Consider the following 142,499-nt stretch of genomic DNA (forward strand, 5'->3'; position numbering starts at 1 on the left):
TCAGTTGCGGCCAGAAACCGATTTACCGCGTTCCACCAATGGCCAGTGGTTCTCGAACGCGGTTTCGTAGAAAAGGTCACCCGTTTCTTGTGTCGTTGCGTTGATCGAGAAAATGGAACGACCGCTATTTGCGGGCGATTCCAAGAGACGAAGAATCGATTGAAAAAAAACCGCGGTCGTTCACAATGTCCGCGAGCGATCGCGGTGACAAAGGAGTATCTCGTACCAGTGTGGTGAGTTGGACGATGGCGACGCGAGAGGAGCATCTAGAAACCTCGAAGGATGAGATCCGTTCGTCCTTGCTCGTGGAATCCGGAAAGTTGTTTCGAGGCTGACCGTTTCTCGAGGAAAATTAGAAGCGTTCTCGCGAGCACGCGAAACCGGTCCTTTTTTCGTCTGGCATCTGTACGGCCCCCGTTCGTCCCATGGACCTCTTATATAATTGCGAAGAATCTTTCCATAGTAGAAAGAGCGAAAACGGGAACGAGTAATTTCATATCGTGCAATCGAATGGCCGGGAACGAACGCGAATGACAGTTCGATGAACTACGAAAGAGCACGCGATTTTACCTGTGTGGAACAATCGTTTCTGTCGACTCGACGGTATCGGTCCACGTGCAAAACCGCGAACTTGCAAAACCCAAATAGGACGTCACGATGCGCCTGTCTATAGTTCACGTTCTACACGATTTATCGTGGCGCTTTGTTCCGACCTGCGTCGATTCGTAGAATGAGTAACGTCGGTGGTCAGACATGTCCTCGTATATTCGACCTTTTCTACTGTTAAACGCGCGCGCGACGTGTCATAAATTGCATGAGTAAACGGGCTTGGTAGGGCGACACGACGACGATTGTACGGTGTTCCTACGTGATGCGTGTAGAAGAAAGATTCACGGACGCAAATATGTTGTTAATAACGATAACTTTATAGTTCAACTGCTGCCAAAGCTGTCGTTGTCAAGCCTGGCGTATAATGCTCCGCAGCCCTACAAGATCCTAGAATATCTCAGACATTCTTGGAAACCATCGTTTTGGAGTATTTTGGAAACAGCCTGACCTGTTTTTCTTTTTTCAAAAGCTCTCTTTTCGTTTCGATTGGGTTATTCTCCTATGGTCGAAATATGCGCGAATCACCGCAGATACCGCGATACGTGATTTTCTTAATATTCGATAAAGGCGAGCTTTATCAGATACGCGTGCACCAACAATAAGTACGGAAATATGATTAAAAGTTGAAGTGGAAGGGTGTAATGGGTTAGCTTTTCTAATTAATTAACGCGTTCACGCACCGCGGCGGAGGAACACGAACTTTGTTATTGCGCGTTTCAACTAGCCTAGTTGCATTTATGCAGGCCAGCCGATGCGTTCCCGTTTCGTAAATCGAAATAAACCGGCTGTAAGTTGGTCTCTGAAGAAATGTTCTCTTCGTCCTAACTGCTTTTTTAACGGGTGAGTTCCGTTCCTGTTTTAATTACACACGAAGGATTGCCGCGACTATAGATACGAGGTCGTCGGCGATATCTTGCGATCAATTAAATCCCGTTCTTTGGTCAGTGCAAGTGTTTATAATAATCTCGCGGTACACGCTTCACTAGGCAATTCCTTCCTTTTCTTTCTTCTTTTCTGCTTCTCTTTCTAGCGAACCGTGTTACGCACGATCTGATCGCTGCGGATTACACGTTTACGAAACTCTTACACACGCACACACACACAGCGACATTGAACTACGACCCGGCTAGATGATCTGACTTCCACCATGACTTTTTCAGGAATATTTCCAACCACGTTGGTTCTACGCGACTCACAAAAAGTACGATATCCAACGAATTTCACGATTAAAAAGCTTTCAAACTTGGTCACAAGAATAACCCACGTCATGATCGAAAGAACGAATTATCCACGGATGATGTTTAAAATTGGTCGTTGGTAAACGAGAAAGATTCTTCTGAAAGAAGGAAAAATCGATGGATGTATTCGTGTGGAACGATCGCGTGGATCGGCCGAAAGCGAAAACGCTTTCGTTTTTCCGCGGCGGAAAGCCAGCCGAGAAAACAAACAAAAGCGTTCCCGTGAAACATATGCCGAGGTTCGGGGCGGTGCTCGCTCGCGCGCCATGCCAATGCTCGGCCGTATGTGTACGCGAAAGTTCTGTCGAAACGACGCCTTAGTCATCGTCCTTTTCCGGAGGATATAGGTATATATTCGATAATACTAATCCGTGGCTCGTACCGTCGCTTTTGCTTTCTTGCAGCGCAGTGACCTGATTCCTTGCATGCAACGGTAAGAGTGTTTCCAGAGACTGGCGTAGGGAGATGGAAAGAGAGAGTTGCCGGGGCGAGGGACCGAGACGGGGAATCCGCGGCCACGAGAGAGAGAAGAGGAAGGAGACAAGAGGGAGCGAGCGCGCCTCGTGACACGTAATACCCGTCACGGTAATAGTGGTACGATATTATAGCACCGCTAATGTCATTCATTTGTGATTTAATGGGAGAAGTCCCGACCGCAGTCCATAGGAGGACAACGACTGTGCAGAGTCGGCTTGTCGAATCGGAGAGAACGCCAGTCAAGTCCTCTGGCTCTCCTCGTGTTTCGCCAAACGAATATTAATATCGAAACATCAGCATGTCTTATGCCTTCGTTAGCTGGACGTAGTTTCTTACTTGACAGAAAGGAAGTAGGTAATTTTATTAAGATCGTGATATCATATGGTAGACATCTCGCTTGTTCTTCGTTCGATCATTAAGAAGAGTAAACAGAGACGAGCGACGCTACGTTCTCGATAGCATGGTCAGAACGACGATTGATAGACGTTCTAATAAGCAAGTTCCAGAGCGGGTCGCGGGATCTCGGGCATCGCTATGCCGGACGTTTCATTCACTTTTTTCCGCGGTCGAAGAACGTGGAAGGAATTCTCGACATTCGCCGTACATATGTTGTTACAGTAGCCGGCGCTGTGTGGATTCGTTGGTTCGTTGCTTGGTTCGTCGAGTCGTATGCTCCAGTCGGCGGAGCCCTAGTATCTCTAGTTCTCTTTATGTAGGTTATCCCGGTTATGCTAGTTACGACGGACTCTTAGAATTTAGGTTGACCATATGGCGAACGGAATCGTTGCGTTTCTTTCTCGCTCGGTTATTAATATCGTACCGCGCGCCAACTCCGAATCGTCTGTAGCGAGCTGCTTGCCAATAGGATCGATCGATGCTGATCGACGATATTGCCGCTGAGAACGATCGATCGAGCTCTGTGGATCGCGGATTCTCTTCGCTTCGCACGCCGCCAGTACCAACGACTCGATCGTGAAAAAACTCGAGATCTCGTGCGGTAAGAAATAAACACACGGAATTTCACGGAAACGCGATTATTTTCGATTTTCGTACCATCACGCTGGCGCCTGTCGAGAACGTCGAGAATGACAATCAGTGTTTGATCATCTGTATTTGTACCGAGAATACGTCGGCAAACGCGCGCCACTATTTGGACACAGATAGAGCAAGGTGCTAGAGGCATTTGTCTGCTCGTCAAATTGTAATTTACACTCCGAGGAGACGGTGTCGTCTCTGCGGTGCGGGTCCATCGATCGAGAGACCGTAACGTTCGGTCGTACGGAAGAACCACGATAAAAATAAATTCTTGACTTCCTCGTGGCCGCGTGGGTGCGTAAACGTATACATACACATTTTTATGTATGCGTTTCACCGACAGACGAATCATTAGACGAGTCTGGCTGCTATTCAGAGTCGCGCTGGTGCATCGGTATCTCGAGATTACTGCTTTTTATTACACGTTTTTCGACGGTTCTTATTACTGAATATGAAATGCCCATTACAGCTTCCTTCAGCGATACACGTCAATAAATACGAGGAAGCGTAAAAAATTTAATGTCATTGTACTTTCTTACCTTCTGCTGCTCTTTTATTTCTCTTGATTAAAAAATCTAAGTCATGTCATCGCGTAAGAGGCGCTGCGACCGAAACACCTATCCCGTTGTCTCCAACGAAGGATGAGCGAGAGACGTACCACGAGCTGACAGTGGAAACCGCCGAATTATTCAGTGAACTGGTGTTTGATTGGCATCAGGTCAGGAGAGGAAGACGCTTTCAGGCGTGTCCCTGATGCGTCGTACGCGTCTAATATAGCAATGCAGGCGTGGAATATAGGTCGCACGCTAGAACGCTCTTTTATATATGCCGCCACACGCTCGTGGATCGTGGCGAAGATAGGCGCAGGCGCGTACATGAACGTCGACACGCGAGCGCGTGCATTACGCATCGCACGCGTTATGAATTCGTTAATGTTGCCATTGTACGCCGTGGAATCCGCGTAAATCGATCAACTCTATGCTCCGTTCCAAAGCAACTGAGCGTTTCGTGTTTCGTATTCGAACGGAGATTCGAATTGAGAACGTTATGGAAAACTTGATTCGCGCGGACTTAGCAGTTTTTTGCGTGAACGAGGAGTCATAGAGAAATACCAAGGGCTCGTCGAAGGATCAAACGGTTGGAACGCTCTAACGTTCGTATCCGGCTTTCCGTTTTTGTGACTCAGCAATCAAGCACGGTGAACGCTTCTGACGAATCGCGCAGCTCGCGACGTTCCCTCTAGAATCAAGCCATAGTTTTCATCCACTCGGGCAAAATAGTCAGCCGCTTATTTTAATTCCCGCGGAGTTCCGCACGTACGTCTACGACCCGTTACGGCCGGCATAACAATGCATGACGTAACTCTGGGGTCGAATCCTCCTTACCTCCTCCGTGCAACGATGTTACAGGAAAGTGAAACTCTCGGAAACCAGGTCACACCCACATCGTGCTCGCAGCAGTGAACCGCGATGCCGATCTACGAGACTCCCCTTTTAACTCTGGGCCAGATACTTTTTCGATCCATCCGAGGGAGCAACGGACGGAGGGGAAGATAAGAGGAACCTTCTCTCCCTGTTCAAAGGGTCCTCCCCTACTGGCGGAATCAGATTTTCACGCGTTTCCATCGACTCCTTTCTCTCGACTCGTGTCGCCTCCAATTTACCTAGCTTCGTTCAGAGGAGGATCGTTCGAGGATCCGTATGTTCCATTTAAGTAGTGGATTTATGCTTTACTAGAAACGATAGTAAAAACGACGAGGATCGTAAAATGCCTGAAGAAAGTTAATTTTCTTTTCAAGAGGCAAAGAGAATAGTTAATAAATCACCTTTTAACTTACATCGAAGACCTTGGCTTCGCTATTTGCAACACGAGCAGAATACCTTTCTGTTTTACCGAAAGAACAGGTAATAGTGGCGTTGCCGAGTGTTTCTATAATTCGTCAAGTAACAAGTACGATGGAAATCTCTGTATACCTTTCACGATTCGCTTAAACAAATCATAAACGTTGTCCCATGCTGTCAATCCGACGCTCCAAAGGATAATTGCATTCGCGATCGTTTCACGAGCTCTTAAAAACACACGAGTACTCGCGTTGCTCTAGACGCAGCGTGAATACGTTCGCTTCTACGCGAGAGTACGCGTTCCTCTTTGAGCAAGGGAAAAGAAGCGGGCGCGGGCGCGGGTGCGTGGGTGAGAAACGATATTGCTAGAACTGGCCCTAACCCATATACCGTTGGAGCCAGAATAGAGAGCGAACGAATAATAGGAGGGTGGATAATAATACCGTTGCCAGTGCGTCGCTAATGACGGCGACTTTGTCAAAATTCAACTCGTAGCGAAAGAAGAACCCCCCTCGACGAGATCGTGGCAGCGTAAGTTCTACAAAAGTACTGCATATAGTATCTCTGACTTGGTCTCAGATCTCTGACTTGGTCATTCGTACATTTTTTCCGACAACAGTTCGATCTCGAGGATGTCGCTTTTGAATGTGACACTGGTACTTTGGGAGGAAATACTCGGCATATTTCCGTCGTACACAATCGTCAAAATGACAAAATAGCGTTATTTGTTTCCACGCCCCTGCCGAAATCCACGCTACGGCCACGTAGCTGGCGTTGGTTGGCAGTGCTTGTGTCTAAAACTAGCGGCGACCGCGACATGTGCACGTAGACATCGCGGCGTCAAAACTCGTTGCATTATGTCATACTTTTAACGCGGTACACAGCATCGAGCACATCGGTGACCTTTCTACCTTTCGACAACGGCAACACTATTATTTCGTTTCCTGCCCGTGAGTTGTTGAGGATGACGGAGTCTTGGAAAACGTCTTGTCCGGGAAAATGGAGCGATGAATGATTAGATCGCAGGTGGTAACGTCAATCCTTGGTACATCAGCTTCTCGGTTATGTAACGTTTAGAAAAATTATAGTATCGATTAGTTCGCAGCAGGTGTGTCAACGTTAGTTTACCGTCATGAAAGCGAGAAGTCGCGTTCTGTTACATCGACGATTAGTGGAACGAGTCAATGGCATCTGTTGCTCAAACATTTCCTTCCGTATCCGTATGCACATTTAAGCCGAGTATTTCTCGTAGAAAGTGGTAATTCTGGAAAATGTCGTTTCTTTGCACGAGTTTCTCACACAGTATCTCTACACGACAGTCGTATTTGGGTATATTTAGACCGCAGTGTTCAGCCCTGGGACAGATTGACGTAAGCTAACGACTAATTATGTTACCTTCTTAACGCTGCGCTGGATCGAAACACCGTGCCAAGTGAATCATAACTTTTGCTCGTTTTATCTTAAATTCTAAGGTTTTTCAGAAATCATCGATGTTCTCATTTTGTAAGATGTGCTTGTAAGAGGCTTTATTTTTTCTTTTTTTGCAAAAAGATTAATCGATAAGATAATGCGACGATGCTCGATCAATGAGAATGACTATATTTGCATTTGTATGCCGATGAATACGAAAACCGGCTACTTCGGTATCGAATTGCTAATAATCCTGATTTAGAGCGTGAATAAGAAGCAATAAAATACTACCGATCATTAGCCATATAAGAACTAAATCTTTGTATATCTTTGAAAAATATCGAAGAAACATCGTGTTGTAACATAAAAGAAATTGAAAACATGTGCATCAAAGCGACGCTAGCAAGTTACGAGTTGGAAAACCTGTTGATAGAAGTCACGTGCTTCGATTATTTCAGTCGTGTACCATTCATCTTAATACTCTCTTCGTAGTGTCATTTACTGACAAAAAGGGGTTTACTGAAATATTTACAACGAGTAAAATGCATTAAGATTGACGATTTTAAAACCGAAAGAAGCAAACACGTGAACATTACGTCTCACGATTCTTTTTACATATTGTACCGCGAGTACTTTCGACCGAATTATACGCACGTGTCTACTTCTTGGTGCAATTGCGTTCGATGCAGTGATTCGCACGTGTAGATCTCGAGCGATCGTATCCTGTCCCATCAAAGCGCAAAAAGAACGCCACGACCGTTACAATAGCGTTAATCTATTTATCTGACTAACAACAAACTTATCTTGTGACTCATTCGCCGACGGATTCGCGCCGCTGAGAGGGCCGATCGCTTTCCGCTTGTGCGCCTGTTGTCTACGTACGCGACACACTCAATTTTTATTGCCGGATTAATGACCGTCAGCTATATTGTCATTTTCTGTCCGTAAAAGATTTGTTTACATCAAGAAGTGGTTTTATCGTGTTTTGCTACATTTGTTAAAGTTCTATCTCGCAATTTCCTATGCTGGCTATGTAAAAAACCTTGTTCGAGAAAGTGTCTCATCATGGTTTACGTTCTTTGTGATAACGGTAGATTTTGATTGGTTTGTTTGATTTTATATCGCAATAAACGGTGTATACATTTTTAAATGATTTGTGACTACAGAGACAATGATTGAAAGCTTTTTCCTGGCCTTTCGCTTTTTCTGATATTCTTTGTACGTGGTTGAATTTTGCACAGTTATGAGTAATATGGAAGCGACTACGAATGACTCAATTGGTTTCGTATTAATTGGTATTCCATGTTATCTACAGTTTGTCTAGAGATAAAGGGATTCTCAAAACGGTGCTCCCTGGTGACTGTTGTTCGTCTCATTTTTATTGGAGTTGGAGTATTGAGAGATTAAGAAGAACGTTAAAGGGGGGATACGATGCGGGATATTTTAGAAAAATTGGAGGAGTTTAGAGCGATGAAAAAATACCGTGATTTTTATATCAAAATATATTTGTGCATAGACAAGAAGACAACCGTGACAGGTAATCTCGTACCTAACATACATCAGTCATACGCCAAGGAACGCGTGCACATGCACGTACACGCTCGTGTGCGGACATGCGTGATGTACGCGGGCATACACACGCAAGTGATGAACGCGTACACACTTTTGTTTGAGTCGTGCATCATTGAGAGACCCGATAAACGTCTTAGAAAAAGAGACATTAAAATAAAATAAAATAAAATAAAATAAAATAAAATAAAATAAAATAAAATAAAATAAAGAAGAGAAAAAGTATTAAACTTGCCGCACAAGTACGTATATAAGGTAATAACAAATATCGTTCTCTCGCACGCGATCGAATCTACGAACGAGGAAGACAAAAAGAAAAAAGAATGAAGCCCGCTTCACGCGATTTTTACGGTAACTCAAGATAAAGGGGATTTGGTTAGACCAAATCCCAGGTAACGTCGGTGAATTATCTATCTCTCCTCTCTTCCCCTCTCGCCGCAATCGCCTAACTCGTCGTTCACATTAACACGTATAATTATAACGATTGGTTTTCTTAGACACATGCTCGCACACATTCGACATTTTTTATAATTTTTTATTTTCTCTTCCCTTTCGTCCTTTCACGCTCTCTCGTTCTCTCACAAAAAACACGAGTCCGCTTCGCTTCGTTTCTCTAACAAAATATATTAGCTTTTTTTATGTACATACATCTCGAATATAATAAAATTAAAATAGAGCTATAATACAAGGGCATGTGATATGAGTGCTTTTCTTTTTTCCCGTGTATATGTGTGTGTGTGTGTGTGTGTGTGTGTGTGTGTGTGTGTGTGTGTGTGTGTGTGTGTGTGTGTGTGTGTGTGTGTGTGTGTGTGTGTGTGTGTGTGTGTGTGTGTGTGTGTGTGTGTGTGTGTGTGTGTGTGTGTGTGTGTGTGTGTGTGTGTGTGTGTGTGTGTGTGTGTGTGTGTGTGTGTGTGTGTGTGTGTGTGTGTGTGTGTGTGTGTGTGTGTGTGTGTGTGTGTGTGTGTGTGTGTGTGTGTGTGTGTGTGTGTGTGTGTGTGTGTGTGTGTGTGTGTGTGTGTGTGTGTGTGTGTGTGTGTGTGTGTGTGTGTGTGTGTGTGTGTGTGTGTGTGTGTGTGTGTGTGTGTGTGTGTGTGTGTGTGTGTGTGTGTGTGTGTGTGTGTGTGTGTGTGTGTGTGTGTGTGTGTGTGTGTGTGTGTGTGTGTGTGTGTGTGTGTGTGTGTGTGTGTGTGTATGTATGTGTTTTTAGGGTATGGTTGCGCCGTTTCACCCTGTCGAAGAAAATACAACACATGAATCGAGAAGGTAACATGGACATTGTTATCGCATCGATGCTGATCGAAAATTATGGTATCTCGGCATATCTTTTTAGATACTTGGTAATAAGAACGATAATCTAATTTGATCGATCGATATCTAAGAGTCTGAACGTAAAGCAGTGCACGTACATATCGCGCCATCGCATCGTCACTTTGTATGTAGATTTGTATGTATAATTTGTGTATGTGCACGTATGTGTAAATATGCGTGTTTTGCTTTGTACTCGTATGTATGATCAGTGGAAGGTGCATCAAAAATGTATAATGTAAAGAGAATCAAAGATTTATGCAAATGAATTTACATATGCGCGCATCGATACGCGTATGCACGTGTTGGTGCATATATATGCGAGCACGCGCCTCTACGTATGTAAGTATTTGAGTTACGTGTGAGCGTTATGTATGTGAGAGTGTGATTGATGCGCTTGTACACATCGATGCATGATTTGTTCAGAGTCGCAACGTGTCTTCGTGTTGCGAATTACGCGATCGAATGAGGTGGCGAACTCGCGAGACACGCGGTAACCACCACCCAGTCTTACGTACATTGAGAAAAAAAGAAAAAGAAAAAAAAGATAGAAGATAGATACGAAAGAAGGAAAAAAAGAAAGAAACAAAGAAGATCGAATGAATCGATCGTCCATCTCGATTAATTTTCATCTATCTCTCGTGTAACACCGAAGGTCCGAAGAAGAGGATCGCAACATGGTGGCCACGTGAGAAGCCTCGAAAATCATTCCTCGTGTCTTCTGTTCGCTCTCTTTTTTTTTTTTCGTTTTTCTAAATCTTTTTCTTCGTTTCATTGCGTGTCGTGTACAGACGAACGGGGGGAAAGTGTCCGATGCACTTGGTGTAAACAAAAGTTCGTCGTGAGCAGAGGCACTTTTCTTCCACACGTGAGGTTATCGAGGTAAGCTTCAGCTGCCGAAAAGCTCTCCCCGGGGAGAAACCGACGAGCGTCTCTTCTTCAAACGAGTCACGCCTCTCCCTTCTTCTCCTATCCTCTTTCGTTTGTTCATTCCCGTCGCTCCACGAGATATTCTCTCTCTCTCTCTCTCTCTCTCTCTCTTTCTCTCTTCGTCTTACTCTCTATTTTCCATTCCCATTGCGTCTTTTCTTCTGTCCGCGAGTTGCGTGTGTCGTTTCTGTCGAACAAACGCACGTGTACATCTCGCGTTCTCCATACCGTGGAACGAAACGAGAAAAGACGCAGTAACGTCCGCGACGAATGTCGATCCAGGACATTCTTTTTTACTTAGATCCGGATGACGCGGGTGCGAAAGGATGGAGCTGAACCATCAGGCAACCCGGAAAACGGAAGTCGCTTCGAAATGACTCTCTTTCGCAATGGAATCGACCCGAAAGGCAAGGGACGAAGGCCGATACCGGTGGACGAGAGAAGGGCGTAATAAAGGCGGCACGATGCCACCGTGGTACTCAACGACGACGTTGTCGTGCGCTACATGGGCCCCACCGCGTGCTGTTGGAATTGATCGAGATGCCTCGAGATCTCACGATGAAGCTGTTCCGGTACCACGCCGACGCTGCTAAACAGAGACCTAAGAACGTTCAGTTCCTCCGTCAGCAATTCGATCCTTTTTTTGAGCAGGTCGTTGTCTTTCACCAGTAGCTTCACCTTCTCCTCGGTTTCCCTCGATCGTACCTTCGCCTTCTCGCGACTTTTCCTCACCGCGATGTTGTTCCTTTCGCGTCGTCTTCTGTACTCGTCGCTGGCTTTGTCGATGGCCTTGGTCTGTTTTCTGGCAACAGCGGCGGCAGTGTTTGCGTGATGTTGATGCGCCATCACAGGCTTCATCGGTCCTCCCCGAGGCGGTGGTTGGTGCACCGGTGCACCGGGATGCCCTCCAGGTACCGTGGACGGCGTTAAAGTTGTGAAGGTTGGTGCTCCGTTGGCGAACGGTCCGTTTGTAACTGGGCTGTATCCGCCTGGTGGATATTGCGGGCAGTGACGACGATAGTCCGCCGGGTCGAGCGGTTCCTCTTTAATGCTGGGCGATTCGGAGCTCGAGCTGTTGCTGTCGCTACAGCTGTTGCTGCCCTGGTGATAGCTCGCTCCGCTGTGGACAGGTTGCGGCATGTACGCGAGCGTGGTACGTGGATAACCCGGCGTTCTGACATGTTTCACGGCTCCGTTGTTAGCACCTAACATATCTAGCAGGCCGTCGTTGAAGTGGCTATCATCGATCAGATGTTGCAGATCTAACGATATCTCTGGCGTATTCAGGTCTGTCAGCTCACCGGCTGCGGCGCAATGTTCCGCGTACTGTTGGTGAAGGCTAGCCTTGCTCGCCGAGACCTTGCTCACCACCGAGCTGCTCTGCTGCTGACTGTGATTATGATTCACCTGCAGAGCAGAGTTATTGTTGTTCGCTGCGTTGTTGTTGTTGTTGTTCTGATGGTTGTTATTATTGTTGTTGAGTACTTGAGATTTCTTGAGATCGGCCGCACCGTGGGCCTGAGCCTGATGGGCCGCTGAATCGTACATGACTGGTGACTCCATTGCTCACTCGCACATCACAGATACGATATATCTTTCCGCGATTCTACTATCACCTTCTTTCGCCTTATCGTTGTATTTATATCCGAGTGTCCGTTTGTTTTTATTCTCGGTTTCTTTGAATAATTTACCCGTATTTCGGATTGTAATTCGATTACACGTTGTGCACGGAAAAACAGAGAGCCAATCGTATCGCTGTGAAACTTTACCACGAGAGAACGACCTCGAGCGGCAAGCCGGGGATTTTCCCGTGCGGACGGGCCGAGATCTGACACTGGTCCAAGTACCAAAACGTGACCCTCGACTATTCCAATTTTCGAGGACGAAGAAGCGCGCCGCGCTAACTTTCGGCAGCCTTAGGAGGACACAAGATGATCGTTACTCGGTTAAAACCGCGTGGTTCGTATGCGCCAACGCGTTCACCACGCCTACGCGGGCTTTTTCGTGCTCACGGTTACGGTACACCACAGAGAATGCCCAGAAAACGAGAAAACGATATCACCCGCACAAGAGCTGGCGCACGACTGAGCGGCTTTGCGGCATGTCGCAAGCTTTCAATGTGGCGTGCGACGAGAGCAACTCCATGCCTCATTGCGCTTGCGCTCGCGCGCTTCCCTCTCAGCCGCTCTCCTCGCCTCTTTCCTCTTCTAGCGATCCGCGCTAAGAGCATGGATACCGCGCGTCCACCGTGCTCCTTCTTTCTCTCCCTCTTTCTTCGTTTTATTCCGATCGCTCCTTCCTTCTCTTTTCCTCTCCTTTCTATTTTCCCTTCCTCCCTCTCTGTCGCTCTTTCCCTCTCTCCTAGGTTAAATCTTTCTTTGTTCGTTTTACAGGTTGACATGCTGTCGTCCCGTCGCGGCATCGCGCGACAGGAAAACTTTTCCGGTGCTCGCCTTTCTCGGTTCTATTTATAAGAACTTATACACGAATCCGCCGTTCTTTCGATCCACGGATTTTCCACGGAAATCGGAAGACTTTCCATGCGATTTTCTTCTTCGTTTCGCTCTTTCTGCCTTTCGACGTGTATATACGCGCCGTCTCGATGACGCGCGGCCTCCGTTCGCTATAACTATATACACACGAATGGAGAACGCGCGATTTGTTTCGTAGGACAACCGATTTGACGATTATCGTTACCGTCATCGTTGGGCACTCGATCGGAACCGATTTCTAATACCGGGCACATTTGATTTGTCAGTTAGCCGAGTAGCGATATCTGTCCAATTGCTTGCGTGAGATTGCGCAATTAGCAGTAACAAAGTAAGAGAGGATATTATCGGCGGTAGATGGGAGATCCTTATGCGAATTGTACGGGAATGGAACGAATAATGGAATGATGTTTCTGATATCGAAATGTTTCTTTATCCTCGTCCTAAAATATTATGAGCGGTTCTGTTCAAATTTAGAGTAACGATTCGTCGAGAGGGGAATTTGAACCTTATAATGTGTGATTTTAACCGTTCTATCTTTGTTTCAGGAGATCGCGTTCTTTGATGTTATATCTAGGAATGCATTTTATGCGCTGCAATGACGTCGATATACAATTTTGGATTGACATTTATGTAGAGAGAATTTCGAATATTCCTCCAAGCGCGTGAATCAACGCCGCCAGCGACATCTTCAGACGGAAAACGAAATCATAGCCAGTCGGTATAATATTTGCGAGCCGATCTACGGCGAAAGGATCCGAATCTAACCGAATTTCTTCGCCGTGATATTAGCCACAACAAAAAATTAGTAACATTCGCGTAAAAACTTTTCGGAAATATATATTTTTCACGTTCTTTTTGTGATTCACCATTGCTGCCGAGAATATAGTGCTTCGCGACATTAAGGTAAGTACTAGATTTCGTTAGGTTATTTTTCTCGCGCGTTTCGCATTATTGGGCCGTTTTGGGCCCACGACTGCCTTTGACGGAACGGTCCGAAGGATGTACGCGTATTGTTATGACAAAATACAAGTAACACGTCATGCACAGTATTTTCAAATACTAAAGTAGGAATTTGCATCGTGGCGTGATATTTGCTTTTTTATTTCTACTTTTGCTTTGCCAAACATTCTCAAACGCATCGTACACGAGTTGCCTGATTGGTTTTGGGCTTAACCTAAACAAAATCTGCTGCACGAAATTCCACGCAAGGTACCAACGTATTGTCTTGTATACGTTCTAGAAATTTTGTCCTTCGTTTCATGGTTTACGTGTTTCAAGGTGATTAAGTTATTAAACAATGTTTTTAAATGTTTTTTGATTGAACGTGCATATGCGTTTTTGGCCTTATACGCATGGTGATATTTATATAACATTGTCATTATTATAATTATATTACTCTGTTTTATATGCTTTTAGTTCAGTGTGTGTTACTAAAACTTGTTTTTCCAGTTTTGAAATCCAAGCGAGGTTCATTGGTACATTGGTCGTCAACAATGGCAGATGAACAGCAACAGTTTTTTCTTAAATGGAATGATTTCCAATCTAATATGGTATCATCGTTTAAACACTTACGAGATGAAAAAAGTTTTACGGATGTGACGTTAGCTTGTGATGGTCAAACTTGTAAAGCACATAAGATGGTATTATCTGCTTGTAGTCCCTATTTTAAGTCTTTGTTAGAGGTATGTTATCATCCTGTTATGCGAAATGTAATTTTTGGGAGATACGACGCAAGTGTTAATTTTCTAAAATTTTTTGTAGGAAAATCCGTCCAAACATCCCATTATAATTCTAAAAGATGTTGCATACAGCCATCTTCAAGCTATTTTGGAGTTTATGTATGCAGGAGAAGTTAATGTTTCGCAAGATCAGTTGCCTGCATTTCTTAAAACTGCTGATCGGCTTAAAGTCAAAGGGTTAGCAGAAGCACCAGGTGCCATTAAGAGAGAGGGTTAAAGTTATACTTATAGTTATGGTAAGGTCATGTATTAGATTCGGTTGACAAATTTCACTATATTTCATATATTTCCTTCAATTTAGTACTTGTGCTTCCCTTTCCAGGATATTGGAAAGCGTGTGGACTAAAAAAAAAGTGTAATAATGTAAAGTGATTACGTAAAGACATATACCACACACCATAAAAAACACACGCTATGTGTGCACAACTCAGTGTCCTCTGGTTCATGACTTGGATCAACACACAGCGACAATGTAAATTGCCTTTTCTTCATCTCAGTTAATGTTAATGTTGTATTGAATGTATGTATACAAATATGGTAGAGACGAAATGTTGATGTTTGTCTTGAACCCGTTGCGCCATGCAGTGGCGACAACACATTGATTATTTTTTTAAAACAAAGTGCTGCAGAAACTAATAAGTGGGTCACCATAGTTTACAATACACGGGACAGTTTTGTGGATCAAATGGAAATGTTAAAAGACATCTTTACAACTGCTGTTTTTAAAATGGATCTACTGTCTCACTATATTTTCCTATCGGTGGTTCCATGGTAGATCTGTTCACGAGGCATTAAAATTTCTTAAATCTGTACCAAATATTGGATAAGCGCAACCTTTTTACCGTTTTCTTCTTTACGGAGGATAGAGCAATATTTTATTGTAATATAAAAACTAAATATATTCGAGAAATAAGAGTTTATGATACTGTAATTGTAAGCCAATGTGTTAATATAGGAGAGCAAGAAATTTAGATCGTATCGTGAATAGATCTGCAATACCCCGATAATCCCATGAAAGAATGTTAAATCAAGTTTACTGGAAGTTGTAACATGCGTGTCGTTTATTGCTCTCTTTTATTATCGACAGTATGTTTAGTTTGGTGTATATACACGATTATTCCTCAAATTATTGGGATATAAAACAACTCTTGTGTGGATATATCTGTGGTATCTCTTGTAGTTTAAGAAACAATCGTGTATATATATTCAACCAAATATAGTGTTCGTGGATTGATAGATCGTGTCGTTTCTCACCGGTTAACATTCGCAATTGGCACGAGAATAATTGTTCCGTTCATCTTTTATTCAGTCGGTACCAGTTACCTCTTCTAGTGATCATGATTTTTTTACTTAACCAAATACTGCCAGTATTTATACCGGCGTATTCACAATATTACCGATAGACCAAATTTATTTATGATAATAATATATTAAGGGTTGAATGTCTTAAATCGAGGGAAGGTTATTGTAATATAAGCGAAACAAATTTTTGTAAAGTCGGAGCGCACAGTTCCTTTCCCCTCCCGATGAATCAGAATAATCAGAGTTAAAGGCAAAAAAGTCAGGAAACATTATCGAGTCAAGAACATATGTATTGATACGTGTTGTACGCAAAAATATAAAAATACCATTTTATTTGTTATATAATCGCGAGTCCAAGAACTTTTGCTACTTTTACTTCGAAGAACTAATTTCATACTTCTCGTAAGTCGATGAATTATGATTTTGCTTTATTCTTTTCTTATTTCTTAATATATTTGATTCAATTCTTGACTCTTCTTATTTTTTTTCTTTTCCTAAATATTACTTTTGGTATAATATCGTTTGGTATACCTTGCGATAATTATCAAAGAAAAATTAGGTGTATTTACCATTTAGAATGATATATACGTTGAACGATATTACGTATATTTACGATTTTTGAATTCATTTTTAAACATCACGAGTACTTCTACGATACTGAATGCCAATTTAGGATTACACATTCGTTTCCTATACTTGAAGCATATTGGAAACAAAATCGTACAAACAAATTGTCGTAGCACAATTTTTTCTGTCTTTTTTTAATTGCGTCGGATGTTCTTGTGAACATTGTTACGATTGTATGATTATTTAGAAACAACAAATTGACGCTCGAGTGGAATTTCTATCTTGACGATATTAACGAACTAATTCGGAACGAGTTAATTAAGAACGATTGTTGTAATTATGTACAACATAAACGCATGTAATGGGACCAGCCACAATGAACTATAAAGGTACAATTGGAATTGACTTTGTCTAGCCTCCGTTAATAGCTGTATTGAACATTATTTTCGAACTGTGTTCGAACACATATCAATTATTTTGCTCGATTCGCGCTATGAGCGAAAGAAAAGTTTTCACAGTCATCCGATAGCAAGTCGTACTTGAAAAGCAAAGAAAAAAGAATGACGACCGTGTCTGTTCACAGTATTTAAGACAGCCTTTAACATTAAGATGGTTGGGTTCAGTTCCTACAATGACACGTTTCTCGGGCATTTGGTGATTAAAATGTGAATTGTACCGTGTGTATTTACTAAAGTATCAAGAGCTGTATACACTTTAGAGTAGATGTTATATGAGTGATGATTCGAGATAAGTTTGCAACTTGTTGATAAGCTTTCCTCCATATTCTTAACCACTTATGTTACACGAGTAGAGGTGTTCAAGAGCTATTGTAAGTTTTTTACTCTTCTCTTTATCCAAACCTTTTTGAGAACGACCGATTTGCGATCTATTGATTTACCAAGGTTTTCCGACGAATCTCTCATTCCTTTTATACTGCTACTTTTTGTCACGAAATTTTCCTCGTTCACCTTTTTAAAGATAATATTCGACTTTTTCCTTTTTGTCTCCTTTTAATAATTATAATGTGACTCGATGATGATTATGATTACAATATGACAATGTTGAGATATAAAAATAAATTGTGTAAATATATCATTTTCGTAAAACTGTTGCTTTTCCCTAATGCCTTCTAACTTCAGCTGGCAATAACAAAATGTACACTTTTTTTTGACATGAAAAGTATATTTATATGCTTGTGAACAGAGTTCAAATGCGTATATAATCATACATATAAAATAGTTAAAGTCAGTTAATAAATTGTGTCAAAACATATATAGAAACTTCAACGTAGCTTTTCACCTGTTGGTGAATATTGTTATGTTTCGAACGAATTAGGCACCCAGATAATCAACTCTCAGTTCCTATAATCTTTCATTGGGTAACCCTGGAAGACAAGAAATTCAACTGAAAATTCACTCTACGATTAAAACCACTTAGATTGTTTCCTAATGAATTCATGATCTTACTTGGTGCTGGATAGTTGTATACAGGATACTTAGGCGAAAAAGGAATATTCGCACCGAATACGAATTCCGATTCATGTATATCTCTAATGTCTGGAGTTTCAGACGAACCTACTTCGTAGGATGGTGGTGCTAAACAAGAGACGAAAGGTAATGCTCGTTAACTTGCTACTCCATTTTCTTTTGCATATATTAAACACAGATTTATTTATTTCTTACGTATATCCAGGTAAGCCGTAGAAGCGGTAATTCGATCTTGTAACGGACTATTTGATGCACTTGATGGTCCTGGCGTCGATGTTGTCACTACAGCCGGCTGTGCTACAAGTGGAGTGGAAGAGGCTACGCCCCTATGCAGAAGTGTCAAAGCTGGACGATATAACGGTATCGTTCCGATTAGAACAGGGTAATGTCTCTTCATTTTAGAATACCTGATTTTACACATGAACGAAATCATCGATGAATATAATTGAGATTTTAGAAAGTAAACCACGCTTATAATATTGCGTCGTGGTTATTATATCTCATATCTTTGATATCGTAATTGCTTCTAGTATTAATATTACGATAGTAATCTGATACGAAGCAATAAAAATAGCTGAAAGTATTATCCACTTTCAATCAGTGTTACTTACGGTCCCGAAATGTGAACAGTGACGATCACCTCGTACTCTAAATCTATTATGCTACAATATTGAAGATCAGAAGGTGCTATTGGTGGTACTAAAATCTCCGATGTAATGCGGCCATGTGTCGGAAATGGTGGCATATGCCTATTTTTTTTTAATACTTTTTTATGAACCATTGTATTACTTAGCGTGCGAAAATGGGCTGTCTGCAAGAAGAAAAAGAATAGACGAAAGACGAAACGAAATAGTGCCTCGGCATTGTAGAAATTGGTATCTTGACCATTTTCAACCGTCACTTACTCGTAATAATTTTGTGCTCAGTTTCCTAATCGGTATATCCGGGGTACTCGTGTAATGTATCGTTGTAGTTATTATTTGCCCTGGTACGTATCCAGTGCAAGGCACCATGATTTGTAAACTTATCGAGCCTTGCCCGACCCAGCACAAGCAATTGAAATTCTTGTTCGTTTCATCGTGGATTGCAAACTGTGCGAGGAATAGAATAATTCGTAAATTTGAAATACGTTTGTATATCATTCTAGAGGTGAATATTAATTCCTTACGCATTTTTCACGATAAAGGTTCAAGTCGAAACGCGAAACTACGCTGAACGCTGCTTTGCACTCGTGATTGAACTTAAATGCTCTTTCGAGAACGACTTTCATCGTGTATCTTACGTACCCAGTGTCATGTTCAAAGCTGCATGGTATGTCACAGGGCAATCGGAAGCTAAACGAATACTCGGTACGCCCGTGGGAGATTGTATGCCCTGTCTGGCCTGCAAAATTGATAAGCACGTTTCTATTTTGAATTTCGTAGATTTCATTCGATATCTTCTGTTTGTCATCAACACTGATCACCGTCTTGCTCAAATATTTAAATCTCTTGGAAACTGTTACTCACTTGCTGAAATACCAAGTATGTTATGCTTGAAATTGAAGTATTCCTCTTTGCCTGAAAAGCTGTGCGACCTTATATCATCTATTGCATCATTTTCCAACCAATGAACAAATGCTGATCCGTTTACAGTGAAATATAATCCTATAATCGAGAGTCAAGCAGATCTTGGATAAATTCACAATCGATCTTTCTTTATCTCTGGATGCACGTTCGATAAAAAGGCGATAATCTTGTCAGACTGGTTCATCTCACTAGCATGATTAAATAACGATTTACTTACGCGCCTAATTAGAATTGTGCAATTTTTCCAATAGAAGTGAAATAATGATTACATTGTTTCATGCTACAATGTTATTCGTACACCGATGTCTTCAACTAGAGACGATTAATCGTGAATCTACGAATGATCCACATTTGGTAAATTTTTTTCAACGAAACACGTTTTTTGCTGTTTGTAGAATTCGTTGGAACATCGCACAGAGATTAGGTACACGACAATTTTATAGGCTTATACGTATATCTCGTTGGCAACGCAATTAAAAAACGTGCGAGTTTCCTTTGTAGCTATGTACGTTTAACGTTGCCGAAAACAGGATTATGCTACTGTAACGGTTGTTTCAGATTAAACGTAGTAAAGCAGTTTACCGCAAAGCAGAACAATACAAGAATGTGATTGTTTGCAGAGATGTCAGTTTCTCATATCGAATTCACATTGACATTTTAATTATCAATTACCATATCACGTTTAGTTTGAAATGACAGTAAATTCGAAAACTATATATGTAATACATAATTAAAAGCCGAAGACGATTCCTCGGGACGCGGCGCGTTTGAAAATCCTGTCGCGTTTCATAACCGCAATAACTCACCTTTAACATGCTTCTCTTTTGTCGCGTCTATGATAATTCTTCCGGTGACAATTTCACCGGGTTCATATGTGGCGCTTGATTTGTTGAATACTATGCAAAATTGCTTCAAAGACGCCATATTGTATAAGGAACGTCCAGTACTGGTGATTCACAGTTCCAAATTTTCTTTCTCGTGTAAGAAACTAAAATCGTCAACTTTCACGCAGCACAGTTTATAAATCACACATCTCCCACTCGATCGTTGACTGATTCGAATTTCTGTTTGACATTGATACTAAAACAACAAACAAGGCGATTGAGGAATATTATTGGGATAGGAATCAATAAATAGAAGCAAGGACTGTACGTTACTATCGATGTGATATCTGGCAGTTTGTTTGAAATAATAGTTACGATATTCTTACTGGCAATCAGTCGGAACTATCCTCAAGAAGAGGCAATCGATCTTTTAAGGGCGCGTGATTCGCTTTTCCCGTCAGCGCGTAACTTGTACGAATTCAGTTCGTTTCTTCGCTGCTCCCTCGCGATCTGATAAATAATGATGACATTTCGTGTCATTCCAATACTTATAATTTTAACGTAGAATATAAAATTGAGAAATGCAACGAAGGTGGATCCACAAGTAATATCTCCGATCATCGACCGCGTTTCGAGGGCAATTTTCCACTTTGAAAATTGCCGCATCGCGTCTGTTTCCGACAATCTGGTTCGACGTTTACCTGTTGGTCGTGTTTGCCGAAGTTTGACCGCAAGCACGGGGGTTGATCCGTGAGCAGTTACCACACGTTGCGGTGCAAATTCGAGAGCAATCTCAGCGAACGTTTATGTAGTATGTCATCGCGAACCATCGATTACCCTAAAGGGATCGTTGCCGCGTTAGTAACTATCTGCGGTTTTACACGAGAATCCAATTTTCCTTGGGAAAGCTGCGCGCCTTTGCATCCGCTTAGCGAATAAAATCTTCATCGTTCCAATAAAACTTCACCGTGCATGGGATTAGGAAAAAGCCAGCATCGAGATGTAACGTTTATCGTTGCAAAATTTTCATATATTAGTAATTAATTCCGGTTGTTTTCCTTTGCGCCTTAAACATGTATGTTTAACGGACGCTGGCAAACATTCTTCGAGAATGGTAATAACGGGTTAATGGTAATAATCTTCAACGTGAATAGAGAAATCGATTCAATGGAATATTTGCTCTGTCGATTTCAAATTGAACATCATTCCCCTGATATCCATCTATTCCCTTACATAAACAGCTTCTGTTAAATACCATTATCTTTCATTGAACTCCGCTGTTCGTACAGTCGATTCACCGTTACGCTTATAAATTCGTACGACTTGGAAAACCGTCGAACTCAGAAGAGTCCTCTAACACGTGACATTTATTTCCCTACTTGTAACCGTATTTTATTTCTTCAACGATAAGATGAAATCCATCATCAGGTGGTGACCTACGGAGATCCCGAGGAGTCACGGAAGCGAAATGGATCGAATTAATAAAGAGACACGTGCGAAGAGAAAGGAAGCCCCGGGGACGTTGGAGGTGGGTGATCGAGTAGGGTGAAGTAGCTGGCAGGGTGGAGATGGCGACCCGTGCGATTCAACCCCTCAGTAAAGCGGTAACCTCTGTCGAAAATGTAGCTCGGTGGTTTCGAGCTTTATTTTTCGGCATAACGACCGTTGCTTTCCTCCTGCTGTCAATTTTCGGCAGTTTACGGAACGTTGGAGTCTCACGAGATCGTTCGGATTGAAGAGAAAAACTTGGAATTTACCGAAGAAGTTGGAACAATCTGGCGTGACAATCGAGCGGTTTTGATCAACAGGTTTATTCTTCGGTGACAAACAGAAGCGACTGGTGAGATTGAAGTCTCTCAAATGTTTGTTTGTCGAATCGAGGACGATAATTGAAGCACGAGCACTTAGGATGTTCGACTATTTTAGGTGGAGATACGCCAGCACGAGCTCCTGTCGATAACTCGTATTAAATTCGTAACTTATTGCAATATTCTCACATATTAATTAAAATCTAGTTAAATAAGAAGTAATTATAAACACAGAGCAAGTACGAGCTTACATTTGGTAATATTGATTTCAGATGGGTTGGAAATTAACCAGCAAAAACGAAAGGGATGCGCTGTATGCGAGGTTTTTAGCAAATTAATGCAGAGGTTCGCGTTACCGCGCGCAAGAGTATTCATATAAATTTTGCGTTTGAGCGAAACATCGCGGTGGATGAGTTGGTTCTCTCTTAGTCGAGGCTTCCCTTTTATCGTTGGTTTGAAGCGAGAAAGAAATTTACGACAGCCGAAGGGAAATAAAATATCGCCGCGAGATTCTTTTTATTTACACTTGTTTCCCCGCAAGCCGATCGTTTACCAGGGGAATCGTCGCGTTGCCGCACTTCGATCCCCTTCGATGGCGAAAGCAAGCGTCCACGGTGTTTGAAGAGGTCTGTTTGACCTTAGGAAATCGTAGCTGTGACAGCAACAAAAGTTTGTTGGCATCTCTGCTGTCCTTTATATACCAATCGCAAAAAAATATTCTTCGACGCTCGTTGACGTTGTTATTTACCACTGAAAAGTAAATTTTGTACTATGTTTATAACAGGATATTTTCGTAATTCTTATAGCACGATAATGTCAACGTTCTCGATTTCTATTTGAGTGGCTGCTTCGAATTGCAAATGTGATACGAAGCGTTCATCGGACTGCCCTTTTTTTAAGAGTTCGAAGGGTCCAGCGTATCCTTTAATCTCTTTGTCTGTAGATGAATTTTCGAAGATCCTTTCTCACCCTTTGGGCTATTCTCCGAATCACCGCGTCATGCCGTAATAGCAGTGCGTAGAAGCAAAAGAGTCGAGAGCCATCGTAGAAGGGAGGGCAACTCGACAATTGGGCGCGGGGATGAAAATTCAATCCACTCTGGAAGGTTGACGCGCTGTTCGTAGAAGACTCGTGGCGAACCGGCACAACAAAGAGTTTCGTGTTTCATCAACATTGTGGAAACGCAATGAGCTCGCCAGAGAAGCTTTCTGCTTTCGCTTGGTAAATTAAAAAAAGAAGAAAAAACACGAAGGCGAGAAAAAATTCTAAGGAAAGGACAAGCAGGGATGAAAAGGGATAGCAAGGGCATTCATCGAGTTATCGAACTGAGATGACGATGAACAGTCTCGGACAATCGATACATTTAAAGTCTCCGCGAAGTCTCTGTCAGCTACCACATTACCTCAAATCCCCATCGAAGGACGCAGAAGTTCCACGCAGTTGTCTGTGAGCAAATCACCGGGCAAGACATTGGTTTTTGAGTTCCCTCCACAATTGTATCCGGAGACACTCAATACAAATTTCGTTCGTCAGTAGGAAGTTAAAACGTTTCAATAGTTAGCAAGCTGTTCGAACAGGAAATTGGGAAGCCTTCGAAGCTTCGTTGATATATTTACTGTGCATTCTGCCGCAATTGGAATACTTGCAAATGTAAGAGAAAAAAGATTATGGTAGTTTGTTGAACGTAAATCGAGGGTTTGTCTTCGCGATCGATAACGGTCGGTATTGGTGAAACGGTGGTTGAACTCCTAATTAGAAATTCCATATGTAAACTTATCTATCTCTTTGCCTTTCACCTTTCTATCGGTTTATTTACTTCTTTCCGTGTACCCTTTGCTTTTAAGATTGGGCCTACAGAGGCATTTTTTACGCCGCCTGTCGCGTGTCGCACGCGGGAAACACAGCACGCTGGCAATGTTTAGTGTCGGCGTGTAACACGCAGCGTATGAAACGTTCGTGTAATTCTGGCTTAAAATTGATCTCACGCTACTTTCCAATATGTATGTAAGTGTGTGGAAATGTTAACCGCGGTAAGACAAAGTATTTTGAAGTGCGAACCGACGCGATTGTTGAATCGTGTGTATGCGCGGACAGCGGAAAGAGAGTCAGTCTTCGATTGGTATGCGATGAGGACAATCATATTGTGTTCGGAATTTTAGTTGGCCGTCCGTTTATGGCACGTGCAGGCCCATTACCCTCATTAGGAAATTCGGAATTATCGGTCCTTTCAGGGCAGCAAACGTATTGACTCGAGGCCAGGAAAAACCCAGGAAAGGACCAACCGGAAGGGCACGGTGGAAAGGAGAAATCCAACGGCGAGGAGTTCAGCTTCAACCATCGGGCAGTACACACAGGACGACAGAGTCCTAACTTAGTTCGGTTAAGTGCTACAACGAATATAAATAAAGTGCCGTCAAGATCTAACATTCGAGTTATTCCATCTCCTCCACCTTGAACGTTAAGTCATTCGAGGTACGCGATATCGACCGATCGGTTCGACCTGACCGGTTGATCTTTAGTCGATAATACGCAACATATTGTAGTACCTTTTTACAGCATTTTTCGATCAAATTATTCTTAAAATTTCCCTATTGGTTTTCTTCTTCGTGCGTGAAAACGGCTCCTCCTACGTGCATGTATATATTTGTCTTATAAATTTTTAAGAGATTTATTTCACGTTCATTACGTTCGTAGAAATTCGGAAGGGCGAATAACCGAGAGAGCAAACAAAGAACGAAGATAACTATCTAATTAATCGAATGTCCAAGTGATATCTGTTTGTCTTGTTTGTTGGTCTTTTTGAACTAATAGCCGGGCTTTAATTAACTGTCTATCAATATGTTTCAGTGCCGGATCACATCAGGCCGCGAGTACATAGTTTACCAGAGAAAGCGTACAATCCGAGAGCCGGAGAGGATCTGTATAGACTTCGGGCATTCAGCATCTCCCATAAAGGCGTCGTAAACCGTGGTGATTCGATTATCTCGAGACGTCGCAGCAGCAACACTTCTGTCGATAGTAGCAGGTAATTAGTCCTTGTTAAGAATTATGTTTTTCCTGTGTATGCGATTGTGAAAACTCGTTATAAGTATGTTTCAGTAGGAAGTAATTGAAGCGAAACGTACGAAAATTGAAAAATCAAGGATTTGTGTGGTGCCTCGATTGCGCAGAGCACTGGGCGAAAAATTTGAAGCATATCGCGGTCTAACATTTTTTGAATAGAATGCGCGTTGCACCAGCGAACGGTCTACAATTTCGGGAATTTCAAAGCCGATAATCGAACGCGTTCCTGGAACACCGGCTCGATTGCTCTCCCCCGTATTACGATCAGTATCCTTGCTTCCTTTCGTTTCCATCGAATTGCGTTGAATCCGATCTAGAACGAGAACAATGACGGGCAAAATGCGCGACATGCTCTTTCCATCGATCACTCTCTACCACTGGGATTTAACTTAACAGACCGATTTCAATTTTCATGTCATTGGCCTGCTAATAATTAATTGCATCGCAACGTGATTCATTCTCGGTTTTTCAGCCATTTAATATGTAAATTTAAGACATCGATATTTCGTTCAACATTATAATATTACCGGAAAATTCTTTTGTTCTTCAACTTTTACAGAAATCAATTAGAACATGGATTCAGCGGTCTTTGTATCATACACATTTTTTAGGGACATTCGGTATTTAATCCGACTGCCGCAATTTCAATTACAGTATGTTAATCATACGTTTGCTTGTCCCCCAATTTGCATCGCTCTCGCCTCATTATTTTTCGCACTCGTTCGCCCGCTAGATAATCTCGTTGTACTGACGGGGGTATTAGAGGATTCAGCGGAAGCGGAATTAATGGAGCACGTTTGTCGACCTCCCTACTATGATTCTAATACCTCCGAGCCAACCTTGGCCATCGTCTTCAACGATATATTTCAGTCCAACGATATCGATCCTTATATCCTTAATTTCTACGCATTAGAATCGCGATAATAGTCGTTTAAATTAATCGTTTTGTAAATTAAACTCTTCGATCTAGTCGCTTTTAATAAAACAAGCGTGGTTCAGTCATAAAAGAAAATCGATGGCACGAAAAGTATATTCATATGCTTGTAAGCATAGTGCAAATGTGTATACAATCGTAGATATAAAATAGTAAAAATCGGTTAATAACTTGTATCAAAATATATAGAGAATCTTCAACGTAGCTTTTCACCTGTTGGTGAATTTCGTTTTGTCTCGAACGACTTAGTAATCAACTCCCACTCGCTATAATCTTCCATTCATTTGGATAGACCTGGAAGAAAGAAATTCGAATGATAATTTATTCTACGATTAACAACACTTAGATTGTTTCCTAATGAATTCATGATCTCACTTAGTGCTGGATAGTTAAACACAGGATATCTAGGCGCAAAAAAGGTATTCGCACCTAATACGAAATCCGACTCATTGTGATCTCTAATGTTTTGAGTTCCAGACATACATGCTTCGTAGGATGGTGGTGCTAAACAAGAGACGACAGGTAACGCCTACTAACTTGCTACTCCATTTTCCTTTGCATATGTTAAACACAGATTATTCGTTTCTTACGTATATCCAGGTTAAACGACGAACTGTTAGCTAGATCTTGTGTTGGAGCTGTCGGAATATTTGCTGCACTTGCTTGTTCTGGCATCGTCATTGGAACTGGCATTATCGCGGGTTTTGTCACATTTGAGTTTGAGGAGTAGGGTACGACGTTGTACGGAGATGGCAAAGACGGATAATATAATGGTATCGTTCCGATCAGAAGAGGATAAGTTCTCTTAATTTTAGAAAACCTGATTTTGTGCATAAATGAAATCATCGATGAACATAATTGAGTCTTTAGAAAGTAAATCGCGATTATTATATCGCGTCATAGTTATTAACTTATACCTTTGATATCATACTTGTTTCTAGTATTGATATTACGATAGTAATCCATTTTCAATGTATATTACTTACACTGCCGAAATGTGAACAGAGACGATCAACTCGTAATTTAAGTTTATTATTTTACAATGTTGAAGATAAGAGGGTGCTATGGGTGGTACCAAAATTTCCGGCGTTATCTGCCCATTTTTCTGAAATGGTCCAAAATCGCTCGTTTTTTTTATTACTTTGATGTTACTCAATGTCTTCGATGTCGCGTAAAATTGGAGCTTCTGCAAGAATAAAAAGAATAAATGAAGGACGAAACAAAAAAATGCTTCGGCATTGGAGAAATTGCTATCTCGACCATTTTCAACCACCACTCACTCGTAATAATGTCACGCTGACTTTCGTAATCTGTTCATTCGAGTAATTCATGTAATTCAGCGTTGTATTTATCGTCTGGCCTGGTACGTATCCAGAGGAAGGCACTGTGATCTGCAAATCCATCGAGCCTTGCCCGCACCAGCACAAGCGTTTGAAACTTTTCCTTATTCCATCGTTGATTCCAAACTGTGCGAGGAATAGAATAATTCGTTAATTTGAAATACGTTTGCACATTATTCTAGAAATGAGTATCAATTCCTTACGCATTTTTCACGATGAAGGTTCAAGTTTAAATCCGAAACTACGGTGAACGCTGCTTTACACTCGTGATCGAACTTCCATGGTCTATCGATCACGGCTTTTACCGTGTATCTTATGTAGCCATTCGTATGCTCGAAGCTGCATGGTATATCATTGGGCAATCGGAAGCTAAATGTATACTCGTTATGTCCGTAGGGGATTTTATGTCCTGCCTGGCCTGGAAAATTGATAAGCTCGTTACTATTTTGAATTTCGTAAATTTCATTCGTTATCTTCTGTTCATCGTTAACACTGATCGTCGTCTTGCTCAAATATTTAAATCTGCCGAACTTGAAAACTTTCACTCACAATCCTGTGTACCAAATATGTTGTACTTGAAATGGTAGTATTCCTCCGAATTGCTATAGGTTCGCGACTTTGAATCATCTAATAAATCACTTTCGGACCAATGGACATACGATATCCCCTTCGTACTAACATATAATCCTGTAATCAAGAATCAATCAGATTTTAGATAAATTTATAATCGACTTCTATTTATCTCTGGATACATGTTCGATACAAGACAATAATCTTATCAGACTGATTCGTCTCATTAGCACGATTCAATGACGATTTACTTACGCGCCTAATTAGAATTGTGCAATTTTTCCAATAGAAGTGCAATAATGATTACATCAACTACAGACGATTGATACATTCAACTACAGACGATTAACCGTGAATCTACGAATGATCCACATTTCCTAATTTTTTTTTAAAGACACGCGTTTTTTGCTGTTTGCAGAATTCGTCGGGAAATCGCACAGAAATCAGGTACACGAAAATTTTGGCAACGTAATTAAAGAACGTGCGAGTTTCCTTTGTAGCTGCGTACGTTTAACGTTGCCAAAAACAAGATTACGCTATTGTAACGGTTGTTTCAGATTAAACGTAGTAAAGCAGTTTACCGCAAAGCAGAACAATACAAGAATGTGATTGTTTGCAGAGATGTCAGTTTCTCATATCGAATTCACATTGACATTTTAATTATCAATTACCATATCACGTTTAGTTTGAAATGACTGTAAATTCGAAAACTATATATGTACTACATAGTTAAAAGCCGAAGACGATTCCTCTGAACGCGGCGCGTTTGAAAGTTCTATCGCGTTTCACAACCGCAATAACTCACCTCTAACTTGCTTCTCTTTTATTGTGTCTAGGATAATTTTTCCATTGACGATTTCACCGGGCATATATGTGGCGTTTGATCGATCGAATGTCACGCCAAATAGCTTCAACGACGGCATGGCGTATAGGGAACGCTCAGTACTGGTGATTCACAGCGCCAAATTTTTTTTACCGTGTGAGAAATTCTTCCTGAGAATTTTCTCACCGTGTGAAAAGAACTTTCACAGAGCACAGTTTGTGAATCGTCCGGGTCTCACTTGACCATCGACTGGATTGAATTTCTTGTTTCACATTGATACTAAAACAATAGTATTATCGGGATTGGAATCGGTAGATAAAAGCGAGGATATGGCGTTACTATCGACATGATATCTAGCTGTTAGTGATACCGGCGATTTTTTAAATATCAGGGACATGATAATTTGCCATTAGATCCGTTTGGTTAGGGAATACTTTATATAATTTTTTGTGCACACAGTAAGAATCGCGTTTGAGTTTATGAAAGTTATGGTTTAAAAGTATTTTCTTACTGGCAATCAGTCGAAACTATTCTTAAGAAGAGGCAATCGATATTTTAAGGGCGCGTGATTCGCTTTTCTCGTCAGCGCGTAACTTGTACGAATTCAGTTCGTTTCTTCGCTGCTCCCTCGCGATCTGATAAATAATGATGACATTTCGTGTCATTCCAATACTTTCGAGTCGTTCTTAAGCCACACATGTAATGGACGCTATCGAGTCTTTCAATGAGATTGACTTTAGTTGGAAATGTGCTTGATCACGCGTCGTAAACACAAGTCTATATCGAACGTACTCTTATAATTTTAACGTAGAATATAAAATTGATAAATGCAACGAAGGTGGATCCACAAGTAATATCTCCGATCATCGACCGCGTTTCGAGGGCAATTTTCCACTTTGAAAATTATCGCATCGCGTCTGTTTCCGACAATCTGGTTCGACGTTTACCTGTTGGTCGTGTTTGCCGAAGTTTGACCGCAAGCACGGGGGTTGATCCGTGAGCAGTTACCACACGTTGCGGTGCAAATTCGAGCGCAATCTCAGCGAACGTTTATATAGTGTGTCGTCGTGAACCATCGATTACCCTAAAGGGACCGTTGCCACGTTAGTAAGTATCTGCGGTTTTACACGAGAATCCAATTTCCCTTGGGAAAGCTGCGCGCCTTTGCATCCGCTTAGCGAATAAAATTTCCATCGTACCAATAAAACTTCACCGTGCATGGGATTAGGAAAAAGCCAGCATCGAGATGTAACGTTTATCGTTGCAAAATTTTCTGATTTGCAAGGACAACTTGCTGTTTGTACTCTTAATTCAAATATCAAAATCGTATCGCAAGTTCGTATTCTCTTGGCAACAGGTTTATTATGAATACGAACTGTCTGTTGATATTAAGGTGAAACATGTATCAATTCATATATTAGTAATTAGTTCCCGTTGTTTTCCTTTCTGCCTTAAACATGTATGTTCAACGGTCCCTGGCAAACATTCTTCGAAAATGGTAATAACGTATTATCAAACACCAAGCAAAATTCATACGCGGAAATCTTCAACGTGGATAGGGAAATCGATTCAATGGAATATTTACGCTATCGATTTCAAATCGGACGTCATTCCCCTGATATCCATTTATTCTCTTACATAAACAGCTTCTGTTAAATAGCATTATCTTTCATTGAACTCAGCTGTTCTTGGAAAATAATGGACCTCGAAAGAGTGCTCTAATACGTGACATTTGCTTCTCTACTTGTACCGTTATTTTATTCCTTCAACGATAAGATGAAATACATCATCAGTTGGTGACGTACGGAGATCCCGAGGAGTCACGGAAGCGAAATGGATCGAATTGATAAAGAGACACGTGCGAAGAGAAAGGAAGCCCCGGGGACGCTGGAGGTGGGAGGTCGAGCAGGGTGAAGTCGCTGGCGGGGTGGAGATGGCGGTCCGTACGCTCCAACCCCTCAGTAACGCGGTAGCCTCTGTGGAAGAGGTAGCTCGGTGGTTTCGTGCTCCGTTATTCGACATAACGTCCTCCGCTTTCCTCGTGCTGTCAATTTTCGGCAGTCTGCGAGTCGTTGGTCTCTAACGAGATCGTTCGGATTGAAGAGAAAAATTTGGAATTTACCGAAGAAGTTGGAACAATGTAGCGTGAAGATATCTCTCGAGCGGTTACGATCAACAGGTTAATTCTTCGGTGACAAACCGAAGCGACTGGTGAGATTGAAGTCTCTCAAATGTTTGTTTGTCGAATCGAGGACGATAATTGAAGCACGAGCACTTAGGATGTTCGACTATTTTAGGTGGAGATACGCCAGCACGAGCTCCTGTCGATAACTCGTATTAAATTCGTAACTTATTGCAATATTTTCACATATTAATTAAAATCCCGTTAAATAAAAAGTAATTGAAAGCACAGTGAAACTACGAGCTCACAGTTCGTAATATTGATTTCAGATGGGTTGGAAATTAACCAGCAAAGATGAAAGGGAAACGCGATATGCTCGGTTTTTAGGAAATTATTGCAGAGGTTCGCGTTACCGCGCGCAGGAGTATTCATATAAATTTTGCATTTGTGCAAAACGTCGCGGTGGATGAGTTGATTCTCTCTTAGTCGAGGCTTCCCTTTTATCGTTGGTTTGAAACGAGAAAGAAATTTACGACGGCTGAAGGGAAATAAAATATCTTTGTGAGATTCTTTTTATTTACTCTGTTTCCCCGCAAGCCGATCGTTTTCCAGGCGAATCGTCGCGCTGCCGTACTTCGGTTTCCTTCGATGGCGAAGGCAAACGTCCACGGTGTTTGAAGAGATCTGTTTAACCTTAGGGAACCGTAGCTGTGTCAGTAACAAGAGCTTGTTCGCATCTCTGCTGTCCTTTATATACCAATCGCAAAAAAATACTCTTCGACGCTCGTTGACGTTGTTATTTACCATTGAAAAGTAAATTTTGTACTATGTTTATAACAGGATATTTTCGTAATTCTTATAGCACGATAATGTCAACGTTCTCGATTTCTATTTGAGTGGCTGCTTCGAATTGCAAATGTGATACGAAGCGTTCATCGGACTATCCTTTTTTTAAGAGTTCGAGGTGTCCAGCGTGTCCTTTAATCTCTTTGTCTGCAGATGAATTCTCGGAGATCCTTTCTCACCCTTTGGGCTATTCTCCGAATCACCGCGTCATTCCGTAATAGCAGTGCGTAAAAGCAGAGGACTCGAGAACCATCGTAGGAGGGAGAGCAACTCGACAATTGGGCGCGGAGATGAAAATTCAATCCACTCCGGAAGGTTGGCGCGCTGTTCGGAGAAGACCCGTGGCGAGCCGGCACAATAAAGAGTATCGCGTTTCATCATCATTGTGGAAACGCAATGGCAGAGGAGCTTTCTGCCTTCTGTTGGTAAATTAGAGAGAGAAGAAAATCACGAAGGCAAGAAAAAATACTAGGCGAAGGACAAGCAGGGTTCAAAAGAGATAGCAGGGACACTCATCGAGTTATCGAGCTGAGATGGCGACAAACAGTCCCGGACAATCGATACATCTAAAATCCCCGCGAAGTCCCTGTCAGCTACCGCAACTACCTGAAATCCCGATCGGTGGACGCAGAAGTCCCACGCAGTTGTCTGTGAGCAAATCGCCGGGCACGCCATTGGTTTTTGAGTTCCCTCCGGAATACTATCCGGAGACACCCAATACAAATTTCGATTTCGAGGAGTTTGGACGATTGAACGAGCCCGATCGAGGACCCAGAAGTCCGAGTTATTACGTTCGTCGGGGATGTAGGAGTCCAAAGAGCCCGACCCCGGACCTGTTGCACTCACCGAATAGAAAATCTCCTATTTTTCAATTCTCCGAGTGTAGAAAAAATTTAGGGAAGACTATGAGTTATCCGCCAAGGAGTCCGGTCTCTGTCTCGCCCATAGTGCCAGTCAGGTCTCCTAGTTCCTCGAATTTCGGTTCCAAAAACCTGAAATCTTTCGATCATCGTAAAAGTTGTTGTTTCGGATTGAGTGGTTCTAAAAATCCCATGTCTCCGACTATCGTCACCTCTTTGACTCACGGATCGTCTAGTCCAAAGCACTCTGAAATGAATATGGATCATCAGAGCAACGTGAATTACAAGACTAATGGATCCGGAACGTCTTGCGTAGAAGGATCTTTCCGAGATAAAAATGACAGTCCGAATAGTAAGAAGGGTAGCAAGAAGAGCAGTCATTTTAATCGCAGTCAAGGATGCTTAAATGAATCTAGCAAGAGCCAGAGCGAGAACACGGAGGATGTTTATGGGAGAAATGGAAAAAATATGTCGAGGAGATCGACCAGCGACTTGACTGATATGGGGGACGCGGATACGGAGGTGACTTTGCTCTCTAGCCCTCGAAGAAGAGGCTCCATGAAGGGTGGTCTCGGTGAGTAAAATAAATCATGACACAAGGCGACACATCGGTACGCTTATTGTTAGTCTCGAACGATATAAAATTCATTTCCAGCAAAGTTTTTCGAAGGATATTAATAAGGTTGTTCTCTGTTGTATTTGTCAAAAGTTCGCTTAAAAACAGCATGGAAGTCTTAATTGAAAATTTATTGGATCAAAATGGGTCAATCTTCGGGAGCGTATCGTCGACTCGTAATTCTCTCGTCGAAAGAATCTCCGGAATCGTATTTTAAAAGACTTTGCAAAGTGCAACGAGCGCGGAAAAGATTCAATTAACGGGGCTATCGTTGCACGAGGGAAAGAGAGTTAATTATCGATTCGTTATCGCGTGGGCGGGTCTCGTGTCCAGTGAAATCGCAAATTATATTATCTCGTAATGAGATACATCGTTTTCCGGACACCTCTAATTATTCAATCGTTGAAGCATCTGCGGAACAATGTTCTCTCGCGTGGCGATCAACGAGGGGGATCGTCGATAGGATTAAAATCATTAGCCATTACTCCATCGGTTTTACCGATTCCTCCTTCTCCTCTCCCCTCCTTTTCTTTTCAATGTCACGTGCGATGGCAGGATTATCGGTTTTAATTAATGCTGGTAGCATCTCGCGCTGATTCCCCCGAGTCGTTCGAAGCGTGCAACACGGTAACGAGCCACGCGACTTCCGAAGTTAAATTTTTTAATCAATTTGTAATCGACGACAATTGTTTCGTAATCGAGCTAAACGTGAACAACGACTCGGCCACGTGACACAGTTGGTCGAAGAAATCAGATTCGTCAAAGATAACAGGAGTGGAATTTTCCATATATTTCGGAAACGCCAGGCGCGCTTCTCGATTCGTTGGTACCAGCGAGAACGCAATTTGCTTACCGCTTAAAACATCCCATTGTTCTTAAAGTCAGAGTATTCTGTTTTGTATAAACTTCGTCCCCGTTTTCTCGCGGCTGCACGGCATAGAGATCATAATTACACCGCTTTAAACCATCTTACCGTGCATGATGTTCTTCGTATCTCCGCTTCGCTGGAATTAATAACAACGTCGTTATTAGCCCGTGCGTTTCAGAGTTAGTCGCTTTGTTCTTCGAGTCTCGTGTCACGTATTTTCCATAATATGTTACTCGGCCTTTCGCGTTGTGCTTTATCTCGTCACGCGGCAGACAAAGGAAAGGGCTACCGAGAAACTAAAAGTTAGCTCGACGTAATCATTTTCCCCAGACCGTCTTACCAATCCCAATTGGATCTTCGTTTAAAGGCTGCGAATAAAACCAGCTTTCGTCCTATTCGTTCCAGCCGGTATCCTTTCCCACTCGCGTTCCTTTTTTCCCTTGCCATCGGCAACTTTCTTTTTGCCGGCGGGAACGAAAGGCTGATCCCCGTATTTCGAGCGATTAATTCTGTAATACCGTTCGATCTTTAATCCCTTGAGCTAGGCGCGCAACTTTTGCTCACGCGTTGGAACAGGCTCAAAGTCAGGGGTTAACGGTCATCGCCATGGTCGCGAGGAATCGTCGTTCACGAGCGCGTTTCACGAGCATCAAGAACGGCGTCGAGCAATTACCAGGGATTCTAGATCGCCTTTATTCGCGACAGATCCCTTTGAACGTTGTACGCGACGCGAATTCCCCACCGGCATTTGATGAAATTGCCCGAGACGTTTCTGTGTTGCAGCCTACCTCGCGTCCAGACGGGGTTCCCGCGACAGCCAGTGCTCCAATTTGTCGAACGTCAGCAATGAGAACGTGGGTCCGTTGAACTTCAGCGCTCACCCCCGCGCCAGGCAACGAAGGACCTCCAATTTCTTGGAGCTACCCGGTAAGCACGTATTTCCATCGTTAAGGCTGTCGAACGCGATATTTCTTCGGTCTTCTGGTCGTTGATCGCGGTTAAGGACGGTGGATGGTGGCAGGTGGTAGACGTCGTAAAGATGGAGTGGAAAGACGCAGCTGGATTACCTTGTATACAGGGCTGACATTTTCCAGTCAATTTTCAATTTACCTTATTAAATTCTGGTTTTTAAGATCGTGGTTATGAAAGCACGTTTCAAGCATTTTATTAATACTTCGTTTGCGGTTATTTCTTTTGTTTCTATAATGTATGAAATTCTTTTCGTGTTCACTGGTATATACAGCAGCGGTATAATAACTTTTATATTAAATATGTTTTTGATGCTTGATGGATTATTATGTAAAAGCAGACTGTGCGTGTTTCATGGTCGGAAATTGTTATCATTGCTGGATCTTTCTTTCTTCAGAGCAATTTAAATGACAGAGAATTATATCTACTCGTATAACTTTATCAGGCATTCCAGCTTTTAGTTAGACGTAGGAATTTTCACGATATTTTTCTTCCTGTCAATTTTTGTAACCGAGTCGTAACAATTGAGCGGCTGATTCAGTAGAACGGGGTCGAGTTATCAGATCGACCATTGTTACCGGCGTTTTTAATCGTACATTACTGTTTACATTGAATGGTATCGGAAGCAGCGACGGCACCGCGCTGCCTGTCCTGGTTTAAAACTTTCGATACGCAATTCGAATGTGGAACGAGGTTTCCCCCAACGAAATAAATATACACGTCTATGTTTATGTCACCTTATATCTGAATCTAACAGCTGGCCGCGGAATGAACTATCGTGCAATCACGATGTTCAACGTGGTCTTGCCGAATTCGTTCATTCATCGACTAATCATGCAAATCCCTATGAAAATTCGTCTCGATTGAACGAAGCTATTAAATCTTGAATTTTTCCAATATCTAACGTCTATTCGTTCATGAAAACGTAGTTGCGCTTTAACGAGAAACAAGGGAAAGTAAAAAAAATTCAGTCACTTCGATCGCTTTGCATTCGCGTAGATGCCACGGAGCTCAAACTCCATTTACATTGAAAACGCTTTTTCATCTGCGTTTCAACACAACGAGGGTGGAAAAGGAAAGGTTCCTCCGCTTCCTTCGGTTGAAGAACCATCGAGGGGGTTAGGTAATATCGCGAACAGGATCGCGAAGGTAATCCCTGCCCCCGTGCGTCGATGTTTCGCGGTGGGGATAGCTTGTAGATCTGCCCTTGAATGGATTTCCTAGCGGCATTGAAGCTGCGGAACGTATCAAACTGACAGATTACCCAGGAGTATCCGAGACGGCCGTATCTGCACGGCGGAAATTAATTACGCGGCCGACGTCCGTTGGGTAAATACTTTCCGCAAATAACCAAGCCAACGACGACCTCTGTCGATGGAACAAAACCATCGTCGACATGTGATATTAGGATTAGCGATGTTAGGATGCCGTGTTGGTCAACCAGTTACATTCCGGTGGAGAAATAGCAGTAGAGAGAGGGGAACGCGGAAAAATGAGACACGTTCTCGTAGATCGCCATGATAATCTCGTCTGATAATGAGTTTTTTTCCCGACTGCTGGCGGATTCTCATTAATAACCGAGAGTACTAGTCGGAAATAGAAAATTGATGCGACATGTAAATTATTGTTCCCATGTTTATGATGATAAACACGATATGCACGATGATAAACTAGACTGCAGTCGTTTATATAGTTATTTATGAGAGATTTAAATATACAAAATATCTAACGATAAGCGGAGGATAAATATTTGCAGTTAAATGATAATACACATCGTTCTTTCCATTCCTTTTTCTTTCTTCCTCTTGTTTTTTAACCAATACGATGAAAAAAATCTCAGAGCGGAGAAATGGCCTTCTGTATAAAATATAACGCAGCGAATAAGAGGAAAAGTACGAGTAAGCGCTAGAAATGTGGGTGTACAGGAGATAACCGACAACAAAACGTTCGACACAATCGTTTTCAGGAGGGAAAAATGATCGCGGAAATGTACATGCTCAGATACGCTCGCCAGTCGGGAGCGTTGTTCTTTGATAGCGTGGTTTTTGTCGAATGCTTTTATGATCGGCTTCTTTTCCGTGGCACGCGCAATATTGCGAATTTTTGTTGGCAAAAATTCCTCGACGTATTTTTGCCAGTCTGCAAATATTTAGAGAGAAGAACGAGTCCGGTGATATTCCCATTTACCGTTACCGATTCCTCAGATAAAACGTGTATAAAACGAGCCGAACCGATGCGATACGATGATATATACGTCGATAGGATAAACGTAGTGGAATAGGACGGACTAGGTCAGACACGGGTCGCCTTTGTCTCGAACGCCTCGGGATTCTTCCTGCTTTCTCCATTGGCTTCGTCATTTCCTCTGCGTCCGATTTAATTATTCACCGCCTTCTACTTCTTTGTGCTGCTTCTGTTTCGAGAAAGCCTTCGGGCATTGTGTTTTTTATCTAAATTGTGGACAATTAAGCTTCATGCGAACTACCGTTCTTCTTTAATTCAGAGAAAAAGAAAAAACGAGCCGAAAATGTTTGCGAGTCAGATTTAAGTTAACTCGAAGCTTGATTATCTTGACAAAGAATTGACATAAAATTTATGATTTGATTGTTTTCGTCGAATTATTAATTTTTTTTTGTTAATTGCCAAAAAATCTAAATAAGGGTAAAATCTAACAGAGAAATCCGTATGCCTCGAACACGTTACTACACGTACTTCTAAAAGCTTAGTAGAGATATACAAACGTGACAAAGTTCTCTACGTAATTAATATGTTGTTTTCTCTATTTATCTCGCTTTTAATGCAAGATGCACTTGTACTACTTTTTCATCGAATCCCTCCGTTGTATTTGCCTCGTTGTACTCTTATTTCTAGATCGGTCTGAGCGTAGTAACAAGTTCAATCTGTGCTCTCGCTGTTTCTCAATTTGCGGGAGCTTTATCTTTTCTCGACCTACCTCCGAAATACCTTGGGAGATCGGATTTCATTCGTAGTTCCAAATGATAGTCATCGAAGCTCCCATTTGCTCGTCTAAGCTTCCTATTGCTCGAGGACATTGGAATTTCCCTCCGAATCGATGAAAACTTGCCGCTAATTTCGACTAGGCAAAGTTTTAGCCAGTGTCGTTGCCGTAATTAGATACTCGGCTCGGGAGACGAACTTCTTGAGTGCCTCGTCGACCTGTAACCGCATTAAATGCCCGCTTTGTCGGTCGTCGTGTACGCCACGTGTTCCTGGTTCAATTTTCATCCACCTTTGGAACTTGTCCTTGTATGTTAACGAACTGTTGCTCGTGCAAGGTTACCGGTAAAATTATTTCTTCCGCGGCCGTTCGTTTGACGCAACGATTCCTCAGCTGCCATTTTCATCTGCTTCGTCCACTAAGAATTCGATTATTCATTATTGGATACAGATAGTAAGGAGATCGTGCAATTTTTGGCCACTTCGATTCATCCGAACTACCAGAACGATCAAAAATGACCAATCCACAACTTTTCATAAAAACTTTACAAACTTACAACGATACAGTATTAGCTGTAATAGTTTTTGAATCTGGAAAGGTCTATTTTTTCATTTTTGTTTCTGTGGCACGTGTTTCGTGGCTCAGTAGTACGATATCTCTATTGTTAAATCAGAATAGACGAGAGTTTAAAACGTATTGATATTATCGATATAAATTAGAGAATGAACACTATTCGTTGCAACAGATGAAACAGACTTATCGTGGATGAAACCACGAATAGCACGTATTGCGTAGGTGGTAGATGTATTTTTGAATGTATCCGAGGGTACGGACTCTGTTGAAGATTTAATTAACTCGATAATAAAGGGATATATAAATAAAAAGATTATAGAAATAATTGCAAGACTCTGAGCAGAAATTTATTCCACGATTGGCCATTCCCTGGGTGGTTCATAGGATCTGATGTAGTATGCATGAGCAGGTTGCGACCGCGCTGTAAACCGTGGTCTGAACGAAGACCCATGGTCTGTTATGGTATTTCGCAGACCCTTTGAATACTGGATTACGTCCGAACGTTAAGGTCCCCCTTCATTTCGCATTTCTGCTAAGTAATACTTCTATTCAAATATATGTACATGCAACGTGACGTAGATTATAATTCTTCGCGTATTATAGTCGTTCGGTTAAACTACATTATACCTACATAAATATTTATCGATGCGATGGAGCCCACAGAAAAATATTGAAAAAGTTGAATAGGATGGTATACCATGGAAGTTAGTTGGAAACCAGTTGCATTAAACCGCGTTGAAAAAGCGAATGAAATTCTGCGGAGTTTACAGGGCTGGCGAATGGAATTTTCGTTTTGAATTCGAGAGTTTTGGTGATTGAAACGGCTATTGTAAACAGTTTTCAAGTTCATGTATTACAAAACGATGACTCGAACACAGTTTTCCCTTTATATTTTAAGAGCGAAGAAAGAAGAGCGAACCAAAATTGCTAAGTAGGGAGAAAAAGCGTTTCAATAGTTAGCAAGCTGTTCGAACAGGAAATTGGGAAGCCTTCGAAGCTTCGAAAGCTTTGTTCGTATATTTACTATGCGTCACGTCATAATTGGAGAATTTCCAAAAGTAAGAAAGAAAAAAAAAAACGATGGTAGTTTGTTTAACGTAGATCGAGGGTTTCTTTTTACCAGATGTGAACTTATCAAGCTCTTTGCCTTTCACTCTTCCATCGGTTTATTTACTTTTTTTTCGCATACCCTTCGCTTTAAGACTGGAACTACACAGACGTTCTTTACGCCGCTGTCGCATGTCGCACGCGGGAAACACAGCACGCTGGCAATGCGATACAATATTTAGTATCGGCGTGTAACACGCAGCGTATAAGACACTCATCCAGCCGTACAACAGAAAAAGTGCACGTACAATACGCGACGTATGAAACGTCCTTGTAATCCTGGCTCAAAATTGATCTCGTCACTTTCCAATATGTATGTAAGTATGTAGAAATGTTAACCACGGTAAGACAAAGTATCTTGAAGTGCGAACCGACGCGATTGTTGAATCGTATGTACGCGGAAAGAGAGTCAGTCTTCGATTGGTGTGCGATAAGGACAGTCCTATTGTAGTACCTTTTTACAGCATTTTTCGATTAAATTATTCTTAAAATTTCCCTATTTGTCTTCGTGCGTGAAAACTGCTCTTCCTACGTACACATATATATTTGTCTTATAAATTTTTAAGAGATTTATTTGACGTTCATTACGTTCGTAGAAATTCGAAAGGACGAATAACCGAGGCAGCAAATGCAAAACGAAGATAACTATCTAATTAATCGAATATCCAAGCGATATGTGTTTATATTGTTTGTTCGCCTATTTGAACTAATAGCCTGGCTTTAATTAACTGTCTATCAATATGTTTCAGTGCCAGATCACATCAGGCCGCGAGTACATAGTTTACCAGAGAAAGCGTACAATCCGAGAGCCGGAGAGGATCTATATAGACTTCGGGCATTCAGCATCACACATAAAGGCGTCGTTAATCGTGGTGATTCGATTATCTCGAGACGTAGCAGGAGCAACACTTCTGTCAATAGCAGCAGGTAATTAGTCCTTGTTAAGAATTATGTTTTTTCTGTGTATGCGATTGTGAAAACTCGTTATAAGTATGTTTCAGTAGGAAATAATTGAAGCGAAACGTAGGAAAATTGAAAAATTAAGAATTTGTATGGTGCCATGATTGTGCAGAGCATATCATGGATAGAGCAGAAAAATTTGAAGCATATCGCGTTCTAATATTTTTTAAATAGAAGCGAACGATCGAACGATCTACAATTTCGGGAATTTCAAAGCCGATAATCGAGCGGCCCTCCGTATGCAGGATCAGTATTCTTGCTTCCTTTCGTTTCCATTGAATTGCGTTGAATCCGATCTAGAACGAGAACAATGACGGGCAAAATGCGCGACATGCTCGTTCCATCGATCACTCTCTATCACTGGGATTTAACTTATCAGACCGATTTCAATTTTCATATCATTGCCCTGCTAATAATTAATTGCATCGCGACGTGATTCATTCTTGGTTTTTCAGCCACTAAATATGTGAATTTAAAACATCGATATTTCGTTTGACATCATAATATTGCCAGAAAACTTTATTGTTCTCCAACTTTTACAGAAATCGAATACAACGTGGATTCAACGCTCTTTGTATTATATATATTTTCCAGAGGCATTCGGCAGCGAATCCGACTGCCGTAATTTCAATTACAGTATGTTAATCATGCGCTTACTTGTCCCCCAATTTGTATCGCTCTCGCCTCATCATTTTTCACACTTGTTCGGGGGTATTAGAGGATTCAGCGGAAACGGAATTAATGGAGCACGTTTGTCGACTTCCCTATTATGATTCTAATACCTTCGAGCCAACCTCGGCCATCGTCTACAACGATATATTTCAGTCCAACGATATCGATCTCTATATCCTTAATTTCTACGCATTAGCATCGCGATAATAGTCGTTTAAATTATTCGTTTTGTAAATTAATCTCTTCGACCTAGTCGCTCTTAATGAAACAAGCTGTTTCAGTCATGAAAGAAGATCGATTGATTTTTGCTTTCGTCTCTCGAAAATTCATTTTTTTTAGCAACCATGGAGCCCATGACATTTCCGACCGGATAGAGGTAGAGGTAGTATCGTGGCGCTACGTTCGCGCTTTCATTCGTTTGCCTTCGACTTTCGTTACGAGAGGCCATAAGTCTTCCCTTCCCTGACAGAGAAAAATCGTTCATACCCATGGGAATGGCGCTTGTACTTCGTTCCCGTTAAACTGATTGTCACGATAAAAATTTATGACAATCAGAGCTACCATGCCGAAAATTTAATTCGCCGGTGATAAGCGCAGGAAAGGCATGTTTATTTGGGGATCGCGTTCCAGATACTATGTTCGATAAGATAATCGCGTTCGCGTCGTGATAAAATCCTTGACAAATCGATCACGTTAAAACGCGTGGCCCCTTTTCTAACGAAGACATTTAGGTAAGAATTAAAAAGTGAACGTTCACGCAAGGAAGTACGTCGAAGTGGAAAATAATTTCGATTATGATTCTCGGTTAATGGACGTTCATCAGGATATGTTTTAAAACAGTGAGCGAGATTGCAAAAATCTACAAGCTTCATATATGATGCCCACGCATGGGGAGAAACTCCACATACACGCGGCGCAGGTAATATCTTTATCCTGCTGATATATCTTGGCTATGTTACAAAATATGAAAAAAATTGTTTCTTATAAGGAGTCGCTTTATGGCCAAACCGTATACTTTGAAAGTTATTTTTTTCACGAATGAAAACGCTGATGAAATTTCTGGCTCCTATATCAACCTCCTATTAGTATCAAACTAAATTTAAAATCTCCAAATTTCGATCTTCCGATTGCCAGCGATCAATTGCCAACTACGTATTTTTAGCGCATAATTCTGCAATCCTGTCGAGATAAAGGAAAATTCATTTCTGGACATTTTCCATGGTTTCCTGATATTCATTTTCTCACGGACTTTCGAGCGTATTTATCACGCTTGTCGATGAGATGGAAACTTCTTCCACGGCATTCCATGTTTAGACGGCTGTCTTTCCTAAACTAGAAGTCGTAAATGAGAAAATCCTCGTACCTTGGTGATTTAAACTTTCGCTCGCGTCCGCTGAGACACAAGAGAGTGGCACTTAATTTCGGCAACAACAAGTGAATTAATCGAGTTCCTACGGTTAACTTCGCACTTTATATCGTATTGTGTATTTCAACAAATTGTTACCCAGTGATTCGTTTGCAGTCAAATTTGCCATGCAAGTTAAATCGGTACGCAAAATTCAACGTTAGTTTTTGATACCGAATTGTGCATTAATAAAAGCCAACGTACTGTCATATACAGGGTGGTTGGTAACTGGTGGAACAAGCGGAAAGGGGGTGATTCTGCGCGAAAAAAGAAGTCGAAAATATAGAATAAAAATTTTTCGTTTGAGGCTTTGTTTTCGAGAAAATCGACTTTGAATTCAATCTCACTGTAGATCGTGTCTCGATGGAAAAATTAAAAAAAAAAAATTGAAAAAGAAAATCTTTATTCTATATTTTCGACTTTTTTTCGCGCAGAATCACCCCCTTTCCGTTTATACCACTAGTTACCAACCACCCTGTATATTTCGTTGAGCAAATTCATCTCTCTCGTTCCTTTAAACGAGACTTCTCTCTCTCTCTCTCTCTGTTTCTTACGTTTGAGAAATGACGTTTATAAATCTTCGCATGTATCACCGTTGTTTGAACTTCCGGTTTCTACTTGTTGTCACTTAACAAACGATCTTCGTTTTCCTTCTCATTCGGATAATTTACGCACTAGGCGAACAAGTTAATTCGTCGCTGCCGACAATGAATCAACTACAACTTCATTTTTTAAATGCACGAAGAAATCTTCCTCTTTATCTTTTATGACATAATCGTATCCTATATCTAAACGGAGATATTCTCGATTGTTCGACAAATGGAATAAAGCGGTCGATGAGAAGGGCTTGAGTAACTTTTGTCGATCGCGTAGAAATCTCGCTTTCGTCGACGGGTCGATTTCTATTTTAATTCGAATACGTTTCTCGCAAGGGGGAGATATTAGCAATCGTAAACGGGGAAACGTCGGTCGTATCGCCCCTTTTTCACGTTTTTCATTTAACGTCGTTTAATTGGATCTCGAAAACGACGTTGAGCCCAGCTGAATTGTCGGACGTCCATGACTCGCCATGGCCAGGAACGATGACATTTCTTTTGCAATTGCTGCACGCGTTCCACCAAGGTCGAAAGTTTAAGGGTGACGTGAAAATTAACGACAGTCGACGAAACTACTGTTGCGTCGTTTCCAGCAAATTTTTGGCAATCAGTCGTTTAAAAAACTCTGAAAAATTATATGGACAAAACGTAATGGTTCAACGATTCTCCAAGCGTTTTCTCTTCTTTTCTTTTTCCGTGAGGATTTAAGATAGCCGTGGAATCAGCTTACGGTTTTCAACGAAGGGCATGGATGTCGACGAGCTGCCTTTTTACTTTTGAAAGCACGTCGCTTAAGTAACCAGCAATCTCGTTGCTATTCTGAAACGGCAACAATAACGCTCGCTATAGATGGGGAACGTGAGAGATCGGCATTGAACGAACCAAAGTACAATATCTTAGAAACTTTATTATACAAAGATAATCGAATGTTTGCAACGAAATGTGGGATCAAGTCGTGACAATGATGGAGAGGCTTGCGTATTTAAAGGAGGATCGGTGATACGATCAGGGACGATCCTTAGAGGAAGAAAAGGAAAGGGCGAATCGCTATTTGGCGGGGAACCGCGCCGATTGGAGGAGAGCCAGAGCTCATGGTCGAGGCTTCCAAACGTTCCTTCATTTTCTTATTTTTCTTATTTTCATTATCAGGTATGCGGTGCAAAAGAGAGTGGTTATTTTTGAAAGCCACTTCGAAAGGCCGTGAACGCTTTGACTCGTCCATCAGCTATTCGACTCGACTCGTGTACTTTTCCTTCTGTTCCCTACCGCTTCTATAGCACAGTCGCACGTTCTTCCTGGCTCGATCCAAGATCAACATGCAAGACACGAGGAAAGACTCTCTGCCACGCACTAACCGTATTTCCTTTGAATCTCGTTTCGATAGAACCATGCTGGCGTGACGGAGTCGACAAGAACGCGACTAGCTTCTCGAGTGTCTTCCATCGGCTATTTCATTCTCGAATTTTTCACATAGAAATGTTGGAACAGATCGGGAGAACACAATAATATCGTACGTGGATCGAAGCTGGAGCCGAGTGAAAAATACCGCGTGTCAACTCTCCCCTGCGTGGCACGACGTCAAAAGGGTATCCGTTTGTTGTTTTTAAATTGTGATTTGGTGTGACGATAATGGATCTAGTCGCTGTACTCGATCGTCTCCTCGTACTCCATGGACTGCTGCGCCCTCGTCGACGACGAGGTCACGGACTTGATGGATGTCGACGACTCGATCACGGACTTGGTCTGTACGCTCTCCATGGATTTCATGGTGGAGACGGATTTTGATTCCGCCGTGATGTTCATCGACTGTTCGACAAGGCTACCAGCGTTTTCGTTCACTGTCGAAACGAACAAATTCTTATCTTAATACATCGTCCGATGTATTGATTCACGATTATTTTGAACGTATCTTACAAATTTCGAAAAATTCCGAGTCACAGAAAATGACTGATAGCGTTAATTAGAATTAGAAAGTGAAATAAATAAGACAGATTGAACGTAAATAACAGAAGGAAATCGAGTTAGATAAGTAAAAAGGGATTCGATCGTGTACCAAATGAAATTAGCAGCACGCACCTTTAGCGACCTCCATTACTCAATGAAAGTTGCGCGTCGGTTTCTCTTAGCCAGTCGGTTCCCAAAGGAAGTTTCCGTGAAGAAAGGAGACGCGAGCAACTCGAGATCGAACTCACGAATGGTCCGAACCGCGGAGCTTTGGGTTATTCTAAACCCGTAACCGATGATGGAGAGGGAAAGTCCGCGATCACGTGGCGGTAAAGATGCACGAGTGTCAGGGGGTGAGAGGGTAAGGTGAAAAATATTGAGCGTGTTTGGCGGCTTTTACGACGCGGCGAGGAATATTCGTGGAATTTCGAATGGCTCGCAACGTACGTGTCTCGACGCTGAGTCAATGTTCTTCCGACAACCGCGACGTACGTCTAGCTCATTGTTAGTCATCGCCGTCGAAGATTGGTACTCTGATAGTCTCGAGATAACTGGAACCAATTTATAATCGGTTACGTGTATCTTTGTAATAATTTCATTTCGCGTTTCTTTAGGACAAAATTTAACGAAAAGCGAATTTCTGAAACCTGAGAATTTTTTTAGCCATCGCAGTCATCGAAGTTGTAAGGTATTTCGAAATCACATCTGGTGGAGCCTCCAAGAGCTGCTTCTGTGTAATGCCGAGGAAAATAGCGATTCGTAATCCGTCTTCCTGATGAGAAAAAGTCACGGTGGGGAAGTTCGTGGAAAAAGCTCCATGATCGAGGAATTAGATACGGTTAAACGATAGATCAAGTATGAGAGTTTTTATAGCGTTGATGAAACGTTCTTAAACCAACGTCGATTCGACGTTCTCGTTACAACGATACTTCCTTTATTTCTGGCGCAGATGCTTCCATTATAAATTTCTGTTTCTTCTGGTTTATATTAAGAAGAAGTAAATTCCAATAGAGATTCTTCCATTTAAATACGTATATGTAAAGAAATATATCTACTTCAAACCACGATAATTTCGCATAATGTAAGTGAGTCATTCTCGCGAAATCTAAGAAACATATTTTTCACGAACGTTCGCGAGTTTCACCCTCGTTCGAGCACTATTTACAGTGGAAACGCAGTTTTGAAATTTTGCCAGATTTTCTGTAAACGTACCGTCTTCGTATTTTTTTCTGCGACATACTTTCAAGGCAGTCTGTTTCAACGCGCAAGGTGATCGGTCACTAAATTTAAAGACTGATTTTCCGAACTAAAGGATGAGTCACTTTCCGATCGTGGAAGATCAGCGGTTCCTTTACGGTTCTTTACGCTTTAAGATTCTTTACGGTTACATGCGAGTAATAATTGATGACTCATGCATGCTAGTGATTGTAGCAAATCGAATTTTCATCCATGGAAACGGTCCAAACGTCGCACATCAAATGACATATGAACTAGGCCGAGTAATTGTCAGCCAACGTTGAATTAATCGGAAAGTTTGACGGGAATCTTTAATTATTGGCCTGGTATGACGTTCATGCGTCATACTGGCAAACCATTCTGCTGCTAGAATAGTACTTTTATTTATATTTGTTTGAACAAAATGACTAAGGTTGCGCTATTTCTACGCCACGTAACGAGCTCGTTCAAGGTGACTTTCGTTTAATAATTTTCGATGGAAAATTGGATGAAATTAGATAGAAACTATGATAAATGGTTTCCTGCTACAGAGATTGTTCTTTAATTAAAATGTCCATTTTGCATTGACGCACTTCTATCGATACCCTCCAACGAATTTTCCTCTGTACAATCATCGCGGGATGGTTCTCTCGAAACATCGTAGGAATCCCCTCAAAATAGTCACAACTTGTTTGCGGCCAGGCGTTAGTTAGACCACCGAGAGCGATCCCACAGGGAACGAGCCCGGGAAAATAGGTTTCACGCAGGGAGGTCGGTTCTCTGGCTTACGCGAAAGGTTTCCATCGTCCAGCCTCTCGTTCCTCGTCAACCTTTTACGCACAGCCAACTCTGAATTTATGTTCGTCCGTGGTAATGTGCCGCTGGCGAGGATTAACGAATTCTACGAGGAAATTCGATCGTTCGACGATTACCGTTCAAGAAAATAGATTCGATGAAAGATTGGCTTGAAAGAAATCGCGTTTCGTAGATTTAGAACGAAGTTGGATGAAACGCAGTGAGAACGATTCTCTATGTGAGTATAATTTAGAAATCCGAAACCACTCGCTTTTTTACGCTTTTTTACCATATTCGATAAATGCAACTTTGTTTCTAACTTCTTGCTGTTCCATTTGCGTGCAATCTCATCGAAATACTCGGATGCGACAACATCGTTTCTTATTCAACGTGACTAGCAAACATCGATGTTCGAGCTATTCGGATTCTGCTCTCAACCTCGACTCGCTTTTTTCGACGATTCGTCTGAAAATTTTCTTTACAAAATTATCGCCAATTTACCAATGTTGATGTGGACGTTTAATCTCTCTCTCTCTCTCTCTGTGAGTCCTTTCAATCCATGAAAATTTACGTGTTTTCCTGACGATAGAAGGAGAAAAAGAGGAACCTCGACGATCGTGTAATTTCACGGCAGAGATGTCGCAGAAAAAAGTTTGGTCGTTGGAAAGATGATCGTCGAGCAAGAAACGACTACCATTGTGTCTAGACGATAAGAAATTCTTCCGGTGGAGATTGCCTCTCTCTTTCGTCGTGATCGTCTGTTATTACGCCAATTATTACATCGTATCCAAGGAGATGAGCCCAGTCGATGCGTTCCATCGTCTCTTCAAATAGACGGTGTAAATATTTGCACCGGTTTTTCGTTTTCTTACCGGAGAGATCTCTCCCTTTCTCGTCCCTCCGTTTATATATAACTCTGCACGTTACAGCCTCATCTTCGTGTTTCGTGTAAGTGTACTTACACACGTGCCAAACCGGAGGAATGCACGAAGCATTGTTCTTGGCCGGGACACGACGCGTGTCTCGATCGAGAGGAACCACGAGACGGAGTCTTGAAAATCGTGTAAAAGGAACAGTTGAATAATCGTCGGTCGAGATTTTGGACTTGTCACAGCGTTTCTCTGAATAAATGGGTATAAATTCTCGGAATAAATGGACGAAGTTATTAACGTAAATTATTAACGAATAAACACAGTGTTTTCGCTTAAAAATAACAAATAGCACTGCCAGATAAAAACGCAAACTCAACAAGCAAATTAAGAGCCGATGAGAATTATGATTCGTGATAGCGACGTTCGTCGCGTTCTGCTACTTTGCCGGATTCATTAGCATTCTAAATATTATCACGATGATCGTACAAAGTGGTCCGCTTTTCTACTCGTGTAATCCGCCGCGCAGCGCAATTAAAATCAGTCGCGCGAAACGCGCTACATATATCGGCTGCTTTTCAGTTATTCGGGCATTTTTGATCGTGTCCACGCTGTTTCTCCATTGGCACAATTTTTTTTTTTTTATTTATTCTGCTCAATCGCGCATATCGTGATCGATTCGCAATTTTTATTCGCCGATAAATAAAATGTCTGGCAATTTTCTACTAATTTCCTGTAGATCGAACAACTCGTTCAACCTTGAAATTCCGATTTAAAACTCGAATTCCTCGACAGGGTTAGCCGACGCAGTTACAAGACGACGAAGATCGTAAAACTTCAACTCGCTGAATCGAACTGAGGGGCTGAAAGCAGAGATTTCCGTTTTATTAGGTTGAAATTCGTGTTCCATTGCATCGAGACAAGCGCGCTGCTTACGTCGACCCATTGCTGCGTTAATCCCAGATCGGCAACTGCTCCTTTCCACGCGCTCGCTTTGTGTCCAACATTATGCACGTAAATATGATTATGTAGCTCCCCGTCATACGATCGATAAGGGCTCGCAGTGAAACGTGACAGTCGATTGGAGGAAGTCACCTTGCCACAGTAGCGAATCGAAGGAATGGAGAAGCGAATACCTTTGTTCGAGTGTACATCGACGTAAATGGTTTTATTCTCAAAATATCACGAATTTATAGCTATGTCTCTCGACGACAAATAGGTCCTTTCCGATGCGCTCTTTTCAAGCATACCAGATGTACGTGCAATATGAATGCCTCTAAATTGAAAGAAAATTTAATAACAACTCAAAGAGGGTTGATATTTGATCCATATGTGCACCAGCAGCGTGCACTAAGCGATATGTGAATTGCTTGAACAATTTTCTTGTTCGTATTTCGTTCCCATCTGCTGTGTATGTGTACAAAGTAATCCAAACATACGATAAATCGAAAGTTTCGGTATCAAGAAAATTTCAGCTTTGTCCAGCCACATAATTGAAACTAGTCGGTTCTTTTCGTTTCGTTGAATGGCTCACGTGTAATCGACCAGAGGCTTCGAAAACTTATCCGGATTTACGTAATGTTTCGTGTAATGTTCCGCTGATTCTGTAGCATCGGCGGAAATTCAATCGCCGTTGGAATTGATTTCACCACGATCTCTCCCCTACCGTTCAACTCAACTCCATAGAACCCTCGATGGCCGAAACATTCGATTCGAGAGCTTTTTGGTCCATTAACCGACGATTTTTCATCGACGCCGACGATGCAAACGAAGAAACGTTCCGTCGTCGGTCGACGATAATCGATATGATGGATGCAATTTAACCATACGCATTCTCCTGGATGCACGTCGAGACGTATTTTCCCTTTCGTTTGCTCGGAAAACGTGGAGGATGGAGAAGGGATAGAGTACCGATGCGAGTTTATTAAAATTTTTCGTGGAAGGTATTGGTGTCTTGTCGAGTTTATGGTTGGAACAGTGGAGCTGAAAACAACCGAGACAGTCGCGAAATTCCACGATTTTTATTTTTGTGGCTGCATTGCCGTTTCAGATGACCCGATTCCTCGAATAAGTCGAAAGTAATTCTCGCGGAAGAAAAGTCGGAAAATTTATAACATTTCGTGTACATATGGAAGATTCTGAGAAATACGAAACGTGTTATTTACAATAATTCATATTTATCTGGATTTCCGTGGTAGATTGAATCACGCCAACATGCAATCTCGTATTTCACACTTGATCGGTTATAATTTGCATCACCTAAATATCAAAAGGTTTTGTTACGTTCTTCGAAATAGTTTCTATATCTTTGAATTACACCCCAGTTCCAAACAATCCAGATCACCGATTGTTTCAACTCGGATTTCTTTTATGCAGACTTCGTCCCTAATTAAGGACCAGTAACATTCGCGGCATGAGAACGTCGACGATCGTTGTAAGCGAAGCAATCTGGAAAATTGAAACAAAACGCGCCACTGCGACAATGGTTACATTTTCTCGATATTCTCGGCAAATCCCAACAATCCTCACGTGTTTCTCCTGCGTGTCGTGTTTCTCCTTCTCTTGAAACGGGCATGATTTTGCATTTGGAGAGATAATAGGATTATTCTGTAAACAACGATCGTAACTAAAAGTTATTTAGATGCAACATACTAAATGTGCATGTTTGACGAAGAACCGTGTAATCCATTGTTCGAGCGAAGCTCGCTAATAGGATTCGGTCTCCTCTCGCAGCGGGTTCTATATACTTACGATAAATTAATTCGATGGACTTTATTGAGTCGAGATCGATGATTGCTTGAACTATAGATGATAATTATAGATCTGGTCTGGAAGGGCTCGTAGCTGCGAAAACCATAGACGCCAGCCTGACTGTCCTGTGGAAATCATGATTTTTATGACATTTTACAATTCATCCCTACGACATTCTGTGTGTTACGTCGGGCGACTCTCTATCTGGACCAGGTCATACACCGCGGGCCAGACGGACACCAGATGTCCGTTCATCCTTGCTACGTACCCTCAGTAGTCCCAAGGACCCATCATAAATGCCAGTAATTTGCTAGCTAAGGTCCTTCAGACCCAACAAATATCTTTTTTCTAAATCACTTTCTAAAGACTATTTACTACGGCTTGACACGGGGAAGTTAGTTTTTCTCACGTACGATGCTTCCTACTAGCAACTTTCTATCGAGGGCGGCTAAGCCCTTCCTAGTCCACCAACCTCCGTTTATCCAATCAGGAGCAATGTATACTGCTCTGACTTTCCTGACCAAGAATGTCATGAACAAATCCGATGGTCCCGTGCGCTAGACACACCCATCACTAGCTTTCCTACGACACAGCATCGTCAATGTACCTTACTTCTCCTACGACATCAGGAGGGTCAAGTCAACTACTAAGTCTAAATCTAACGCCTGGTCAAGTCAACTACTTCTCCTACACCGCTAGAAAAGTCAACACTTTAAGTTTAAGCACAACGCTAGAGGAGCGTAATTCACGTAAACTATCTAAGTCGATTCTCGGTATTGTCGAACATCCATCTCCTCTACTAAGTATACTATAGTGTTACGTCCACTAATACACTAAATTCAATTATAAGAGTCCTGCTCTAGCGTGCATATCTATCTTATCTTCGTGCGATAAGTTGTTATCTATTTATATCTACTCAACAGTGTAATCTAAGTGCTGGAAATACATAACTTATAATTCTGCGAATCACAGTGTTATACAAACTGAATCACCCCTATTGTCTCAACGGAAATCAGGGTATCGATCAATTCGTGGTGTCGATTGCTATAATCGTAACGGGAATTTACGACTCCCATTGACGTCTCTCCTCGCGATTGCGTCTCCCTGCGATTGGTCGAAACTACACTATCTTTCTTAACAGAGATCGAATTGAGATACTTTCTTACGATTAAGTCGAAGCTTCTGTGCTATTCGATCCTACACGACAACACAATAGTCGCTGTACGGTAAATTTTTGTACATTTTGTTCAGAAATAGCAATGTCTCGGGTGAAAGATCGCCGTTCGAAGGTTCCTGCTGCAGCGGACAAGGCGTGGGAGCGGATAGCACGGAAAGCGAAGAAATGGAGGAGATCTCGAAATATCGAGTGGTCCTGCTCGGTGATTCCGGAGTTGGAAAAACTGCGTTGGTTTCGCAGTTCATGACCAGCGAGTACATAAACACGTACGATGCTAGCCTGGGTAAGTCAAATCCTTTATTCTCTGTCGATCGATATAAAAAATTTAGTAGCTATTGTTTGTTATTTTCTGCCTGTTCTTTTACACCTTTCTCTGTATTTGTAGTCACTGTCGGTAATTAAATTTCACCTATACATCGCGTGTAACGTCGAAGTAAATAATAGAGCGAAGCGAAAAGAGGATTACTTCGCCGTGTTCTCTCCGAGCCCTATTTTCCTTTCGTCCTCTATGTTTTTTGTTCTCTTTTTTCTAATAAAGAAAACCACATTTTGAGCGTTGTTTAAAGCACGATAACGAGATTCTGCTGAAACGAGTCACGAGCTGTGTATTCTTTTCTTCCCGTTGCTACAGCATAACCCAGCGGTTCGATAATTTCGCTATCGCGCTTTTTTTATATTCTTTTGCGATGTCTCTTTGTGTTTGTATGCATCGTATCACCATTGTGCCCGATAACCCCGGAACTGTGACAAGCTGGTTAGAGCTTGGCGTTCCAGTAGAAGAGTTTAATACCGAAACGCAAGGAAACACATCTGAAATAAAAGAACTGAACAAAGTTTGCCGCAATTACTTCTTTTGATTTTCCCGATACAACGAAGGCTTCGAACGATACGTCTCCTTGTGTTTGGTTATTAAATATTCCATAGTTTTTATGGTTCGAGATCTACTTTTCCACCGAGGATAAGGAAAGAAAGGTATTCGAGCAGGCAAAAGGTTGGTTCTTCGAAACATATCTTATTCAAATTCAGGCAAATTTACGCTCTACCGGTGTACCGAAGGGATGTTTTTACGTACGAATAAATATTTTAGCCAATGCTCGAACTTTTCTCTTATTCCTTTCTAACGAATGCAGGTACTGTATTCCACTGGTAGCAAGCTAGTTCAGAAATAGCGAAAGAAATTCTGGCTCGCTGGAACTTGGTTAAACGAGTTGGCGGTTATACGGGGAGGAACGTTAATTATAAATGCACGCATGAGATCATGGCAGTGGTTGTGGATATAACGAGTGTTCCGTTTCTTGCCAACTTTTTCGTATGTCTAATTATCCGACCATTTTTAATGAAGAATTTTGGAATTAAATTTCACCGTGCCTCCTTGTCAATTATTTTACAAATTTTAATCTTCGCGTTTAACACGTTCACTGTTTTCATACCCGCGAGTTGCTTTGAATCTTTTTTTTCTTCTTTATTAAATGTTATAGTAAAGCTGTTTGCGTGGGAAAAACGAGCGAAGGAAGACTTTCTTCGGAGACAGTCTAATGATGATTAATAACGGAGTTCGTTAGGCGCTCTACGTTATCGCCAGACAAATGGTCAACCGTTTATCAAAGAATTTTCACGATTTTTTAATCGACGTATTCGCCGTTAAATCAAGTGATCTTCCTTCGTAGAAAATAGATTGTCGATTCGATTTGTACGTTTCCATGTAACGATATTCGAATGTCGGTCCTCGTCCATTTGGTAATTCAGAGAAAAATCTCGTTGACGATTTTCCAAATGGCCTGACCTCGGTTTCCGTTCCACACGAATACGATCCTCGCCGCGTGCGATAATGGCGGTTTCGTGTAACTCTAGCAATGCGGATCGTTAATGTGGCCTTTCGCCATGGTTGTATAGTATTGTACACCTACCTGTCGAAGCAGCCTTCGGCCTATTACAGGACAATTGCTGTTCACTACGCTGTACACATGGTCATACGATACTCCCACCTAATTTTCCTTCCGTTACATCCTTCGCGTGTTTCTGTTTCGAATAATCAGTCATTTAGCGTCTCCAAGATGATGCTTTCTAATTTATACTCGCGCCAACGGAACGACATTCTTTCTTGATTCGAGGAAAAATATTGTAAGTTCGTTGTTTCCGAGATACTATTCGCTAGTTAAATAAATTAGGTTGGGAGGAATATATTACAACGTGTCTGAAATGTAGAACTTGGATTCTAAACGTGCTTAAACGTGTTAAATCACATAATGTTGGTATATTACGAACACTCAGAGATTAGAGACCTTAAGATTTTTATCATAAACATATGTATAACACGGTTTGGCCATTTTCGCTTCTCCTTTTATTCGTTTCACATTTGGCGAACCGTGCAGAGATCCAGTTGTTTTCGTCGCTGCTAGAAACTGGTCTTTCGATAAAAAAAGACTGTCAAAAGACCGTTGTTTTCCGTTTCACCGACTAGTTTTATTGGTTTCAGGCTTCGCGAACAAAATTTAATTTATCACCAATTCTTTCAATCGTCCTATTTCGTATTGATGTGTTATGAAGAAAGTTATGATGTTCGACAGATGACGAGTTCGGGGAAAAGACAGTGTCAATTTTGCTGGATGGCGAGGAGTCGGAAATGGTATTTATCGATCATCCACACGTGGAGATGAGCGTAAGTACCATTCTCGTTTCAAAGACTTTGCGCCTACGCCCGAGTACGCGAGTTTGCCTAAATTCTATAAACACGAAACCCAATTAACCGTGAAACGTTGTTGAATAAAAGTAAAAACTTGGATGGATAGACATGGCGGATAAACGTCAAGTTAATAGCTAAGTAACGGGACCTGGCTCGAGAAAGGCGAATCAAAGAAGAAAATTAACTCCAAATAAACAACGATATTTTAATTAATTCCGAAGATTAATTACTCGGAAGAGCTGACTTACCGATATTCTCTTTTAATATTTGCGGCAGAACTACGGTTGGCGTTTCTCGAACGCCAGAAAGAAGAACAAATTTAAATCTTTACATCTTGATTTAGGATCGAACAACGAATAAAAGATATTTTAAACGAGTTTATCAAGACGAACGAAGGTTCTTAGTAGTATCTAATGCAATTACTTTTACGAATCTCGTGTAGGTAGAGAATTCTTTGTCCACCTATGAACCGCATGCGTGCATCGTGGTTTACTCCACCGTGTCCCGTACGAGCTTCCAGGTTGCGGAGGAGACCCTAAACTACTTATGGAGGGAGCACTACACGCAGGAACGATCAGTGATTGTAGTCGGTAACAAGTCTGATCTTGCGAGAAGTCGGACGATCACGGCAAACGGTGAGTTTTAGCTTTCAGACAAAATGCATTTTCAATAGGAAAATCGTTGAGAGAGATCTCGAATGTCTAGCTCGAATAACTGAATAAAAGTACTGTAGGTAACTGAAATAATTGAAAAGTACGTATCTATTGATCAAATTAAGGATCACGGGGCTGGCAGATACCATTTTTATATCAAATTCGCAGAAAAAGGCCTGTTAATTATTCGCGTAGATTTATTACCAGAACTTTCATTCCCTGAATCATTGCATGGTATATTTTCATCCTATTATTTTCAAACACGTGAATCGTCCCACACGTGGATAGCCGTACATACATATATGTACTTCAAACAATGCAACGATCAGTCGGACATAGATGCATCGATTCTTTCTCCCTTTGGTCGCGAAACGAAAGATTTCGTAGAAATCTGTCAGAGTTTTAAGGTGCATTCAAGTAACTCAAACGCGGTACTCGATTCAGAAGCATTTGTGCAAAGATCCCGAGCTGCGAATTTGATAAAGCTTCTCGAAAAGGAAGCGAGCGAATGACAGAGAGAATGTGAGAGAAAAGAGAGAGAGAGAGAGAGAGAGAGAGAGAGAGAGAGAGAGCGTTCTGGTGATCGAATAGTTGGTGTTCTTTCAAAGAGGGTAAGCAGCTAGCAACGTCGAGGGAGTGTAAGTTCATCGAGACATCCAGCGGTATCCAGCACAATGTAGACGAGCTTCTGGTAGGCGTGCTCAAGCAGATTCGACTTCGTGAGAGCCGTGACAAGAAGCTGAAACGCCAGAGTAGCAAGAGGAAGATTCTGTCCAAGCTTCACGGTAGCAAGACTGCGCTCAGCCTAAATCTCGCCAGGGAGATATTGAACAAGATGTGCTTGAACGACAACAAGAGTAAGAGCTGCGAGAACCTGCACGTGCTGTAAGAGGATATCGCGATCATTGACCGACGACGTTCGATATTTCGCTCTGTTCCCGATGAATCGCATGAGTGAGAATGTAAAACTTCGTTGTAAACTTCACGAAGCTCAAACGTTTCCGTCGAGTAAAGGTTGCGGTTTGCTGGTATGTAATGTACATTTCGAGAAAAAAAAAGCGGCGAAATATTGTTTCAAAGAGCGCGTACGTTAATGGAAAAGTTGTTCCAGCGTGATTGTGGTTTTTGGTTAAGAGGATTCCGTTAAAATCATATAAGCAAATGGGTTTTAGCGAGTTTACATTAGCAGGACGAATAAAACGGAGGATGGCGGAATGGTGCAGCGAAACGAGACGTTTCTCGCGTGTATCGATTTTTCGTCGTGTTTTTAGTCTCATAACGAATTCAGGCCTACGCATATCGCGTCCTAGAAAGCCAATAGATGGATAGAAAGCGCAAACAAGGAAACTTTCACCCTTCCTCAATCGTGCTCTCGAATAATATTTGCTCTATCCTTCTCTCGCCCGTCGGTGGTGACCGAAGTGTCGTTTACAATTGAAGAAAACTGGTTGTGGACCAAGCAACGAGTTTTGTACTCGAAACGAGTTTCAAACAGTACGCGAGTCAATTTGACGAGCTGTCAATTTCTCTTAATTTGCGATACGAAACGCTCATTCTTTAATTACATGTTCGACGTAAGATCTCGAAATCGAAACCGAAGGATGGAGGATCGCAAAATTTATCACGAGACAAATGACAGCGCGGGTAAATTTGGCGGCTGCATGGTACGCGGCTCGATTATTTATTAGGATCTAATGGATAACACGTGTCCCTCGGCTCTAGTGTTGCAACTGGCTGTGTTCTACACCGGTGCTCGTTTATATATTGGGTGATTCCTTCCAAAACAATCGATACGCTCGCCCCTAAAGTTGGAGGAAAAGTACCGAGCCATAAAAACGACAGTTTTATGGCTGAAGGTGTTAAAAGAACTCCAAGGTTTATTACGCTTCCTCTATGTCATTGAGAAGTATCGATCGCGATTATTCCTATGGTTTCTAGTTATTCCGCCGTACTCTTGTTAATTATTCGATCAAACATTGTCACACGATTTCTATATATAAGTCGAAATTTCCTAGGGAACCATGTCGAACGTTTTACATAAATTACTCTGCATTCGATTGTTTGGTGGTAAAACGCTATCGCACTGTTTCTCTCGCGTGTAACGCATACACACGCGTACAGAAACGAAGAAAGAGAGAGAGAGAGAGAGTTTTCCGATAATTGCGGCTACGCGATATATCAGCTTCAATTAAACAACTTCCATTAATTGAGATAAAAAACGGCTGATCGTCGTTTACTTTCGGAACGAATTGTGTCAATGCGAAAGTTAGTCGTCGAATCGGCTCCAATCGTTCCTCGTCCGATTCGATTTTCAGAGAGGATACGTTTGCCAAGCGAGCAAAGACGTTGTCGACGGCGTGTCATTAATTTATTAAATTAACTGGGCCAACGGAAGGTGTAAACGACGTTGCTTTTCGTCGTTGACGATCATTTCGTTTCTGATAAACGTGGAATTTCATTTTGAGGATCGCGTCAGCCGATCAAAGCTCTCGGTTCGTTTCGTTGGACGCTGGTTTCGTCCAATTCGTGCGACGCTGGACGTCTCAACGCTTCTTATTATACGATATCGTGTAGAAATATAATGTAACGTTAATAGTTTAGCGATTATATATGGAATAAGATATTCCAGGAAAACTCTAGATTACTTTGAAGATCTTAATTCGAGAATTCTATTTCTGAATTCATACCATTAATATAATAGGCAACTCTGACTAAAAAGAAAATTTACTAGAAAAATCTTTCTGAATAATTTTTAATTTGTCTTCCAAAGATAGGAAAGGCGCGCATACGATTTTCGTTTTGTTCGTTTCCCGCGAAACGGAGCTTCGGCCGCGAAAGCTGGTATCGCGTATTTCAGGGAAGTATTTATAGGATTGTCGAAATGAAAAAAAAAAGAAAATAAAAAAAAAAAAAAGATTCAATCTAGTAGGGACGGCCTAAAAACGTACAAGACGGATGGAGAACGGTCTCCCCGTCGATATATTTGCATGTAGATTTATCATATTATTAATGTTGTTTTCGGAAAGGCCAGCTGATCACCGGTAACGATCGATCGTTACAGTGATTTCAGGATATTATGAATATCTGTAAATTGAAATAAGCGCTTCACATATCGAGCAGCGACTTCTATATGGTAGAGAACAATCGATTATACGTATTTTAATCGTAAACATTCACGTGTCCTGATTATCACAGTCTGACCTCTGTCTTAGATCATTGTCAATTCGTAAAGAGTTCGTTATATTTTCTCAAGCATCGTTCGTGAACGACAACAAAATCCGTTACAAATGTTGTTAATCGTCCTATAAAGTCGTGGATAACTCAGAGCTACGGATACCCCGAAAGGCTGGTCTATTTTTATATACACAAGCTCGTCAATACGTTTTATTACGATCTGTCATCCACACGATCGACGTTTTTCTACTCTGTAAGAATGACTCTACATACACGAAAAACTCGTGCAGGGAGCGAACGTATCACTTTTTTCTTCCGTCTTTTTTCAGAAAATAGGCGTTAAATCCTTGGATGGCGCGGACAAAAGATTTAAGATTCCTATAGTTTACAGGATTTATTGTACATCTCGCGAAGAATCCCTGCACGTTTACACGACAATCATATTTTGTTATTTATCGTGTTGTATTCTATATCTGTGGTAGGATTTAGGCCTTAGATGTTTATGTCGAAATAAAAGCAATATACATAACCAGACTATATTTTTTAAATCTATCATTTAGGTTATTTAATTATCTTTTACGAAAAAGAAAGAAAATAATTTCAGAAAATAATAGTCCCTAAGAAAAGCCTTTTTTCCTAACAAGAGTTGCTTTTTTTTTACGATAAAGTTCAAAGAGTTCACATGTATCACGGGAGATCAAATTCCAGCCACATACACGTATTTGCATCCTATATTTTACCGGATGTGTCGATGACGCCATCTAACGTCAAGAGAGATAATCTAGTAGAGCCACCTCCAGTTCTCAATGGAACGGCGGACTGTGTTGTATCTTAGCAATATGGCTACGTGTCGAGTGTTCTTGTAGCGTGTTTGGGGCACGATCGTACTAAGTATTACCCGCGGGTTTAACAATCGTTCAATAAGACGGCATCGATCGACTTACTGATCATGAACGTGTCAACGACTAGCAAATGGGATTTGTCCCGGGAGGACATCAAAAGTGCAGCAAAGGATGAAAAGGTGAGTAGTCTGAGACAAGTTGGTTACTGTGGCTTCGTAGTACCGTAGGATAGAGGTCTATTGGCGGGAAATTTAAATTTGGATAATTTCAGGAGTTGCTATTGGAGCACGACAGCGATCCGGATGAAAATATGCTGTTCAAGTAAGTTTAATGTATCGAATGATTCTTTTCCCGTTTGGAATAATTGTTTTCGTATGTTCTAATGGATAATATTCGTATTTTAGTCAACCAAGTACGTCCGCAGAAACTAAAGTGGATGGGAAGATGGATAAGTAAGAATATCTTTCATTTTTGTAAATAAAATCCGATTTTCTTTTCTACTACACTTCAACTTAATCTCGGGCGATAGATAATCGTTTCAGAAATAAGAAACGATAGTTACAAAATCGTAGTTTAAGAATCGTATCGGTGATACTCGTTTATTTGGCTTCTAGTGTTAGGCTGCAAATTCAGGAAGTCACGGAGGTGATGCGGGAGAACGTTCAGAAGGTAATGGAGCGTGGAGAGAGGCTGGAGGATCTACAAGAAGTTAGCGATCGACTGAGTATGGTAGGAAACGAATTTAGAGCGGCAGCGAAGAAAGCTCAACAGAGGGCGTGGTTGCAGAACTTTAAAACAAGGATCGTTCTCGTCACTATCACGGTGACCGTCGTCGTCTGTATCATTGGTATGATGCACATTATCATTAGAAGATGCATGTTAAGCGCATGTTTTTGTTTATTGCATTTGAAATAGAAATGCTCAATCATATATTTTGTAAGACCATACGAACATTTTAATTCAAAGAGAGAAATAAATCAAAAGTGCAGTAAGATATTTTTGGTCTTGAAAAAATTAAATTTGTAAGTATTTGTAAATATAAATTTGTAAGTGCTAAAAGTTGATATCTTATACTTGGCGTGATGTTAATTATCGTCTAAGAGCAATTTACTTTTTATCAATGTATAATTATGATCTTTCAACTCTGATTGCGCATTTCTAGTTTACTCATCGAACATCTGTGTTTATCTGTCGTGAACATAATGCACCGCAGTATCATAGTTCATGCTGTTAGATTATGTTCTTCATCGCCTATCGCATAAAAAAGTGTCCCTCTAAACACAGTTCACGTAGTCAGATCGACGCGTATCGTTTTCAGTTCTGGACATCATGGTGCTTTACCTGGTTCTCAGATAGCGAACACGGTGTAGCGAGCCCCGATCGTTCGATTCCAGGTATTCATCACTGTTTTCCACTTCTAATCTGTTTACACGCTTTCACTTTGACCTTTTTTTTCACCTTTCTTAACAGTTAGGTAGGTCGTTTATCAAAGTCGTTGAGAAATTTGTCGCATTATAATTAAACATAACAAGTTAAATGAGTTTTCTCTTGCATTCTTGGCACTATTCATCGCTCGTTCGATTGTGCACGCGTTTCATATCGCTTTGATGGTTGTTGAACAGTCGAACGTGTACGCATTATTGGCGTTTTATTTTTCAGTATCCATCGTCGTGAAATATTCGTAACCGAGGCACCTTCCGGATTGAAACACACTTTGCGAGCGTACGTTTATATTTGTACCTGTCTTTCATGGATGATCTACGTGTATTATTATCATAAGTTTATATAAATACATATATTGTTATTTTTAATCGATTCTCACGTCTTCGGAACCTTCGACTGTTCTACGTGTTCGCGTTCACGTTAGCAGAAATCATTTCGAAATTCGAACTATTTTGCTAGAAATTTGATTTCCATATAATATAACGCGTGTGTAGCCACAAAATACCAGTTCAAAACTGTGTATTTTGGCCTTATTAGTCCGTTAGAAAATATAATATCGTCGTTATTATAATCAAATTCACTCTCGTTACTTCTTGCCCTGTTCTTCTCACTCGTAAATTAATTCTGTGAGTCATAATTCTTAATAAGTATGCGTTACCTTTTTCTAACATACTAGAAAGGAATCACGATCAATTAGAATTATAATAAGAAGGAAGCTTGTTCGCGCGTTATCGCAAAACTTTCTTGCACAAGCGAACGCAGCTACGGCGTACGATCTCCCCTCTACGTTATACGTCACTGACTATCAATGACGAATACTCGCACATTTCGCGAGACGAGGCGAGTAAGTACGAGTGTACACATGTTGATGAACACAGTCGCATCGTGTGCACTGTACACCGTCGTCGAGCGGACGTTTAGTCGTGTTTTGGTCGCGGCATCGATCTCCTGTTCGCGTCGAGCGTACTCGTCATCGAACGTAAACCCAATCTACGGCAAATTCCTTCCTTTCTTTCTTCTTTTTCTCCTTTTTCCCTTTCTCCTTCCTCTTTAAAGTTCACGCGATTGAGGACGATCCATTGCGACCGAACGTGCGCCGACAGATCCAGAGACATGGGAGTGCACGAGTTGGTGATCGCGGTTTTGTCCATATTTATCGGCGCTTATTTGTTCACGGGAAAACGACGACGCTTCATTTACTTGCTCTACAAAACCTTGCCTAGAGACGTGCTGTGAGTATTTGAAAAAGCTGAATTCAAGCTTCGTAAGTTTAAATGAGGATGGAAACGCGCAACAGTTACCATCGTGGCAACCTGTATTGTGTTTCTGTCGAAATATTTTTCGATGACATAATTATTTTCTCTTTCCGTCGGTTCAATGTTTACGCGTCGATTCTTTAAACAAACTGGCTAATTGCGTCACGCTAATTTGAACAGCAATATTATTAACAGAAGCACGGTCGATGTTCCATTCGATAAACGGCCTTCGAACGATATGTTTGACGTTTAGTGATATTGCGACAAGACCACGTGCTCGTGTTTATAATCGAGATTCGCGTAATTGCAGGAAAAAGAAGCGCGACACGACTGTTGAAATAAATAACCGTGCACGATCCATTCGTGCGAATTCCTTAACAAAAGTGTGTTCTTAATCGTTTCTACCTACGCTTTTATAAATGCTTCTTCCTACGTAAACATCTTCGATAAAGACACGCGCGTTTCATATACTTAGTATAGTGCGGATTCTTAGATAAATACCTTTAATCCTCGTGATTCATTTCAAACGACATCTGAATAGGTCACCAGGCTCGGAACTATGTATATGCATCAGGCTGTAATATACGCCAGGTTCTTTCTCCTAACTCATCTTTTACAATTAGATCACTTAAGAAATTTTACGATACTATTGAACGCGATCAAAGGTCCTGTATCCGAGCGAGATCACGCGTCCGGGCGTGGATTCTCTTGAATATAGGACCTTTGATCGCGTTCAATAGTATCTCACCCGGACGATAATCGCGTTCGTTGTACGAGCGATATTCTGAGTTTCGAGGAACACGAGGAACTAAAATAAGTATATAGAAGTTTAAAATTTTGACGGAAGAACGAAGCTCTTCTTCCATGGATACGTTTCGTTCGAGACGCACGACAAAGAAATCGTACAAGACCCGGCCATTCGGCATTGATTTCCATCATGAGAATCGTTGATCACGAACCATCCTTGATTCACGAGCACTATCGCGAGAGTATTCTTCGTGCATGCGCGTAGTTGGCCACACGTTCATCTGCGGATGCATCCCGCGTATTGTGCTGCCGTGAACGACCATTGTAGGGCCAATATGGAGCGCATGGAATTTAAACAGCCGGCTGAATAACATTGTTTTGAAGCCGCGATTACGCTCGATGGTCCATCGTGTAAACGCCTCGAGTTTCGAGACTCGAGGGCATCTGGTTTCGACTGGATCGATCTTATTTTCTTTCTTCTTCGTTTCTGTACTTTGGTGTGCACTTATTTTACGAGGATGTAAACAACCAAAGTTTCAAAACAATGTGGTCATTTTTTTTTTATTAAGAAAGGAAAGGAGGAAGGATTCTGTTACGATTGCAGAAAGTAAATCTAAAATTAGAAAACCATTCAAATGCGTGTTCTATTTATATTTTGCTTTAAGATTGTGTAAGTATCCGAAATTTTTATAAGGTGTAATTTAATTTATCGATAGACGGATACATGATTTTCTATAGTGAAGTGTATGCTCGATCGATACACTGATTATACAACGTGCTCAAATGGCACGAGGTCAGCGTTTATTCGTAATTATAGTATTAGTTACATATTAATTGATAGAATTCTACATCAAAAGTACTTTCGATGAATACATATAGTATACACTTCAATAATAAAAGAGGAACTTTGTCTACTTTCGTCAAGGAAGAAAGAAAAATAACAATCCAGCGGCTGACAACTTGTAGTATGTAATCGAGTGTAGTATGTCATCAACTCGATGTTCACAAAAAGTCCCAATGAAAGAGTAACCTTTCGTATCTCTCTACGCATTTATAAATTCTTGAAATAAAAATTACTTCAATTCCTTTTACTATCCTTCTACACTAATATCGCCAAAGTTCATCATAATAACTCGATGGCTGAAATCTACTTGTTGTGATAAAACTGACAGATGACTTGCAAATCTATTCACGCTGTTTCGTTTCTTTTCACCTTTCTTTGTGGCTAATATTAAAATGAAGCATGAGACTTTGAGCTTGCCACGGAATCGGATCGAACCAACGCGACACGTCGTGTACAAACGATCGCAACAGGTTGTTGAAATATCAGTTACAGCGAGAACGATGGCGCATTGGCGTGTCGTTTACACTCGAGGGGCTATTGCACGCAGAAAATGCGTAATCGTGCAAACATCATTTGCAAAATTTTCTCGTCGAAAGATAAACAGGCCGAACGGCACGGCCTTGTCCGCCAACGAGTGCTGGATGCCAGCGTTTACATTCCATTAAGCGCTGGTCTATCGCGACTCGAAGAGTAACCGTCTCATTTGCCCTGTGTCGGAGTGCTCTACCCGATGCAGTTTCCTACGAGACTACATCTATTTTTATATTATGTCCGATTCAATGAAAATTTTTTGTTAAAAGATATAAAAAATATAAATATAAAATATAAAAAAATTCAAAATGTAATTGTTGGCATTTTAGTGTTGAATAAAAATGGAGCGTTACGGAAAATTGTAAATTTGTGTACTTGTGTATGATATGATCCTTTGTATGCGTTACTGTGTTTTTAATAGAGAAGAACGAAATTTGGGACAAAGCAGCTTAGAACGAAATTTAACTTTGACGATTTCGTGTAAATAATTTGAACAACGTTTCAGAAAAACGGAGAATCGTGTACTCGAACGATATTCCGTACAAAAGTTTTAACCCGAATCTCGACGCCTCGACGATTCACAACGACTGTGATAGAACTAACAACATATCACGAACAGATTCTTCTTATTTGTCGACATTTTAACTTTATCGGTTAATTATCAATCTGCGCAACAATTACAAATAAAGATACACGGGAGAACAAATAATTTCGAAGAGACCGGGAAAGTTAGAGATAGTTATCGCCTATCTGCAACTCTAAAATGAATACTTGCTGTGTGATTAACACATAGCAACGAAACCGCGAACGATGCATCGTAGTCGAGGGTTATCCTCATACCTAGCACGCATAGCTCGCTTCGTTATTTTATTTGATTTCATTTAATCACCGTGGAAGCGCTGGAAGGGACTGACCGCTGGTGTCGTATGCTCACCGCGATACGAGAGCTTCGACAAAGGCGTAATCTTCCGGGGACGTAGCCTTTCTTGCGCTTTTCTCGCGTTTGAGACTTGGCGTTGATGCGATTTCGTATTTTTTAAAATATTCGTTCTATGCTATTTACCTATTTATTTTTATTTTATTATTCTGTCATATTTGTCCACCTTAAACGCGACGATGAAATCAAAATAAAACTACTTTCTTCCAAGAACGAGTAGACCAAAGAAGATATACTTGATGAATTTTAGAGAAAAGGAAATTTCAATTCTTCCTTGATTTTTTGATTCGCAGAATGCCACGATTTCTCTTTGATGAAATAATAATTGGTCGGACGCGGTGAAAAGAATCGCGGAATGATCGCATTCGCGTGGACGCATGTAACGCGCGTGTCGAGTCGTGAAATTACTCAATTGATTCGGAAAGAGAAGGACGTATCGTTAGGGAAGAACGTGACGATGCGCGATAGAGACACGTATCACCGAGCCAGAAAACATGTAACCAACCATATTCATTGCCTGTACCCTAATTCCTTTCTAATCATTTCATTTGATCCCTTTGCGACTAACCTCTTTCCCATCGCAGAAATGTGTTGCGTAGGATCCGCAGAGTTGCCGTTAAAAATTGTCACCTATTTTAATCATACGCGACAATAAATTCTTTATCGTCACATTTTCCTTGTTTCTTGCAATTAATCACCGATTTATATCGCTTTCTGATCAATATTCAATCTTTATTTCCGATTACTTTGTTTTCGATTTGGCAAAAGATGCGATAAATTTCGTAACGACGCTAGAAAATTGTTAGAAGCTAGCGAACAAAAATTAAAGTTAGCAATGAAAAAATGATTTTGTTTGGATAATAGGGGCGCATACAGGTTCGTTCGAGTGAACGTGTTGCTATGGTGGTGGGAGTGGCAAAACTTCACCGTGGCGAAATTATTCACGAGGCACGCCACTGCTAACCCCGACAAGATTGCATTCATCTTCGAGGACAAAGAATGGAGTTATCGGGAGGTGAGTTGAAATAATTACAATCTGGAGAGCAACTCGTGATACTTCTGATTTGCGAACGCAGCTGGAAGAATACAGCAATCAATTGGGACGTTACTTCCATGGAAAATCCTTGTCTCGCGAAGATAGCGTTGGCTTGATCTTGGAAAGTCGGCCTGAGTACGTAGGTATCTGGTTGGGTCTGAGCAAAGCCGGCTTAGTGGGTGCCCTTCTTAACACAAACCTTCGGCAGGATGTTTTGGTACATAGTATCAAGGCTGCTAATTGCAAGGCTGTCATCTTTGGATCAAATTTCAAAGATGGTAAATATCAAACTGTTGCTATAATTGAAAACAGCGAATAGTAATTTCTCGGAAAATCTTGAATACGCCACGTAATATAAATATATACTTTTCTGTCTTCTTAATAATTCAGAAGTAAGACACAGGATGAATACCAAGTCAAACAAACATAAGTTAATTTCGCGTTTTTTATTCATTTGTGTAATAGCATCTGAAACTGAGATTAATATGTCTTCTTTTTAGCTATTAACGAAATCAGGGAGAGAATTCCGAACGTGGCACTGTATCAGTGGTCAGAATTGCCCGATACCCCGTGTTTGGAAGGAGCAATCGATCTGAACCCGGAAATCAGCAACGTCGATTCCAGCCCCTTGGATACCGTGGCTCTTGGTACCCCTAGAGACAAATTGATTTATATATACACATCTGGCACCACCGGCATGCCGAAAGCTGCCGTTATTACCAATTTAAGGTATAACGTCTTTATTTTCCTTCTCGATTAATGCTTCAGCGGTTTGAGCATGAGTGGCTATTGTTAGTAAAGAGCCGACTTACGAGAATTTTTTATCTTGAGAGCTACTTCAGAGGAAACTTACATTTACCAATTTGCGAGAAATGATTAGCATTCGAATACAAAAGTTCTTGGTATCTCGACAACATTAAAATTTTCTTGTGATTGTTGTTGGAATACTTGTGCGATGCTATTTTCTTAGAAAAAATGCGAAAGACCAGGCAATGTTCCTTTCGTCAAACACTGTTCGAGGATGTTACACGAGCATAGCTTTTTGTGTTGCAACGGATCGTTACGTGATCATGGACGATCAGTCATCGTTTCAGGTACATGCTAATGTCGTGCGGCGTGAATTCTATGCTGAACCTACGACCGACCGATCGAATTTACAATTCTTTACCACTCTATCACACGGCTGGAGGACTAATTGGAGTAGGTCAAGCATTACTGAGAGGAATCACGGTTGTTCTCCGCAGACGCTTCAGCGCCTCCAAATTCTGGTCGGATTGCGTTCATTATGAATGCACGGTAAAGTTATTCTTGCGTTATTATTATTTTGCGTTTTCTTAAATTTACTATGAACATCAATTTAAATCTTCTGGAAGATAAAGCTTGTTTCATCTTCTTATTCTATGAGTTTCTTGTTGCCTTGAAAAGTTGAAAATTAGCAGAGAATGAGTTCAATATATATATATATTTCCTGTAACCATAAGGGGACGTAATTCGTTGCATGAGAGAATACTTTGGTTATAGATAGCCCAATACATCGGCGAGATCTGTCGGTATCTGCTCACCGCGCCATCAGCTTCGTGCGACACCACGCACAAAGTTCGATTAATGTTTGGAAACGGTCTCAGACCTCAGATTTGGAAGCCTTTCGTGGAGAGATTCGGCGTGAAGCAAATAGGCGAATTTTACGGTGCCACTGAAGGGAATTCGAATCTTGGTAATTCACGCTCACTCGATACTTTACTTTTTGGTCGGTTCTGATTATAAATTACTTTCTTTCTGAATTATTTTCAGTGAACATCGATAACAAGATTGGCGCAGTGGGATTCGTGCCACTCTGCGCTGGTTCCTTGTATCCTGTAGCGTTATTGAGAGTTGACGAAGAAACTGGAGAACCTTTGAGGGAACCAGACGGCCTGTGTATACGTTGCAAACCTGGTTAATAACATATTTCTCTGTTAAAAATGGGAAACTCTAACTGTACATGTTTTCAATGTCCCATTCCTTTAACAAATTTTTTCACCTTTGTTAGGAGAGTCAGGTATTTTCGTGGGTAAAATCAATCCAAAGAGGGTGTTAAATGACTTCTCTGGATACGTAGATAGGAAAGCGTCGGAACAAAAGATTCTTCGCGATGTTTTTCGAAAAGGAGACCGAGTCTTCAATTCTGGTCAGTGAGATAAATCAATAAAGAATATTGAAAGATATATCAAGGTGTTTAAGAAAGATATTATAATTTAACTATATTGTTTGTACAGGTGATATTTTGCTCATGGATGAATTTGGATACTTCTACTTTAAGGATAGGACTGGTGACACGTTTAGGCAAGACTTCTTAGTATAATTATGCAGATTTACATTTCATGATTTGGAACCTATTTCCAATCTTTATAATTGTTACTATAGGTGGCACGGTGAAAATGTCGCCACTTCTGAGGTAGAGGCTGTTGTCAGCAACTTGATAGGTTTAAAGGACGCAGCTGTATATGGAGTCGAGGTAATTGCCGATAAAAATTGATTGTTTTTTACCCAGAGTAGATTTAAAATGTTGCGTGATTAACAGGTACCTGGAACCGAAGGAAAAGCTGGAATGGCTGCCGTTTACGATCCAGAAAACACTTTGAACATCAAAGAAATGGCAGAAGGTTTAAAAAAATCTTTGCCATCGTACGCCAGACCTCTTTTCGTTCGGGTCTTATCAGAATTACCGATGACTGGCAAGTATTCTAATTATAACCGATTTACTTATTATCTTAGTTTTTGTATTTACTATCTTAATTATTAACATTTAAATGATAACAGTTTTTATTTTACTAGGCACGTTTAAGTTGAAGAAAAAGGATCTTCAAGAGGACGGATTCAATATTAAAAAGGTAATGTTATAATTTTTACGTTTAATATTTTATAATATATTATTCTTACAATTTTACTTATACAGGTTTCAGATCCAATTTATTTCCTTGACAACTCTGGTGTCTATGTGAAGCTGACGGAAGAAATTTATAACAATATACTCGATGGGAAGATTCGATTGTGAATCCTTGAGAAAACTCAATGAAAGTATAAACAATCTCAATTTTGTATAATTTCTATTTATTGATGAGAGAAAGAGTCTATTAGATAGATTTATCTTTTGTTCACACAAGTATCCGCAACTATTCCGAACATCTCATCGCAAAGTTAGTTCGAAAAGATATTATATTTATGGATATTTCTATATCTATTTTATTCTACGATCCTTGTCATCTCAAAGCTCTGTGATTCAGAATTGTAGGAACGGACCAAACAAATAGATTTAGTGCGTATATATAAAAGAAAAATATTCCCGAAAGAAACTCATGTCCTGAAAATTGTGGATTGTTAATTCTTAATCGGCTAGATGTATTTTTATCTATTATATAGAACTGTTGTTAGAGAAGTAAGACTTTTAAGTTATTTTATAAAAAGCTGGTGGAGGAATCGAGCACAAAGCGACTGCAACTCTGTAAAGTAATGTGTGTAAAATGAAACACCGCGTCATAGTTTAATAAATTGTCCCCTTGTTGAGGAAAACCAATTCGAGCTGAACTTTGTCCCCTGGAGGTGCCTTACTTTACGCCCACCCGCAGTATTGTCTCTAATAGAAGCAGAAATCGTTGGTGCGCAGTCTCGATCGGAGTACAGTGACCCTCATCGTTATCAGACTGATGTGTAATATCAGATCCAATATTCTCTGCTATTCAACGACTATGATGGAACTAACAATTCAATAAAAAATATATTTTACATCGAAGAAATGGTGAATGAAATAATTTCATTCGTTCGAATTACTCAATTTCTAAAAACATTATTTTCTCAACTTCCTGACATTTGCATAATAATTCTAATTGATGGTCGTCCACGATGATATCATATTTTAACCTCGATTGTTCATGAATGAGAACCATTTACAAGTCTCGTTGCAAGAAAATTTTACGGTTAGGCGGAGTTCGCCATCGTGTTACGCAATTGATGTAATCGACCGTTGTGGAAAAGTACTAGTAGGTACTAGTAGCACAGACGAGTATACACGGCATCCCATTTCTAATCAATGCTTATAGTCTACTGCGTCAATTTTCGCAACAGTGCTGCTATCGAGTGTACGACACCGGAAAATACTCGACAAAAATAGTTGCTCCAAACCACGAAGTGCCATTGATCATGTCAACAGAGAAGGAAACCAGGCATTATTGATTTAAATTGCCTCGATCATCATTGAATCGAAGAAAGGAAAGAAAAAGGCATTCCCGTCGATAATCATTGTGTATTCTCAATTTCCTTCAATAATCGAAAATTGGCTGCCTGTACCTATTATATGTGATAAACATGCGTAATTACAGTTTGTTTGTTTTGTTATGTATATATCATTGAGACTTGTCAACGTCCAATCTTATCAGGCATTACCGTGCACAAATTTTATGCTCTTTATAGATTACTTCGATTATCTGGCGAAGTAATTTCTCTTGCTTTTTAACCATTCCTAGTAGCTGATCCATTCCTCGAGTATCTGTCGAGTAGTGCACGAATAATATGAGCAACGACAAATTCGAGTTCGCCATAGATCGCGGCGGCACGTTTACCGACGTGTACGCCAGATGTCCAGGCGGGAAGATTCGGGTTATGAAACTGCTCTCTGTAGATCCTGCCAACTACGAGGACGCGCCACGCGAAGGAATTCGCAGAATTCTCGAACAGGTACCTATAGTTATGATCTGAGAATTTGATTTCGTATATGACATAAAGCAATTTCAGGAAACTGGAAAGAAAATCAATGGGGAAATAGATACATCGTTGATATCATGGATTCGAATGGGTACGACAGTTGCTACGAATGCTCTTTTAGAAAGAAAAGGCGCGAGAATGGCGCTCCTGATAAACGAAGGGTTCAGAGATCTTCTTTTTATAGGAAATCAAGCACGACCGAATATATTCGACTTGGTTTGTATTTAAATATAGCGTTAAATTAATATACAATTTGAAATAAGTAAATTGAAATAACCAAAGAAAATTGCGTTCTTTTTTTTTCTTTAGCAAGTAATTACACCGGAAGTATTATATGAGAGAGTAGTCGAAGTTAAATGCAGGGTGATACCTGCATTGCCTGGTAAATGTCACTTGGATAGTAAAAAATGGCGCAGAGTGAAGGGATCTACGAGCGAGGATCTCTTTATTACTCAAGAACTCGACGAAGAGAAATTAAAACTAGATCTAAAGGAATTAAGAAGATCGGGAATTGAAAGTTTAGCAGTGGTTCTCGCGCACAGTTACACGTCAGTTACATCAGATGTCAATTATAATTTAATTTAATATTCTATCAAACTTTACTCATACTTTGTTCGTTTATTTTAGGTTTGCGGAACACGAGATAAGAGTAGGTGAGTTGGCGAAACTGGTCGGTTTTTCGCAAGTCTCGCTTTCTCACGAAGTTATGCCCATGACGAGGATAGTTCCTCGAGGATTCACTGCTTCTGCCGATGCATATTTGACACCGCATATTAAACAATACTTGCAGGTATTTTTTCTTAATATATTGTTTCATATTTTAATCTTTCATATCATAACTAAATCTATTTTAGGGATTCTCCTCTGGTTTCAAAGATAAATTGAAAGGGGTGAACGTTTTGTTCATGCAGAGCGATGGCGGATTGACTCCGATGAATTCGTAAATGCAGTTTTATCGAATTAACGAACAAACCGATAAAAACCAATTAGTATAACGGCTGTCTTTATAGATTCAATGGGTCTCGAGCCATTCTTTCTGGCCCTGCTGGCGGTGTAGTTGGTTATGCGATGACTACTTATGGTAAAGAGACCGATTTACCGGTGATCGGGTTCGATATGGGTGGCACCTCAACTGATGTCAGTCGTTATGGTGGTAACTATGAGCACGTTTACGAGAGCACGACCGCTGGCGTCACGATCCAGGCTGCACAGGTACTCCTACTTTATATTAGCTTCTATTTCTTTAAATTCAAATCAAATGTCTCTATCCAAATCGACGATAAACTATCTTGAAACTATTAAGTTGGCGAGGATGCCTCGTAAATGAAGTGAAAAGATATTGTATTGGCGCAATGTAGTCGATGTTAATCGAAATGATTTAAGAGATAAACCACATTCTCAAACATATCTCGAAATTGGGTCAAAGTTGGACGTGAACACAGTTGCGGCAGGAGGTGGATCGATGCTTTTCTTCAGGTCGGGTCTCTTCGAGGTAGGACCTGAGAGCGCTGGAGCCCATCCTGGTCCAGCGTGCTACAAGAAGAACGGTCCTCTGGCTGTCACCGATGCGAATCTAGCTTTGGGAAGACTCTTGCCGGAATATTTCCCGAAGATATTTGGTCCGAATGAGAATGAACCACTGGACAAGTCTCGAACGATGGAAGCTTTCCAAACACTTACGAATCAAGTATAGAACGCATTTTCTGTTGAAACATCGTCATACTGTGTGAAACAATCAGTAGTTTATCGACGAATCAACTATGGTTTATAGATAAACGAATTTCTAGCGACAGAGGGGCATAGACCGAAGATGACCGTCGAAGAAGTAGCAATGGGATTCATCAGAGTGGCCAACGAAACTATGTGTCGACCAATACGAGCTTTAACACAGGTATTTACTAAACTGTATGAAGTCTATTAACATTTATATATTACACAGATACACTATATAACATTTTAATTCATTAAAAAATTCTGTTCTTCTCTGCGAATTAGGCGAAAGGCTATGATACATCTCGCCACGTTTTGGCGTGTTTCGGAGGTGCAGGTGGGCAACACGCGTGTGCTATTGCACGTTCTCTAGGAATGGGCACTGTCTTCGTTCATAAATACGCTGGAATTTTGTCGGCCTACGGAATGGCCCTGGCTGATGTCGTGGAAGAAGCTCAGGAACCCAGTGCGGAAATTTATGAACAAGGTATATTTAATGAAAATGCTCGTATATTTCTTCTTACATTAGCTTCTTACAATTTGATGTAAATTTTTTATTTTTTTACTTAGAATCATTTGCACGTCTGGATGAGCGCCTAGATGCCTTAGAAAAGAAGGTTCGAGAAAAGGTAGCTGCTCAAGGATTTCCTGATTCTTACATAGAGACGGAATTTTTCCTACATTTGCGCTATCAAGGAACAGATTGCGCCCTAATGTGCACCCCTAGTAAAAATTCTGAAAATAACGCCACGAAGCATGGGGATTTCCTTACTACGTTCTTGGAAAGGTAAAGTTTCTTTCTATCGATATAAAAAAAAGGAAGAAAGAGAAACCTTAATCTATGACCTCTATCTTTATATGTCACCTTTAATGATAATTGCATCGAATTAAGGTACCAAACAGAGTTTGGTTTCGTTATGCCCAATCGAAAGATTCTGGTGAACGACATAAGAGTAAGAGGCACAGGAAAGATTGATATCCAGGAAGATCCACATCTACCTTTCTCCAATGTTTCACCAAAGGTAGAAAAGGTAAGCAGAAGAAAAACTACACCAAATTAGTCCAATCCATCAACGACCAAGTAGCGGAATTCTAATCTTCTTCCAGACTACCATGGTGTACTTCGAAAATGGTTACCAGGAGACCAAAGTGTATCAATTGCATTCTCTCTCACCTGGCCACGTGATTCACGGGCCGGCCATTATAATGGACAGTCTGAGCACTCTTTTGATCGAGCCCGATTGCACCGCATCGATCACATCTCGCGGCGATGTGAAGATAACGATCGGTCAAGGGCTAAGGGCCGAGGTCACGACCGAACTGGATACCATTCAACTGAGCATCTTCTCTCATCGTTTCATGAGCATCGCCGAACAAATGGGCAGGTAGATCGATGGATAAAATGTACTTAAGAGAGTCTATTAAAGTACGAGGCTCTGATAAATTGGAATTATGACCTTGAAGGATTCTTCAGCGAACCGCTATCTCAACGAACATCAAGGAGCGTTTGGATTTTTCATGTGCGGTTTTTGGGCCCGATGGTGGTCTGGTTTCCAATGCTCCGCACATACCCGTGCATCTGGGTGCCATGCAGGAAACGGTTCAGTATCAAATGAAGGCTTTCAACGGTGAATTTTCAAAAGGGGACGTGATCCTCGCGAACCATCCCTGCGCTGGAGGATCTCACCTTCCGGATCTTACTGTCATCACCCCCGTGTTTTACAGGTATTTATTCTTTAATGTTAGGAAATAACAATAATTTAATATGTTTGTATGTCTTGAATTTTCAATGTGTTCAAATAGAGACGTAGAGAAGCCAGTGTTTTTTGTAGCCAGCAGAGGACATCATGCTGACATAGGAGGCATTACACCTGGCTCCATGCCACCACATTCAACCTCTTTGCTCCAGGTATGAAAGATTTCCAAAACTTTGAACTCAGAAAAAATTCTCTTTTTGATTAATGCCAGCTCTTTGCCTTTGTTGAATGTGTCTACACTATGTCCATTAATATGATAATTACCAACAAGTTATGTTCTTCTACAGGAAGGGGCGACTTTCAAGAGTTTCTTGTTGGTTCAGAAAGGGGTATTTAGAGAGAAAGAGTTGACGGAAGCGTTGATGGCACCTGGAAAGATCCCAGGAAGTTCCGGAACCAGAAATCTGTCTGACAATCTGAGCGATCTCAAGGCTCAGATTGCAGCCAATCACAAAGTAATTATAACGACGATCTTGTCTTTTCATTCGTAATTTTAGAAAATATTTTTTTCATAGGGGTTACTGTTGGTCAATGAACTGATCGATATATACGGTCTCGATGTGGTGCAAGCTTACATGGGTCATATTCAACACAACGCTGAGGTTGCTGTGAGGGATATGTTAAAATCTGTTGGCAAAAAGCTTCTTGAGCAAACTGGAAACACTGTAGCAACCTCGGTAGATTATCTGGATGACGGAAGTCCTATTCAACTCCTTTTGAACATTGACGTGGACAAGGGCGAAGCTGTCTGTGATTTTACGTAAGTTTTTCTCTCTTTTCATACTCATATAATTACTGTCTTTGAAATTTCTGGTGTAAGAAAGAATGAAAATTTCAGTGGTACAGGGTATGAGGTATGGGGCAACTGTAACGCGCCTAGGGCTATTACTCTTTCTGCGTTAATTTATTGTCTGAGATGCATAGTGGGTAGAGATGTTCCTTTGAATCAGGTAATGTCAATTTTTATCAATTAATCCTCATAATCTTGTTAAATGTAAAAGAAAATTTCGCAATGTTCGCCACTGAATATGGTATTTCGTTTCCAGGGTTGCCTAAAGCCTGTAAAGGTAATTATTCCAAAAGGGTCTCTTTTAGATCCTTCAGAGGAGGCAGCGGTGGTCGGCGGCAACGTGCTCACGTCTCAACGCGTAGTTGATGTAGTTCTGCAAGCTTTCGGAGCTTGTGCAGCGTCACAGGGTTGCATGAACAATGTGACGCTTGGCACTGAGGAATGGGGTTATTACGAAACTGTTGCTGGAGGCAGTGGAGCCGTAAGAAATTCAAACTTTCTACTTCTTCTACCTAAATTAATAATATTTATTTGTCATAAAATTTGTTCACCAAGGGACCAACATGGGATGGTAGAGGAGGTGTTCACACACACATGACAAATACAAGAATCACCGATCCAGAGATATTGGAACTTCGTTATCCGGTTATTCTTAACAAGTTTTCTCTTCGACCCGGAAGCGGAGGAGCTGGTGCTCATCCTGGTGGCGATGGTGTCGTTCGTGAAATGACATTTAGGTACTTATATCGTATCGTAAATTTTCTAAAAAAACATTTAATTGTAAACGTCTTTGAAATTTTATAGAGCACCCATGATGTTGTCTATATTGACGGAAAGAAGAGTACATAGTCCACCAGGATTAGCAGGAGGACGGCCAGGTCAGAAAGGACGAAACACATTACAAAGAGCCGATGGTAGAAGAATTAATGTAGGCCCCAAAACCGCGGTGCCTGTTTGCCCTGGGGTAAGAAAGATGGCAATTCTTTTACAACGAGCATCCCTTCGCGTAGACGTAGACGTATGGCTTGCATAAATTTTACACGACGCTGTAAAAGTTGCGGGATACGACGGAAACAGCAAACCGCGGATCGCGTGCATTTCGAGAAGGTAAAATAGCAACGAATCTATTCGCGTTTTACGCCGGGCTGTAAAAAATTTTATCTCGGTCGATATAATCGGGTCTATTTGCAAGTCGCTGCTGGCAACGTTTCTCTATACACGTTGTTTGCAAAATTTCCGTCGATATTACCTATATTGTTATTGGAAGAAGGAAGCAAGATTATACTACAACTGCTTGGACCACAGAGAAAATGGAATACGGCTGTTGGTTGCCAACTTTTCTTTTTGAAACTTGTTTCTCTATTTACGTTTGCAATATCGTGCTCACGCGTTTCGTCGTCTCCAATTTCATTTTTCCCAGGAAAATGCAAACGAAAGTCGAGCTTTGTTTGATATTTGTTGAATTTTAACAATTTTCCATAGGATACGTTCATTCTGGAAACTCCTGGAGGCGGTGGCTACGGTTCTGCCGGCGAAAAAATGCCATCGATGCAGAAAACATCTCAAGGATTCGTCGAACGTGGTAGCGTGTTCGAATATAGAAAAGCACAAGAATCTGTATAATGTATATTCACAACTGCACATACTCGTTAATGACAATAATTATTTTAATAATCGCACAATATTTTTATCCTTGTAATTATATCGACGAAAGACAATAAATGCAAAGCGAATGAATATTCGACGTCGATTTAATCGTCCACTCAATCGATTTTCGATCACCACCAATATGATAACGATAGAGCCGGCTGTAAGAGGGTAATCGAAGCGTTCAATTTATCGCTAAACGATTTATTCAGAAGTTTCTTAATAAATCGAAGCGAGGATTGAATCAAATTTACTGGACCTAGCATCGATTTGCCCGTACGGTTCATTTGGGAATGGCACACGATGGCTACCATTCCATTTCCGGTCGCAGTAATTGCTGACCGAAATATCGCGGCCTCTGTACACGTGCGCAGCTCGACACTTCCGATTGCACTTCCATTTGCACGGAAGGTTTCTTAGACACCCACACGATCTTCATCCAATATTCATGCATTTCCACCTAAGCTCTATTTTACGCAAGAAAAAGAGAGAAAATAGTATTGCAAGCAAATAGAATAATCGATTCTTTTCTCGCAACTATGAATAGAGCTCTCATTGATGTTCACCGCATAGCTCCGTGCGAAAAAAAGAAAGTCGAGAGCTCTTATTTCGCAGACTTCTGCTAGCTGTGAAGCTCCTTTGTGCATCCTTCTTTTCATCGCGAGACACGGACCAAGAAACGTCCACGATGTCGCATTAAAATGTAATACGACGCGCCGCGTGTTAAGGTTCGTTCACAATTAGCTCGTCTGAACGAACCGCTGATCTTAGACTTCGTACGTGACGATCCGTAAAGAAGCGAAACCGAAACCCGAATTTTCCTCGGTTTTGAGAAAGAACGCCAGCCGTATAAGGAAACGCTGATTGAAAGGGGAATATATTTTTCCCCTTTGTTCCGAAGCAACTGTTCTCGGAAGCTTTAATATCGTTCGAAATCACCGCTTTCAGTGATCGTTTCAGTTCATTTGGAGGAAGGCAGACACGCCGCGTTATGATCACGGAACGATAAAGTTTTCGTGAAAATGTTACGAATGCTGGAGTGCTCGCGTAAGGGGGAGCGGAAAAGTTGCATGAAAAACGACGATAGTTCGACAAAGTTTCGACCTCCCTTTTTGCCAAAGTTATATCCTTCTGGTCGATACGCGCGCGTGCCTCGGCCAACTAGTAAAACTGACGCCCGATTTTCCGGTAAATCTGCTGTCTTTTAAAGAAAATACTGTCAAGATTCGTTTCAAAAATATTTTCAAAGCGATTTTATATATTTTTTTTTTTTTTTTGTATAGCTGTCGATCATCGACCTGGAATTTATTCCCTTTTGAACGAACGTCCTCGAGATGTCTATCAATTTGCCAGACAAGTCGATCTATGTTTAACTTGATCCAAAATTCCAGCTATTCGTCAACATCTTTCTTTATTGGATTTTATATTCTTTCGTCATAGTCTTCGATAATAAAAATGACAGACTGTGTAAACGGTAATTAGGCGGTGTTCGTTCAGTTGCAATAATCTCGAAAAACGCTTTATGGTTTACGCAATAAGTCTCTCAAACACCTGTCAAATACTCTTATAAAGCGAGCCTCTCGACTAAAAACCGATTAAACAGCCAGTGAAAACAGTCGAAATTAACGCTTCTCTTACGATGAGGATACCTTCAATATTTTTCTTCCTCTTCGCGCTTCATTGCATTTGTCTGTTCTCGAGTGCCAACTGCAAGGAACAATTGATTCGAGATGAAAATTCCGGGCATCTGAATCCAAACCCGCAGAACTCGCTAGTCCACGGCCGAGTAATTACCTCGAGAAAGGAACCTGTGGCGAACAACGGAGCGTTTGACAAACTTCCGACATCTCGTTGGAAAAACTTTGGTCAGGTGGGTTCGAATGACAATGCGGGCTAATTACCCTGGTCATTTCATCGTTGTGTCTATTTGGAAGGTATTTTCCTCCCGGGAAAATTGCCATAATGGACGAAATAGATTCTAGAGGGAACTTTGTTCGAACTTCTTTGCAGAAGTCCAGCGATGAAATCACGTGGAAAAATCAGCGAGTTCGCAGTTGCCTGAAGAATAAAAACGCGACATCTAGTGACAAACTTCGCTTGACCATCTTTCCACAAGCAGATATCGGTCGTCTCGAAGAAAACGGGCAACTTTTCCCTCGAAAATTGAATCGGAGATCGGCGCAATCGGCACAGACGAAAAAAGAAAAACGAGACACTCGCGAATCCGGATTTCCCAGGCAAGCTTTCGATCTGAACGGCAAACTTAACCCCGATCCGCCTGCCTTTAGTTTCTTTGTTTTGTTTTCCAGTTGGGATGGCGGCAAGGATCAACACTCCGGTAAGCGACAAGCGGATGCTGAAACTTTCCAAGAGAAAGAAGAGAGGCGAGCGAAAAATCATGAAGCTCGTGTTGGCAGTCAACGTGCGTTTAATCTATCGGATTTATTGCCATTCAAAAATGGACACTTGGAGATGGTTGGTCTGCCGGGTCAACCTATTAGGAAGATTTTTGGCTTTTTCTTTAACGCGATTAAGCAGAAACCAAAGAACGGTGGTGAGAATGAGAATCAACAGTTGCATATCATAGGTTGATATGGAAATTGTTCGAATACGGAAGAGACACGTTGAAGAATACAATGGAAAACGCAGAAACTGCGAAGGTTGGTATTCACAAAGCGGCGAGAGTCGGATCATCGTCTATAAACTTTGACGCAGGGAAACCATAAACTGTTATTCGTTGCATATATACGTATTGTTAGCTTAAGCAGTGGCCCGTTTGATCAAAGAATAAATAGATCGATGATTATAATCCTGCTTGGTTCCTTTTATACGCGTAAACTATGGAAGTGTAACGTCAATTCACATCAGCTACTTATAAATTATACTTATCTATAATAAGTATTAACTTATTATAAATAATCAGCCATGTCACTGCGCCACGCCAGAAAAATTACTGAAAATTCTCAACGCGAGAATTGATTGTAATTTTAATAAATAAAAAAAAAAAAGATAATCAGAGACCAGGCCACACACCGCGGGCAGGATGGCGCCCAGATGTCTGCACATCCTTGGCGCGTACCCTCAATAGTCCTAAGTACCCACCGGGGGTCTTGGAATTTTCTTAGTTAAAGTCCTTCAGACCAAGCGAGTATCTCTTCTCTTAGGTTTCCTTTTACGTTTATGGTGTACTACTGGTTAACACGGAAAGTTAGTTTTTCCTCACGTCTGGTTAGCAACTTTCTCACGAGGGCGGCTAAAACCCTTCCTGGTTCACCAAGCGTCTTGTCATCCAATCGGAGACGGTGTCTACTGCCCTCACTTCCTTAACCAAAATTATCATCAACAAATCCGATAGTCCCGTGTCCTTAGACACACCCACCCCTAGCTTTCCTCAGACACAGTATCGTCAGTAAAATTTCACTTATTCCGTATCCTTAGAATAGTCAACATATCTTTATCGGTCTCTACCCTTATAACAGTCGCGTACTTAACGTATCATTGTAACTAAGTTTTACATAACGTAGTTCGAGTGAATTGTGATTTATGTTAATTCAGTGTGTGTTACATTGTGATTGCTGAATTCATAATAAAGTTTAATTAAAACAAAATTAATAGTTGTGTTACGACTCAGCTATTTTATTTCATCAACCAACCCTTAAGTTTACGTGACGATGGCTTCGGGGTTTCCAGTTATAGGGTAACACTGCTAGTGCCACGTAAACTCGAGGGTTGGATGAAAAAATAAAATAGCTGAGTCGTAACAGCGTGCGTTGCTATTCGACCTCAATACGTGAAAGCAAAGAAGCTAAATGGAAGTTTTAACCAAAGATAAATACTATTCGGTTATTACACGACTGATCCGTCTTAAGATTTTTCGACAGATGAAAGAACGTCTTGAACATCTTGGAACGAACGAGTGTATGAACATCTAGCTCGAAGGTAACGAGAAGAAGACGTAAATTTGTTGTCGTTTATCACGTGTACTACGATTAATGATCAGAGAGGTAATGATTCGCGCGCGAATGCATATCGAACAATTAGTAATATATCGGCGAAATTTAAGGTAACGATCGTCGATTGGCACGTGTACCTTAATTAATCACGTTCCGATGCATAATGCATATTTGATGAGCAAATCCGTTTAGTATTAATATCCTGATTATCGATTCATTCGTAACATTGAATAATCAAATTAACCGACACGATATATCCTCGGGCGGCATGAATCGAATTAGATGGAAACAATTAATAACAAGATTTTACTTATTTTATTTAATTCGTCATTGACCTGTCAGCAAATTAGGAAAATCGAGCTCACGTCTTTGCGGTATTCGTTGATTTGGTTTCCTGTTTCTATCTCGCGTGTATCGCAAAACTCGCGAATTTTTTCACCACCTGCGAAGAGAAAGTTTCCATCGTTTTCACGAAAGATAACGAGAGATATCGATTCGATCAACGGAAGGGAAATTTTTATAGAAAATTCCACCAACGAATACTTTATTTTCTTTCCGTTCTCTGTTTGCCTTTCCGTGAGGATTATTTTCCATGCATTGCCGACGCTTCAAATTTTATTTTTCCAGAGGTTGGTCATAACTATAACGCATCAACCCTATGAAAGACGAGTTCTACGATCACGCTGTTTCGCATAACTCGAACTTTCACCGATCGAGTAAGCAAAGCTTCGACGGGCGACAAATTTTACAGCGTAGAAAGCGAATCGCCGATATCTTTAAAACGTATTCGGGAATTGAAATCTTCGCAAGGAACGGAGTCGTCTAATTTTTCGGACGATCGTTGATACTTTTACGCATGCTACCATCTTTCGCTAAATCTGGAGTCTGCGGGGAAGTATTCTTCCGAGTGGAAGAACACTTACCTTGGAATCACGTGGAGGCTGTCTAAACGTGACCGACTCCGACTCGAGTCTGTGATTTACTGGAAACCACAGCTGGATCTTCGACGATTCGTCTCGCCAAGGAAATGTAGCTCGCACGAGGCCAGCATTCAATAGCCGAACGTTCCAAATCTTCTTCCCGCCTGTTGAAATATTAACGAGTATCTGCTAGATTTCGTCCCTTGTTTGTGGCTCATTTGGCAAACAGCTTTTACTCCGCTTGTACCGATATCGCCAACATCCTGCTATTATTAATCACCAGTAAACTTTTCCAGGAATTTGAGGAAAATCCTAACAAATCTGTACGAGATTTGGAGTGACCGCCTGGTAATTACCGCGACGATTTATGCGAACCAGATGCGGTCCTCGGGCAGGACGACCGTCAAGGGTCTACGCTACCCTAGTGCGGCCCCATCATAAACAGTGGGCCTGTTGTACAATCTAGGTACTTTAGGACTCCACGGAGAGAACCCATAAGGCACGAAACTTCTTTAGTTTATGCTGCATCTCAGGAAGACCGAACACGCGGGTTTCCCCAAGTGTAAGGTCACCTTCGCGACCCTTCACGAAGGCAGCCAGCCCATCCTCAAACATACGTCTTTACCCAATGATCAGTTAGGAACAGATTTGAGACACACCCACCACGAACCTTCCTCTACGACAGCAACATCACCAAGAGACACTCTCGCACCAGTATTCTAAGAGTCAACACATAACGGTATTCAGTCAGTGACCATTATATTTAACAGGATAGCCAGTGAATTAAAGACAGTTGTTTTCAGAGTATTAAGTGGAACTCAGTGAACTTAAAGACAGTTGTATTCAGAGTATTGAGTGGAATAAATAAGGTGAACTAAATCTCTTTACGTTTATTATAATCCTGCACCTTGGACGCTAATAACGTCCAAGGCTCGCGATACCAACCGATCGTTCGTAACTGGTCGTTAGTTAGTTGTGTGTCGCAACAAAATCTAATATTCCAAGAGAAATAGTTTGCGAATGCCGCATCCAACCGAGATCTGACGGGATTCTCATTGAGAACGCGTGTCGGATCCTCTAAAAGACGAATGAATTCCTTTCCGTTTGAAGTCCTGGCTGACACACGGGTCTGGACAGTTCTGAACACAGGGTAAATTGCGCGCGTGTTTCGGCTGACGTGTATGAATTGCACGAGTAAAGGAAAAATGGAGGACAAGTTGAGAGGATAACGCACGTGTATCCGGAATCGCGCGAAAAGCTCTCGCTTTACGATTTTATGGAAAGAAGGCGATCGTCGAACGGTTAGAACCGCCCAAAACGAACAGAAACGGAAACTTGTGCTACAAAACGCACGATAAAGGGATGGTCAACCCGGTGCCAGTGGCACGTTACCAACCGAGCCACTGATATAAATCTTATTTCTCCGTTTTGTGTAATGTTGGACTGTAAGTGTATGCGCACGAATCGGTCTCCCAGACGAAACGTATATGTATGCACAATGCACGTCCTCCACGCTACTTGTCTCGGTCCGATCTCTCGCATAAATCGTCCAGCCAACGTTTCCTCCGAATCCCGTGGAAAACTGTGCGAGAATAATTTCCTGGCTGTACGGTTTTTGCTCGGTTCGCGAGCATTCCACCGTCGTACTTTAATGTTTAACACTTTGTACACGGCTTGAAGTCGACTACGCCGGAGTGAGATATTGGCGATGTTATCCGGAACCGAGTCTCGGATTCTGACAAACGAGGCGTCTCGCGTTTACATAGACGTTAACATTTGGTTTCTAAAATATACCGTGGCGAGGATTTGAAAGTTTTAAGCGTTTCGAAAGATTAGGTGTTTTTCTATTTACGCGTATGTAAGACGCGTGTAGAATATTGCGATGGAAGTTGTATTCAAATTTACGACTATATTTACGCTTGACCCGTTAAACGCAGTCTTCTTGCTCGCAGAGGGATTCAATTTTCTCGAAAAATTGAAAGAAAGTACAGCGTAATAGATAGATTATACCGGAAGCTGAATTTTAAACAAAGTCAAACTCTCGCGAGGTAATCGCGTGAGAAGTTGGCAAAAGTGGATCGTCGAACGGTACACGCTGCTCGTCTACCTAACGTTTCTCTCTGACGGGAACACCGACCTTCTTTAGCGTAGTTTGCTGTTTGCACAATATTAGAACGATTTCTGAGTAACAACGCAGGGCAAGGAAACGACGTAGAGTTTACGAGGATGAAACGGCAGAGTAACGCGTTTTCACGGAGCATTGTCCCGTAATGGTATGCGAAACTCTCGACAAGTTCGCCGAATTTGGTTCGCAAGCGGAGATTGCTCGCTTTAAAAGTCAACCACTTCGTCAAATCTTTCTTCAATTATGAGAATCCTTTTATGCGCAAGCACGACAGAATAGTCCAACTATTAGCGAGACAAAGCTCGTCGAAGATCAATGGAGAACTTATAATCGCGAAACTTCGATAAACGAGACTATTTCGCTCCGTTCGGCTGATAATCGACGATCGTCTTTCGAACGTCATATTACGTTTGTGGTTAGATTTGTTCTCGTTGTTCGTCGCTCGAAAGAATATCGACGATGTCGAAGATGTTTAAGATATTTAAACCATCCAGTGGTTTGATCAAGCGTTATCAAAGTCAGATTCAAAACAATCGCGACGCTTGGAGAACGAAGATTAAGAAACACGCGTTCTATTTGTCCGGATATCACAAATATGGACTATATACCCACGATATATTTTACGACCAGGACCCTGTGATAAGAGAGGCATTACGTCGACTGCCAATACAAGTGTTAGACGGCAGAAATTTTAGGTATTCGCTGAAATATGTTTGCGTTTTATGTTAATCGTGCGCAGCTAGTTGACGAATTTCTATAGCGGCCTTTCCACCAGCCGAATATTCGACTCGCATATTTGCGAGGCCAGCTTGCCACGAAACTATGCGTAAATCTTCTATCCAGGATTATGGAATTTCTAGGCTCATACGTAGCTCTCAATTGGACTTTCTGAAAATACATTTGCCCAAGGAAAAATGGATCACGTACGAACAAGATATGGAGTATCGATATTTGGACCCGTACATAGAAGAAATCAAGGCGGAGAGAGACGAGATTTACCAGTTTGGTTGCACTAATTATTCTGACAACGACTGGCCTAGTTGCGAAGTAAAATAAGAGTATTATCTCTCGTTTGCTGTTTCTCAAATATACGCAGGAGATAAACGAGAAGGAACAGGCGAGGCGAAAGAACATCGACGTCGAAAAATTCATTTTTTGCCTTCTGTGAACAATTTGTATAATAATTATCGTAAATATTAAAAGTCGTGAGATCTGATGAAACGGTATTAATTTCGATACACTGGAAATCAGCACATCTCCAGGTTCTATCGTATTCGAATTATAACATTAAAAAGGAAAAAACTAGTTTCTCGTTCATCTTCGAGTCGCGTATCTTAATTTGCAACGCACACGCGTCCTAGAGGAAAGAAAGTTGGTCTGAACGATAAAAGTGGATGGCGTAGGTTCTTGATGATAACTTCCGTGTCTCGCAGCTCTAATTATGGACCACGCATTCAAGTGGTTATCCCGGCAAGGATGTTGCTCTAGAGATTTGAAAGTTGCTTCTTCGAGTGTATCACGCGTTGCGGCCGCCGGCTTCAAGTAGCCTCTTCAAATTCTACCCTGACCTAGGCAGGATTCATCGTCGGTTCGCTCGTATTCAAAACGCGCCGCATCGGCAACGCTTTTTGTGATTGCACGTTCGTTTTTACGAGCAGGTATTCCGCGTGCCACGACTTCGTTACGACCGGAATATTTCCGGCAAGGCAAGACCACTTAATTAACGCCAGATACGGTTCGTGATTTTTATGTCCATATATTCGTTTCGTGATTTTTATGTCCATGTATCGAGCATACGCGCTAGTTTCGCGATATTTAGCTGACGAATCTATTGCGAAATATCGGTAATCCTCTATTTAAATACGCTTCTTTGCATATAGATCTCCCCCTCTGCTCTTTTGCCAAGAGCAAAAGTGGTTTTCTTTGCTGCAGTATTGCACCGTCGTACTACCGGCTTTAAAGGCTAAAGCATTTCGCAAAATCTTGAAAGGATCGCGCTTTTTCATTGAAAAGTATATAAAAGGATTTTCGAAACTCAAAGAACTCGGCATCATCGACGGTTGCCCCTTTAATCACGGTGACTCTTAATTAGAAAATTATATCCGCGTGTCGACAAAAGTTTCTCGAGGACACAGATGAGATGGTACGACGTCCTATTTGACGAGGATCTAGATAATACGATCGCGAACTATGTCAAAAATTTGGCCACGTCCATCGGTATTAAGTAAGGCGTTTAATGTTCTGGCTGGAACAATTGCACTTTACAGAGTATAGAGTGTTAGGCGAATGGTTTCGCTTATTCAGTTGGAAACAAAGAGGCATGACATTAATTTCACTTCTGCTGGATAGTTAATACAAGCCATTCTCAACAAGTAGAACTTCGCCAGCGATCCTAATTCGATAACTCGGCAGTTATCGGTGTCGCGAACGCTTCTTGCGGACGAACATTGTTTCGATTCCATTTATCTCGTGTGCGTCGTGCTTTTATTCAGTTTACGAGCGGTGAAATGAAATTTCAAGCGGAATCGACCGCGACAAAAATCAGCGCGGTTACCGAGTGAATTTCGATTTCTCAATTATGTAGCGACGGGCTAATTTATCCGAGAATGTGCAAGTTTGTTTCCACGTAGCTAACGATGGTATACTCTGTGTCCATTTAATTGTTCGAACCTCGAAACAATGAACCGCCGCGTGGCGACAAAGTTACATTCAATTTACAAGCCCGGCAGGGAAGCTTCGTCTGGTACAAGCGTAATTATGTTGCACCTAAAGGCAAGTAGAACTTCGATTTGAACGATGCGATCTTGTCCGATCGTTCTAGGCTTGTTTGCAAAGGTCGGAGGTATCATCAAAGTTTCGCCAACAAACTCCATCTTCTCACTAGAAACGCGAGCGAAACTGTACGAAGATATTCGCAGATTACGCAATCGATTAACGCGAAACGAGGCTTTGTTCGAGATTGCATAGTGGGATTTGCTCGATATCGGCGGATGCGAGCTAACAAGATATATTCTGTATGATCGAGCTTGCCACATTCCCGCTGTTCGCGCTAATTAAACATCATTTTGCTCGGAACGATAAATTAAATTTTACCTTTCTAGCACGTCGTTTTGTTTCGCGTACGCGTTTCTTCACCGGCGTTTATCTTTTTACGAAATTGAAAAAAGTAGACAAAGACGTCGTGCCGGAAGGAAAACATATTTTTCCCGAGGTAAGAACCAGGATCTGATTAGCCTCTTGTCTCGTACTCGGAGGAAGAAATCGCTCTCAGAAACTACGGAAGTTGCGCAACATGCGCGAAACACGAGCGAAGCGACGAGTGAAGAGGCATCTTAATTTTTCGCCGAGTCCATTCAGTTAAAATTTATCAATGATTCTTTCATTTTCTGCTAATAACTGCACATTCCGACGGCATAAATTTTATTATTGCGTTACTCTCGAGATGAATTATTATACAGCAGACGGTTTATTAAGGCGAAGAAGTTCTGTGGCAATTTGCATACATCACATCGTCGAGTCGCTTCTTATTCCTTCAAATTCATCCGAACTTACAGTAGGTTAATTAAGGAGGAATTACCGAATGAATGCCGGTTAAAATTGCCCGGCAGAGTGATTACTCGCGGCGAAGGATAGCCAAGGGAAAAGTTAGAAATATCCGGCAGCTTTACTTTTTAATCACAGTTTATCCGTGTCGAGACCTTTTACTTATCCTGTTCGTGCAATTACGGTGTATCCATTTCGTATTGTTTCCACCGAAGAGAAATAGAATCTTCGGTGACGACGTACCGGAGCTTTTTATCGAAATATTTCGAAACGTAACAACAAGGGAGAAAAATGAATCCACGTGGATAAATTCCCGTTTCCCTCGGCAAGGGGTGAATCACAACCGAGAAATCGTATTTACTTTCCATGAAAGATGGAAAGAAAACATCGGGCGCGGTGATGATAGGCGTCCTAGCCATACTGTTTGTTCAGTATTATATTTTTAATACGCTGCGATTTTCCGCGTCATGTAAATTCTAGCGACGATGAAAGGCACGTGATAATTCGTTTGTTTCATAAAAAGAAAAGGGCTTATTCGATTTACGGGCAGGCGGAACGAGCCTTTGCTCCGGCGTTTATCTGCGCGTTAGGGTGAACCGATTCCCCGCCGTATTTTATTCCGATAAATAGTTCTCGACGAATAGAGAGTTGGTCCGGCGCGTGCGAGGAGCTTGAATTGCCCAACAGGCTCGACAGTAGTTTAGAACAATAAAGACAATGCCATTGATTTCGGGATTATTGAGCGCGAACGCAGATGCAAGTTCGACTAAACTCAAATATTAATTTAAATTATACGTCACGTCGTCGCGGATTAAAATTCGGGAACGATAGCCGAGAAATGTTGATAAAAAGTAGAAATTCTTAGGATCTTTTGGCGAATTTGGCCAATTTTTAATAGCTTCGTTTTTGTATCTCTATCTCTAACAAAAACATAGTGACTTTTTTATTGAGCTAACAATTTTTATAATTTATTCTTATTAAACGGACCGATCAATATCTAAATGTTCAAGATTAACGAACACGTATGTAACAAATGTGGAACTGGTTTGAAACTCCCCCTCGGGGGTGAACAGCATTTGTGAAAACTGCATCGTAGGTGGAACGAATATATTTGCTTCTTAAATAACCGTATATTCTACATTTTCTGAAAGTTAATTGTAACTTTTTGCGTCTACATGGTTGTATGGATGTACTTTTATACAACTACAATCCTCGCTTGTAGCATTCTCATTTTCGTTATATAAGAAGATTGCGAATAAAAGATTTATCTCCATTTATCCCTACGTTTATTTATTTCTCTATTCGCAGACATCTTCTCGTCCGCATATAGCAAAATTAATCGATGCATCAGCGAGACACGACGTACTTTGCATCCTTCACATCGAGAATGTATCTCCTGTGCCGCGTGAAGCTCTCTGTTTCATCAAATTTCTTCAGCTTTTATTCTGCAAGACTAATTTCTCACGAAAGGTACGGAAGATCGCAAGAACGAATCGATCATCATGCATAAATTCATGCTGTTACTCGGAAGGACGATTTCCGCAGCCCTGTATACGAAGGTGTAAAGAATTTACTTGGGAATCTCGTTCGAATTGAATTATTAAAAAAGTATAGAATTTATTGGGGAAGTTTGGGAAGTTGATTTCAGGAGGTGGGCGAAGCTATCACGGTACTCGCGGAGTCGGGCACGTCTTGCTTTTATTAGTTCGTTAATTTAATTATCCGCAGCGAGAAAGCATTAAGCCAACACGCCACGTGAGGGCGTATAGCTTGATATAATTGAATTGTAAGCCACCTTTGCAATGCCTACGGGAATTCTACGATGAACGTGAACCAATCGATACGTATTATGTAAAGAGCACGGATGGAATTTAACGCGCGTGTATGTATAATTATTGTAACGTTTCCAGCTTAATTCGTACAATTATCGGCGCGATCGTTTAAAAATGGAGCCTGGTGCTCGACCAGAATAACAATTTATTCGGTTCCTTTTCTCTCCACCGTGGAGAACGGAGTTTCTTTTATCTACTATAATTATATCGACGATTCTCGCGACGAATCAGTAAGAAAAGCGATACACTGCAATGAGATTGCAGATAACGCGAGAACTTTCGTACCTCCTTCGACGTGGCTGTCTCTTGGAACGCTTCAAAATCTCTGGCTTGGACACGAAGCCGATAATTGGAGGGTCGATGGATAACGGAACGAGATGGTGCTCGCGGAGCTAGAAAATCGACGGTCTTATCGAAGTGTCGCGAACGTTTCAACAGACGGTCGTCAAAACGAGCCAGGAAGGAGAACCCGCACGATCGTAGAATCTCGGGTTTTAAAACGTGACATTTTTTTTCTTCTAACCGTAAAGAGGATCACGGTTGTGTAAATACGCGAGCTCGTGTATTTCGGATAGAACAGTAAATATTCGGAATGAAACATGCAGTTCACCGCAAAGTGCATTAAAACATGACCAAAAGAAGGAGGAATTTTATTAAAATTCGCGGACCGCCATGCGACTACGTAAATTGCACTTCTGTGAATTCACGCGAATCACGGGAACGCTTTAATTAAACTTGACTCCAATAAGAAGTTTCGCCCTTCCACTCGCTTGTAATATGCAATAATATGCAGTTATAAATCTTGGCCGTCGATGTTTTTTCTGCCAGATGCTTCGCGAAGAGGACGGTCTAGACGAAAAAGGATAAGTTGTCTCTCTATGCTCCCCTCCGCTCTTTGACAGAAATTAACCCTGCACACGATATGAAATTTACTTTCCAACGGAACATATTTGGCTTTTCTCGCGCGATAGAACAATTCCAGCGGATCTACCGTTAATTTCCATCCACTTCTTCCATTTCCATCGATACCACATGAACCTATTTCAGACGCTCTCAGCCATGAAAGCCTGACAACGTATTCTGCCTTGTTCTTCACTTGTTCGACGCTTAAAGGTACTGTTCGATCCGATATGCGTGAAATGTGCCATCCACGTGGAACGCTTAATACGAGCACTTCGCGAAAATTGTGCCTCTTGTTATATTGCGAACGCTTTCTGCCTAGAAAAATTATTCATCCCAGTGTTTCGTTCCGATGATTATACTCTTTTTTGTTTTCCTAATATCGTTTTCCTAATATCGTCGTTGCGATTTATTGCTGTTCCGATATCAGCTAAATAGCCCGATATTTCACTGATCGTGCATACGCTTGAAATTGTGAGGGACCCAAGGTCACGGTATGTGGCAGCATGCCATAAGCAAGGGGATGCTGTATTCTTTCCGGTTTGCTGGCAACTTGCTCGACTGCTTCATTTATCGATTTGACATTAAGAAACTTCTATTATTTCGTGGAGTCTAGGGACATTCTGTTTGTACGCTTCAGCGAACGAAATGATATCTAGATTAGCGTTCACATATTGTTCAGTTTTCCTCTGGCAGGAAGAGTCGCTCAGGCAGAATATCGAAGGTAATATGCGTTATCGCAGATAAACGGCGTATTCAAAAATATTTTATCAGTAAATGGATATTAAATTCATTTATAATGTTTTATTTTGAACAAAACGTTCGGGATTATTTCTGATAAACGTGAATCGCGCGTTTGAAAAGTTCATGCTCGAAATGTTTGCACATGTTTGTTGTTTGGGACAGAAATATTAGAAAGAAAAGGGACAAAGAACGAAGATTATCCGATTTTTTTTTTTGTACAATAAATAGCAGGACATGGACGAAAAATATCCAGCTTGTGCTGTTGTTAGTCAATGCGAAACCGCGCACGACTAAATTGTTCGTTAAATTTTCAGAGAAGGAACGCTTCGGTTTTTGGACATTTTTGCTCGTTCGGCAACAATCGATTCGTTTGGTCGGTCATACACGCATCACCAAGCGTTTTCGCTTTAATGTCGCGGAAATTGAATCGAAGTCCCGCTACCGTTCTTCTTAGTATCTCGATCGACGATACATAACGCTTTCTCGTTAGGGTCTTTGAAATTCCGTACAGCAACTTGCATTTGCATTTTTATACATATAAAATTAAACTCACGAAGATGTATTTTTAAAGCCAATAATAATCGTTTGATCGCACAGCGAAACTGCACTTCCTCCTCGATTACACGGAGGCAAGTTATCTTAAAACATTTTTAAACTCGTTGTTTCTCGCCTCCAGTTTAATTATTTCGCGATTCTGAATCTTTATTTACAATCTCCACTTCATGACCTAAATCACAAATTCCTTTGTTCGTTAGGAAACCGATTATTTTTCTTGATTTTCGTCGAGAATTCTACGTTGACCCTCATCAGCTGCAAATGTCCTTTTACAAGATCGGTATTCATCGCGACGATCTGAATATACATACTGGTTTTTCTATTAAACCACATTCATTTGTATACCGAGTGAGTCTTTCTTTGCGGAAATTCACGGTAGAACCCGCGCTAGTATCAGCAGGTTTGAATGCTACATTATGCATGCCTGGTATTTGTACACGCGGCCACCATTAAATAGTTCTCAAACAGTGGTTTCTGCACATTTCTTCCCTGTTGCCGTTCGCGCAAGACTCCGTTAATTTCCACTGTGCTCCAGTACTGTTCGTTTATTCAACGCAATTATTTACCTGGATGATCGTCATTTTCCAATTCATGCTCCGGAATATCAAGGACTCTATCTTTTGATTTTTAGCATCGCCGTATCATAATTTTCAAATGGAGATTAAGAGGAACAACTAGGACGAGTTGTTTTCATTTTAGCTGCGATAGAAGAACGCGTTAATAAACGTGCGCGATCTCAATCGTTTCGACAAAGGAAGAGATAGATAGATAGATAAATAGATAGAGGAAGAGATAGATAGATAGAGTTTTTTTTTTTACAAAAGAGTTTATTGAGTCCAGAAAATACAGATTCTAAGTACATTATTCACAATAAACATGAAGTTTTGTAATGGTATGTTAGGCAAAGGTACCGATACGCGGCGGTACGACGTAGCCATGCTGTATTATGTGTCGGTGCTTTACGTTTTTCGTTGTATGATGCAGTTTTTGGGTTTTAGCCTCTGGGGAGCGGAGCTTTATAGATAGATAGAGTCGTGTATCGTACGTGATATTTCGTGGTTGATATATAAGATGACAAGTGGAAGAAACAAGTCGAAGACAAGTTGAAGAAACCGTTGGAATTCGAAGATTCCTCTGCTGGCGTGTCGTCGGAGTCTACGACTTTTACTTCATTGTCTTTCCATTTTAATTTTCAGTCTTACTGCATTTTGCCATTCATTCTTCCTCCCTCATTGGCCATCGGATTTTCCATCTCGGGCAGGATATTAATATTCAGAATTCTTAGAGTCTCGACCGAGAAAAGCTGAAACTTCACCGGCCAGTTTCATTCCTTACATCGGACTTTCTTCGTCTTCCGAATGAATCCTCGTAAACGAGTTTCCGGGATAATAAAATAAAATGCCTAATACGATGGTACGATAATGGAGCGTTATAATCGCGAGAATCTGGCAGTTAGTGAAAATACACGATATCCAAAGGAGAGATATTTCTGAAAAGTTGGCCGATGAAAACTATCAAAGCGATGCTCCACTTGTCATATCCTGGCCCGTTTTCAGGCTGATTAAACGCGGATAGTGGATGCGTCGTTTACATCGCGTTGCGCGAACGCGAGATTGAAAGAGGTTGGAGTCGAGCAGACAGAAAGCTGAATAGGGGTGCGAAATAAAAAGAAGACGACTCCGGCAAAGAATGATAGAAATATGCATTCGCGTTCGATGAGCGAATATAAAACGATCGATACGATCAGCCTGAGACTCACGCTTCTTAAAAATTCTTCGGCCATAATTTCCTCAACTCGATGAATCAGCATTTATTCCGCTAAGAAGAGAACTATTCGCGTTCTCTGTGTTACACCGTTTCTGCCTCAATTTTGCTTTCCCCGTTTCGATGCGGTACGCGGAATGCTAAATGATCAAAGGATTAAATTGTTTCGAAGGGGTTAGTCGAGCATTCGTACGATTAAACTCGTAGATACTGCTCGTTTTTACATCAGCGCGCACACTTTACGCGTTTCATAAATTACGATGAAAATTTCCTGTTTCTACTATATCTGAAAATTGTAATATCGAGGATAAAATATGAAAAATCATTCGGAAGATACTTTGAATCTCGTTGATAGTATTTCAGTTCTGTAAAATCGCGCGAGAGTGGGGAGGCTGATTTAAAAAACTCGTGAATTCTAGCGAGGAAGACCTGAATATCTCAAAGCTGACAACCTATTTTACGCTTTTCTTCGAACAAATCTACGGAAGCCGGGATAGGTCGTGGTCTTTTTTTCAGGCAATCGACCGGACGAGGATCTTGGACCGGGTGTAAAAGCTATCGAGAGGAAATAACGGGAAGGAAAGTGCAAAATGTGCGGTCAGAGAAGGAATGAGCTTCGAAAAGAAAGCTTGGTAAGTGGCCTGGTAGGTACACGACTTGCAGGTTAACCTTGATTTTACCTTTTCTTCTTCTTCTTCCTCTTCCTTCTGGCTATCCCTAATCTCGAGGAGTTCCTCTCGAACGAGAGAATCTCGTCGTAGAAATGGATGCCATCTGAAAAATCGAGAGAACATCCCTCGCTACCCTTCACGCATCGATTTTTCATTTCTTACCCCTCGCACCGTCTCATCCGTTTCATTTGTTCGAAATATTTTAAAAAAGCGAACAAATTCAAAGCTCGTCTTGCGCTATCGCTGAAATTGAACGAAATCGTTGTAATATTCTTTTGGCTCTTCCAATCTTCAGAGATGCATTATTGAATCGAGAGGGTTCAACAGAGAATCGTTTACCTTCCAAGCAGATCAAACTCAAATTTAGTTCCTTCTCCTCTTCCGTTCAAGTTAAATTCGTTTAAACGAGGAACGAGTCGATTTGCACGGTGTAGAAGCAACGATCGAGTTGCATGTGATTGTTCAATACATTCACATCGAACGCTGAGCGCGACCGCTTTAAATCACAACGACGAAAAACTTCATCTTGAAAAACCGTCTTCCGTATCGATCACCGTTCCATTATATAATTGATGGTCCTAAATGCGACAGCAGTCGACTATTAAGTGGACGGATGTCTCAAGTTCGATTAATTAATTTTCTCGGGAATTTCATTATCGAGGTATTACTCCATGCTGTCTAGCCTCCCTTCTTGCCTGAGAAATTCCATCACGAGATGACCCTTTTTGCCAATCCTCGATAATCCTGCTTGCCGATAAAAAATATTTTCGTTGCGTGAACTTACGTCCCCTTCGTTTATTCTTTGTCTCTGTTTCAATAGAGATAAAAAGCAGCTATCCTTCGCGTTGGCTAGTTTCAAATCCAATCACCGCGGAAAGTATTCAATCAACAAAGGCAGATATTTTTCCACGGAGAAAATAGCTAACCATGGACAACAATCTGGGATCTGGTCGAGTTCTCGTTCACGCGAATTGCCAACAATCGACCTGATCGAAGTTGTTCGTATTTTAAGAGCAACCCTCAGACACGAATCACGATGACGATAGGGTAATTTGAAGAAATGTCGACAATCAGGGCTGAGCGACGAAAGACCGGCTGGTAGAGGGAAAGTAAATGACAGTTTTCGTTCTTGTCGCCATTACCATACATATTGCATCGCCATTGAGAATCACGCTTCCTCTGATCTAGATTTTCATACCTTTCGACAATACACACCGCGTACATGTGGCGTTTCTAACGACGAGCAGATATACCGAAGGATCGAATTAAACTGCCGGCTACGGAATCGCAGAACAGTGGACAGAACAGGTAACAGAATCGCAGCGAGACAATTCGAGATGAATCGATTGTTTATTTAAATGTTTCGAATGGCCTGTACGCTGTATTTGGTGCTCGTGTCGTTTATTACGGAGATAATTCTAATACGCCTACCTAGTCACACGGACATGTTCTACTGCAAACTGGTCCGACCATAAAATTATCGTCCCTCCTATTGTCGCGTTGAAGTCGATACTCCGAATTCTGAGCAATGCACATCATGTAACAATAATCGTAATTCTGCTAGATGGAATTCTACCTCTGTAACCAACAGGATGTGCTTACCGATAAATCTAATCTCGCTAAAATACAAAGAATATCACTTGTAATATGCGTTTTTCGAAGCATTATATTTCTCCACAAAATAAAAATTCCTCTTGATTGATACAAATTGATCGCAATATGCTTCAGCGACGCTCGAAGGAAACGTATATTCGTAAATTGCGAACAATACGTGTATCGTTATATTTGGTTTAATAATTCCTCATTTAACAATACCGCGCGAAATGATACGATTTATAATATTCGTCGCCAAATTGCGAAATGTGAATTCCAGCAATTTACATGTACGAGTTGACCACTCGTACCCTCTCGTTCGCGTTTTCAGCCATCCTGTACTTCTCTATCTACCAGACAACTTGTATCGCTAAACCCACTATCAAACTTTCCATATCGAAATTCTCGATTAGTATTAGAAACAAACAATGTATCCATATATCACAATTCTGATTTTTCCCAAGCTTTTTGCGAGTGAAAGACTAACAATTTTTTTCTGAAAACTATTTGTGGAGCACGCTCGTAGCGAAACAGTCGACAATATCGTACCTGCCGTATTCGATAAAGAACGTACGATACGTTTGTCGACTTTTATTAAATCCGATTTACGGAGATTCGCGTGTCAGCGACGAAGCCTCGACGCGCACGTCAAGCTTACGATTCGCGTCGATCGTTAAAAAAGAAAATTCCTTAAGCGTTACGAACGAAAAGAGACAAACCTTTTGAGCGATTTTAGTCAGAGGGTGGGTTGTCTCGCTTGATCTTCGAGCGTCGGTGTGTCAAAGGTAATTGGCCGTGCCACGATATCAGCTGTTCCAGGAGCAGACGGCTTGGACCACGAATCGAAATGCCGGGGCAGCTACGTAAAATACAGCGCAATCTGTTCACTGTCGATACGAATCCGCCGTGCTTACTGGTTGCACATGTCCCGCAGTGTATCTGCACGTAACAGGCTGAACGACCAGATTTGTCGGTAGGTTACTCTGACGAGGAAAATAAGCTGTACACAAGCTGCGAATTCGCCAATAGCGTCGGATTAATGGATCATTTTGAAACGAAATCTTCCAAAAATTAGTCCCCATCGAACGTGTCTGCGCGTTACATAGCCACAAACGCGTCTTTCTAACAAAAAAAAAAAAAAAAAAAAAAAAAAGAAGGAAGAAAGAGAAGAAAGCTTCAAATAGCAATTACATCGAGTTCCTTCTACGTTCGTGATTCTAACATACGAGGCTAGTTAACATGTGGCAATGTTTCTGCCGAGTTTACTTGTAGCGTGAACTAAACGAAGTTTGTTCTCGATTAATGGAAACATCAATCGTTGATAAATAGAAAGAGAAAGAGTGGCTCGTGACAACAAAGGATTTTCCAAACACCAGGAAAACAGCGAAGTGAATTTAGACGATCGAGATTTTGCATGAAATTGAAAGCAAACAAATATGGGTGTAAAAATCCGGTCACGGTAGACATCTAGCTGGGAAAAATGATAGCCGGAAAACACGGCGAGTCTCAGTTTAGCCTTGGAAGTTCCCCTGTATAGCTTGGCGTTTTTCCTCTGTGGATATTCCAGATTTTTCGTTTACGTCTTTCTTCCGATTGTTTGCAAAGCCATTGCGCGCGATGCCAGCTTTTTTGTTCCGCACTGTTTGAATAGGCAAAGCTGTGTAGCGCAACATCATGATAAATTTCCAGATAAATGCATCGAAGCTCGGTGAAACGTTCGATCGTTTCAGAATAAACATTTCTCGTTTTACAATGTATGGGAAAAAGAACAAGAAACTATGGCAGGGGCATGCGAAATTGTCGAAGCAACCTGTCGGGGATGGTATCGTCGCGTCGCTGCGGATTCAGTTCCATTGGGTTCTCGTATGGCAATTTGCATAAGAAACCTGAATACATTTGCTCGGTGAAATCGGGTGCAACGTTTCATAGGACACAACGGGCGTAATTATTCTCTTTTCGCCGTCGGCTTCTCAAGGTTCTTGTTTTACAAAGAAAAAAAAAAAGACGGACGATAAAAAAGACCACAGACGTTCCATTTTTCTACGCGAAAGTCTTATAATAAATCCTGGAAGATGTAACGCGAGGAAAAATCTAGTTAAGCTTTTTACCGTCTTTCCTTTAGCGACGCCTGCCACACCCGAGTACAAATGGGAGCGATATCTTGATGAAATTAAAAAAGTAACCTCGGCAATCGTGATTTCATTTTCGTCAAGAGAAGTCAGCCGAATTGTTCCTAACTATTATCTTATACATGTATAAATCATCGTTTATAAAGGTAATTTCTTCGAAGAGAGAAGCTGGTAATATCCGGTTCCTTCTTTAAAAGTTTAGCGGAAGTCCAATATGCACTGCTAACGAGAGTTAAAAGCAGTGAGAAAATAAGAGCATTTCAGAAAACGAGACCAGACTTTATCAGGCATTTGGCCACCCTTTCGCGATCACGTGGTAAAGTATTTCACTTCTTTCGAGCGGAGAATAAGAGAGGTACGAAAGTTCTTTTCATGAATGATATTTTGTGCGTGATGCGTATCGATAATGTAGTATGAGGAAAATGAAGGATCGTTCAGTAGCTTAGATTACAATCGTTCCACGCAAAATTTTTTAAATGAACAAAACGTGTACGAAACGCCTCTCCAAGGGTAAATGATAAACGATTCGTGTACGATCGAATAGTAATATATTCAGGAACATATCAATTAGAAATATATCCTCGAAAATTTGCATCCCGCTAGGGACAGCCGATTTGTCGAGCATTGTACTTGCAAACTTAGCGCGGCAATCTCCAACTTTACAAGTCTCTATCTTGCACGTGTAAACTTAGCACAGTAATCTCTGTGGAGTCAACCTAAATAGAAAACGTTTCCTGAGGTTATGCACCTGTAAAAGCTACCTAAATTGTTACCGTGTGAGTTATTACTTCACACAGTTATCGTTAAAACTATTACACAAGATTCCATTCCATCTGTAAAATTCTAAAATTTCTATTCGATCCAATGAAACAAAATTCCAGTTGAACACCCTATCCCCTTTAGGTATTTCGATTTTCGATCTGTACCGAGTATTAGATATCGTACGAACGATTCGGTAATGTAACAACAATTTCCATTTCCGTATTAATAGTTCGCGAATTTCATCGTCGCAAACCCGTTAATCCGGTGATAAATTAATCCGGACAGCCAATGAATAGTTCATTATGTTTTATAACATTAGCTTCCGCGTGCTCATCATGATACCTATTCGATATTCCAGCACGGAAAAGCGTTTGGAGCAACGGCCGCTCATTGATCTTTCGAAAAGTTGTCCGGCCATTGCAACAGACAGAGTTCTCTGTGTGTTCTAAGGAAGAGAAATTGGCTCTGTATCCGCGTAAAATATTATCCTATCCGGTTAGTCAAAAACAAAGAATTTCCTGAAACGAGATCATAAATCTGGAGTCGGAAATGTAGACAGAGCCACTGCCGGGAATCTTGTGTCCAGAACTTTCGATCACATTATTTGCGGATGGAAGATCAATCGTGTTGATCGTGTCCGTGTATAATCCTCCTCTTCTATATCGCTTGAACGTATGTAAGTGCGTACCATTGGTGTCCAGCGATACCGAACAAGTTGTGTGGTTTGTCGATGTGGATGATTGGCGATCGATCCAATCGATACGAATCGAAAAGCCGTAATATCGGGATAGAGGGAAAAGATTTGATTCGATCGTAATTTGTTGCTATGCCCAGCGAATGCAATGATGGTAAATGGGCGACGTTTTTCGGCTTTTCAACGGAACCATCGTGAAACGAATATTCGCAAACGATTGATTGACATCGACAAAATGGATGTTTAATCCGGGTTCGAGAGTGTCGATTTTGCCTCTACAAAATTAATCTTCTTACACAGTGATTTATATTTATACTGGTGTATATACAGAGTTGAACTTGACAAATTCAAAATGGTTATTGTTTTTTCACTGAAACGTTAAAGGTTCGAGCAAATGTTTATAGGCGTTCCACGGTACATCATTTGTATCCTTTGATAATCCGATATAATAAATCACACTCTACTGGCACTCCTGTGGTTTAATTAATTTGTAACGAGTTTCCACAAGTTGAACGCCGATGAAGCTCGGATATTAATCATCGTTGAACTATTACCAAAGGTTTCCTCTTTCCCTTCGTTTTCATTTTCTTTCGAGTTAATCACCGGCACTTTCTACCCTACTTATTTAACTCGCTAAGATATACCACTCGCCCTAAAGGTGAAGCAGCGTAGTTCTTTTTAAAAGTCTTACCTTTCTCTCCCTTGATTTTCCAAGGCGAAAGTTAGTTTCCGATGAAAGAAGCGGAACTTTTAACTATGCAACAAACGATAAATCACCGACTGTGGAATATTACTTTAAGTTGCTTCAACGCTTTTTTCGATTGCCTTGAAATATACTTCCAAGAAACCTCATATATTTAATGAAGAAAATCCACGAATATTTCGCGATCTTCTCGCGAGCCACCTTGAAATGCTCTTCTGAGGAACCAGTTCACGAGAGCAATATATCTAATGAGCGCATAAAAGAAGGATCGGACGAACGGAAAGCGCATTAAGCTTCTGGATAGGCCAAAGAATGCTGATCGATTTCTTCGAAGCACGCAATAAGACGATCTTTCGCGATCAAGATGCAGGCTGCGGCGGGTTAAGCCGGGATCTGAATTGTGTCATGCACACAGTATTTCGGTCCATACAATACGAAGTGCAGTCAGTAGCACGTACCGTTCTATGTACCTTGGGTATAGAGACCGATACATTGGAGAAAGATCTGGGCCGGCGATTCGATCTTAAACTCGAAGCCAGAGGCGTGAAACTCCTTACGGTTTTGTTGACTTCCACGTCATAGTACTTTTTGGATATTAAACCCTTGAGAGTGTTCTCCCTTGTAACAGATATTTAAACCATTCTGACTCTGTGCCAGGAAATTTTCTTACAGTTGCCACCGACTGATAAATATTAACAGGACCAAGACGACTACATTCGCAAAGGAAAGTACGCTGTCTTCTATATTTTTAAACGTTTCTTTATTTTGAGACGGATTGTTCGGTAGCAGATTATCCGTTTTCCGTCCGAATGGTCGATTTTTCTTTATCCTTTTGGACGAAGTTTGACAAAGAAAAACGTACGTTTAAACTTTGCTTGTAGAACACGAATAAATTTTGTTTCAAATTGTAAGTAGACTATATCGTGTTACTGTCATACGAGATATAAGAAGCGATCCTTCGAAGCGATTATATTTGCTGCACTCGAACAAGTCGTCTCGTAGCTCCGTGAATAAGATTTCTTAAGACCGCAGCAAGTCGAGTGGCAGACTTCGCCTCGGTGAACTTTGTCTCCCCTCGATTCCAGAAGTTTCATCAAGCAGTTCGATACGCTGGCTTCCGTCTGGGTTCGTGCGGTTATCAGTTTGTTAACCGACATACTGAAGTGTTCGACCGAGTCTCTCGGTGGCATCGAATCCTGGAGTAACGTTCCAAGTTTCTCGAGGAAACGGATTCCCCCGAAGGAAATCGAAACGTTTTCGCGTCCTTAGATAACGGAGTACCGATAGCGCGATGTTTTCTGTTTTTCCGCTTGTTTCAGCGTACAATCGAGCGTGCAAAGCACTTGTTGAATGGAAACGCGGAAACGAAGTTTTCAAAGCAGGAACGAGAAGGGTTCTCGACGATTCGTCGCTCGAAAAGTTTAATTGTAACTGTGATTCTTTCAAGCAATAGAGCGTGAGTGGATACCGGAAAAACACGCGTCACACAATCAACGCAAGCTGGGATAACCAGAACGGTTTGTACCTCGTTTGCTGTAAACTCGATGAGCTTACATTTTTCACGTCGACGTAACACGGTTATTTTTTTGCGGAACGTTAGTCGAAAATCGCGTATCATTGGATTTCCTCGTAATTTCCGTAGTACGTAGAGGCCGCTCTGTTGTAATTTGCTTAGAACCCAGGACTCGCGTGACAACCAGAGAAGATAAGAGGCCCGCGCGTGAACGATAATTAGCTGGGCGAATGAAAGGCGAAGGAGAGACGCTGCTTTTGGACTAGACTACTAACAAAGCGTTTTGATAGTAGGTCGTCGTTATTGCAGACGTGCGAAAGTCTGGCGTGGAAGATGGTTCGAGGAAACCATCCGTCGAATTAATTACGGTTAGTCGACGAACGAGGCGATAAGGCAACTTTGTGCAGAATGAGATGCTAGACGCGTCAAGATAGCGCCTCGGGGAAATCCTCGAAATCGATCTTCGAATTTTAATCGTCGTCCCTTGTTAAGGAGATTGCTTTGAATTTCGTCATTGTTGAATCTTTCGAGTAACTTTCCTCTCTCGTTACCAAAGTCTAAATTATCTCGAGTGGCAATCCTTTTGCATTTCTTCCCGACACAAATCCTCGATTCGTTTATCAAACGAATTAATCCTTTTCCTTCCTCTATTATATTCTGTACAAGAGAAATACTCTTTGCTCGCCGTGAACGACAATTACGTGCCGACAAACTATAAATCCATCCATCGATTTGGCTGTTTGTTCCTTTAATGTATTCTTCGTTCATTAGCTTACTCGAAATATCGAGCAAGCTTTGCCGCGAACAAAGTTAGTCGTTCCGATAGTTGGCCGCCAGTATTCGCAAACTATCATCCTTCATAGAAACCGGTAAAGCTCGGCATGAAGGTAATTACGCCGGGGAGTATTCACGAGCAGAGTGCAGGCGCGACGGAACGGCGAAAACATGCGAATAAAATTTTCTTTTTTTCTTCTACGAACTTCATTATCGAAGAAAGTACGAGAATTTTTCTTCCGATTCGTGCTTCCTCTTTTTACGCGGGCCAAGCCGTAATTCTTCGCGATTGTGTTTCCATTTTCTTGGATTTACCTCGGTCGTTATCCCTGCGGCTAACGATACAATCCTGACACTTTAATAACATCCCCGCTGAACTTCGTATCCCGATACAAATACTACGACGTCTCCGGTATTATTTTTCTAACAATTCGCTTCTTTCCACCACCGTTCTCAATACACAGTTGCGTCTTTCGTCTCGATTCACCTTTCTGGCCGCGACTCTGCCCTTTACGTTTGTTACGACCACTCTCTTGTATCCCCTATCCCCGTCCCAGATGCACGCGTAAACAAAATTTACGTAAACTCGGCGTTAAACTCGCGACCAACTTCTCGCCACCTTCGCATCGGTAGGTTCGCGCGAATGATCCCGAGAGACGACAAAGCGGAACTATAGCGAGGGGAGTTTCGATGCTGGTTCATCAGCTTGAAATACCGTCTCAAGGAAACCGGCAAGTTCGTACGAACTGATGTATTAATGCTGATTCGAGGAGCCTGCGCGCATTCGTAAATGCCTTGGCGAACTTCTTCGCGAACTAGTCTGCGATAGCTTCCTTCTTTTGAGATTCATGAAGCACCAAAATCTGTATAGCTCTCTCCGCGAAATCTTTCGTACACGTGTTTCTACCTTCCAGACAAGAGCACGAAATACCTTTGCCAGATAGAGGAAAATAGCGGTCATCGTAAATGTAATCCAGATACCCCGTGGAATATCTCCAATAACTCGTAACATCCATCGATATTCGAAATTCTAATCTGACGAAGCTGACGCGCGAAACACAGCGCGATATTCCGTGACTGAGATCAAAGCGAATAGGTCGCGACTACGTCGTTACGCTTTCCTGTCTTCCTCCCTCTCTTCGATACTTTGTCGCCCTTAAAAATATTCTCGCGTCGAAATGGCCCGGCCAATTCGCGTTCTAGTCGTTTTCAAGTATTGTCGATCGTTCGCGGATTTATCAGCTTTCAACAGCGGGGCGAAGGTAACTGTTAGCTCGGAGAGAATGAGACGTAGAAAAGGTCCGAGAAAAGGGAGCAAAAAATCGGAATGGTGAAAGTGCTGGCAGACAGTACGCGATGGTGGAATAGAGACGAAGAGGAAGGCGTAATCTTCGTACCCGAGGGTGCGCTCGATTCAATGTCTGGATTTTGCCAATCCTCGCGACTTCTTCCTTTATCTCTGGTAAGAACGAGAGAGACGGAGATATCTGAGTCTGTGTGAATGTTGCAATGTGGATGCGCGGGCGAATATAGAAGGGTAAGCGTATGTTTCAATGTGCGCGGCTACCGCATCACCTTGCTTCCCTTTGGCTTACCGGCTTTCCCGAGGGATGAAAGAGGTGCCACGGAATGAACCAGAGGGTTGCGCTCCCAGGGGAGTCGTCGGTAACGAGCGGGCTGCGGACAACTCGAATTCCGCTTCAGGTCACGCTCACACCGGCAAACGTTCTTCCATTCAAAACAGTTTTTGGTCCAGAAAATTAAAAACGCTATCCATCGAGACAGAGTGGTGTTTCATTGCTAATTGTTCGTGACGTTAACGAATTATCCTGCCTAACGTTAAGCGACGCGTCTAATAGCGAGAGACTTGATCCTATCTGATTCTGGCGAGCTCGTTAATTAAACCACTCACTTGCTGTTTGTTTTCTCGACCTTAATAAGCAACGACAGCATGAAGATGCGAGATACGAATTTTAAGCGAATACTTGTATTATACAAATTTTCAGACAATCAGAATTTCGATCGAAAAATTTCGTTTGCATACGATAATAATAATAATTCTATATAATAGGAATCGCAGTGGATCTTTTATTTTTTAACGAGATCGAATGGAACGAAGAGCCAGTAGAATCAGAATGATCGAGGAAAGAAGGATGACTAATTCATACGCTAATTACGGGCTGGAAAATGGGAGTGGAAAACGGCACGACGTAAAGATCCTTAATGGCGTCAGACCATCCTAGGAGAAGGAGGAGAGGCTGTTGTATCGCCGCAGTAGCAATTACGATAAAGCTTGATTTTCTGCAGGATGTCGAGCAATACAGTTTGCGATTCACCTTCAGTGCTAACGTTAGTTAGTTACTGATTAAAGATTCGCAAAAAGTATTATCGAATCGTGCTGGCCTATTTCGATAGAAAAATGGAGGAAACGAGATAGAAAAATAGATAGAAAATGGATAGAAAAGAGGAAACGAGAAGTTGCAAACTAAATAAGGTATAGAAGGATTACAGAGAATTTTTCTTCGCGAGATATAACTTCGGTGAATTATCTCGTCCAAAGCTGAGAATAATCTTTTTTATCGTTTCGTTGGTGACAGAATTCCATTTTTCTCTTTTTCCTTCGGCTATAAATAGCTAGCAGAAAGAAACGAATAGGTCGAAGGAAGTGTGAATAAGTAGGGGGCACATTGTTGCACGAATAATGGATGAAATAATAGTTGGCGTTTAACATTGTTAACGGGTAATCAGGGTACGGCCTCGACCAGAATTAGCCTTGAGTAGAACCCTTCTGTAACCGGCGTAAAAGTGTGATTAATTATTGCGCCTTCCGGGCGAACAATGGATTTCCTTTCGGTCATTATTATTTCTACGAGGCCGCAGAGAGAAGAAGCAGTGTGTTTTCTTTCTTTTTACCGACCTAAATTCATCGTGTTTGACCACAGAGTCATTAAACACCCAGCTCGATGTTTCTTTTTAATCACGAAGTAGAAACATTCGAACGGCGATGTGTCGATGCAATTGCTATCCATTGGCTGAGCATTGTCACATAGAGTCGATGTAATTTTATTTCAAATTACGCAGTACTGTCAAGTCAGCGACGTTCGATGTTTGGTTATTTATTTTTTCAATTGAATAGCTGCGAAATGAGTGCATCTGCCATTAAAGAGAAAAAGTGAGGGGAAAAGGGCAGCAGAAACGATTGAACGTTCGCAGTTTATTAGTTTCCCGTACTACCACGGATGTTTCGCGTTTCGAAACGAAAATTCGACCGTTGCTATCCATTATATTCGCAAGCAATTTTTGTTCGTTTCCCCTTCCCGCGTATCGACGGATACACAATCCGGACAGTTAATGCTTTAACGAACGATTCATGTATATCACAGCCATTGTTTAAGACTGAAAGTTTTGTAAATACAAGCGTACATGGATCCATTTAAAAGAAACGCAGGTGTGTTGTATCCAATTTTTCGATAAAAGTACGCCGTAAATAAAACGTAAGATAAATTTTCAGACGCTGGTAGCATACGAAGCAATAGATGATTAACAAGGTGCGATTAACAAGGTCGATTGCGTTATTTTTTTCAAAGTCGTCACACGATCGTTCCATCTGTCATGGTATTACAGAATTAACGCTCGTTTCTTCTGCCTGATAAATAGCTGCCTGATAAACGTTTCTCTGCATGATGAATTAATACGTTTTCTGTGTAAATGATACTAGTAATATGTATTGTTTGTTTTTCATCAATTCCAGCACGCTGAAGTCGTTCCACCCCTCGCTCGACTCCATTTGTTGTTTGATTTCAACGGTTGGCATCGAAATTTCCTTCGAGTCAAGCGGAGAAACTCAGAATTGACCGTAATACGGGATATTACAATTTGAACAAGTCTCTAGAACAGGCGAGCAAACGATGCAACTCGGCACGTGGCGTCGTTTGTCGTAGCTGCGTGCTAGACATCCCGACCGCTTGGTCGCATAATAAGCGAGTGCATACAATACGATGTATCCCTTTGGGCATTCGCTGGCGTCGTCTAGAGGGTCCTATCTCCGTGCACCGGCAATTGGATAAGCGGTAAATGATAATCCTCGACATACTGAGCGAATTTCAACTTTCCGATTGTCACGAGCCACAGATAATATCCATGATCGTAATACGTCCGATACATGACTCTGTATAAAAAATTTTCAGCTCAGTTTTACATATTTCGAGTCGTTTAAAGCGATGATAATTGAAAAATCAACGATTGAAGACCGATGTTTCTTTCGTCATATTGTTATTATGTAGCTTGTGTTAAAAATCGCAAAGCAAATCGTACAAAGTGCACAGATTTAAAGGTCGGTAGATATTACAGAGAATTATACGTTGTGTAAGAGAAAGATCCAAGATATATTTGTATTCAGCTTTCTGACAAATTGCAAAGCGATCGTTGAAATATTTTTCTGCTTTTCGAGTACTCCGTTTGTTGATCCTATACGTAGGATCGCTCGCGTTTCAATAGCATCCGTCGCTAAAACGCTACGCAGCGCTCTATTTCCGGCTATGATTCTCTTACTTCCTGCACTGGCACCACGTCCCAACGATTTGATGCGATGTGTAATTAATAATTCACGGAAAGAGTGCGATGCTTTCCCAATTAAACGTTTCGCTGCTGTCCTATGGTAATAGGCAATTAATCCACGAAAAGATGACGAATAATCATCTCGCAGTGAAACCAAATTTATGTCATTAACAATCATCATCGATAATTATAATTGAAATACGCGTTGAAATACACATATCATACGTGTTTATACAGGGTGGTTGGTAACTGGTGGTACAAGCGAAAAGGGTGATTCTACGCGAAAAAAGAAGTCGAAAATATAGGATACAAATTTTTCGTTTGAGTATTTTCTATATTTTCTATATTTTCGACTTCTTTTTTCGCGTAGAATCACCTCCTTTCCGCTTGAACCACCAGTTACCAACCACCCTGTATATGCATTGCTTTCTAATATATTTAAGATAAGTGTTTCGTATTTCTGTATTACGTATCTACTTCTAAGCGGAGCAATATAACGCAACTAAATTGCATTCGCACGTCTTAATTCCGAATTTACAGACAGTCATTTGTTGGACAGAGATTAATTGCCAGCCTTTGGTCGCGTTCGAGAGAATAAACCAAGTACTGCGAATGTTAGACGATATAATTCGCTATATGTAACAAAATTCGATGCATATAGTGTTAGTAGTTAGTAGTTAACAGTTTCTAGAACCAACATTATCCAGTTCATACTCCGGCTGACTCGATTATCCGAGTTACAAAGAAGGCTACCTTCGCATTAATTAGCGTGATTCATTCGAGAGTAACAGCAAGAGACAGCAATTTACACCGTTGCTGGGAATCGTCCTTTAAGTACTCAAATGCTACCTCTCTTACGGATAGAAAGGGAAATAGAAGAGGAAAAAAGGGGAGCTTAACGAAAAGGTGCATCCTCGAACGCACTTGGAGTTCTTTTCATTGGCAGCCAAGAGAGATCGATCGTCTGCCACTTAAATTTCAAATCCTCTTCAAAGTGAACGAAGAAGCATTAAATACACTATGCTTTACGATAGCATAACGACGACAGAGGAGCCGTGATAGTGGCGATAAAAGCGAAATTTTCGCACGGTCGCGCTCTAAATCGCGAAAAGAGTCGACGAAGTATCAGTTCTTTCGAAATTTCTCGTCCTGTCTATGATACTTTCCATTAAGGTGACAACTTCGACGTAAGATGTGATAATAAAGTTTATTACTCCTGAACGTAATAGCCGAGCAGAGCGGAATAAACAGTTCTTTGGCAAGGGCAAGTAAAGAGATATATTGCACAATTTCAGCCAAGTATCTCGTTATACCGTAATTTGAGTCCAATATAGGCAATGCGACGCGATTCGTCGGATCCATCGGCCATCCGGCAGGGATTAAACTTTCGCTGCTTGATCCTGCCCGTAAACCTTAATTGAATATAGCCACGGAGTACTTAAGGCAATAGTCGGCCATCGATTGCACCTGAAACCAAGAAAACTCGGCTACCGAATGCGGACAACTTCCTGCGTAGTTTATTATTCGCGTAGAATAGCTACTGGGGCTAACTTCGAAACTTAACGCGGAACGCTTATAAAACTTAACTCGCCTATAATCCCGACCGCGTCGAATGCTAATGTAATCAAATTCCGCCATAGCTGTGCCTGGCTTGATTTGGAATCGTTTCACGGATCGCGTGCAAGTTACGAACGAGAGAATTCCGAGACATTTTACGTTCGACCAATGAAAACCTGTCTCTATACTCAATGTTATTCCTATTGCGTTATAGATACGTGCAAAATTCTGTTACCAGACAGTGAAATGCTTATTTACAGGATGCTCGATTACAGTCGGTCTATTAACTACAACGATTAATTTAATAATTGTCCGATGGATGTGCATGATTTCATGGCGGTCTGACTGTAGGGAACGAGATTGAATTTGTCTCTGTATCTCCCAACACCGCGAAGTGATCTATGAAATTAATTGGAAATATTGCTAGGTTCTATCATTCGCGTGACCATCGCGTTCAATAAGTAAATTATCTTCGATTGCATTTTTAACCATTCGTTTCCTATATACGTATATCATATTTATAGTAGAAAATGGTCTATGATTTCCAACTTGCAGAATTAAAAAGTATTCCAAAATAGGCTAGGTCATAGAAACGAGAATATGTTACTTCGTGGCGTTACGCGTTGAAACGTGATCCAAGTCATCTTCGTGCCTAGGAATATCTCGTTGCGTCGGTAGATTGTTTCGCGGATTTTATAGATTTCATGACCGAAGTTAATTCGGAACGACGTCTGATACAGTAGCCACGGGACAGCGGAATTTATTCGGAAAACGTTGGCGTACCTACGTTAACGTATAAATAGCAGTGGCCGACGCACGTTTCTCCAGCGAGCCACGCGCAAAATTAACTTACTCGACCGTTTCGATTCAATGGCAAAAATGTTTCTAAGAGATCGTGAAATACTCGCAGTACATACCAGTTTCTCGGTCGTGTTCTTCAGTACGTTCTTCCATTTCTATGAAAAGTGAACAAGCGGAGGCATGATCGATATCGAAAATCGAGCAGTTTAATCAAGAGTAGAGCAACGATTTTACTTCGGAAAGAGGGAAAGGAGAAAAGAGAAAGGCTGCATAAGAGAGAAGTATACAGCGATAGGTTTTACGCGAATGAACAGATCCTTACGAAGTCGATTCCTTTACGATAATCCGCAAGAGAGCAACTCGATGAAAGAGGCGAGCGGATTTGTAGAGGAGGAAAGGTATTAACCGCGGCAGAACGAATTAGCCAGACGTTCTCCTTTACTTTCCGCTTACCCTCGGGTTAATTAAATTTCCATTGATCTGATCTTTCGTCCAACAAATATCACGCTGGCCAACCCGAATTTCCAAAATGTTCTGTATGAATCGCGAACTCCGAATTCATTATACCACCCTCCATCCCATTAGAACTTTATTTAATTCTACTGACTTTTTGATATTCATAATTCAAATCAAAAAGCGTACAACTTCCACAAACCGAGCCCCTTCGTAAATGGATATTATCTGCAAACTCATGACGCTGCAACCGCGTATATGGTGACTCATTTTAATCCCGCAAATGGAGAGTGTGTTAAATGGCAGAAAACAGAGTGTACGCAGTTAAAATTCGCGAAGCAACGCGAAAAAAATATAATCTTTTTAATGTTTACAAAAATGTTTCTATAAATTGAAATACAAGTTCCGGATATTTTTGACGGTACTTTTGCGCATCGGCCGATTTCATTTTGCAAAATTCTCCAATATTATCGAGAGGAAGTGATTATTCCACTTTAATGAGTCCAACTTCTATGCAAACGATCATTCTGTATATATATTCTGTGTACTCTGTATAATGAAACACCTTGTATAATATGCGAAAATATGCCCTAGGCATGTTGGAAATGAAAATGAACGTTATTAGCGTCGATTAGAGGAACAGGACGGGGGATGAAGAAAAGAATAGAAAAAAGAAACGGCGAAGGCATAATCTCCGTGTTATGGGGTATTCATAGTCAGAATAAAGTTATACGAATTGATGCTGTTTCAAGGATATCAGACCGCGTATTTACATTTTATTAAAAGTGACAGCAACCGATGGGCGGTCATAAATCGCCATCCCACCGATATTACGAGTCCCGTATGTTGCGGCGGATGCAGATGCAGAACGATGCAGATGCGAGAGGCTGATCCGCGGCCATCTCGCAGTACACGCGCGAAAGCCACGCTGTAAAGCTGAGACCTTATTCTTTCATTTTCCTTCTTGCTGTTTTTCCATCCTCGGCGATGTTTGCGCCGTTTTTCTACCACGCCACTCGCTCTCTTTCTCTTTTCCTAACACAGGAATGACGCTGTTTACACGGGCCGAGCCTCTTGCGGATACATCGATCTACCTTATCCGCGACAGATCAGCTGGAAAATTGAGGCTCCGATGACTTTATTTCCACCCTGATATCGAGGCTACCGAGCTTTCGACGTGCAGCCAGGAAACGGAAAAAGGCTAACGAAAAGCAGCTAATACAAGAGCAGATGGCTGGTCGATTTTAATTATCATTATTCGATAAGAAGTATCGATACGCCAGAGTTACAAGAAAGTTTCCATTACCGTTAAACGTATATTAATTGGGAAAGTTATTCGTCCTTTGGGTGGACAATTTATGTACTCCTGTATTCAAAGTATATCCAAAGTTTCAGCAGATTTTAATACGGATAATAATTAATTAAATTATCAGCTAGAATTATTTACAACCCGAAGATGTAAGAATTAAGATCATATACATACATTTGACAATCCTTATTTTTAATATCTCTTCACATATTTAATGAAACAACAAATGGATAGAGAAGAGAATAGATAAATGGTTATACATAAAGGGTTTGCACAGAACATTAGCCTTAAATCCGTAATCAACAATTTCATTAATACCTCGGAAAGCTGTGAACAAAAAATCGCGGTGGATGAGGAACACGTTAGCGTAACAGCGGTAGATTATCCAAAAATAATTAGTTAATTAATTGGTATTTAGCATGCTTGTAAGGAGCTCAAACCAAACTCTTCTTTCGTTTCGCGCGTACTTGTTTAATCACAGGATTAAAAGATAAACCAAGTAAAAGGAATATTTAGAAGGGACAGTAAAACGTATTGTCCAATTTTCGTTAGTCCGCCAGGTGAAATAAGTAGGTCGATCACGCCTCCGAGGACAATGCCATTAAGGTATATTTATACCCCTACGAGACGGTAGGAAATATACTACCCTTCAAGGAATAATGGTTCACGAACCGTCTGCGACGAGGAGTGTAATTTTCCAATAGGCATTCTTGCCACTAGGAAGTCAGGGACGCGCTCTAAAAGTCCTTTTAGTGGTCGTATATCAATCCGCGCGAGATGTCGCGACGTCATGAAATTGTGATCTTCCAATGGATGTAAAATTCTTTCTTTTTTTTTTCGTCCCCGCGGTAAGTGTCCTTTCGTGGCAAATTCTTTCTCGATCAACTTCCACCGTGGAGCAAACCCTTTGTCTTCTTTTATTTCCTACCTTCGAATAAATTTACCACCAAGCTGTTACCACGACCATTATGTCGTGAAATCTTTCTTCGGTGAAAACATTAATCTTCGAAAGTCGATGATCGTCGTTTTTGTTCCACCAATACCTCGAAGAAAAAGACGTTCGTCTCATGGTAGAACAGGGCGCGATGTGATACATTTTAAGAAGACACGATGGCTAGGATTTGTATCCTATCACCAAAATACCAGAGACACGGTACATGTCTACCGGAGAACTGAAAAGAGGCGGTCCTTTTTCACTCCTGAACAGCATGGTAAAAAGGAAAGGAATATTTATCTTACAGTGGCTTGATAAAAACACAGATCTTTCCACTGATACAGAGAGAGAAGCGAATGCGTTCGATGCCTGTGTGCATGAGCTACTAGTAGGAACATTCACGACCTACAAACGTATATTTACCGCGACGTCTGCTACTCGAACAGCCTCACCCTCCTATATAAACCGGATTCCATGACCCCTTTCTTGTACTCCTCGCTCGGTGCTACATAGAAAAAGATCCTTCTTCCGGATGCTTTCGAAATGCTTATTTTACGGCGCGGCGTCATAAAGACGCGATCTTCCAATGAGCATAAAACTCTCGACTTCGATTCGCCGTAACCCACGGATGTCTCAATAAATAAAGATGGGGTGGAAACTAGAGGCTTGCTTTTCCATTGTATCGTTCCTTTCCGCCTTTCCTATCTTCGTTCTGTTGCGCACCCGACTTCCGACTTTGGAAGTATAATATGAGAATTCAACCACCTATCAAAACAGGAGAGCGTCTCTATCATAGGTCGTTTTACGGAAATGTCGTTTTACGAACGAGGACTACTTTGTCATGTGAATGACATTATTATTTTTTTTATTTACTTATATCGATTTGGTGGGACGTGCGGTTTCTCTGAGAAAACGATTTCATTAGATTGTACAGGGAACACCTTGGCGAATGGCCAACGTATAATAGTTCTCGATAAATACTTGTCGCATCAAGAAACGGAAATGACTGACAATAAAAAAGGAAGACGGCGGGAGGTACGAAAATGGAATAAATGTGTCTGTCGCACTCGCTAGAAAGCTCTTTATCTCGTATATTTTTATTCAAAAAGGAAATTCCGTCAACTGAACCCTACTAGATATGTATCGAGACCGTCTCACGCCGCCAGAGATCCCTTGAAAATCTTTCGTAGAGAACTCGTCATTGGCTAAAGATTACACATTCAGCCGGATGTTCTTGGCTCTAGTAACAGGTTGATCTTCGTAATATCTCTAATCGGATTACTCAGATTTAAGTGACAGTGATGTCACGGATAAATTAAAAAATTCACCGTCCCAGTTCAATACGTTGGCTTTACGCATGACTATTTCTGCTTGCTGGGCAACCACCTGAATATTCCATGCGATATATCATGAAAATCGTTGAAAATTTCCAATCGTTTATGAGTAATAAATAATTTGATCGCCATATGCGAGTTTAATTACGTTTATTTGGATTATTTGGGAAATATATGCGGTTCATGTTCAAAATTTAGATTATACCTGGTAGGTATTACATTGAAATAGAGTTGGGATTTGAAGATTAATGTTTGAACGGTCATTTTTATAGAAACGTGTTATTCAGAATATTATCAACATTTCTGTTTATTTGAAATCCAAATATTTAAGCAAGTTTTAGTGTTACGATATCTCGTTAATACATTTCTGATTAATCAATATTTCAAATAAACAGTTTAATATGTACATTTTGCTATATGAATACTAAATTCTGTTATACAAATGTGATGTAAGCACGGTGTAAATTAGTTATCGTAGTCTGTAAAATAACAGAGTCGAGGAGACAGTACAAGAGCACATAATAAAAGAATTATCACATAACTGGTAAAGACGTAAATTAAATGAATCTGGAAATTGAGATCAGAGAATATATTATGAATTCGAAAATTCACAACTGCATCATGACAGTGGTGTGAGCTAGGTAACTCATATCGTACGTTTAAATTAAATATAAAACTATTCAAAAGAGAATATGATAATGCTATATCATGAATTTTTATTTGCTACTTCCCTCAGGTATTGACCTAACTAAAATTTAACTAAAAAAACAGGGCACGTTTAAAACTTAAGTTTTCAACTTTACTTAAATTTCTACTTTCTATAATTTTCAATGTTAAGTTTGCATTTCAATTAAATTAAATTCGATTAATTATTTAAAGCCGGAAAATTCAAAATGCAGCAAACGATAGTTATACTATCGGTAGAAAATTGTTCGCTTTTATCATACCACTGAACGCGAAAATATAACTTAGATAAAAAGCAAGAAATCTCCACAACAAGGATTGATAAAAAATTATGATGTAAGGGAAATCAACGTTGCATCGTTTCGTGCATTAAACTTTTCACTAGAGTTCCGTGGCACGAATCTGTGCTGTAAATTTCTTTGAAATATCGTTTGGTAAAGTGACAGAAGAATCACTGTGAAATATAACGCATCATTGTCATCGCGTGATCGCGGAGATCGACGGAACTACGGCGACCCGAGAGCGTACATAAATTACAAATTATGCGGAAGAGATAAAGATGACTGAGTATAGTACTACGTATGACCATATAGATTATTATACATAGATGTAGTACATAGCACATCGCGCGTGTACACATATTATATGAATATGTATGCTAGGATGCAACGTACCAACAGCGGCGGAGTCACATTTTGCCGTGATTTAACTCATCTGTCTTCATTATTCGCATTTTTTTTTTAACTACCCTCGTCAAACGGCTGGGTTTCCGCTAAATGAGCAAAAGTCAAGGTCCTCTGGCCGTTTAACACGATACTTTTTAGCAGTACGCGGAAAGTCCACGCGGATATTAACTCTTTCCCTGCCTATTATCTCCTTTATGCAAAGTAAATTCAATTGGTTATGATAATTCCGACCGAGGAATTTGTTTAATTTAACCACGGGATGTATTTCTAAGTATATCAAGACGATATAGGACACCACGTAATATGTAAAAGGAGAGCTAGCTAATTATCGCGGTACGTAAATCTTGAGATGCGATCTGCAAATCATTTGAAGCTAATTAAGAGCTATGTATATGGAAGGAAGTGTTTAAGGACCGAAATGCCTCGGGCTACGAGAAAGTTAATAACGCCAAACGAGCAAACCGGAGAGCGAACGCTTTTGTTAAACTTTACACTCCTTAAGAAAAACTCTATTAAAACGTTAAATTTGATGCGAATAGGCGAGTGCTGCAAGATTAATTAAAGAAGCAAGACAGTCAAGCAATGCTTAGAGAATTTATTATTAGATAGAATATTGACTTACCTTTGTGAAAAATTCCCCGAATTTATTAAACGAAAATTACATTGAGGGGAACAAATGGAAGGGAAAGCAGTTGGTTAAAAAAAGAATTTATAAGGAAACGTATACGATTAGATCGAAAGTCTGGGCCATTTTAAAAGTACTATATTTATTATCTGTCTGACGTATCATTTGAACAGACATTTCGTGTGTCATTTATATACAAATGTGTACACTCTGTACATTCTGTCCTAAATGATAACGGGCAATACGTAATCTGTACAGAAGCGAGAATTGTTTGATTACTAATAATAAGTTAGGTTAGGTTCCTGACAGCTTTACAACGTATCTGCTTACAATGCTTACGGTTAACACGCATGTTGTTCACACTTTTCCTTCCATTTTTAGTTTCACTACTACTCTTTCTTTTCCCTCGCACGATCGTTTAACATTTAATTGACTAATTTAATCATTTACCTGGTTGCTAGATGATTGACGCACGCTGGTCTTGAAATTTCAATTGTTCACGAAATCTTGTATGTATTCCTGTCTCATTCAAACGATCGAACGAATAGCATACAACGAAAAGAAACGAATCAATTGCCAATAAAATACGTGCGTACACGATCGCATTTTCTGAAAATGTCAAATATGTTATCGTACAAAGCAAAATTCCCCATAACGCGATTCTAGGGAAGTTTACAGAAACTTTACAGAAAATTGGCAAACAAACGTTCTCACTCACTCATCGAGACGAATTTATATATATGTACGTTACAAACGTGACGATCGATCATTCTGATCGATAACTATCGACGATTCGAATCGGATATATTCGAAATGGAACACGTTATCGACTCATAAATGCATTCTTTCGATTCTTTTTTTCCGATCGAGTGCGGGTATAACATGCTCGATGCTCGATTATTAGTGGAAACACCGTGGAAAAATAGTTTGCCTATCGTAGTATCATAACCGTACGCTTAGATATTCGAATCGCGAAATCTATACCGCGTGTAAAAAAGGGTTAGGCTACGTTCGACTTGAATATCGTCGTTCATTAGGCGCGAGTGACATATTTTAATTACAAATCTACTTACTCGTTGGCCGAGGTAACTTCCCGTAATCATCTCGTAATATGTTGCGTCTCCCTTTAACGGGTTTTCTAACCACTTCACTTTGATTTTTATTGAACTGTGTAAACACTATGTGATCACTTTGAAGTTGTTCGATTAAAACTATAGTAATATGCATGCCAGTATCGTAGATGTTATATCGCCATTACGAAATGTGTCTCGGTCTCGATATGTTTGCATTCTGTGTGGCACGATTTTCTTCGCGAAAAAAACATCGTACTTACTCGACAAATACGAGTTTCGAATCACAAATTATATGTAGTCCGCAACGTGTCCTTCGCTTGCTGCTTCCAATGGTGCAATGCAATGAAGGAGAATGCAGTGGAAAGGATCGGAAGTATAGTAAGTTTTTTGCCTCAATTAACATTAATATACCACAAATATACGATATGACGAGAGACGTATGCCCTCGAAAAACATAATGAATACATTTCGCTAATGTGTTTTGGTTTCAACGCGATATAGTATTATTTACGACGAAAGGAACGTATGAATATAGCAACAGTGAAGATCGTGTAACGTTAACGAGAATTTGCGATCAACACAACGCGATCACTAAACAGCGTTCTTTTATCGAACATCGATTGATTGATCCGATTTAAGCGATAACAGAAAACAATTTTAAACTCGTATCGTATTATTAACAATAATAGAGCGTGGACCGTTTTCTCGCTTACAAAAATCTTTGGTCCGTGATCCAATCGATACAATATACGGAAGATAACTCCTCCCGAATTAAAAGTAAACCCTAGAATGGTATTGTAGCTCCGATCTCCAGATCCATCGACCTTTCGGTCATATCGATCGATCTGACGACACAACGGAGAGCGCTAAGAGACGATCGCGAGCCATCCAATGAACTCTGGGTGCCCACGGTCCTCCTCGATGGTCGAACGAACCTTCTGCTAGTTCTGTTAGGCCAGGTTCGATAGAAGGGCTCCTGACTGTAGTGTTTCAAGGCACTCCAGATGACCGAGGATCTTCGTGGCGGTAAATGGGAATGCGATGGGCAACCGCAGTGTTGCCACGCTAGGGTCGGTGTTTTGCAACGGAAAATGGGAGCTCTGAAGGCCTCAGGGGGTCTCAGGATCGGGAGATCGTTCAGTTTTAAAGCCAGCCTGGCTGACGATACTTTCGAAACCGGAACACCATCCATTGACTGCATCTCGTCGCGTCCAGTCGACTGTAGGATCGCAACATCACCGCGCAATGTCCTCGTATTTGTCTCTATAGACTCCGAAACGGAGGTATCGTTTAGATCTATTCCGCCGATTTCACCGATATTGCCCAGACGAGTCTCTGGTTCTTTTATTTTGCCGATTTCCACCGATCTCGGAAACGGAACGTCGTTTTGCTTTCCCGTACTAAGAGATCTCGGTGTTTCGGCAGTTCGTAGGACATCCTGCGTAGTCTTGTCCAGGGATAAATTAGAGTCGTCCGAAATTGCACGGTCTAATTGACCAGGCCGATCGATCGCGCCGGTATACGTGGATCAGGAGGACGAATTCGCCTCTATCGTTGAACTTGTCGAAGCATCGTCGTCCAAGGAGCTCTGCGTAGCTACAGTGACTTTGTTACCATCGTTCCGACTAGGCAACTGAAGATCAGCGACTGTTTGACGGGGATGGCGTCTCTTGTACGGCTCCCAATCCCCAGGACCCCGGCGTCAGTGCGTTGCGATCACGTCCGGTGCGCTCTTTGTGCTTTCTATACTGAAAGGTCGCCTCTGATCTACTTCTATCACCGCCTCTGCTCTGTACCTAGCGTCAGATGTCGTTTGTTGCGAACACTTGGGCGTGCCGGAGTGTTGGGTGCTCGATGTATTACTAGATCCGTGTCCAGATCCATAGACAGAACTGCCGTATCTCTCTCCGGAACCAGTCGTTCCTTGCCTCAATAATTTCGGCGATTGGCGATAGACACTGTTTTCTCTGCTTGGCTTCGGGCTTTGAAACCTTTGATACGACGGGTAATCCGGATGTTCCGGGTAAGAAGAGCCTTGGTGCAGAGGTAACGGATAACTAGATTCGTGAGTTGACCAGCCGGGAGGAGCTGGGATTGGGTTGTGTTTTGGACAAATACCCATACTGCCGTCCCGACCTCTTGATGCTGGACTACAACCAGAGCATTGAGAGCCTGGCTGTTGAGAACTGTGCTCGGAAGACTGTTGCATACTGTGCTGAGAAGACTGACCACTTTGGCGCGACTGTGTCGGACTTTGATGATGGTGGAGGTGATGATGACGGTGATGATGAAGATGATTGGTCCCGTTTTGAGAGCCCGGTCCACGAACACCGAATGTCGTGAAACCCACGGGTATTATACTGTCCGAGATTCGAGGCTCGAAAAGGCTTTCTCGTGTTTGACAAGAATTGTCGCGCATTTCTGGTTCCTCGTTGTTTTCCTGTAGACGTTCCTGTGTTGCATTACTAACATTGTTACTTTGATGGATGTCATTCATGTCCCTCGTATTGTAAGCCATCTCCAATACGAGATCTTTCGTATAGTCCTGTGGTATTAGCGTAGTGGGCTGTAAAAGTTCTTTGCTAGGAATCACTTCCAGGCTCGGCGAGTCGCTTCCTCGGTCCCTGATGTCTGTTCTGGAAGACGAGATTGGACAGGGTGTTGTCTTTCGTCCGAGTTCGTCTAATCGATTTTCTCTGGATTGTCTAATGTGTTCCTGGACAAGACAAACGAATTCTTCCAATTAGTCGGTTAAATATCGCAGCGTAAGTTTCTAGTGACCACTCCTTGTTAATGGTATTTGTACTATTGAAATAGAGCAATCTTATTTAAATATTTTTGTCTTAGTTGCAAAATAACCATTATTTATTCGATCAATAACAGGGGATTAACATATGTATATTATGATACGCTATATTTCAATTGACAATACGAAACATTATCCATTTGATACCTTTCAATATCACATTCTCACACAATGTTGTTAATATTATTCTAGGTTTCAATTTCAAGAAGCTTTGTAAATGACACATCAGTTGTTAGCTTTGAATGAATATTATAGCGTGATACCGTATGCCACTTTTGATTCGCGGGATTAATATTACAAGAGATGGCCATTGATTTTAATTATTCAATGGTTTTTCATCCATTTTTTTTTGTTTTTTTTTTAATAAAATGAAGAGTCACTGTCTCGGTAACTCATATGTTGGATTAATATTACAAATAACGTACTTTCCATGATAGTGAAACGACCGATCAATAGTATCGGTTTACCACGAATATAAGCAATGCAGGTATCTTCCGTATAACACGGTACTCTTACAACGCAGATTCGATCTAACGTAGTTCGAGAATTGGCGAATCCTCCGTACAATACCGTATTCGAACAACATCGTTTCGCTCTATCACGGTTCGAGAATTGGGGAAATCTCAAACTGAAACTTAAAATATTAAAAAGTTGGAATATTTGTAAATTTGAACGTTTAAAAATTTGAATATCTGGTGATTTTAATATTAAAAATTTTTAATATATGAAAATTGTAATATTTGAAAATTTGGATGTATGTATTTAGTTTACTCGGTGAAATAAATGAAAAGATCGGCTGCAAAATATTCGATAATTATAATTATGCAGAGTTGTATCACTAATGACTATAGTTTTACGGAACCTTGACAATTATCCATAAACAATTACCGTATTTTCACGTTGATCGTTCGTTCAGAATTAGTTCTCATTTTCTCATTAATGTGTTGTTCCCCTGCATTTATAATTCGGCCTTTCAAACGCCAGTTTTCCATTCTTCGTGAATGGATGAAACGAACCGTGGACTCATTTCGTATTGTGCCGCATCAATCTTTTCCGAGTTGCGTGAATGTTAGACACGTGTGATCGTACGTGACAAGTTCAGGTCGTGAACCGAATCGAAATCCTGCTGTGTTCGAAATGTAATTGAAATTCTAGGAACGTGTAACAAGGCGAATCGTGTATAATGCACAAAGAACCTCCAGTCTTTCGTGATTTGTCGATACGTACATCTTGTATTGTCCACGATATTGTATGCGGCCTTTAAAATATAATGCATCTTCGAAGATTGGCAAACGTGTCACGTGCTTTGGATAAAAATAACAATTTTAAGTATAATCGGTTGTCGAAGCTAACGCTGAGAGGATTTTGACATAGAACACGAACAGCCTGAATATGTATCATGATCGTGATCGAAATATAAATAGCAAGAAATTCAAACGTACAAGCGTTAAGATCGTGCTGGAAGAATTCCATGCCAAACTGCTTTATATCAGTGAAGATATTTATATCCTTAATTATTTTCTAACAGATTGGCATGGTTACAGAGATGTACGATAAAAAGAATGTCACTTACCCGAATGATTCGATGATCCCGGACCAGTTTCCTCACGCAGTTGAAAACGAAGGCGAAACTCATGCCAAACATAATCAGCGAGAAAACGATGAGGATTATAACGATGTGCTGGGAGTCGATCAATCGAGATTTCTTCTTCTGTAAAGCAAAAATAAGGTAGGGAAGTTCTTGATAGATCGTAAACAATTTGGAACCCACGACGCTTCAAGTAATGCGAATTAGTTTACATTGAATAATTTGAAACTTACTTACATTAGGAAGTTATGGTTGACATTAATGGTTATGATTTCCAACAAAAATATTGAATTTCACCAGAAGCATATCATGAACTATATTCTTCATATGATATAATAATAATTGATTTCGAGAAGATTTCATAAAAAATATTGTTAACAAGAAACTAAGTATCGTATCTGATTAATTATCTGTTCGAGTATACAGATATTTCATAGATCATGCATGCGCATTTTGTCGGTTGATTACTAAATACATACACATTGAGAATAGTTACCGTAATGCAATGCGGGATATTACTTGTAACATGATAAACCGAGTTTTGTCCTTTTCTTACCGTTTCTATATCTTGTTTCTCGCGTTTGCCATCAGTAAAGTCACGCTATTAGGTAGTCAAAATGTCGAATGACGTGACACGTCTTCTCGTACGTGTACAAATGAAAATTCGAGAATAATATTCTTTCATCGCGGGCTCGTGAAAATAAAGGTCCTATATCGCTGTACAGCGCCAAACACTACGATTTTCATTTTCTTCTCGTTTTCGCCTTATCTCTATCGCTGTATCTGTGTGTCATGCGAAGTTATAAATGGTGGGAATTTAGCCGATACGGCGAACATATTTCGCCAGAGGCTTAATTTTGAAATCCTCTCGTTTGGCCAAGGACTTCTACGAACGCGTATAAAAATGACCACTACGGTTTTACGATTACTAGGGTAGAATCGGTGTTCAAGTGGTATAATAGAGGATGAAATGTGCCTGATACGTATAAAAATAGCTTAGATTAGAATTAACGCAGTTCTGTTATTTTCGAGTTGAAAGGATGGTGTGATGATCTTGTTTTCGTTGGTAATGCGTCCTGATTTTTTTCACGTCCAAGTGGATCGCTAAAGCGCGAGCATACGTGGCCGAGATAAGAATAATAAGAACAACGCTCATAATGATCACATTTTGTGAAAAGCCGGCGCCATTAACAAAATAGACGGAGTTATCGTGCTCCTGTTTTTCACGGAGATGCCTGTGAAGCATTTCTGAATGTCTACCGAATGAGATTTCTGAGCATTAGATCCTCTAACATTCCTCGGAGAAAGCTGGAACCAATGTTAGTGCAACCAAGTGGAGGGGGAGAGAAGAAGAGATGGCCAAGGGAGAACGAGAAATTCTAGTTGAGGGGTTGAAAATGCCTCTTTCTGCTTCCGTAAGCCCGAGAGGTTTATTGTTATGCTTATATGGCCGAGTACACTCCAACGGACGGTTTACGTGTTTGCAAAAGTCTGTGCAAAAATACATTTCGAACGGCTACTGCATTCGCGACGAGAGATACTTTTGATGCTTTCCTCCTCTATCGAACAGGGATTTATCCCGGCCTGCAAGCGAAACTCCAATATTTTCGATCGTATTGATATTTATTCGGCTTTACGATACTGGACGTCATATCGAGTATAATGAAGACTTTTTTGTAGGCAACGTTTTTTGCCATTCACACTGTTTTCTTCTTCTACTCTTGTTTTCTTCAATAGTCAAAATAACGATATTAAGATCATTGATTTATTGAAATTTTTATTTTCTCCCCATCGTGATTATTTCGCTTTAACTCAGACTCTTCGCTTGTCTCGAAACTTTTCTTCGCTTTAAGATGGTTTTGCTGTTTACTCGGATCTTTTTCATTTCTAATTATTCAAGCGGTACTCGCTTTACCGAATTTCCAAGTAAACGTCATCTTTCTCTGCGTTCACATGGTGGAAAGTATTTGCCTTCTGCAAAAAAGATGTTGTTTGCAAACTTGATCTTCTATATCATTATCGGATAATCTTATAAAATCTAAAAGTCTTCCGCTGTGACACACGCGAGATTATTTCTATCAATTACGTAATTAATACTCGGCGACGTACAAGCGCATCCTCGTTGACAAAGGATCTTGCCGATCGCAACTTTATCCTACTGAATTTTTCTTGATGACAACTAAGAATCCTCGCGGAGTTATGCACAGGTTCATCTATTCCTTGACCCGGATCACTGTGGAGTCAGATTCACACCTTGCCGCGTTGAAATTAATGATAGTCCGGTGAGGATCCGCTTTTTTCGCTCGAGGAAAGAAATAATTAGTCGCGAGGTAAAAAACACTGAAGAACTTCTCATTAGCGAGGAAGTAACGAATATATGTTAAGGATTCTGTTATGTTCTCGATTACCGTGTTATGTTATCGCAAGGCTAGGGTTGGCATTACGGGAAGGAATAATAATTAAAGAACATTCTTGCGGCGGTAATTATTGTAGAATATCTTGACACCCGGTGTCGCTGTGAAATCGATATCTTTAGAAGAAGAGCGACGATGGATATAAATGAAAGCGCGATCTGGTCGATCGAGGAACAATCAAATACGACTTATTTCATTTGAATCGTACGATTGAATTACGAAGATTGATACTTGAATGGAAGTTAATCGAGATTCCAATATCTATCGTCGAGCTATTCTTCTTAGCTCGGGACGATGATACATAATTTCATTGTTGTTCGAAACTTTTAGGTTTATGTAATCGTATGCATAGTTTAATAACGTTCAAGGAAACATTGCATCGGACGTTTCGACAGTTTCCCTATGGTATCTCTTTTTTTTCATAGAGTCTGCTTCCCATTAGTATTTACCAGCAAGCGCTAAACGAAGTAAGTGGTGTAGGGATGCACTTTCCATTAGAGGGAAATAAAATTGGATAGGATGGTTACCATCGTGTATTCGCCACGATTTCGTTGTGCATTCTATTCGTGCCGTCAATTTCGTGGCTGTTTTCCCATGCGAACGGGTCTACTATCGCGTCGTACAATCTCGCTGTGCTTTATTGCAGTCATGAGACACGACTAGGTATAGTAAAAGGGACAGATAGTAGAAGGCCTCGGGACAGAAATAAGGGAAGTAGCGAACAACAATCTCAGTGGTTCAAACTAGTTCGCAAACGTCGGTAATAATAATTTTATCGATTCTGTACTTGAGTCGGACACTAGACTCTTTAAATAATTTGCCGGTAATTACGGAATTACGGACGTTCCCTTTCGTACCTTCCTAAAGGTCCGAGTTTAATTTTTTACATTTATCGTGCTCCTTCGTGTCATGTCCAAGCGCAATTTCGATATCCTTTTATACGGGTCTGAAAAATATTATAGCTAGCCATCTGTCTCCGAGTTTCTGCTGTTTGAGTAATCCCAGTAAAAAATACCTCGGTCGTTCGTGTAATTCTCTGTATACCGTCAGAAAACATTAAACAAACTGCTCGAAAGAGAAACGGAGTTGGGATCATTTTTTACATTGCTCCGTCACGGTCTGGCTTGCTGTCAGGTGGCCGGAATACGAAGCCGAAGGAACATTGGAAAGGACACAGCCGTAATGTCGATTTCATACGACAGCCCAGATGAATTCATGTAGAACGTACACGCTGGAAACTTGATAGAGTTATCGATACGGTATAGAGAGGTTCTTGCGCGATACGATACACCGCATTCAGTGATCCGAGAATTCAATGTGCTTTCTCCTATTGTGGCAATCTTGCCAGCACGGAATGAGAAATAGTAGAACAAGCGGTGTGGTTATTCGATAGCTGGTTGTTGCCAGTGTTTTGAAAATCGTTAAATGCGTTTGGGCGATGGTGGTAGTGAACGAGTAAGAGAAAAGGTACGTCAAAAACGGCCGTTGCATTAAAAACATTTGCATCGCGGATGCGAGCCACATACCATCTAAAAAATGGGTAGCAGAATGGAGGCAGTATGTTTCACAGGTCTGGGAGAGCGAGAGTTGTTTATATCGTGGCTTTTCGCGCTCGTCAAGTTTCCGGGAAAATAGAAATGGATTCCCGGGACGTTGTTCGTGCGCTACAGTGAAACAGGAGGAAAAGCTTTGTGTGCACCGCGTTCCCAATAAATCGCACGAGTACAAAGGAATCCAAGAACGACCATCTTTCAATGGGATAACCTTTTTAGCGTGGCTCGCCGCCCAGGGACAAGAAGTTCACGACCTTACGGATGAATATTACGGAACAAGTGACCTCAAAAGGAGTCACGTTTTTGCGGTTTAAGTGGGAGCTTCCTTTTTGCCTTACCTGTCGGAGAACCTGTCGGATCGGGACTCTATTTGCGGCTACTCCTTTTAATCTTAACTTTTCACTTGGAGGAAAAGAAGGGTTTCGTTTAAGGGGATAGTCCAACTACTCTGTTTTTCCGATTTGATCTTAACGAGCTACTCGATCGACGATTGTGTTTCTTCTACTATCCTAAGAAGACATAAAATCCGAGGTTTATTGGATGAACGTTGTTCGTTGGAAGCGATCGTTCCCGTTTCTTATGGAAATACGAATTGGAACGTTAATCAGATTATCGGACAGCAACGATCGGGAGGCGTCATGATTCATGAGACGATGTGCTAGCACACTCGAAACAAGGACGAATCGATGTCTCTTACGTACCGATTAAGGGTGCACTCGTAGCACATCGATCCTAGTTTGCCGAATAACGTCAAACAGAGACGCTCACGTAGAAACAAGCATGCGATCGAATGATAGCATATCGCTGCCATTATTTGCTGTTAGATTAATATCCATCGATTCATCGATGGCATCGTGGCATCGTTTCAAAGGTAGCATGTTCGGCTAATTTGTCAAAAGTGCATACAATTTCCGCCCCGAAATCGCAAGCGTTCTCCCTTGGAAAAGACCAACGATACGCAGCATTGCAGCATAGTGAAATTACGGCCTCAGTAGTGGACGCGAGTCGAAGGTCAGGAAAACGAAACGACTGTCTCAGCTTGGCAAATGCAGCTTTGAATAAATTAATTAACCGGCGAGAATCCGGACAGAGAGGCGGGAAATGGAAAGACGAAAGGATATTAAGTCTTTGTCGGAGTCGTATATACCGGATTCCCGGAGTTTATTACACTGCTCCGGCTAGCTTAATCGATAGTTCCCGAAATACTAATCAACACGTGGAAATTTCCATAACTCTGTTCGGTTTAATTGCCTACGATTCCTTGTTGTTTTTTTTATGTTAATCAGGAAATGGCCAACGTTTCGCTGCATTTTATAGGCTTTTAACGGGGATACGATGGCCTTACTTTCTAGCGTGTGCGAGGTATTGACGTACGTACTCGATATGTGTGAGGCAGGGTCTTTAAACAGAAGTACTGAACTTTCGTCGAATAATGTAATCAACCTCCTGGAACAAACGGAAGCAGAGCAAAAGGGAGAAAAGCGATTATGTCTAGACAACGTGCCATTCTTGCAGCACAGTATATCATACATCTACAGTGAACCGGATAATGTGGCTATCCTTACAACGATCATCTCCAAATCTCTTTAAACCGTATTACATTGCTTATAGATTATGATAATTATCCGTTTGTTTTAATAGCGCTTTATATTGTACGTAAGGCCGAAGAATTTTCCTCGTGACAGCACTCGAGTACTGCGAGCTCTCGCTGAAGTAGTCTGGCTTACAGTGACACAATAGGAATGCTTCCGAATGGGTCTGCTAGTCACAACAGTTATAATGACGAAGAGATCTTATTAAAGTCCCATTTTACCGTCTTTTCGCTATGGTTCCCTAAAGTTGCTCGAGATCTTTGAAGTTCCCTATTTTACGTTGACATACATAAAACAAAACTGCAGTCAACTTTTCCACGATACTTGTTCGCTAGCTGATAACGCGGAAAGCGTTCACTGTGCTTGCATAAACGATGCCGTTTTGAGAAGACAAAGAGTACCAGGAGGTGAGACAGAAAGGATAACTCAGAACAAGGAATACGAAGTAGAAATGATCCAGATTTGGCTATCAGGAAATATTTAAGGGCTTCAGAAGGATTAGCATAGAAATTGTCCTCCCGAATATAAATTTCGCTCACTCACGTTGCAAGATTGATCTTCTTCGTCCCATCGGAAACGACAATTGATTCTCCCGTTGCACTGCAATTCAGCGGCGATGCATGTTGCATCCTCGCAATAAAACTCATTATCGAGGCAAGCTGCAACAAATTAACGAGAACATAACGTTGTTATATATTCTGATTAGATTTAAACTTCTCATAGAACAGTCGCGTTAAATGTAAAATTAGAAAGGTAATTGCTTGATTTTACTACTAACTCTTCCGCGATATTAAAGCAGCACGAACACGAGAGTGGCTTTGTTAAATAGGGAAAAGAAAAATGCGAAGGAAAATAGAATCAAATTTTTAAGTATCAATGTCGACGACTTGTTAATCTATTGTTCTTATAATCTCGCGTTTGTACTGCGAACGAAGAGCCGTACAAGAAAATTTTCATTTGAAATCTTATCGTACGAGAGATAGGGGAATAAGTGAATTTTGCTCGAGTCCGCGGGCAAGTCGCTCGTAAGATATTAGTTCTGCAAGGGTGGCAGGTGTAGAGAGGCTGAGATTCTTCTCGTGCCGAGATAGAACGGGAAATTTCGTACGTGTATCTGCACCGCAGCGGCTTACTCCATTTGCCATTCAGCCAAGTCTACCACCATTAATTTAGAAGTGGGATCCGTTCGCGAGCGATTATTCTCTGTGATATGAACTGGTTAAGACGATTATATATTTTCGATATATATATATATATATTATATATATATTATATATTATATATATATATATTATATATATATTATCGATATCGCTGTAATCGCCAGTTCTGGGTGTTCGATTGGGCCCGAAATCGAACCAGTTCATCGCTTAAAAAAAAGGAGGCTTCCGGCACGCGATCGTTTTCTTTTGACTGTGAAATATCGTATGAGTAATAGAAGCAAAGGCATTGTCTCCATGATTCCACTTTTTCCGTGTTGCGAACGAGGATATCCATCGTTCTATGGAATTTTAGCAATATTTTAGCGAAAATTTAATATTTTGTTCTCCGTAGCAAAATAATTATTCGAAGCATGCAGCAAGAGGAATACGTCTGATCAATTGGAAGGAGTAGGTCGATCGTAAGACACGCGTAGGATGGTCATCCTGGAGTTTTAGTTGGTAGGAGTCCGACACTACTCTGCTGTTACGCGATTACTGCAGCAGCGGAGTGTCCATGAGGTTTTCTCCACGTACAAAAAAAAGAAAAAAAAAAGACGAACGTAAGAAACGTTCCATCGTTCTTATCGACTTCGTCAGAATCAAATCGCGACTTCGGTCGAGTAAGATCGATATTCGCGTCTCCCAATTTGCTACTTTCTACTGTGCATTATCGATATTTCGTTTACTATTAACGATTCCTCTTCCGTAATCAGCGTGTTACGTAAACTATCGGTAACAAGTCACTTCGGTTAATGGAATGTCCGCATTGTTAATGTCTACCAATTTATGATCGTTGACAAACAGAGAAATTATAACCTTTCATTTTATAGATGATTAGTCGAGCAATCATCTAATTGCTCTTTCGTTTCTTCCCAGTATTTTTCATTGTTCGTATGTTCGTCATAAAACGCAGGCGAGGCGACGTTAATTCATAGATTTTCATTAGACCAGTATCTGTCCATTTCCGAGTACGAATGCATTCCCGGCGTTAAATTTAATGAAACTTAACACCGAATTGCTTGCGTGCCGTGAACAAAGATCTTCGCGATATTCGCACGGCATTCGTTATAATAGAAATTAAACTTCCTAGTTCTTGACGATCCGTGAGACACCAGTTACTAACGTGTGTTCTATTATCATACAACAAGTTGTTATAAAATGTAATTGGGTTATCTCCTTTCGTGTCTTAACAGATCGTTCGCGACATTTGATAAGTTTCTGTAATTTCCTGGTATTCGTGACACGCTATTTAATTAATAATCTTATCAAGCGAATAAATATTTATACACCTTATCGAAATAAACAGTTTTCATATGCTGTGCATAAAGCTTGAAAGCTTTACTCGTTGTCGTTCATTACATTTTAACGGAATGATAACTACGTTATACACATATAAACATGCCCAGCTACATGTTAATTAACATTATTGGCTAATATCCTGCCCCGTAATGTCATGATTTGTTTGTAAAGTAAAATTTTCGTTAGCTATTCGATACGAACATTTAATAAGAGCGCGATGGTATTTTGTCAGGTAGAATACGCAATTCCTCTAACGAATCTCAAACGGCAATTGTATTCGGTGAAGTAATATCGTGAATGATATTACGCGGAGATAAAAGCTGTCGCAGACAACGGTGAACAATTAATCGAGGATGTTTGTGAACTCACGTTTGTCTCCCGGATCTCTGTCTCTGAGCGCTGTCATGACGGCCTCGAAGCTGCTGTTCAGTGCTTTAGGCTCCGCGTAAAACCTGACAAAGGCGGTATTGGCCCCGATGAGGACGGTGTCGGCGATGCTGCCGCAGAAATTCTTCTCTCTGGAGGACATGTCAGTGCGTTCTTTGAATATGTCCACGAAGTTGGCGTCGCACTCGTTTGGTCGTTGCAGTTTGAAGGGATCCGAGAATACCAGCTGAATCTGAAAGTTGTACGTGTTCCTGTGATAAAGCTCAGTGAAGGGTCCTTTCCTTTTCCCTCTATCTCTGTTCTGATGACGAACGAGAAAACCCCAAAAATTTTCACCAATTACTCAGTATATCTTATGAGGCAAAGCGGGCATCGCAATTACCGGAATTTTCGTGCCAGACGTGATTTCGTTTGACCAAAAAGAATGGGCGTCCAAATAGTGATGAAACAGAGATCAAAGGTAGACTGATAGGAAAGGGACAAGTCATCAAATATTTTGGACGATTCAATTCAAAATATACGGTGCATCGCACGTTTGCCTTTTTGTTGTTGCGTACTTTTTTTCTCTTTTTAATGAACTAGTTTAAAGGATTATCGAGGCATTATCGATAGAGGGAAATTCGTGAAATATTAGCGAAATGGTGTTGACGTAAATTGACGAAATTGATGAAATTACCTTCCATCCTTCATTGACGGTGATGTTCCACATGCAATCCAAGGGGATGCCTTCCTTCTCAGCGACAATCTTCTTGTCCTGCACGTCATCGCTGCTAATAATTGCCTGCACGCCGTTCACGTATTTGACACACGGCTCCGGTTCTGGTGGCACTCCCGCTGTGAATCACACCTATTACAGTATTACGCTTTCCCCAGGCTCGTCGTCAGGTGTTTATTTGCCTTGACTAATTCGCGTGTACGTTTCATTTCTCGCGTATAATGCAACTCGCTCATTTACGAGCGCGAGCTTCGATGCCAATGTCGAGAGCCAATAGAAAACGTATTCACCACGAGCCAAACAGCGTTCGTGGGTCAGAAAGGGACAGAAAAGAAAGAAGAGCGGGAAACGTGGACCGTGGAAAACAACAAAAAATCTCCAACCATTGTTCGAGAAATAATTGATTTCCCGCGCCGAATTGGCATTATAAAATTCGCGGCCGGAGGAACACAATGAACAAGAGGAAATGAATCAAACGCGCGAAAAGATTCATCCCTCCCCTCGGCTTCTGATTAATTTCCTTTCCCGTCGATGTTTGAATTTGACGTTATCATCGTAGCAGAGTTTTAATGTTTGTCCCTCATTAAGACTGATTCGCGGCGGCTTCGAAAGCCATGCGTTCTGGAGCGTATTAAGAGCAACCAAATACTCAAACGGCATTCATCGCTCCGGATCAGGGCAAATGCGCGGAAATAATGAGCTGTATGAGACGCGGATGAATATCGGAGCCGTATTTCTGGTAATCTGGCCTACTCGAGCAGAGCAAAACTGGAAGCTTTTGCGAGGGAGACTGCAATGCGTATAAGTACTTACGAAGTATTGAATTAACATTGCCGTAAAACTGATTTGTAAAACTACGTGAAAATGCAAAATTGCAGCAGATGTATCGCTTTGTATGAACAATTTATTCTGAAATTTTCAACATGAAACTCGGCTCCAACTGTAACATTTTATGGATTACTGGAGCAGTACTCAAATATTGACAGTGTTTCGGTACAGTAACAGAAATTACGTTGAAATTATTTTCAGTCAGCTTCGAGCACTAGTTTTTCGGACGTAGAATTTATTACTAGTCAAGATAAAAAAAATTTTGCACAGAGGTCGTAGTTGGAGCGGGAAATCCGGTGGATTGGAAGCTTCCCAACGTTCGCCGATGTCGTCGAGGCTAATGTCCGACCGAGTATTCTAATCTGAGAACCGCCGGTCATCACTCGCGTTTGTTTTCAATGAATGGGCAACAATTTTTATCCTGACATACAGATATTTCGCTAGTTTCTCTCTTTCTGTATACGCGCGCGCTCCAACTTTAATAAAATTTATCAACGGGAAGCAACTAATCGATATTTTCCTGATGCAAAATATTACTATACACAGACCATGACTTATCGGCACGTGATGTACGCGTACCATGTTTGCAGAAGCTACGAAATAATTTGCAACCTGGAATTCCGTATCTCGCGAATAATCTCAACGGATTCTTGATTGGAATAGGTTCGTTTCTAATAAGAAAATCTTACTGTGACAACGTGACAGACTGGTAGATGGATCGAAATACTGTGGACTTACGATAGGTTGGTCTTGGTATCATACTCCAAACGGCCTTGAAGCCCTTGTCCTCGATGCTATCGTCACTGTGGAATCGCAGCCAGAGATATCTCGTCTTCGACGTGATCTCTGGGGGGAAATTCTTGCCACAGAAGTTACCGAGGAGATTGGAGTAGCCGTGCTGGCCGTCACGTACCTCGAGAAAATCGTAACGACAGTCTGCACTCCCCTCGAGTTTGAATTCGTCTCGAAAGTCGAGCTTCAACAGCATGCCTTCCTTAGCTGAAACGAGAGAAGGGTAACGTTCTCGTTAGAAACCGTGAAAACAGCGAATATAGAGACGTTTCTCCGAATTCAGTGATTTTTGTAATCATGAAAGAAACTGTTTATCGAAGAATGCGAAAGTAAGCTGTTTTATTTTTCTTGCACGGATTTAATTAACGTCACAAACCGGGTAAAGAGAAGAAGAGAATTAATCTAACAAGATACAGATATAAAAGTACAGGCAGAAAAGTGAGTACAGTGTATTCTGAGAGTAGTTTGATCTCATAGTCACTCGTCTGTATTTATCGATTGATCCAGAGAAAAGATCAATTAATATTCGCATAGCTGCATATTCTGATGATTTATTTATTCGGTATATTATTCCGATAAAACCAATAAATGTAAAATCGTTGTTAAATAATTCAACATGGGAAGCAGGAGTGTTGTGTGAAGGACGTGTTCGTGTATTAAAATTAATTAATCGAACGAGCGACAGACAGTCTATTAACAATAAGTTATTTATAATTTTGGAAAAAAATAAAACGTCAACTAATCTTCTTTCTCACTCAAGTGTTGGAATGTTGAGTGTTCTGTGGAGTGAATGGGACAGTTTAGCGAACGCGAACTGCGACCAGAAAGTCGCAGAGTTTTCAGTTTTAAAGGGTTTCTGAAGTGCTCGCAGAATCTGAAGATAAAACCATGTCATCTGTTCGCAGAATTATGTATGATAACCTATTTTGTTAATAATATTTCGGGATAATATTTTTAATTTGCTATTTACGGAAAACCGTCATCTAAATACGAAGCGATGTCACACACGCATTGTTTGGATTGTTATGCATGAGTTTGGCCGTTCGGTCGGCTTACACGAAGGAATGTTCTAACGTCGAAAGTCGACCTGGCAACCGGCCAGGTTATTCTTCGTATTCGTCGCGCAACTTTTTTGACTCGTCTTATACCGTAAAGTACCCGGTTTAACTTACAACGCGGTACTTTCTACGTACTTTTTATCTACTGGCAAAAAGCAACTCATTTATCGCGACATAAATTCTTGGAAAGAATTGATCGTTAAAAGAAGCAGCCCATAAGATTCCGCCGACGAAGCTTTTCGTTTTCAAGAAGAAGGTTAGGAACTTCTGCTTCGTCGGATATGTTCTTTAATACCTGACAAGTTATCTGGCGAGCGTTAGAGTCGCGAACCTATCGTTCTCACGTTTTCCACGCAATAAATCGAAATCGATGTTCTTTTATGCGCGACAGAATCTCGGGCGTATGGTGACATCGTGAACGCGCGATTTGCAAAATCAGCCTGTCCGATCGCTTTCTTAGCATCGAACTGTGCTATTCGTATATAAATCCCAGTCGATCGCTGATGCGATCTGTAATGAAGTCGTTGGCATGCAAACGCGACTTTACTTTCCCCGCACGTACCAAGATTATCCAAGAATTATTTACCGCGAATCGATCGTTAGAATTCACTTGATCTTTCTAGCAACGCAACGAGGGGAATTCAGCGGTATTTGGCTGTAGGTTGTGTGCGTATAGTTCTCACGTTTCGTTTCACTTGCTGAATCGTAGAGAGATTGCTGCCGCTCTGTCGAACAATTAACGCGTTTCCAACTCTCTGGTTCCTCTTAGGTATAATTATTTCAAGCTAGCAAAGATTCCTTCGTCAAAATGAGATACGCACGAACGCGGATATATGGAACGTGGATATATGAAATTCCAAATGGTTCGACGAACGCTTTGTACCATATAACACAGCGGAGATCGGACAAGCGATGAACCAAAAGTCCATCGTGTGTAGGGAAAGGATAGTACTTGCGCGTTGTTTACGGTTCGCTCATAAATACTTGGTATTTGTGAATAAAATATCTCGTCCGTATCGCCATTTGTGCGCCGCGTAAAAATTTATACCCTTCCGATCGCGATATGAAGGAAATTATTGACTGAAAATCGTGGTATAAAAGCCGCGTATTTGTTTCTGAGCGATCGCTAAACGCCACTCGAAGAAATAGATCGTCTATTTTCGTGGCAATTAAAAGTACGCAAACGGCTTCCGTGAATAACGTACTCTGGGGATGTACGCGATAAATCGTATTGATGATCCGGATAAGGTACGATTTCGAAACGAGTATTATTAGTGGCTTTCTCGCTATACAACCGCATAGGAATGTCACGCTCACGACGAAGCTGTTATTTTCATTCGTGTATTTATGTTACGCTGTGAATGAAATTCTGGCTATCATCTGCGGCCAGCCCACGCGAACGGCGAACTCGTTTTCGTCCGAAGGACGAACGACTATTTTCTATATGAGACTTACCAACAGCAGGAAATTCATCGCGACACGACACATCTACCGTAAAAATCGCAGTTGACGATTGATTCCGAATCTACGACTGAGTGGAGAACGGTATCGTACGTGGCACTAAAATGTCCCGACTTCGCCATCGAACAACGACCGTTCTTGGCTCTTTTTTGAATGGCGCTTCGAGCCCTCCATTGACGGAGCCGCGTTTCTTCGATGCGAAGAAAGAAGGAAACGATAAAAAGCGGGACAGAAAAGAAGGAAGGAATAAAGGTCTGCGTGGCGACTATTTTCTCGGAGGGGGAGGAAACTCTAAAGCGGTGGCAATCTCGCCCCAACTACTGTCCGCTTTCGCACGGAAATACCAGTATTCCAGTCGCGGTGCGATCGATCGAGTTTTTCAACAGATTCAAAGAGTCTTCTTCTCCTATTTTCACGCTTCATTATCTTTTGATTGTGTCACCTTCCGCCTGCTGCTTGTAATCATTGTGGAAATTAAGGGCCATTCTCAAAGGGTTTCGCAATTCTCCGCTATTGTACGACGTTCACGACTTATTTATCAACCCGCCTCTCGCGTTTCCTCTCCTCCAATTTCTTAGTCTTTTCAGAAGTAAGCGTCACGGCGTTATGTACATAGTTACACTTGTAACGGTGTCACTGCGCATCGCAGTTCTGGATGCCACGAATTTCTATCGACCCAGTCTACCTAATCGCTGAGCGGCAAACGTGCTGCGAAACCACGAATCTAGTAATTTCGAGCGAGAGGGTGCGATATCTGTCCCAAGTTTAAGCTTTCGCCGTCGTCGATATCTAACACCAACTTTCACGACGTCTCAGCCACCGTGAACATCGTTTACGTATGGAGTAAATGGCTTCCGTCATCGCAGAACTTACCTGAGCCGTGAAATCCAAGGTACACGCAAATATTCGACCATTCGCGATATTAGTGTATATCGTGGTTCTAGCCTGACATTCTACGAACTCGTCTGTCTTGGAATCCACTGCCATTTTCCTCTGACTATCAGGTTCCATACCTCTCGTCTTCCGTAACTACTAGCGTTCCCTTCCCAATAAACCAGTCGAATTTTCACCGGCGTTTCGTATTTTTCGTAGCTAGCGCACGAAGAAACCCCGCGAGTCACGAAGTCTGTACAAATTTTCGCACATTTTCCACCAGTATTCCCGGGAACTTAGAACGAAAGCTCGAGGATGATTTCTACGAGAACGTGATTAGAGTTTCATTCTGCGGCACGATCGTAGAAATATATCCGTAACTAATGGGCGTGGATTTTATCCATGGTGTCAGATATCGAGAGGTATCGAGAAGGGTAAGAAGAAAGCCTTTCTTAGGTGTCTACCGCGAAAAAATATTGCAATCGTACGTGCTTAGCTTTCGTATATCTAAAATTTATTATTGATCTTTCGAGTAATTTCGGACGAATAATTTTAAAAGATATCGCTCTATTTAATGTGAATTATAACGTAGAATATATTAAGAGCCGAAAACGTATAATTACCTCCATTTGGAAATGTAAAAGTTTTCACAGAAAGATTAAAAAATTACTCGTCAAACAGATTTTTCTAGGGTAGAGTATAAATTTTATTCTGGTAATTTTAGCGAAAATTGTTCAAAAGTTTCTATAAAAAGAAGTGTAATGGACTTTTGAAGGTCTCAAGCCAATAGCCTGAATTCGTGGTCGCAATAATGATCAGCATCTCCACGGGTAGTTCATCGAATTTTCCATAGAGATTGGCAAGATAAGGAAGAGCGTTGCACGGTTCCTGAGAGTTGAATGACCTAGTCGGTCTGTTCCCGAAGCCCCGGTAAAATGGTGTAGTTTCCCTCCTTGTTCAAATCGGATATTTATTTCTTGCAACTGCACCGCCGATTAATATTTGCAAACTTTTCCCATGGTAAAACCATAGACAGAAATATATTCTGGCGCGTGCAGGTATTTATGAAACGAAAGCAAACAAGACATTTTTAATTCGAAACATTGATATAAAGTATAACTGTTTTTTTTTCTTTTGCGAAAACAAAAGTAAAATGTGGAAATCCGATTTTATATACGCGTTGGATTTTGAACGTTACGTTTTCTGTTTCAGATTTCGTGATTTCGTGAAAATTTTTTGTTCAAATTTCCAACTTTATGCTAAATCGAATAAGTACCGCGCGTACTGTAGCATCATTTCCAAAGTAAATAAATAAATATGAAATATATATGCACAATATATACATATATAAATAAATATAAGTAAAATAACATAAAATTAATCTATATCTAAAAACAGAGTTCTCTTTATGCTTGAAGCCGGGACGATGTAAAAGCTTCTTTATTCGAGAGAAATGATGAATTTATAACGCGAAAGTAACGTCAATTCAATTCTTTGCTGGATAATATTTTTTCAATTTTCAACTTGATTATTTCTTTGACGACCTATCGCACCTATTTCCACGCGAATAGAAATAGTTTGTATTCTTGAAGCGATGGAATTATATCGCCGGCCAGTGCAAACGACGTTTCACCGAATATTGAGCTAACAACCTAATGACAGATGTAAATAAATTTGCACTCGGTATTTCGCTTTCATTGCGCGGCAAACGAGCAAACTTTATTGCGATTTTATTTCACTTTTCCTTCGAATGGAATGGAATAAGAAGGGGAGAACGAGGTCTCCATGGAATCCAGTCCCGAGTTTACTTTCTGTTACGTTTAAATCTCTCGAAAATGTTTCGCGACCTCTACTGTAACCTGTCTGGAACTCATTTTTTCATGGTCGATGATTTATGATATCCTATTCAGATCCACCCACGGATTCGTGTAATATATCCATTTACTTTGAGGACGACCATTAAATCGGCAAAGGGTCGACGATAATAGATCGGTCTGCTGCGAAGGATTATTTCTATGGTATAACGACGAATATCGAGCGAAAAACAGTCGCGAAAAAGTGATCACCCGTCTTGTTTAACTGAGCGTAAAATGTCGACCGTTCGTTAAATTATATTTAGCTGAGAGTCGGTGGAAAGGCATCGTAAAAATTGGATCGTGATCATCCGATGTAAAAAGAAGGAAACATTTTTATGGTTTTCATTAACGCAGGAGAAACCAATGAATTGGATTCCGCGAAAAACCGCCGTTAGAGGGAAATGTAAAGGGGAGAGACACGACTATATTTTAGGCGGAGCCGCGGGAAGGCTAGCTATATTTTACACGGTATTAGGCGGCTTAAGGACGCTACGAGTTTGGGAAATAGAGCGAGCCGATTCTTTTACATTCGCATCAAGTCGTATCCCGTTGAGTGAGAACATTTAACGAGCACTCCCGACAAGGATGACCGAGAAGGGGCATGATCCATCCTGAAAAGCGAGCCATTTTCGGAGATACGTTGTTAAGAGCCGATGAAGGGGAGAGTTTGCCGAGACAGATCCTCAGGGATTTTATATACCAGCGCTCTTCTTTATCTACACTTTGGGACGCGCGTATTCCTCAACGTTCGATCGTGAATTAAATACAGTTTCTTCGACGATATAATTTGATGAAACTTTCCAGTGGCGCTTTTCTTTGGATTTTGTCCAATGTCTCTCTAAAGATATCGTCACGATCGTTTGGAGAAAGGTTGATTTGTAGCAAGGAATATCGGGAGAAAAATTAACGTATCGTAAAGCACAGATGAAACGACATTACGTTCGATTCGCTCGATGCGCGCAGGTTGAATTAAAACGATTTGTTTTGCGCTTCGAAGGCGATTTTCTTGCGCTTATTCGACATTACGATTGAAACGAACCGAGAACACGTCGTTTTGTCACAGGCTGATGTATAGACATCAGGATAGAATAGATGGGAATGCATCGATGCACTTCGTTGTACGCGCTTAAACGGTCGCTCGGCCGAGATTTCCGCTTTCGTAGTGATTCATTGCAGTTAGAGGTGCGTTCGACGATGCCACTCGTCATGGAACGCGGCTGTAGAGGACAATGGAGAACGAGCCAGCCGCAAGAAGGAATTAACCAGCACCAACTTTATCACAGCTAACTGCGCTGTCCTTGCTCCCCAATGAATTTACCGATTCGAACACGGACCGAAGTAATTTCAACGATCGAAATCGTTAAATCGCACGTAATCTCTGGCCGTTCCGTTGATTAAAAATGTCCGTGGAAAAATGTCTTGGTTCTTTATCATTTTATCGCCCATGGAAGTTGTGACTTGTTCGTTAGCGTGGAAACATATTATGTGTTATCTCTTCTTTCCTTTTTCACTGATAAATCACCTAACTTTCCTACAATCTGGTTTACTCTCGATTGATCTTTCTCAACATAAGTTAGGCCGTTTCTTCGACGGTGCAATTGGGGTGTAATCGGTAGCAGTTTCTTCGGTAAAGTTGATCGATGGGAACGCACATTGTGGGTGGTCTTTAGCGCCATTTTAGTTCAAGGACAAGCGCAGTGTCTTACCGCAATTAATGGCTTCCCTTGCACAGACTCTCGGCCTTAGAGTATTTCGATGTTCCACGAAACACGGAGACGGCAGAAGGGCGGTCGCCCTTGATTTACGTGGGGTCGCATTAAACGGTTCTTTGATGGCCCCTTACCTCCTGAGTGGTTGATAACTAGATTTGCTCGTCCACTTTGGAACTTAGCCACGACTTCCTTCTATCTCCGACGATTCTAGAAAGCCTTTTTCTCTCGGGCTCTAGGTTGCTACCTTTTTCCTTTCTTTTCTTTTTTTACCAGTTTCTATCCTTCGATGTCTCCCGCGGGTCATGTCCAAACATCGAAAGTATTAACCTTGCTGTCGAATAGCACGATCGCGTCTCTGACTCACACCATTTAGCACAATTCCGATCGCGTAAAAACTGGCAATAATGGTGAGATATAAGTGGTAAAGGAGACAAACGAACGTGCCTCGATGTTACACACGTGGTAGAGGGAAACTTTTTATCGCTAGTCTGTGTTCCGTAGCGTGAAACGCGAAACTTGGCAGAGGTAAGAAAGCCGTGGTACGCTCGTCGACGCGCTTTAAATTGCGCTTGCCTACACTGCTGCTAAATTGGTTGGTGGTTACAGGTAACGAGACAGGGAGAACGAACTGGTAACGAAGTATCAAGTAGCGGTGATGTCTGCGAAAAATGGAGTATGATCGAGTCTCGTGTCGTGATCGTGGTCGCGTTCGTCCAAGTGTCATTCGCAACTTTTCGCGTTTCGCCAGATTTCCGCTTTCTTTGGTTATCGTTCGCGAAACATGGTGTCCTCGTTATCCACTTTCGAAGGTCGATCTTCTTTACTCGACATTGGAAGTCGACCGACGCCCGTAAATGGGATCGATAAGCGGCGTCACATGTTCCTCGAGCTTAGAACCGGTTGTCCTTCGCATGGATGACTATGTCACGGATTACGCTAATAATTTATAAGCTGTATTATCGGTGAATTCCACCGATTTGACGATGGCGACGATCGCAAAGAGAGAGAGTTTGATTATTCGTTCGTAATTAGAAAAGAAGTTGTGTCGTTTGGTCAGGTTACCGCACGGTTCTTCAAGGGAGATCAAGCGTACCCGTTTAACGAACTGCTGTTCTTCGAGCCCCATTTCTTCGTTATTCCACAAAACGGAAGAGGTTCGATCGCGTTTCATCCGGCGAATGCTTATTCAGTCTCCAACCAACTGTGATCTCATTAACGTGCCTGAGTGGCTCCAACTGCTTAAAGGTGTCCCACATTTCATAATGATACCGATGTAACCGCGTTATCGTGTTCACGAGCGAGCAATTAAAAAGGTTTCATCCGTGCAATTAGGACCTTCTCCCGATGCCGGTTTCTCCGCAAGGGTTACTTGGCCCGTTTGCGTGAGCTCTTCGATCAGGAGCGTCAGCCAGAATAGAAAGAATTAAAAAGGAAGGCGAACGAGAGCCGTGTCCGCGTTATATAGCGGCGTCGATTCATTGACTCAATTATTGTTCTAATTTCCAGTGTTTCTTGGAACTTGCCGATAAACCAGCAAAATCCGTAGTTTACGACCGAGCGATTTTCTAGAACGAGAAAATGTTATCGTGGCGAATGCAATATCGCACAAGCACGACATACGAGGAATGTTCCACCGCGAATGTTTCGTTCTCGATCAGTTATTTTATTCGAACGAGATTCTCCAGATCTATCTTTTTCCCTTCTTTTTTGAATTCTTTTGAAAAATTGCAGAAATCCATTAAACTTATCGATACAGCGTCGCGGAAAAGAAGCAAATGGGAACGAACTGATCACGTTGACGGATTTATCGTGTCCTTTCAGTAATCGCACCATACATTTAGGTTGCATTAGCCTTTGCGGTCCGCGTGTTTTTCCAACATAGGATTCGTACGAATCTGAAGCTGCATCGCGAATGCATACGGAATACCAATTTCGATCTAAACTACCCGTTATCTGTGCTACATCGAGCACACAATCAAGTAGTCTTTGCGCTCGATCGTCCATCAATTCGCAATTGCAGTTGGACTCGAACGCGCGCGCACATAGATCTGCCCTCGCTTCGAGCGGTTCGTCTTTGAGCGTCGCGACAGTAGAGAGAAGTTCGAATTGTTCCAATTAAACTTTGATCGTGTCTGGCCTGTCGCCGGGACATACCGGCCGAAACGTGATTGAAACATTGACCTTTGTTTCGCTCGATGATCCTCCAAAAGTTTCGACGATTCGTCGTCGTGTGTCGAGAACTAGGCTTTCGTCGAGTTTAACGAGTTCACCTAGACACGTAAGAAATCATAGGAAGGAAACGAAGGCGGCAAACTAAGAACAGCACTTGAAATAACAACGATTGCGCTGTTGAGTTTTGAAACGATGGTAACTAAATGCGCCACGGTGCAACTTAATAGCACTGTTGTTGCGCAATTTATACAATTTCAAACGATTTAACGGAGAGTGAATTGCGTCAATTTACGCCGAAACTTCCTTAATCCCTGCCAGTTCCGTATTGATGTTTAGGATAATTGGATGTCGTAATTTACATAGGGTGCTTAATATGTCGTAATCACTTCGATCAATGTAATAGAGGTTGCGATGCATCAACATATTGGTCCCTTTAATGATGCTAGTTATAGTATGTTGTTCGTCACTAATCGGTTCGTGAGTGTAAATAACTAGAAAAATTGAATTCCATATTTACGAAAACGATCCTTGATGTTATTTTAGAAATAATTTCCTTCGCACATATCTATTCAAAAATCTTTCGATTAAATGATTTCAATCGTAAATAGCTCCTAACCATAGGATAATCGGTGTTTCCAAATCATCTAATCACATCGTGCTGCAAGGATCGTTTAAGCTAACGTTCTCGTATTGATTCTCGTTTCCTTCCAGCATCTACGATATAATTTCGTTCGTACGAAGCTTTAAACAGGTTATTTTAAACGAAGATTATACTTTCTTATCAGTCGACAAGCAATTGCAGCAGCTCTCTCTTATCAGCCGGTCAGGATAAACCGTGGAAAGAATATTATCAGAGAAAATACATTCTTAAACGTATTCAGCGCACGTTGTAACGGTTTAAACTCGCTACGTACCGCAGCTATTCGTAATCCATGACGATCCGCCCTCACATGTAAATCCGAGCCAATAGCGTAGCGCACGTTAGACGCCCAGAAAGGAAATAAGGCACATCGGTTCGTATCGACATCCGGTTGTGTGTGATTTACAAGCGGTTCAATCTGAATTTATTCACCGGTCTGCAAGCTACGCTCATAAATGATTTACAACGTTGCCTTCTGATATTTATTTTTATTTGGAAAACCGGCTTCCAACCGGAAATTTTACGGTTTTTACACAAAGAAAACAGATGCGACTACTGTCGAACCTATCGTTTCCAAAACTCGGCCGAGGACCAGCGATCGCGGTGGATACTATTTTGGTACGTCAGAAGAAGATTCGGCGCGTCCACAGTCTGAGGCTCGTCGACCCTGACTCAATTTCCAACACGACCCAGCTGCCCTCGTTTGCTCAATCCGACGCGTTTCGAGGCGTTTGGATCATCTAAAAGGAACGAGCGTTCCTCGAATGGCTCGTGCCTTTTACTACCTCTTTCTCTTCGTTTACTCACCCTAACCCTGGAACGAAAGGACGAAAGAGTTACGGGTATCTCGCGTCACGGTTCGTATATTTGACGCAAATGGAACCATAAATGCACGTAATTACGTTCGTTGCCCAGACAGTATTCTTCAGGAACTTCCAGAAACCGTGAAAAGGGATACCGATAAAAGGTAATGAATATCTTCATCATTTTTATGGAATCAAGTTTTTACACGATTGTTCGGGAAACGTTTCTCGCGTTCCTCGCGAGAATGGATTTCCAGTCGCCTCGTCCATGATTTATCGATTCGTTATCAAAACTTGGAGCCAGGCATGATTTATTATTTCGACTCGCATTCGCCAGACCGTTTTACGCAATTACTCTTCCCGGGTCGGTTGATACGTCAAGGATGCAAGAAGGATGTAGTTTCGCGTTGAATTCACGGTGGTAAAAGTAGCGTGGAATCAGTTGTTTGCTCGTCGCGAATCGTAATGCGTTTCCTTTACGAGCGATCGGTCGCGACGAAACACCGCAGTTTGCCGACGCTATTAATTCTCCGTGCTA

The 142,499-nt window shown here is 41.2% G+C and overlaps 11 protein-coding genes across 18 annotated transcripts in view; 7 read left to right on the top strand and 4 right to left on the bottom strand.

Annotated features, from left to right (window-relative positions):
* Positions 1-10,573: 10,573 nt before the first annotated feature.
* Positions 10,574-12,540, bottom strand: LOC100748045 (CCAAT/enhancer-binding protein). The gene has a single exon (XM_003488599.4). It carries the CDS (start codon positions 11,975-11,977, stop codon positions 10,916-10,918), a length of 1,062 nt encoding a protein of 353 aa, XP_003488647.1. The 5' UTR covers positions 11,978-12,540; the 3' UTR covers positions 10,574-10,915.
* A 1,082-nt stretch (positions 12,541-13,622) lies between these two features.
* On the top strand, positions 13,623-17,607 carry LOC100748163 (longitudinals lacking protein-like). Of its 2 annotated transcripts, none has more exons than XM_003488600.4 (4): positions 13,623-13,809; positions 14,356-14,588; positions 14,668-14,881; positions 14,968-17,607. In XM_003488600.4, the coding sequence occupies exons 2-3, from the start codon at positions 14,400-14,402 to the stop codon at positions 14,860-14,862; spliced, it is 384 nt and encodes a 127-aa protein (XP_003488648.1). In that variant the 5' UTR covers positions 13,623-13,809; positions 14,356-14,399; the 3' UTR covers positions 14,863-14,881; positions 14,968-17,607. The 2 variants fall into 2 exon arrangements, with proteins under 2 accessions (XP_003488648.1, XP_012239686.1); XM_012384263.3 differs by lacking the exon at positions 13,623-13,809 and adding an exon at positions 13,869-14,115.
* Positions 17,608-17,669: 62 nt separating this feature from the next.
* Positions 17,670-20,602, bottom strand: LOC100744687 (arrestin domain-containing protein 3-like). The gene is made up of 8 exons (XM_024366880.2): positions 20,376-20,602; positions 19,510-19,647; positions 19,170-19,384; positions 18,907-19,092; positions 18,613-18,812; positions 18,197-18,408; positions 17,981-18,109; positions 17,670-17,898 (listed from the first exon to the last, which is right to left on the bottom strand). Exons 1-8 carry the CDS (start codon positions 20,491-20,493, stop codon positions 17,876-17,878), a joined length of 1,221 nt encoding a protein of 406 aa, XP_024222648.2. The 5' UTR covers positions 20,494-20,602; the 3' UTR covers positions 17,670-17,875.
* Positions 20,603-25,787: 5,185 nt separating this feature from the next.
* Positions 25,788-29,198, bottom strand: LOC100744806 (arrestin domain-containing protein 2-like). The gene is made up of 8 exons (XM_012384261.3): positions 28,914-29,198; positions 28,088-28,225; positions 27,742-27,956; positions 27,479-27,664; positions 27,185-27,384; positions 26,789-27,018; positions 26,574-26,702; positions 25,788-26,492 (listed from the first exon to the last, which is right to left on the bottom strand). The coding sequence occupies exons 1-8, from the start codon at positions 29,029-29,031 to the stop codon at positions 26,479-26,481; spliced, it is 1,230 nt and encodes a 409-aa protein (XP_012239684.1). The 5' UTR covers positions 29,032-29,198; the 3' UTR covers positions 25,788-26,478.
* A 1,682-nt stretch (positions 29,199-30,880) lies between these two features.
* Positions 30,881-59,279, top strand: LOC100748406. The gene is made up of 8 exons (XM_003488602.4): positions 30,881-31,142; positions 32,053-33,333; positions 35,027-35,170; positions 40,601-40,778; positions 52,310-52,518; positions 54,803-54,894; positions 55,361-55,553; positions 56,180-59,279. The coding sequence occupies exons 2-8, from the start codon at positions 32,433-32,435 to the stop codon at positions 56,458-56,460; spliced, it is 1,998 nt and encodes a 665-aa protein (XP_003488650.1). The 5' UTR covers positions 30,881-31,142; positions 32,053-32,432; the 3' UTR covers positions 56,461-59,279.
* Positions 59,280-59,528: 249 nt separating this feature from the next.
* On the top strand, positions 59,529-61,402 carry LOC105680599 (vesicle-associated membrane protein 4). Of its 2 annotated transcripts, XM_012384317.3 has the most exons (6): positions 59,529-59,766; positions 59,859-59,908; positions 59,992-60,039; positions 60,202-60,434; positions 60,906-60,981; positions 61,247-61,402. In XM_012384317.3, the coding sequence occupies exons 1-5, from the start codon at positions 59,695-59,697 to the stop codon at positions 60,941-60,943; spliced, it is 441 nt and encodes a 146-aa protein (XP_012239740.1). In that variant the 5' UTR covers positions 59,529-59,694; the 3' UTR covers positions 60,944-60,981; positions 61,247-61,402. The 2 variants fall into 2 exon arrangements, with proteins under 2 accessions (XP_012239740.1, XP_012239741.1); XM_012384318.3 differs by lacking the exon at positions 60,906-60,981 and having other exon boundaries at positions 59,530-59,766.
* A 455-nt stretch (positions 61,403-61,857) lies between these two features.
* Positions 61,858-69,934, top strand: LOC100744928 (long-chain fatty acid transport protein 4). 2 transcript variants are annotated; one of them, XM_012384315.3, is made up of 13 exons: positions 61,858-62,262; positions 66,210-66,360; positions 66,422-66,659; positions 66,882-67,110; positions 67,476-67,677; positions 67,903-68,095; positions 68,173-68,316; positions 68,411-68,548; positions 68,637-68,703; positions 68,785-68,875; positions 68,942-69,095; positions 69,181-69,251; positions 69,317-69,934. In XM_012384315.3, exons 1-13 carry the CDS (start codon positions 62,144-62,146, stop codon positions 69,413-69,415), a joined length of 1,896 nt encoding a protein of 631 aa, XP_012239738.1. In that variant the 5' UTR covers positions 61,858-62,143; the 3' UTR covers positions 69,416-69,934. The 2 variants fall into 2 exon arrangements, with proteins under 2 accessions (XP_012239738.1, XP_012239739.1); XM_012384316.3 differs by having other exon boundaries at positions 61,860-62,262; positions 69,196-69,251.
* Positions 69,935-70,926: 992 nt separating this feature from the next.
* Positions 70,927-77,112, top strand: LOC100745048 (5-oxoprolinase). The gene is made up of 21 exons (XM_012384319.2): positions 70,927-71,091; positions 71,149-71,334; positions 71,428-71,666; positions 71,746-71,908; positions 71,973-72,058; positions 72,129-72,330; positions 72,545-72,805; positions 72,890-73,009; positions 73,114-73,315; positions 73,399-73,615; positions 73,721-73,859; positions 73,936-74,213; positions 74,293-74,553; positions 74,632-74,737; positions 74,873-75,040; positions 75,101-75,345; positions 75,424-75,535; positions 75,632-75,856; positions 75,931-76,112; positions 76,180-76,339; positions 76,858-77,112. Exons 1-21 carry the CDS (start codon positions 70,927-70,929, stop codon positions 76,996-76,998), a joined length of 3,858 nt encoding a protein of 1,285 aa, XP_012239742.1. The 3' UTR covers positions 76,999-77,112.
* A 102-nt stretch (positions 77,113-77,214) lies between these two features.
* Positions 77,215-79,831, top strand: LOC105680588. The gene is made up of 2 exons (XM_033320173.1): positions 77,215-78,892; positions 79,033-79,831. The coding sequence occupies exons 1-2, from the start codon at positions 78,662-78,664 to the stop codon at positions 79,612-79,614; spliced, it is 813 nt and encodes a 270-aa protein (XP_033176064.1). The 5' UTR covers positions 77,215-78,661; the 3' UTR covers positions 79,615-79,831.
* Positions 79,832-84,376: 4,545 nt separating this feature from the next.
* Positions 84,377-85,113, top strand: LOC105680589 (cytochrome b-c1 complex subunit 7-like). Its single transcript, XM_012384187.3, has 2 exons — positions 84,377-84,715; positions 84,881-85,113. Exons 1-2 carry the CDS (start codon positions 84,480-84,482, stop codon positions 85,074-85,076), a joined length of 432 nt encoding a protein of 143 aa, XP_012239610.2. The 5' UTR covers positions 84,377-84,479; the 3' UTR covers positions 85,077-85,113.
* A 30,404-nt stretch (positions 85,114-115,517) lies between these two features.
* Positions 115,518-142,499, bottom strand: part of LOC100748642 — a 78,633-nt gene continuing 51,651 nt past the window's right edge. For 4 of the 5 annotated variants that reach the window (XM_024366877.1, XM_024366876.2, XM_003488604.4 and 1 more), the window contains 6 exons: positions 131,333-131,593; positions 129,728-129,885; positions 129,034-129,283; positions 126,707-126,822; positions 120,590-120,727; positions 117,913-118,926 (listed from right to left, as the gene is read on the bottom strand). In XM_024366877.1, coding sequence (XP_024222645.1) covers positions 117,913-118,926; positions 120,590-120,727; positions 126,707-126,822; positions 129,034-129,283; positions 129,728-129,885; positions 131,333-131,593 — 1,937 coding nt within the window. Of the gene's footprint in view, positions 118,927-120,589; positions 120,728-126,706; positions 126,823-129,033; positions 129,284-129,727; positions 129,886-131,332; positions 131,594-142,499 lie in introns of all 5 variants that reach the window. The other variant, XM_024366875.2, reaches the window with a different exon arrangement.

The sequence above is a fragment of the Bombus impatiens genome, unplaced genomic scaffold, assembly GCF_000188095.3.
Source record: "Bombus impatiens unplaced genomic scaffold, BIMP_2.2 scf_0248, whole genome shotgun sequence".
Lineage (NCBI taxonomy): Eukaryota > Metazoa > Arthropoda > Insecta > Hymenoptera > Apidae > Bombus > Bombus impatiens.

Excerpts from the sequence above, each read along its gene's own strand:
- LOC100748045 (XM_003488599.4), bottom strand. The coding sequence starts at position 11,977 with ATGGAGTCACCAGTCATGTACGATTCAGCGGCCCATCAGGCTCAGGCC.
- LOC100748163 (XM_003488600.4), top strand. The coding sequence starts at position 14,400 with ATGGCAGATGAACAGCAACAGTTTTTTCTTAAATGGAATGATTTCCAA. Across the intron at positions 14,589-14,667 it reads ATTTTAAGTCTTTGTTAGAG|GAAAATCCGTCCAAACATCC; the intron begins GTATGTTATCAT and ends AATTTTTTGTAG.
- LOC100744687 (XM_024366880.2), bottom strand. The coding sequence starts at position 20,493 with ATGGCGTCTTTGAAGCAATTTTGCATAGTATTCAACAAATCAAGCGCC. Across the intron at positions 19,648-20,375 it reads AAAAGAGAAGCATGTTAAAG|GATTATATTTCACTGTAAAC; the intron begins GTGAGTTATTGC and ends TCTCGATTATAG. Across the intron at positions 18,409-18,612 it reads ACTGTTCACATTTCGGGACC|GTATTCTAAAATGAAGAGAC; the intron begins GTAAGTAACACT and ends GTGTAAAATCAG.
- LOC100744806 (XM_012384261.3), bottom strand. The coding sequence starts at position 29,031 with ATGCCGTCGTTGAAGCTATTTGGCGTGACATTCGATCGATCAAACGCC. Across the intron at positions 27,665-27,741 it reads ACCTTCATCGTGAAAAATGC|TTTGGAATCAACGATGGAAT; the intron begins GTAAGGAATTGA and ends TTCCTCGCACAG. Across the intron at positions 26,703-26,788 it reads GTCGTTTAACCTGGATATAC|CACCACCATCCTACGAAGCA; the intron begins GTAAGAAACGAA and ends TCTCTTGTTTAG.
- LOC100748406 (XM_003488602.4), top strand. The coding sequence starts at position 32,433 with ATGGCGACAAACAGTCCCGGACAATCGATACATCTAAAATCCCCGCGA. Across the intron at positions 33,334-35,026 it reads CTCCATGAAGGGTGGTCTCG|CCTACCTCGCGTCCAGACGG; the intron begins GTGAGTAAAATA and ends TCTGTGTTGCAG. Across the intron at positions 55,554-56,179 it reads TCGGACGATCACGGCAAACG|AGGGTAAGCAGCTAGCAACG; the intron begins GTGAGTTTTAGC and ends GTTCTTTCAAAG.
- LOC105680599 (XM_012384317.3), top strand. The coding sequence starts at position 59,695 with ATGAACGTGTCAACGACTAGCAAATGGGATTTGTCCCGGGAGGACATC. Across the intron at positions 59,909-59,991 it reads GATGAAAATATGCTGTTCAA|TCAACCAAGTACGTCCGCAG; the intron begins GTAAGTTTAATG and ends TTCGTATTTTAG. Across the intron at positions 60,040-60,201 it reads GTGGATGGGAAGATGGATAA|TGTTAGGCTGCAAATTCAGG; the intron begins GTAAGAATATCT and ends TTTGGCTTCTAG.
- LOC100744928 (XM_012384315.3), top strand. The coding sequence starts at position 62,144 with ATGGGAGTGCACGAGTTGGTGATCGCGGTTTTGTCCATATTTATCGGC. Across the intron at positions 67,111-67,475 it reads GCCGTTATTACCAATTTAAG|GTACATGCTAATGTCGTGCG; the intron begins GTATAACGTCTT and ends TCATCGTTTCAG. Across the intron at positions 68,096-68,172 it reads TGAAGGGAATTCGAATCTTG|TGAACATCGATAACAAGATT; the intron begins GTAATTCACGCT and ends AATTATTTTCAG.
- LOC100745048 (XM_012384319.2), top strand. The coding sequence starts at position 70,927 with ATGAGCAACGACAAATTCGAGTTCGCCATAGATCGCGGCGGCACGTTT. Across the intron at positions 74,554-74,631 it reads ATCACCCCCGTGTTTTACAG|AGACGTAGAGAAGCCAGTGT; the intron begins GTATTTATTCTT and ends GTGTTCAAATAG. Across the intron at positions 75,536-75,631 it reads GAGATGTTCCTTTGAATCAG|GGTTGCCTAAAGCCTGTAAA; the intron begins GTAATGTCAATT and ends TTTCGTTTCCAG.
- LOC105680588 (XM_033320173.1), top strand. The coding sequence starts at position 78,662 with ATGAGGATACCTTCAATATTTTTCTTCCTCTTCGCGCTTCATTGCATT. Across the intron at positions 78,893-79,032 it reads GTTGGAAAAACTTTGGTCAG|AAGTCCAGCGATGAAATCAC; the intron begins GTGGGTTCGAAT and ends ACTTCTTTGCAG.
- LOC105680589 (XM_012384187.3), top strand. The coding sequence starts at position 84,480 with ATGTCGAAGATGTTTAAGATATTTAAACCATCCAGTGGTTTGATCAAG. Across the intron at positions 84,716-84,880 it reads TTAGACGGCAGAAATTTTAG|GCTCATACGTAGCTCTCAAT; the intron begins GTATTCGCTGAA and ends TGGAATTTCTAG.